The 102,694-nt window shown below is 43.8% G+C and overlaps 6 protein-coding genes across 7 annotated transcripts; 2 read left to right on the plus strand and 4 right to left on the minus strand.

Annotated features, from left to right (window-relative positions):
- Positions 1-4,930: 4,930 nt before the first annotated feature.
- On the minus strand, positions 4,931-23,285 carry LOC310996612 (dachshund homolog 2-like; the record flags this gene model as incomplete). Its single annotated transcript, XM_083986034.1, has 11 exons — positions 4,931-4,968; positions 5,255-5,311; positions 5,412-5,552; positions 6,808-6,955; positions 7,038-7,195; positions 8,005-8,152; positions 8,259-8,410; positions 8,507-8,638; positions 9,115-9,237; positions 16,296-16,405; positions 22,819-23,285. 11 exons carry the CDS (start codon positions 23,283-23,285, stop codon positions 4,931-4,933), a joined length of 1,674 nt encoding a protein of 557 aa, XP_083842160.1.
- Positions 23,286-26,601: 3,316 nt separating this feature from the next.
- Positions 26,602-44,043, plus strand: chm (CHM Rab escort protein). Its single transcript, XM_083987442.1, has 17 exons — positions 26,602-26,989; positions 27,839-27,905; positions 28,094-28,166; positions 28,244-28,368; positions 28,456-28,568; positions 28,651-28,736; positions 28,866-29,012; positions 29,120-29,236; positions 32,947-33,058; positions 33,149-33,371; positions 35,824-35,901; positions 38,549-38,656; positions 38,786-38,849; positions 39,202-39,298; positions 40,594-40,692; positions 43,281-43,426; positions 43,599-44,043. Exons 1-17 carry the CDS (start codon positions 26,938-26,940, stop codon positions 43,851-43,853), a joined length of 1,962 nt encoding a protein of 653 aa, XP_083843568.1. The 5' UTR covers positions 26,602-26,937; the 3' UTR covers positions 43,854-44,043.
- A 3,802-nt stretch (positions 44,044-47,845) lies between these two features.
- rps14 (ribosomal protein S14) lies at positions 47,846-50,674 on the minus strand. Of its 2 annotated transcripts, none has more exons than XM_083986194.1 (5): positions 50,604-50,674; positions 49,330-49,480; positions 48,790-48,951; positions 48,057-48,133; positions 47,846-47,952 (listed from the first exon to the last, which is right to left on the minus strand). In XM_083986194.1, exons 2-5 carry the CDS (start codon positions 49,476-49,478, stop codon positions 47,885-47,887), a joined length of 456 nt encoding a protein of 151 aa, XP_083842320.1. In that variant the 5' UTR covers positions 49,479-49,480; positions 50,604-50,674; the 3' UTR covers positions 47,846-47,884. The 2 variants fall into 2 exon arrangements, with proteins under 2 accessions (XP_083842320.1, XP_083842321.1); XM_083986195.1 differs by having other exon boundaries at positions 50,562-50,658.
- A 4,390-nt stretch (positions 50,675-55,064) lies between these two features.
- On the minus strand, positions 55,065-72,536 carry camk2a (calcium/calmodulin-dependent protein kinase II alpha; the record flags this gene model as incomplete). The annotated part of the gene is made up of 18 exons (XM_083987302.1): positions 55,065-56,116; positions 57,600-57,828; positions 57,930-58,024; positions 58,133-58,208; positions 58,338-58,386; positions 60,711-60,751; positions 61,646-61,688; positions 62,934-63,017; positions 63,154-63,276; positions 63,407-63,501; positions 63,589-63,672; positions 64,698-64,800; positions 64,916-64,988; positions 65,083-65,148; positions 67,687-67,741; positions 69,419-69,478; positions 71,263-71,357; positions 72,475-72,536. 18 exons carry the CDS (start codon positions 72,534-72,536, stop codon positions 56,113-56,115), a joined length of 1,437 nt encoding a protein of 478 aa, XP_083843428.1. The 3' UTR covers positions 55,065-56,112.
- A 1,876-nt stretch (positions 72,537-74,412) lies between these two features.
- Positions 74,413-83,918, minus strand: sra1 (steroid receptor RNA activator 1). The gene is made up of 6 exons (XM_083986571.1): positions 83,704-83,918; positions 80,062-80,169; positions 79,511-79,603; positions 79,254-79,426; positions 79,057-79,165; positions 74,413-75,840 (listed from the first exon to the last, which is right to left on the minus strand). The coding sequence occupies exons 1-6, from the start codon at positions 83,726-83,728 to the stop codon at positions 75,596-75,598; spliced, it is 753 nt and encodes a 250-aa protein (XP_083842697.1). The 5' UTR covers positions 83,729-83,918; the 3' UTR covers positions 74,413-75,595.
- Positions 83,919-85,479: 1,561 nt separating this feature from the next.
- apbb3 (amyloid beta (A4) precursor protein-binding, family B, member 3) lies at positions 85,480-93,313 on the plus strand (the record flags this gene model as incomplete). Its single annotated transcript, XM_083986035.1, has 12 exons — positions 85,480-85,528; positions 87,041-87,204; positions 87,338-87,402; positions 87,640-87,688; positions 88,037-88,186; positions 89,217-89,344; positions 90,354-90,468; positions 91,096-91,177; positions 91,257-91,340; positions 92,444-92,559; positions 92,639-92,818; positions 93,053-93,313. 12 exons carry the CDS (start codon positions 85,480-85,482, stop codon positions 93,311-93,313), a joined length of 1,443 nt encoding a protein of 480 aa, XP_083842161.1.
- Positions 93,314-102,694: the final 9,381 nt, after the last annotated feature.

The raw sequence follows: 102,694 nt of genomic DNA on the forward strand, positions 1-102,694 counted from the left end.
CATGTCTTTATTTTGTTTAATTGTAATAATTATGGCTTACATTTAATGAAAACCCCAAATTCAGTATCTTAAAAGATTAGAATAGACCTATTACATCAGATCATTTTAAGATTAATACAGGATTGTTGGTCTTCTGGAAAGTCTGTCTATTTCTATGCACTCCACTTGGTTGGGGCACCTTTTGCTTCCATTAGCCGCATCATTACAGCGGCGTGGAGGCAAACAGCCTGTGGCGCTGCTGAGCTGTTATGGAAACCCAGGTTGCTTTGATTGCGGCCTTCAGCTCGTCTGCAGTTTAGTTAGCACAGTAACATCATGGTCATTTAAGCAGCTTTTGGTGCTTTTGGCAGCGTGGGCAGGTGCTAAATCCTGCTGGAAAATGAAATCAGCATCTCCATAAAGCTTGTCAGCAGAAGAAAGCATGAAGTGCTCTAAAAGAAATCCTGGTAAACGGCTGCGCTGACTGTGGACCAACATCAGCAGATGATGTTGCACCCCAAATCATCACTGACTGGAAACTTTACACTGGACTTCCAACAACTTGGATTCTACGCCTCCACCATTTCTTGTCTGTCAACATCTGTCAACATCCGTCACATCTGTCCATCCTGGTGAGGGATCCTCCTCTGTTCTCCCCCTCAAGTCTGTTAAAGGCTTTTCCTGGGAGATTTCCTCAGTGATGTGAGGGTCTAAGGGCAGAGGATGCTGTTATGCTGTGTAAAGCCCTTTGAGACAAATGGCCTTGCCTTCCTCCAGACTCTGGGTCTTTGGTTAATGTAATGCAAAACTTACTTTCATCTGAAAAGAGATGAAAGAGGACTTTAGTTTGGACCACTGGGCAATAGTCCAGTTCTTCTCCTTAGCCCAAGTAAGACCCCTCTGACGTTGTCTCTGGTTCAGGAAGGGCTTGACACACTAGACCCGAAACTGCAGACGAGCTGAAGGCCGCAATCAAAGCAACCTGGGTTTCCATAACAGCTCAGCAGCGCCACAGGCTGTTTGCCTCCACGCCGCTGTAATGATGCGGCTAATGGAAGCAAAAGGTGCCCCAACCAAGTGGAGTGCATAGAAATGGACAGACTTTCCAGAAGACCAACAATCCTGTATTAAAGGGACAACGAGGAGTTTTGGAAAAGCGAAGTGTTTTCACACTACATTTATGAGCCTCCGCGCACCGTGAAATTCTTTGACCGGCGCAAGACAGACTCATGTTTTCATTCATCAAGAATTAAAGTCAGAGGTTGGAAGACGATCACATACCGTCGTAGTTCCCACCATAAACGGTGATTCGGCGGCGTTATTCTCATGACTCGCCGCGAAACCGAAAGAGAAACGCTGGTCGGCTCGCCCAGCATTTCCACCACCACTAATAATAACAAAATAACGATAGAGACAAAACCATATATTTATTGAAAATGGGCCCATTAACAAGTGTGGGTAGCGTAGATTCATCCACATTAATATGAGACTTTTTTATAACCAAATAGAAACTCCCCGTTGTCCCTTTAACAATCTTTTTTTAATTGGTCTGATGTGTAATGTTCACATTTTTTGAGATACTGAATTTTGGATTTTCATTAAATATAACCTTTAATCGTTACAATTAAACAAAATGAAGACATGGAATATTTCACTCTGTGTGTCATGGATCTATATCAGGTATTAGTTTCACTTTTTGAATTTAACTATTGAATGAAATGAACTTTTCCATGATATTCTAATTTATTGAGATGCACCTGCATCTATAGAAGGTTGTTCTGCTCTTCAGTTGAGTCAAAGTTCTGGTTCAGGTCAGCTGTTGTCAGAGTTTGTTGAGGCTGCTTCCTAAAACAGGTCAGATCATAACAAACTCCTTTACCTGGGAGGAATCTGTGTGTGTGTGTGTGTGTGTGTGTGTGTGTGTGTGTGTGTATGTGGCCTCATTACCGTGTGTTGGTCTCATTAAGGATGTTGTGTTGCCGGGGTTACAGGATCATTAAGCTTGTTAAGATCAAACTGAGTGTTTGTTGTTGTTTTGATGTAAACATGTTCAACACTACACCCAGTGATTAACCAACAACACTAACGAGTGTTTGTTAATGATCCTGTGTGTGTGTGTGTGTTGACAGACAGCTGCACTGATGAATATGGAACTGACTGTATGTGAAGATGCTAACAAGATGTTAACAAGGCCTCGGAGCTCCGCCCACCAGGCACTCTGACAGGAAGTAGAATGTCCCTCCTCCCAAACATCAAAGACCAGTCTTTGTTTGTCTTTAATCTCAAGTTCATTTACAACCTGTTTATTCAGTTTGATCATTGGCTGCTGACAATCAAAGATCAACAGCTGCTCCACATTTAAAACAGAAACGCACAGTTTACTGAAGTACATTGTGTGTATTCACTACACCACGGTGGTACTCTGGGTACTCTACTTGCCTGTGTCATGTGACTTGTCCACCTCCCTCTGCTGTGTGTGTGTCACTGACCTTCATCTGGCAGTGCACTGTAAATTGTAGACTGTACTTCCTGTTTAGTCCTGAGTTGAGATGGGGCTTCGTATGCTCACCTGTGAGGTCTGATGCAATGCTCTCTGGGCTTTTGGCAAATTGGCCCATTGCCATAATCCCTGTAGTCATAGCAGTAGGTTCAATACCTTTAATAGTCAGTGCAAGCTGTTTTTAGATCGGCGGGGCAGAGACGCGAGCTGGTAACGAACCTACCGCTATAGGGATTATGGCAATGGGCCAATTTGCCAGAATGTTGAACTATCCCTTTAATAATCATCTGACTTCTCCTGTGGTTTAATGGCAGCACTGTGAGTTGTAATACATTTGACCATGTTTCAGTTCAGTGCCCTGTTTTTTTTTTTTTTTTTTTTGCTGTGTTGCCATGGGAACAATGTGTGTGTGTGTGTGTGTGTGTGTGTGTGTGTGTGTGTGTGTGTGTGTGTGTGTGTGTGTGTGTGTGTGTGTGTGTGTGTGTGTGTGTGTGTGTGTGTGTGTGTGTGTGTGTGTGTGGGTATGGGTAGAACTGGGCTAAAACACAGCAGGTTAATGTCATGATACAACACACAGCTTTTTACAGTGGTGGAGTTAGTTCCAGACACACTCAGAACCACATGTGTTAATGAGTGGTGTGTTCAGTGGTTACATCTAAAAACAAACAATATAAATGTTAATGAGACTGTACAGTAAGACAACGACCACCAGCCAATCAGCTGCCACATGGGAAGACCCCTCCATGTTTGTCTCCGTTCTCATTCATTAAAGCAGATATCAGCTTCACGGCCGTTTCGGCTAATGCTGCGTTCAAGGCAGGCTTTTGAAACCGTAAGTTACAGCTTCAAGTCACAACTACGACTTGGTAGCGTTCCAGGTAACCTGTAGCTCGTGTTTTTACCATCCTGTTGTCTGTGAAAGTTCCCTATAACGGCCACTCGTAACTTCCGACCCGTGAACTCGTACCAGATCGAACTGGTATGACTTCACAGGAAGGAAAAACACAAAGTACGAGTTTCTTTGAACGCACCATGAGTTAGCAGCCCCCGCCCTTGTCAGGCATCAATTGGTCCTCGTGCTACGTCACCACATTCACGCGCATCCCTTGGCTGCACACACAGCCCTTCATGCCGTTCTCTCTCCTCATTGGATAACACTTGTATCCCACAAGGAAAATTTTCTCCTCGGGTTACAGCAGAGCAGAGTGACGGAGAGACTCGTGTTTAGGCTGAAATACTTCATGTAAGTGATTGCTGACGGAAAATAGGACTATTTAGGACTTATATTAACAAAAACATTCCACTGATATCTGCTTTAAGAACGATGTGAATTTAAACACTGTTGAGTCAACCTGACCTGTGACATCCAACTGTGATGCCTATGCTTATGGCTAAGCCACGCCCTCAAACGCGATGAGCCAATCACAGTGCGCATAGCTAGCCCATACACTCGGACATTCTCTGCTTCCACGTCCATTGAAATGCATTGCAGTTAGTCAGTTTTCATTCGTTTTTATATGTTTTTTCTTGACAATGTAAGTTTAAAATGGTCAAACGGTGTGCATGGGGTACATGCAGCTCAGACACTAGGTATCCCGAGAGGCTGGGCCACGGGGTGGATTTTTTTTTACCTTTTCCCAAGCCACATCTCAACCGAGAGAAGTGTCTGCTCTGGATAAAGTTATGCGGTAGACCACAACAACACCAACTAAACGTGGATAAAATGAACAAGGATGTCTACATCTGTTCTAAGTTAAGTCAACTACGTATTTGAGGCAACATATTGTCAGAGATGTTTAGATGTTAGCCAGTATCACAACTAAGCATAAAGTCCGCTAGCTTAATGCTAACGTATAATGTAAAACTCCATAGACAGGCTAACAGAAATTAGCCCATCGCTATCGGCGTTTCGCAGCAACCGACAGCCATAGCAGTAAAGCTGAGTGAAGTTTTGGTGACTTCGAGATGATATTTAATCTTTCTGTCTCCAAAAACCATCAATTGCCTCCTGTGAAATGTCTCCTACGAATGTTGACTGTTTGTCTGAGTGAGTGGAGGGGGCGGGGCTTAGCCAGAGGTCAATTACATGACAGTACATGATGACATCATCACTGAGATTGCTGCAGCATTACTGTAGTACTACTGCAGTACTACTGTGGTACTGCTGCAGTCCTACATCGTATCAGTCTAAACAGTACAGTTTTACAGCAGGAAAGAAACATTTTATACATGTCTATAAAGGTTCAGATTTGGCTCCGCCCCCTGCAGGAGAAAGTCGTGGTACAGGAGACTTCTTTAGTTAAAACAGGAAGCAGGCAGAGAGGTGGCTGATGGGACTTTGAGTCCTTAGTTTCTCTTGTTTTGACTCCTCTGTTTTTTCAGAAGGTTCTTGTCTTTAATGAGGGAAACTCCATCATCTAGTCCATCACTTCTTCATCCCTCCATCAGGTCTCAGAAGAGGAGTGGAGGTTTGGTGAACACTCTGTTCTCTGCAGAAACAAACACAGTGAGTTTATTCATGTAGTCATGTGATGTGCAGACAGCTCCCCCACTTCCTGTGTGTGTGCTTTTCAGAGTAAAAGACTGAGCATGCCAGTGGACAACACATCAGTGTCTTTGATAAATGAATCTTATTATCGTCTAACACACACACACATACACACACACACACACACACTGACTGTTTCCCTGATTCAATTTCACAGTTGAGTGTCTCTGTCTCATGTGCGCTGCAGTGAGTAGTACCTTACATGTTGTGTTTTTCAGTATATTTACCGTGAGCAGCAGAGTTTTCCTGTTTGTTTTCCAGCTCATTCTCAGAAGTCACAGCATCTGAAACAACAACATACACCACAATGGACATTAATGATCAATCACCACTCATCGATCATTTCTATTACTGATCAATCACAGATAATCAGCTGATCAATACTGATGCTGCGTCCACCTGTGAGGGGATCTGACAGTTTGAGTGTTCGCTCCACCTGCTCCCTCCTCCTTGACTCAAAGTCCAGAGCCTCTTGCAGCTTCCTCTTCGCCTTCTTCTCCTTCTTCAGCCTCCTCTGGATCGACGCTGTGGAGAAACACAGACAGTCTGTCTGTAGTTTCACAGTGTAACCAGACTGTAGCTCTACAGTGTAAGGCAAGGCAATTTTATTTATATAGCCCAACAGTTTGTCTCAAAGGTCTTTACATGGCATCATAACAACATCCTCTGTCCTTAGACCCTCACATCCACTGAGGAGAAACTCCATGGAAAACTAGGAGAGACCTCAGGGTGAGAGACAGAGGAGGGGACATCACCCAGGACGGACAGACGGGACATAGATGTTGTATACAACCAGTCTGTAGTTTATCAGTGGACCTGTTCGTAGTTTACAGTGTAACCGGTCTGTAGTTTTACAGAATAACCTGTCTGTAGTTTTACAGTGTAACCTGTATGTAGTTTTATAGTATATCCTGTCTGTAGTTTATCAGTGTAACTGGTCTGTAGTTCTACAGTGTAACCTGTATGTAGTTTTATAGTGGACCTGTCTGTAGTTTTACAGTGTAAAGGGCCTTTCACACCGAACGCGGCAGACGGCGGCAAACCCATTAATTGTGTATGTGCTACCGCGGCGCACGGGCGAACGGCTCTGCGCTGAGCTGAGTGGCACGCTGTGCACAACTTAAAAAATGTTTAATCTGGGCGCAGCGCGCTGTGACGACATCTCGGCACGTCCAATAGGAGAGGATGTAGTGGAGTCTGTAAAAAAATCAGCCGCTTGCAATGTGAAAACAAACCCCGCGGTGGGCGCAGCGCATACCGCGTTCGGTGTGAAAGGCCCTAAACCTATGTAGTTTTCTAGTGCAGCCTGTCTGTAGTTTTACAGTATAAACTGTCTGTAGTTTTACAGTGTAACCTGTTTGTAGTTTTCTAGTGTAGCCTGTCTGTAGTTTTACAGTGTAACCTGTCTGTAGTTCTCTAGAGTAGCCTGTCTGTAGTTTTACAGTATAACCTGTCTGTAGTTTTACAGTGTAACCTGTATGTAGTTTTCTAGTGTAACCTGTCTGTAGTTCTACAGTGTAACCTGTATATAGTTTTCAAGTGTAGCCTGTCTGTAGTTTTACGGTGTAACCGGTCTGTAGTTCTACAGTGTAACCTGTATGTGGTTTTCTTGTGTAGCCTGTCAGTAGTTTTACAGTGTAACACAGTCTGTAGTTCTACAGTGTAACCTGTCTGTAGTTCTACAGTGTAACCTTATGTAGTTTTCTAGTGTAGCCTGTCTGTAGTTCTACAGTGTAACCTGTCTGTAGTTCTCTAGTGTTTGACAGTGTACCTGTCTCACCTCTGGTCTGTAGCTCAGAGGTCAGTTGCCTCTGCAGTGTGTGTCGTGCGTCCCTCTCTCTCTCCAGCTCCAGTTTTAACTCCTTCCTCTCCAGCTGGTTGTGTTTGTCCTGAGAGCGAGCGCTCTCCACCGCCACCTTCAGGAGACCCTGAGAACCACAGACAGAACCACAGACATGCTCCGTCACCTGCACCACAGACCCACACACACACGCACCTGCCCCCTCTCACCTGTATGTTGGTTAGCAGCGTCTCCATGGAGGACAGACCCTCGGCCAATAGAAACGGGCCGAAGGCGGGGCTTGTGTGGCTGATGGACAGCGACTGAGAGGAGAGCTTCTCATAAGGAGGTCTGCTGGGTTTGAGGAGGGGGAGGGGCAACATGTCGTCTGCAGGTAAGAACAACGTAAGGACTTAAAAACTGTACCTCAGTAGCAGGAGAGAGTGAAGAAGGTTTATGTAATGGAGAAGATAACAGCACACCTTCATCTTAAAGGGATAGTTCAACATTTTGGCAAATTGTCCCATTGCCATAATCCCTATAGTTTTAGCAGTAAGTTTGTTACCATTTATTGTCGGTGCAAGCTATTTTTAGAACGGCGGAGCAGAGCCGTGAGCTGCTCAGCGCTACGCTACGGAAGCTCATGGGATTTCTTGGTTTCCCTCATCAAATACACAATCCAACAACTCCACAACGCTCTGGTGGACAAGTTGTGACCTGCACATTCACCAAGCTATGAAATAATAACACAACGTTACCAGACAGAGTTGTTTTAGTAAATACAGAGACTGCTTGCTGAAAAACCGTATCAGCGGTTAACACCTCCTGCTGTTCAGGTCACAACTTGTCCACCAGAGCGTTTTGGAGTTGTTGGATTGTGTATTTGATGAGTTTGATGAGGGAAACCAAGAAATCCCATTAGCCTCCGTAGCGTAGCTCTGAGCAGCTCACAGCTCTGATCCGCTGTTCTAAAAATAGCTTGCACCAACAAATTAAGGTAACAAACCTACTGCTATGACTATAGGATTATGGCAATGGGCCAATTTGCCAAAATGTTGAACTATCCCTATAAGAGACATCACTATCAACACGTGTGTGTGTGTGTGTGTGTGTGTGTGTGTGTGTGTGTGTGTGTGTGTGTGTGTGTGTGTGTGTGTGTGTGTGTGTGTGTGTGTGTGTGTGTGTGTGTTTGCGCACACTGACCCAGCTCTGGTGTGTGTTCAGGAGGAGGTGATGGTGACAGTGATGAAGATGCTCTTGAAGGGGATTGGCTTGTTGGTTCGTGTGGGTGGAGCTCATCATCAATGGGGGAGGGGCTGAGGGAGGGGCTTCCAAGAGGAGACTCCTGAACACAGTTAGCATCACTACTGTTAGCATCACTACTGTTAGCATCACATGAAAGCAGCTGTCAGCAGGCTAGCTGGGTTAGCTCTGGCAGTGTTAGCCGTCACCTTGCCGTCTTCTGTCTGCACCTGCACAGCAGCCATGTTTGCCAAACTACTCAGCTGACTCATCTGGTTCATTGCCATGGCGACACTGGAAGGGGGCAGGCCCACAGGGAGCAGGGCGTGTGGCATGACCATAAAAGGAATGTCAGAGAGACCTGAGGACAGACAAGGAGGATGAGAACTACTGACGTACTACGACGCTATAGGCTAACAACCACCAGACCTCCAATCAGAGCAGAGCTGTGACTCACGGTTGGCCAATAGGGAGCCGTGTTGCTGCAGGGTGCTGAGGTGGAGGGAGGCGGAGCCAGCAGGAGTCGCTACAACAGAGGAGGAAGGGGGGAGGAGACGCTGGTCCTTCTCCCAGCATCCTTCACTGCCTCCTAGAGGGGAGGAGACAAGGAAACAAAAAGGATACAAGGCCACCTGTCTAATGATGCTCTGGTTTAGTTTTGCTTTTATGTTTGTTTGTATTCTTGCTTGTTTGTTTGTTTGTTTTTTTCATATTGTAACAATGTTGGGTAGCTTTACTTTTTGTTTGTTTGTTTTTTTCTCTGCTATTTAAAAATGTATTTACTACAATATATTTAAATAGTGGTACCTTATTGGTTCCTCTGGTTTAGTTTAGTTTAGTTTAGTTTGTTCGTTAGCTTGTTTGTTTGTTAGGTGTTGTCTTATGTTTGATATTGTGAGAATGCTGGGTAGCTTCATGTGGTGTAGAACAGCATTGTGCCTTTTCAGTCACTATTTTGTTGATAATGTTTGTGTGGATAATGTTTGCTATTGTGTGATGTGACTGAATAAAGAATTTCAAATAAAAAAAAATCTAAATCTAAATGATGTGACATCTCAGCTGTACCTGTGTCCTTCTCAGACTGGGCTCCGTTGCTGTATTGCTGGTGATTGCTGTTGCCATGGAAACCCATCATCATCCTCATCTTCTGCAGCTTCATAGCTTCAGCCATCGCCGCCGCCGTCAGACCTGAGAGACCAGAGGTCAGTACAGGACCAGGACTCAAACCAGGACCAGGTCTCAGACCAGGACTGGGACTCAGACCAGGACCAGGACCAGGACCAGGACCAGGACCAGGACCAGGCTCCAGGTGTTTTCAGCTGTGATTGATCAATAATTAATAAGTCTGGTAGAGAGAGTCTCCAGTGACTGACCGCCTCTCTCTCTCCCTGCAGCCACGTGGCCCAATTAATCTCCTCCTCTAATTAATTCAATTAGAATCACCAAGGGACCCCCACCCCTCCTCCCCCCATCTCCCCCAGCTCATTTAACACCTCCTGCTGAACAAAAACAAAGTTTCTGTCTGTGTTCAGTGTTTCCCTGCAGCAGATTCAGTCCACTGAAACGGGAACACTTCATGTAAGGAGATCTAGATCTAGACCTACAAACAGGATCCAGGTAGATAAAGACCAGACCAGTCCCCGCTGGTTCAGACCAGAGCAGATCTGAAGGTGTAGGACTAGACCAGGTTAGTGAAGCTTAGAAACGGTAGATGAAAGCCAGACCACTTCTCTTCTTCTCAACGTAAAAACAAAAGCTACTTTAATTTCTCCAACAGGAAGCTGTCAGTGAAACCCTGAAGAAGAGCCTCACTAAATAACATGTCACTTTGATGGATTCTCTCTCCTGGTGTGGTCATCGCTAACAGCTGTTTCCTGTCGGAGCGTGAAGGTTTTTGTTTCCCTCCACTTCCAGACGAATGTTCTTCACGTTGTCGGTCGTCCGTCTGTAGCTTCCACCCAACCACACTGATGAGACCATCAGTCACACACTCACTAGGGATGGGCATTTCCAATAACCCAGTAACCTAACCTGCTCTTCCCCGGGAAACCGATCACTGGAATAAAAATAGAATGATGTCATGTCTGACGGACAGAGCACACATACATTTTTATTTTATTTAAAGCAGAAGTAAGCGATCCGGTTGTTTTGGCTAACTTCCTGTCAGCCGATGGAGTTAGCAGCCCCCGCCCTCGTCATGGATCTATTGGTCCTCGTCCCTACGTCGCCACATTCACGCGCATCCCTTGGCTGCACACACAGCCCTTCATGCTGTTCTCTCTCCTCATTGGATAAAAGTTGTAGGATACAAGGAAAGTTTTCTCCTGGGCTTACAGCAGAGCAGAGTGACTGACAGACCCGTGTTTCAGACCAAACACTCTATGTAAGTGATTGCTGTCGGAAGATATAACTATTTAAGACTTATATTAAAGGTACAGTATGTAAGAAATCTAAAGCAACTGGCTGTAAAATCGTCCTAATATGTAACAGAGACTCAGGAATAATGTTCATATAACATACTGAACTCACCAACAACAATCCTACAGCCAAGATATTCGCATTAAAAAAAAAATTTTGCGGACCGCAAATCATGTTTATGTTTTGAATTTCTATGGTTGGCTTGTGTCGCCACCCAGCGCTCTCTCCCTGTCACAGCGTCTGTGGCATTTCAGCCTCCGGGTTGCCAGTTAAGCTTCCACTGAGCTGCAGCTACGGCTGGGAGATAAAACGAGATCATGAAAAAAAAGATTGTGTTCTATTATCGGTTATTGGTCATATTTGCTTGATATCACACGGTAGAAGCGGCTTGTCGCTCTGTCGTTTAATAGGCTACACAGCTTTAGTTAGTTTGAGCTGCTGCTAACGCTAAAGCTAAAGGGAAGAATTACAAAGTGAAAGTTAGAAAAGAGGGAGGAAATGTGGCGAAATGGAGCCGATGGTAAATGAAGTGATTGTGAACGTGTGGAGCGGTTCACGAGAGGAGTCTGTCCCGGTCAGGTCGCCTGTCTCCGGTCCTCATGTTTTATGATCCGACGTCAGAAAGTGGAGGAGAACCGGAGCGGCTCGCGTCGTTTATTCTGCGGTAAGACGTCTCATATGTTGGCTCATCTACAGCGTGATTAACACGCACTAAGGCTCCGGTAGATGCGGGGTTACAGTGTGTGTGTGTGTGTGTGTGTGTGTGTGTGTGTGTGTCAGCACTGCAGACACAGCGTCGGAGCGGTGAATGTAACAATAACTTGCAGATCACCTGAGTGACGTGAACTCCGCTCGTAGTTACTGTGAGTCAGAGCAATAAAACAGTGAGGTTGTTGATGAATATTGAGCTTTTTACTCTGCTTTGAGACTTTCAGACTGACTGAGTGAGCAGAGTGGAGGTTACCGCGTCGCTGTCTGGCAACCTGGAGTCTGGGGGGTAGGGGAGGGGGAGGGGGGACAATGCTGCTGTGTTTTGAATTTGACTGCAGCAACAATTTTGGCCACATTCTTACATATCGTACCTTTAACACAAATATTCCGCTTACTTTATTTTATAAATGCCCTCTGTCCATCAGACTGTCACATTACTGACACACAGCGTCGTCAGACAAAATATCAGGTGGATAATAAAAGTAGAGACTGGAGTTTAAGATGCACATATGGGGCATATGTGCAAAACTTTTCTTTTTTTTAATCATTAGCAGTGCTTATTTATTAATCCACAGTACATTTTGGTACTGTACTGTGCCTACGCTCCTCTCTGCCTCACATCGTCTCAGGACATAACTGGGAAGGTTTCAGAACGTTTGTAGACTGAAAGCATCTTTTCTAACAGACTTGATGACACCTGTTGTCTCCCTCCCGATGGCTTACCACAAGGGAACCACCACAGATTCTTGTAAAGGGTTTGGAAGTTCGAGACTCGATCCAAAAATGCTTTTACACAGCAAAAATTCATGTTGCTTGATCCGAAAATTGTTTAAGATTACGAAAAAGCCGAACCATGGCATGATGATGTAGTTTGATCCGACGCTACCCACACGGAAACAACCTATAGGCCCTTTTCATATATGCACCATACAGTATGTATTAGCATATATGCGTATATATGAAAACGGCCAATTTTATGTATGTCACATATATTAAAACCTATAGGTTCTTTCCGTGTGGGTAGACTGCGCTCTAACATGCCGTTTTTTTTTTTACCTGACCCCAGAACAGTCTGGACTCAACCTTTACAGCATTTTAATTAAGTGTGTGTGTGTGTGTGTGTGTGTGTGTGTGTGTGTGTGTGTGTGTGTGCAGAGTTAATAATTTTCTTGTTCCTTTGATCTGTCTCTGACCTCAGTCAAGAAATGTGTCCCTTTGAGTATTTTATTAAAAATCTGTGTGTGTGTGTGTGTGTGTGTGTGTGTGTTCATTAAGCTGTCAGATCTGTCAGCCAGGTGACAGAGGTCAGAGGTGGGTATGTGGCTCCTGAGCCAACACAGACCTGGTCCTGCTGGTCCTGCATCAGTCCCTACGGTAACAGTGCCGGACGTCCAATCAGAGGGCAGGTTCTGCTGTGATGTCACAGTGTCAGATTAAGCTGTTTTTCCTCGTGGCTCTTTGAGGAGGAGAGAAAATTCTTTGCATGTGTCGCCTACAGCATCTCACACGCACACACACACACACACACACACACACTTCGCTAAGACTCTAATCTGTCAGTCATTTTGACATCTGCAAATTAAACCTGCTAATTATAGCTTTAATCACACACACACACACACACACACACACATAGGGACTGTACAGTGATGGTGATTCTTCATCACCATCATCACCGTCACATGGCTTCTCCACAACACTTTCTCCAACTAACAGGAAATTCTTGGTTTCACTTGGACACGTTGCTCGGTAACGAGACGTCACCGTCCTTAGTCTGGAGCTTCAAAGTTACAGGCTTTGTTTGATCCTGTAACGAGCCTCCCCTTCCTCCTCCTCCTCCTCCTCCTCCTCCTCCTCCTCCCCTTCCTCCTCCCCTTCCTCCTCCTCCTCCTCAGGTGGGTTTCACAAAGTGTCCCAGACTCAGGCCCCGTCCACACGAAAACGCGGCTTCACCGAATCTGATCTTTTTCTTAATCAATCAATTCAAACTCAAACATGATTAAATGTTGACAGGGAGTCGTGTCAGAGTAAATATGACCATCAGTGATGATTAAACAGGCGCGATTCAGCCGCAGCATCTGTTGTTGTTGTTGTTGTTACGTCCATAGACTGTCAGTGTGTAGCTGCTGCAGCGGTGTGTGTGTGTGTGTCTCAGGTTATAGGTAGAGCGCTGGGGGGGTATGACATCATCGTTTCAGAAAAAATCAGTTTTGGCCGTCCAGACGAAAACGTTGGGGCGGCGTTTTCACATTTTCCCACTCTGGGACCCGTTTTCAAAAAATACCGTTTTCACCCCCGAAAACGGCGTATCCATGTGGACGCGAGGCCGATCCGATAAAGTATTTATCCAGATTCGAAAAAAACGGATTCGTCTGGACGGGGTCTTGGATGAGAGGTGAAATGTCTTCCTATAACCAAGTCCAGTTGCATTCGATTTAAATTTCCTTGAGATAACTCTGTCATAAAGGAAGGTCTTAAGTCTAGACTTAAATGTAGTTAGAGTGTCTGCCTCTCTGACCCATGGAGAGAGCTGGTTCCACAGTAAAGGAGCCCGGTAACTGAAGGCTCTACCTCCCAGTCTGTTTTTAGAGATACTGGGAGTCACTAACAGACCTGCATTCTGGGAGCGGAGTGCTCTGGTAGGACAGTAAGGAATGATTAGTTCTTTCAGATAGGATAGAGCTTTTTTTTTCATTAAGAGCCTTGTAAGAGAGGTGGGGGGTATGAAATCATCGTTTCAGAAAAATTCTGTTTTGGCCGTCCAGACGAAAACGTTGGGGCGGCGTTTTAAAATTTTCCCACTCTGGGAAAAAAATACCATTTTCACCCCCCGAAAATGCCGTATCCGTGTGGACACGAGGCCGATCCGATAAAGTATTTATCCGGATTCGAAAAAAACGGATCCGTGTGGACGGGGCCTCAGAGACCTGGGACTGATTCACACGTAGGCCTCAGGTAACAACTCACTCTGCCTTTACCCAGAACCAATACTTAAGAAGTCAGTAATGTAGCCTACAGTATAGAGCTGTAGCTCTTTGGAACAGCACCACACACACACACACACACACACACACACACACACACACACACACACACACACACACACACACACACACACACACACACTTGATCACAACTGCTGGGATGTCCAGTATTAAAATGAAACTGAAGGAAGCTGTGATTCATCATGAAATTGACCCTTTGTCAAGTCCCGCCCTTAGTCCCGTTACTGTTGCTAGGTTGGACAAACAGTGGTCACGGAAGGGTTAACTCCCATTGGAAACCATTGAAAATTAGGCTCGTAAGGAAATTTTGAATTAAAGGTCCCATATTATACTCTTTTTAATCAATTTCACTCAGCTGTCAGACGTCCAACTAAACTGTATTGTAAATGTATTGCCCCAAACTGATCCGTGGTCCTGAATGGCAGCTGTCTCAAAGTCGCTCAAATGAGCTCTGCTGAGAACAAGCTGTTTCTGTGCCTGTACCTTTAAATGTTAATGAGCTCCGTCTGTCACAGCCTTGCCTTGCCCCTCTCAGCCAATCAGAGGCCTAGTAAGGCGGGTCTTGGCGTGGCCATAGTAGGAAAGATTCTGCCTCAGGGACAGGATGTGGCTAACGGTAGCACGGGCTAATGTTTATGGGTGGATGTATCACTATGGCCAGAGCGATTGATATAACAGCGTGGCGACAGCTCTTGACGTCGCCGCCAGTGCGGTCTCGTGGTTCATGTAGCTCCCAATAGTCCCAAACCAGGCTTGAAACAACGTTCAAAACACACACAGCCAGTATCACAACTAAGCATAAAGTCCGCTTAGCTTAATGCTAACGTATAATGTGAAACCTCATAGACGGGCTAACAGAAATTAGCATCAGCTGTCGCCGTTTCGCGGCAAACGAACAGCCATAGAAGCTGCTAAAACCCTGTTTTAATTCTGGCTTTAGCACTGTTAACACGTCAGAGTTTTAATATTTTTTAATGCGAGAAAGTTTAATCCAGAGTCTGTGGTCAGTTTGCTCCGATGTCTGTCCTGGGAGAAGTGCAGAGTCTGTGTGAGCCCCGACCGGGGACCGCGGCAGCGGCTGTCTGCAGCAGCAGCAGCCGCTCTACTGAGCTGATCTGCCGGCACGGACATCTCCTCCTCCCGGAGGAGAAAACGAGCCAAGTAACGTATCTGCATGCTTTTAGAGGTTTACCGCTGGCTGGTTAAATTCTGTTTAGGAGATTAATGCTGGTCTCATTGATGAAATTTAACAACGGTGGCAGTGGCATTAGTTTGTTTGAATGAAAAGTGAGCAGGAGTTGGGCTATGTACTGAAATCACCACATTTACGTAAATAAAGGGGAGGGGGGCGACAGCGGAAAAGCGACCAGACTTGCATAGTTTGTTCATTTTAAAACATTTATTGATTGAAATGTGGTGATATCTGATGACTTTGGCGCTGTGTGTGCAGCCAACAACAGAGCAACCACTTCTTCCAGGTCGTACATTCGCCATTGTTCTAACCGGAGCTACGTTAACAAGCAGGGAAAAAAATGGCACGGTTTAGAAAATTTCTTCAGGCGTGGCAAACCTTTACCTGGGGCGGTGCCACCAACCTAGGGGGTGGCGTTGAGTCTGTCGGTGACGTCACCGACAGACTATCTTCAACTGGCCTGTATAAGCACACATTTTCTAAAGACAGAGAAAGCAAAAAAGGGAGAGGATGAACTTTTTTCATACCAGGGGGGATTGTAGACAGGCCGGGGATGCATATTATTGATAGAAAACCGCTCTAAAGTGCATTTTGCATAATATGGGACCTTTAACTTATACATCAGAAAAATGGTGTCTGTGATAGAAGACAGACGTGGATAAAGAGCGATTGAACGGTATTACATGGCTTTCCAAAAAGTGGGGAAAAATCATTGTTTTGGTCACTCACTAGCTAGTAGCTAACAACGCTAGCTAACGTTAGCTAACGTAATGCTGTAATGTTGTAATTGTCTCTCTTTGATTTCATGTGGACCCCAGGAAGAATCAAAAGAAACAAACAATAAACAGTAACACGGCTGTGAGCTCACAGTGACCTCAATCTGGAGTCAAAATGACTCAGGGGTCATCTGTCATACTCACCAGTGCGTGACAGCAGGGTGGGGCTTAGCAGACCATGTGGGAGGAGCCTGGAGCCGTCAGTCATGGTGGCCACGCCCAGGGTCCTCTTGGGAGGTCGACCTGGTCGAGAGCTGAGACAGGGAGAGAGAAGACAGCCATGTTTTCTTTCCCACTTTATTTATTGGTTTTCACAATTGAAACTGTAACAGCATAGAAATACAAGAACAAACTTTTCTCTACGCTCTACAGCTCTAGGTCCCTGAGTGCTACCACAGGGAAAGACCTGAGAAAAATCAGTGCAGCCGGGACCTAGCTCTGCTCCATTCTCAGGTCTTTTCCTTTAGTCGCACTCAGGGACCTAGAGCTGTAGAGAATTATTTAGAAAATGACCGGAATTCTCCTTTAAGTATCTTGGATAGGGCATTGAATATAGATGACCAGTAACCTGAGAGTCTGGGACAAAACCAGAATGTAGGAGCTAAGGTTGCAGGTGAAAAGTTGCTGGATACATCTTTGTGATTCTGGCTTTGGACACGTGTAGTCTGTGTGCTACGAAGTAGACTATGTCTGGCACAAGTTGATGAGTGTATTCTTGAAAATATGTCTGACCATTCAGTATCTGTAATGTGTAAATTCAGATCAGCCTGCCATGCTTCTCTCAACGCATCAAGAGATGCCATCTGTAAAGATGAGAGTTTCATACAGCAGATATTATGCCTCTGTTAGATGGAGCTGTTGTTCAGGGATTACAGGATGTGATCCAATCCAATCCCCAACCTGAAGAAATCTGAAAAAAATGTGATTTTGGTGAATCATGTGGCTCTGAGCTGGTCAAATGAGGCAAAAGTCTGCTATGTACAGATTTTTAAAGGTACATTGTGTAGGAATTCCTCCCATCTAGCGTTGTGGTTGTATATCGCAAGCAACTCAATCCTATTTTTCATGCTGCATTCAGGTGAAATTGGGCAGACGGCAGACGGACGACAGCCGCTGCACGTAACGGTATAAACAAGCCTCTACGTAAACAAGTGGTCCGTCAGCACCAGGCAAAACAATACATGTGACAATATGTTGTCATGGCGATGTGGTATTGTTTTACCGGCTTTCTCTGGACTTCTGTGACTAAAATGACATCTGGTTTGTTACCGACGGCCGTCTGCCCGACTGCAGGTGAATGCAGCATCAGTGTAACGCTCCATTCCTCCTCACTGCGTTACCGCGGTGACTTTTCACAGACGCCACCTCCACCTGAGCCGACAGCTCCGGTGTCTCCGCTGAGTTTCCGTGGTTTCCTACCGTCACGCTGCCACTGAACGTAAAAACATGGAGACACCACATGGCAGCAGCACCGAGCTTACCCGCTCCATGGAGATATGAATGATATGAACGGCTCATTCAGAGCTGAAAGGAACACTTCACTTTGTTGATGTTAATGAAAAACAGACTTTTGAACCAAATAATCGATTTTCCTGAATAGAGAACAGGAGAAGATACACAATGTCCCTTTAAGAGTCATGTTCCAGTGGTGGTGGGGGGGGGGCACCTGAGCCAGGAGACATCCATGTGTTGAGTGGAAAGGAACCAGATTCCAAACATGTCCACAGCACTGCCCACATGGCCAGTTGCCGTGGTTACTGCCCCTGTGAAAACCTGCTGCTTCAGCAGCTTTTTTGTTCTTCACACACACAGTGACAGTGTTGGGGGTACACACAGGTCAGCGTTTGATTGACAGGTACGAGACAACCCGCCTACACACACTAAATTAAATTCCTCAGTTAACTGTGTGTGTGTGTGTGTGTCCGTCTGTGTCTTTCCATACTTAATTAAATTTAGACAAAATGACTTTTATCCAGTGCGCGCACACACACACACACACACACACACACACACACACACACACACACAAATGATGACCTATTGTCTACTGTAAGAGTCTCATAGTCTCAGTTCTGACTTTAACATCAGAATACAGTACACACACACACACACACACACACACACAGATCATTTTAACAGGAATCAGAGTAAAGCTGATTAACACAAACAGACTGCGCCACATTTAAACTGTGATTTCTTCACTGTCATTATTAATTTAACACTTGTCACACACACACACACTTTATCTTAAATCCATAATTAGTTGAGGCTCATTTGCATAATTTGATCAGAAGAAAAACATTCTGATCCAGATTCAGCAGTAATCTACCGAAATGTGATTATGTGTTGGTGTGTGTCTCACACCGGTGTCTCACCTGGATGGAAAATGAAAGTGGATCAGTAAAAACAATGATTGATCTTCTGATCAGTGATCAGTTCTCATTTAACACAGGAGATGTGAGGGGTGGCAGCAGTTTACAGTCACTGCAGCACAAATGTGTGTGTGTGTGTGTGTGTGTGTGGGTGGGGTGGGGCTCCTCAGCTCCTCAGGCTTTGCTGTTGGCAATATGTTTGTCCATATGGTGTACTGTGAACACACACACACACACAATAAAATGTTGAGATGTTTTTTAGGGCTGGGAATCTTTTACTATCTCACGATTCCATTCCATTCTGATTTTTGGGGCTACGATTCCATTCAAAATCGAAACGATTTGATTCCTAATGATTTCTGCTTCAGTCTGTCGGTGTTAAAGGATCCTCATGATCTACTCCAGTCTGCTTTACAAGACAGATTGACTAAAGTGTCTTTTTCACATTTATTGACTTTTAAACATTTATCCATGCTTAGATGGAATTGTTGAAATTGTTGCATAAAAGAGAAACAAAATTAAAAGTGCCTCTTTATTTAAAAAAAAAATAGTGCAGTTAAACATGCTGAGTCTCATCAAACATCTAAGGAAATGGAGGCCGACAGCCAGCAGATTTATTTCATTGTTTAATTTTTTTAATCGATTTTGGGACATTTTATATCGATTCTGAATCATATTAAATGAGAATTGTGGTTCTTATGTGAATCTATTTTTTGGCACATCCCTAAAGTTTTTTGCTTCCAGTCTGAGCTTTTGGAACCAACACATTCTACTCTCACAGTCTGACATGATGATGATGATGATGATGCTCTGTTTATTTGGATTGGTTTACTCTTATTGGCTGATTGATCTGATAAGGCCTGTCCCGATTAATCGACCTAATCGATTACATGGATGACGTTAATACGTCGACACACCGTCGGGTTGTGAACACGTGCAGCAGAACAACAGAAGTGGCGTCGCCTACCACAGCAGCACCACGCCCATGAACAAGCACCTGAAGCGGCAATATCCTTCCATTTATTCATCTCCACATAGCGCTCTTTGGCGTTCACACACACACACACACACACACACACACACACACACACACACACACACACACAGAGAGAGAAGGGCGCATGCATGACAGCAGTGCGCAGTAAAAGTGAAACTCATCCGGTCCGATCTGGTCTGCTCCATGACTATACTAAATAAATGTGCCTATTCAAAATCATTGTGCTAATATTTCAGTGTGCACTCTGCTGTATAGGGCTTGGACGATATGCTTTTCTCCCGATTCGATTTAAATTGCGATTCTACGATATTGCCGATTCTCTCGATTTTTAGTCTGCATTCATTTATCTGCACACAAACACTAGAAGTAAATTAACATACTCCATTATAAAGTGAACTTAAACCCTTTTCAAAACCTGTACTCTCTGTATGTAAAAAGGCTAACAAATGCACATTGCACAATATTAAAAAAAAAAAAAAAAATTAAATCAATTTTTGAAAAATAATCGATTTAAAAATCGTCAAAAAAGATATTGCGATATTTATGTGAATCGATTTTTTCTCCCACCCCTACTGCTTTATCTGTCTATTTTCCAGGTTAAAGCAAACTGATGTGGCATAGTTTTTCCTCTCCAGAAAAAAAAAGATTATGAAGAGGAATGCACACCAAGTGTTCAGAAGTGTTTTTTTGTAAACGACTAATCATCAACCAAAAAATAATCGTTAGATTAGTCAAAAAATTAATCGTTAGACTAATGGACTAATCGAAAAAATAGTTGATAGATTAATCGGGTGAAAAATAATGGTATGGGACCCAGCCCTATAGATCTGATGCTGATCCAGTTCCATCTACATGAGCTCTGGTTCATTCTCACCCAATGTGAGAAATGTGTTCTGGGCCATTGGCCCATGCTGCAGCACAGAACATGTGATTTCACACAATCACATACAATAGATACTGTATGCACATGCACATCCATATGATACACAGTGCCAGAGAGTGCAGGAAACATGGTGCATTGAAAAATGAATAAACAGCACCAAATAAAAAGTGCTAAAATTGTAGTAGTAAAATGACTAACCTACAGAAGGAGCTGCAGTCACCTGAGGAATGATAACTGACAATGTTTGGCCCCTAAACCACTTGTGGTTTTGATGAGGACCTGGTCTGATGTGGTCCAGATACAGAGACATGTGGTGTAATGTCCCTTTTAAAGGTTTCACAACTCATTTATCTTCTCAGAAAAGCTGGTGGATTGACTTTGAATGTTAAACACACAATTTTATAGGGGTGGGAGAAAAAATCGATTCACATAAATATCGCGATATCTTTTTTGACGATTTTTAAATCAATTTTTATTTTTATTTTTTAAATATTGTGCAATGTGCATTTGTTGGCCTTTTTTACATACAGAGAGTCCAGGTTTTGAAAAGGGTTTAAGTTCACTTTATAATGGAGTATGTTAATTTGTAGGCTCCTACAGTATTTGTGTGCAGATAAATATTAAAAATGCAGACTAAAAATCGAGAGAATCGGCAATATCGTAGAATCGCAATTTAAATCGAATTGCCATCCAAAAAATCGTAGAAGAATCGAATCGGGAGAAAAGCATATCGTCCCAGCCCTACAATTTGAACAAAAGGAGCTGCAAAAACAAAACCTTAACCTTCCCTCTTTCAGAACCTGGGAATCAAACTGGCTGACCTCAGCGCTGTCTCAGTCTGTCAGAGTTCACTGGTCGGCTACATCGGCTCCTTCAGAATGTTCATATATTTGTGCAGGTTCATTCACAGATGATGGAACAGGTGTGGACCGGTCTGTGTGTTCTCTCTGGGTTCTCCAGCTTAACTTTCTCATGAATGTGTGTGTGTGTGTGTGTGTGTGTGTGTGTGTGTGTGTGTGTGTGTGTGTGTGTGTGTGTGTGTGTGTGTGTGTGTGTGTGTGTGTGTGTTCTTTGTCTCTATATTCTGCTCTGTGTCAGCTGCAGGGACAGACAGAGCAGCTGGATATATAGATGTGAACTGATAATCAGCTGCTATCAGGATCAATAATCACACTCTGAACCATCAGTCACTTTTACAGTTTTTATTGATCTCTGTGTTAATGACAATCAGCTGAAAACAGGCTTCACTGTTCACACCATCTATACACACATTCTGGTTGAATGAAACAACTTTCTTTTCTTCTGGCTCAGTCTATTTTTTTCATTCATTCTATCATTTAAAGCCTCGGCTATTTCTCTCTTTACCTGCATACACAGCAGCTGCTCTCTGATGTTTTAATTTCACTTACCTACATTTTGTTTTTAAATTTAAATTAGGACATGTCTTTGAATTGAATTTCAGTGTTCTATTCTCTCACTTTGTGCCTGGAGCTGATTTTAGTCTTATAACAAACATTTTGATCATCAGATTCCTGATAAATGTCTAATATGAACTGATGAGTTACCCATCCCGCTCTGGAGCTGAGACTCAGACCAGCTGAAATAACTGAGTATTAAAATTAAAACATCGACAAGCACCTGAAGGCTATTATTTTACACCATCAAGACTTAACAGAATGGGCCTAATTAATAATGATCTATGTTGGAAGTGTGGGGCAGAAAGTGGCACATTTATCCATGCATTATGGGAATGTTCTAAGATCCTCCCCTTATGGGAAAAAGTTATAGATTATATGAGCAAATCATGAAATTGTGAACTTCCCAGATCACCAAGACTATGTCTCAGAACTGTGGTACCCCTGTTGAACAAATATAGTTTTAGAATATTAAAAACTGGCCTAATAACATGTGCACGGACTATTCTGAGGAGTTGGAAGGAACCCCAAGCTCCCACACTGAGTATGTGGAAAACACAGATGATGGGGACTGTGGCATGCCAGAAGATGTTGGGGAGATTAAATTGTGAAAATGATATGATAAAAGAAAAATGGGATAGTTTTGGTAGACAGATGTGTTAATTTGCCTGCCTTTGCCTATTTATTACCTGCCTGTCTTAATTTTAGTTCATTTACTTTCAGATTTTTCATGTTATTTATCTTATTTTTTTTCTATTATTACTATTTTTGACCTCCATTTAGTCTGTTGTATTTGATGTTCGTTGTGTCTGTTGCAATAATGAAAAAATAATAAAAAACTTTGAATTATATAAAAAAAAAACAAGCACCTGAATGCGTCAATAAATTGTAAAAATCAATAACTAGTCTACTTTTTCCGTTTTGAGTGTTTTTGTTAAAGATTAGAGTTCGACTTGGACCTGGTCCTGGTCCTGGACCTGGATCTAGTGTCCCGCCTCACCTGGCGTTAGTGCAGTCCCGGTACAGCGTCTCGAAGTCGGCCCTGGTGATGAGTTTGCAGCGGTTGACGCCGGGCTGGATGGCGCCGAGCCCCCGCAGGACGCGGACCTGCTCCACGGTGCAGACCACCGGGCTGACGTCCAGGCGCTTCAGCTTGGTGTACACGGTGTGCAGCCCGCCCACCAGGTGCTTCAGGAACAGCTCGAACACCTGCGGCAGGCAGATCAGATCCTGGCCGTTCACCGTGAAGGATGCCACCTTCACCCCGTGGACCTCCACCATCTGACAGTCCCCGCCGGCCCCCGTCCCATTCACAGTCACACCGAGCGGGACTTTGCCGCTGCCGCCGCTGCCGCTGCCGCTGCTCAGGAAGGCGGCGGACAGGCGGCAGCTGGCCGGGCTGGAGGCGCTGTACGGCGGCTCTGAGTGGAGGAAGGGGTCGGTGGGAGGGCTGGAGGATCCCGCCATCACGCCAAAGAGAAGAAGAAGTAGAAGAAGTCAATTTTACTTTTGTATTTTTCTGTGGTTTCCCGCGTGCGTCTCTCTCTCTGTTCCCGCCACTCTGACTGAGAAAGCTCCTCTCTCTCTCTCCTGCTCTGACTGAAGGTCTCTCTACCTCTCTCTCTGCGCTGCACCTGCCTCTCTCTACTTCTCTCTCTGTCCCACTCAGGGCCAATCGGGATCCAGCCAATCAGAAGCAGGGACCACACATGGACAGGCCTCCCATTGGCTGAACGGGAGAATGATTGACAGTTTGTTTTCATTTCTTTAAAGGGTTAGTTCACCCAAAATTCAAATTTCACTCATTATCTACTCACCCTCATGTCGACTAAGAGCTGTGAGAGGTTTCAGAGTCCTCCGTACCTTCTCTGAGTTACGGGGGGGTCCGCGCAGCAGTATTTGTCCATATAATGGTTGTGAATGGATACCAACTTTCTTCGTCCAAAAAGACACACCAAAAAACATCCAAATACCTCCATGCTGCTCGTCTGTAATGTCCCTCTGGTATTGAAGCTGCGACATGAGAAATTGTTCCGCCGGTCAGTGCAAATCACGCAAGATTTGACACAGGAAGAGCAGTGAACCGAGACACTGGGAGCTTCCGCTACAAACAAGCTTAAAATAGGCTATAGACTTATTTAAATTTTTTTCTGAACAATTTCTCGTGTCGGGGCTTCAATACAAGAGGGACATTACAGACGAGGTATTTGGATGTTTTTTGGTGTGTCTTTTTGGACGAAGAAAGTTGGTATCCATTGACAACGATTATATGGACAAATACTGCTGCACGGACACGTAACTCAGAGAAGGAACGGAGGACTCTGAAAATTCTCACAGCTCTTCGTCGACATGAGGGTGAGTAGATAATGAGTGAAATTTGAATTTTGGGTGAACTATCCCTTTAAAAAGTGAAATCAATAAAACGTAGGCCTACCTAAAGACTTAAATGACAGTTGAACTATTTGTGAGTGAACCTGAAAATCAATACCATTGATTATTAATCTTCAGTGCCTCCTCACCTCCAGCTGCTGCTTTCAGCTGTTTCCAGAACGATACTACATTTACATAATTTCAGAGCAGCCACTGATGAGGAAAGCACCACCTCATACATCAGCTGAGTTTCAAATTAAAAGCGCAGCATCAAATTAGAAGCATCAAATTAACCTTTACAGAGCAGAGCAGATTAAATGTTACAGAGAACACCTGAATACATCACATCCACACCACCAGGGCTAGAGGTTTACATCTTCATGAAAACCACTAAACATGCCAGGGTCACCGTGGCAACAATTCACTGATTCTGAACCTGATCATACTGATCCTACCTGAAGCTGAACCTGATCCAGACTGATCTGACCCTGATCCAGACTGATCCTGATCATGAACCTTACTGATCCTGATCCTTGACCCATATAAAGCTCCAGCTTTCCCTCTCCCGTTCTCTCTCTCTCTCTCTCTCTCTCTCTCTCTCTCTCTCTCTCGCTCTCTCTCTCTCTCTCTCTCTCTTCATATTATAAAACTGATGCTGCTGGGTGAGAAAATAACAGGGAAGCTTTTGCTAAACAATCAAATGTGATGTGATAAATAACAAAACTGTCATCATGGACCAGATGACCAACATATTCTTATATAAATTGCATATAGATAATTCAGTGAGCTGAAACCCATTGCAGCAGTCCTATTTCTGTTCTTCTTTTAGCTGATATTTTAAATATTATTCTGATTAATGTCCCAAGAGGTCTGAGTCCAGAATTAGATGTGATCATCAGTGAGTGGAGTCATGTGGAGTCTCCTGCCAGTCGGTGAATGTTTGGTGTAAAAGCTGCTGCTTCAGAGCAACACAAACATAGAGTTTGTGGCTGGAGGCGTTTCTGTGTGAAGCTGCTTGTAGGAGGATTGTGGACATACAGTGATGTTTAGTTAATAGGTTCAACAGCCTGTTGTTACTGAGAGAAATAAACTGTAACCACTGACTCTTTTTTTGTACTTTACAGACAGGATCATAAAAAGTTTCACTTTGAACAAAGTGAAGAAGTCTGGCTTCATGAATATGATATTTACCCAACAGACACTGCAATTGTATCACATTATCCGCTTCCTTATTGTTAGATTGGACACTAAAAATAGGTCCATACTTTAATAGTATAATAGTGATAGAAAAGTGACCAGTAGGCTAACTTGTGAGACTAAATTAATAAAGACATTTGAGTCCAAACGTTAGTGTAATGGGAGCATCCATAATATAAATGAGAAAAAGACTCACCCTCTTCTTTGCAGAAGGACATGAAAGGGGACACATCTGGTCTACATGTGTTAATGAATTCATGTATACATTTTTATAAGAGCGTTCCTCAAGAACCCTTCCACCAAGCCACAGAGCAGGAATCACAGCTTAGAGAGGCTTATACAGAAAAGACACTTTACTTAAGGTCCCATATTATGAAAAACAGGTTTTTTCTGGTCTCTACATACATAAACTGATCCTCCCTGAGCCTACCAACTCCTAGAATGAAGAGACGGGTCCTGCATGGACTCTGCAGCCCACCGACTGGTAAAACGGTGCTCATACAGGCTGTTCAGACTCAGCTCCTGTGGTGACATAACGACGGGAGTGAGGCCGGCCCCTCAGCGCCATAAAACGCCTACCACATCTATTTCTATGGCTGCAGTACACAGCAAGAAACTCCTGAGCTAAATTGATGACATACCGACCAATTTCATAAGTCATAAAGTGGTAATGATCTTTGCCGTGTACAGTAACCATGTTACTTAAAGGTGCAGGCACAGAAACAGCTTGTTCTCAGTAGAGCTTGAGCGACTTTTAGACAGCCGACATTCAGGACCACGGATCAGTTTGGGGCAATACATTTCGAATACAGTTTAGTTGGACGTCTGACAGCTGAGTGAAATTGAGTAAAAAGAAAAGAGTATAATATGGGATCTTTAAATGTGGTAATTTAGTGGATGCTGGATGGCAGAGAGAGACTGAGGAGTTCCTATTCGTAGGCAGCCAGGTCACCAGTTCAGAAATAAACACAATACCTTTTTTTAAAAAGTTGTTTTTTTCTTTTTATTAACAACATATTACATAATGTGTGTGGGGAGAAGTTGTGTTTGACAGCTATTTTCCATGTGTCACTGTGAGCTTGAAGAAGGAAGCAATTTTCTACACATAAACACGCACACAAACACTTGTCACATGATCCTGTCATTCAATCCAGCTCGACCACGCGCTCCTCCCACAGCTCTGTGACGTAGGCTATAATAACAAGTGACAGTCTGACTGTAGGATCTCTACATCACAGGTCTAAACTAAAGATTAGACCTTATAGTCATTGTATGCATGTCTAATATTTATTGGTATTTGTAAAGATTATTCGATCATTACCAATGTTTCTTCCGTACAAGTGCACGTGATAATTATTAGTATTCTCTCTTTATTTTTTGTCGTTTTTTGTTGTGGTTTTTGCTTCGGACAATTAGACACTGGCTCTTCTCTGTGCCATTTCCCCCACTGTGGAACAAATCAAGGCACTTGTTATCTTATTACATCAGTATTGATTGATCATTGATCGATCTGTGATCAACGGCTACGTGATTGTGTTGCCAAACTACCAACATGGCTGCTGAGGATCTGCCGTCTGAATTTGACGTTGTCATTCTGGGCACAGGTAAACCACCACCTGAGTGTTGTTACGTGTTCTGACCCAGTCGGTGTGTGTGGAAGTGTCTCTGTTAACGACTCGGATCAAAAATGTCCCTGAATCCCGTCTGAAACCGGTCCGAAAAGGGACACAGGCTGGGCTTAGCCTCGGCGTTAGCTAGAGGCTAACGCTCCGTTCACTCTTAGTGACAGTGGTTAGCAGCTAACGCCGTGGCTACTCCATTAGCTCCGCTAAAAACGTTACATAAACGGAACAACAGTTCGTTCAGAAGCTAATGACGTGTAGCAACAGCCGAGTGAACGGAGCTGTCTCCTTGGCTCCGGTGGTTTGGTCCTTCGTGTGTCTGCGAGGCTCAGAGCTGTGGACTTACTCCGTGTTAGCGGGGCTGCTAACAGGCTAATGACAGCTGCGGTCATGTGACATAGCATTATGACAAACACAGGAGGCTAACCGATGCTAACTGTGTTTACGTGGCTAACATCATGAATCAGCACTGCGTGTGTTTGAGAGAGAGAGTTATCAAGTTAACAGTGAATTTAAAGTTGAGGATAAAATAAAACAAACATATACATACACATACATACACACATGAACCAGCCAATGTGACTGTACTGGATGGGACAGAGGGAGCGGGTCACACTCAAACTGTGGTTTCAGGAGTGGGAGTGGGGGCTTGTACCCATAGATATAGAAAGATACATCTATGCTTGTACCACCACAGCTGCATCATATCTGTTCTGTTTTGAAGACATGTACTGTCCCGCCTGTCTCTATGGATTACAGGTTGTTGGTGATAGATTCCAGACTGGTTTTAGATGATGACGACTGACAGTAGATGGTATTGATTGTGTGCAGGTCTTGCTGAGTCAGTGGTAGCAGCAGCCTGTTCCAGAGTGGGACAGAGGGTTCTCCATCTCGACAGGTCAGTACTGTTTACTCATAAAGTGAATCCCTTATTGAACCACATGTATCCATTAATAGAGAGTTTAAAGTTTAAACTGATATAGAAATAAAATCTATAAATAAATCAGTGTTTGTGCCAGGCTTTTATCCTGAAAGGGTGTGTCTCCTCAAGGTTAGTGACAACTTCCTGTGTGTGCATATCTTTAGGAAAAGCTATTATGCAGCAAACTGGGCCAGCTTCACCTTTAACGGCCTGCTCGCCTGGATACAGCAGCATCATGTGAGTGGAACACTGCGCTGGTATTACTGCTAATGTCTGCTCCGTCAGCGCTTCCTGTAACCTCCCTGTGTTTGTAGGCGGAGTCTCAGCCTGAGGAGATCCAGGATTGGTCGAGCCTTTTGCAGGAAGGGGAGGAACTACTCTACCTGTCTAACTCGGACTCTGCCGCCATCAGTAACGTACAGGTGTTTTGTTTCACCAGGTACGAGGCAGTTTGACAGTTTGTCTGAAAGGCTTTACACAGCAGATGAGCCTGAGCACTGAGACCTGCAGGTCTGTTTGTTTTCAGTGAGGAAGACGAGGAGACGGAGGAAGCTCAGAGTCCTGATCCTCCAAACGTCACAGAAGAAGAATCTGGTGATACAGAGACTGTGAAAGCAACTTCAGAGACAGAATCTGCAGGTTTGACTCTCATCAGTTATCAATATCAGACTGAATCACTTGGTGATCCACAGGAGGAGAGTCAGTGTTGTTTTGCTTTCAGATTCAAAGGATGAAGAAACCACAGAGAAACCAGAGGGAGGAGCTGAGGAGAAGGAGGAGAAGGAGAAGGAGGAGGAGGAAGGGCAGGTGAGGAGGCTTCAGAACCGCATGACATCCTGGGAACAGTCAAAGGCTCCATCAGTCATCATGTCCTGATGAGTTATTGTAATTGATATGTGTGATGGGTAATCAGACAGATGTTTCATCCAATAACAGGCTGCCCATGCAAAGGGGGAGGAGCCACAAGCAGATCAGCCATGCCCCTCTGCCCCTCAGAGCCAATCAGAGGTAACCAGGAAGAAGATCAGCTTCGCTCAGCTGGTGAAGGAAGGACGCAGGTTCAACATTGACCTCGTCTCCAAGGTAACATAGCAACAGCCTAACTACAGTAAACATACAACAACAACATGAGAGAATGTAACTATAGTGACTCCTCAGCCAATCCTATCGCTCACTGACTTCTTGTCCAGCTCATGTATTCTCGTGGCTCATTGGTTGATCTGCTCATCAAATCAAACGTCAGTCGCTATGCGGAGTTCAAGAATGTCACCAGGATACTCACCTATCGCCACGGCAACGTGGAGCAGGTACGTACAAACTTTGTCTGATGACCTCTGTTACCTGTCTGTCTGTTACCTGTCTGTTACCTGTCTGTCTGTTACCTGTCTGTTACCTGTCTGTCTGTTAGCTGTCTGTCTGTTACCTGTCTGTTACCTGTCTGTCTGTTAGCTGTCTGTCTGTTACCTGTCTGTCTGTTACCTGTCTGTCTGTTACCTGTCTGTCTGTTACCTGTCTGTCTGTTAGCTGTCTGTCTGTTACCTGTCTGTCTGTTACCTGTCTGTCTGTTACCTGTCTGTCTGTTACCTGTCTGTCTGTTACCTGTCTGTCTGTTACCTGTCTGTCTGTTACCTGTCTGTCTGTTACCTGTCTGTTACCTGTCTGTAACCTGTCTGTCTGTAACCTGTCTGTCTGTTACCTGTCTGTCTGTTACCTGTCTGTCTGTTACCTGTCTGTCTGTTACCTGTCTGTTACCTGTCTGTTACCTGTCTGTCTGTTACCTGTCTGTCTGTTACCTGTCTGTTACCTGTCTGTCTGTTACCTGTCTGTCTGTTACCTGTCTGTTACCTGTCTGTTACCTGTCTGTCTGTTACCTGTCTGTCTGTTACCTGTCTGTTACCTGTCTGTCTGTTACCTGTCTGTCTGTTACCTGTCTGTCTGTTACCTGTCTGTTACCTGTCTGTAACCTGTCTGTCTGTAACCTGTCTGTCTGTTACCTGTCTGTCTGTTACCTGTCTGTCTGTTACCTGTCTGTCTGTTGACCTGTCTGTTACCTGTCTGTCTGTTACCTGTCTGTTACCTGTCTGTCTGTTACCTGTCTGTCTGTTACCTGTCTGTCTGTCTGTCTGTTACCTGTCTGTCTGTTACCTGTCTGTCTGTTACCTGTCTGTTACCTGTCTGTCTGTTACCTGTCTGTTGACCTGTCTGTCTGTTACCTGTCTGTCTGTTACCTGTCTGTTGACCTGTCTGTCTGTTACCTGTCTGTCTGTTGACCTGTCTGTCTGTCTGTTACCTGTCTGTCTGTTACCTGTCTGTCTGTTAGCTGTCTGTTACCTGTCTGTCTGTTACCTGTCTGTCTGTTAGCTGTCTGTTACCTGTCTGTCTGTTACCTGTCTGTCTGTTACCTGTCTGTCTGTTAGCTGTCTGTTACCTGTCTGTCTGTTACCTGTCTGTCTGTTAGCTGTCTGTTACCTGTCTGTCTGTTACCTGTCTGTCTGTTAGCTGTCTGTTACCTGTCTGTCTGTTACCTGTCTGTCTGTTAGCTGTCTGTTACCTGTCTGTCTGTTACCTGTCTGTCTGTCTGTCTGTTAGCTGTCTGTTACCTGTCTGTCTGTTACCTGTCTGTCATTTACCTGTCTGTCTGTTACCTGTCTGTTACCTGTCTGTCTGTTACCTGTCTGTTACCTGTCTGTTACCTGTCTGTCTGTTACCTGTCTGTCTGTTGACCTGTCTGTCTGTTACCTGTCTGTCTGTTACCTGTCTGTCTGTTACCTGTCTGTCTGTTACCTGTCTGTTACCTGTCTGTTACCTGTCTGTTACCTGTCTGTTACCTGTCTGTTACCTGTCTGTTACCTGTCTGTTACCTGTCTGTAACCTGTCTGTCTGTAACCTGTCTGTCTGTTACCTGTCTGTCTGTTACCTGTCTGTCTGTTACCTGTCTGTCTGTTACCTGTCTGTCTGTTACCTGTCTGTTACCTGTCTGTAACCTGTCTGTTACCTGTCTGTCTGTTACCTGTCTGTTACCTGTCTGTTACCTGTCTGTCTGTTACCTGTCTGTCTGTTACCTGTCTGTTACCTGTCTGTTACCTGTCTGTAACCTGTCTGTCTGTTACCTGTCTGTCTGTTACCTGTCTGTAACCTGTCTGTCTGTTACCTGTCTGTCTGTAACCTGTCTGTCTGTTACCTGTCTGTCTGTTACCTGTCTGTCTGTTACCTGTCTGTTACCTGTCTGTTACCTGTCTGTCTGTAACCTGTCTGTCTGTTACCTGTCTGTCTGTTACCTGTCTGTCTGTTACCTGTCTGTTACCTGTCTGTTACCTGTCTGTCTGTTACCTGTCTGTCTGTTACCTGTCTGTTACCTGTCTGTAACCTGTCTGTCTGTAACCTGTCTGTCTGTTACCTGTCTGTCTGTTACCTGTCTGTCTGTTACCTGTCTGTCTGTTGACCTGTCTGTTACCTGTCTGTCTGTTACCTGTCTGTTACCTGTCTGTCTGTTACCTGTCTGTCTGTTACCTGTCTGTCTGTTACCTGTCTGTCTGTCTGTCTGTTACCTGTCTGTCTGTTACCTGTCTGTCTGTCTGTCTGTTACCTGTCTGTCTGTTACCTGTCTGTCTGTTACCTGTCTGTTACCTGTCTGTTACCTGTCTGTCTGTTACCTGTCTGTCTGTTACCTGTCTGTTACCTGTCTGTCTGTTACCTGTCTGTTGACCTGTCTGTCTGTTACCTGTCTGTCTGTTACCTGTCTGTTACCTGTCTGTTGACCTGTCTGTCTGTTACCTGTCTGTCTGTTGACCTGTCTGTCTGTTACCTGTCTGTCTGTTGACCTGTCTGTCTGTTACCTGTCTGTTACCTGTCTGTCTGTTACCTGTCTGTTACCTGTCTGTCTGTTACCTGTCTGTCTGTTACCTGTCTGTCTGTTACCTGTCTGTCTGTTACCTGTCTGTCTGTCTGTCTGTTACCTGTCTGTCTGTTACCTGTCTGTCTGTTACCTGTCTGTCATTTACCTGTCTGTCTGTTACCTGTCTGTTACCTGTCTGTCTGTTACCTGTCTGTTACCTGTCTGTCTGTTACCTGTCTGTCTGTTGACCTGTCTGTCTGTTACCTGTCTGTCTGTTACCTGTCTGTCTGTTACCTGTCTGTCTGTTACCTGTCTGTTACCTGTCTGTTACCTGTCTGTTACCTGTCTGTAACCTGTCTGTCTGTAACCTGTCTGTCTGTTACCTGTCTGTCTGTTACCTGTCTGTTACCTGTCTGTAACCTGTCTGTCTGTAACCTGTCTGTCTGTTACCTGTCTGTCTGTTACCTGTCTGTCTGTTACCTGTCTGTTACCTGTCTGTTACCTGTCTGTCTGTTACCTGTCTGTCTGTTACCTGTCTGTTACCTGTCTGTAACCTGTCTGTCTGTAACCTGTCTGTCTGTTACCTGTCTGTCTGTTACCTGTCTGTCTGTTGACCTGTCTGTTACCTGTCTGTCTGTTACCTGTCTGTTACCTGTCTGTCTGTTACCTGTCTGTCTGTTACCTGTCTGTCTGTTACCTGTCTGTTACCTGTCTGTCTGTCTGTTGACCTGTCTGTCTGTTACCTGTCTGTCTGTCTGTCTGTTACCTGTCTGTCTGTTACCTGTCTGTCTGTCTGTCTGTTACCTGTCTGTCTGTTACCTGTCTGTCTGTTACCTGTCTGTTACCTGTCTGTCTGTTACCTGTCTGTCTGTTACCTGTCTGTTACCTGTCTGTCTGTTACCTGTCTGTTGACCTGTCTGTCTGTTACCTGTCTGTCTGTTACCTGTCTGTTGACCTGTCTGTCTGTTACCTGTCTGTCTGTTGACCTGTCTGTCTGTCTGTTACCTGTCTGTTGACCTGTCTGTCTGTTACCTGTCTGTCTGTTGACCTGTCTGTCTGTCTGTTACCTGTCTGTTACCTGTCTGTCTGTTACCTGTCTGTCTGTTACCTGTCTGTCTGTTAGCTGTCTGTTGACCTGTCTGTCTGTTAGCTGTCTGTTGACCTGTCTGTTACCTGTGTCAGGTGCCTTGCAGCAGAGCTGATGTGTTTGCCAGCCGTCAGCTGTCTGTGGTAGAGAAGAGGAAGTTGATGCGTTTTCTCACTTCCTGTGTGGAGGAGTCAGAGGAGCAGCAAGGTGAGACATCGCACCTGTCTACCTGCTGACATCTACTTAACCTCAGGGCATTGTGGGTAATGTAGTCCTATGTCTACCTCTTTTCTCTAGCCTACAATGGTAGGCCATTTTTGGAGTTCCTACATGACCAGCAGCTCGGAGAAAATTTGCAACACTTCCTACTTCACTCAATTGCCATGGTAACAGAGGACACAGCCACAGAGGTAGGACTGGCCTCCACACGTCACTTCCTGCGCTGCCTAGGTCGCTATGGCAACACGCCTTTCCTCTTTCCTGTCTATGGCCTCGGTGAGATACCACAGTGTTTCTGTAGGTAAGAGCCTGTCTGTGTCCTTCTTGTCTGTCTGTGCTCCACCTGTTGTCTCTGTTACTACCTGCAGTAGCACCAGAGTGGTGTATACTAGTATTCCCTTTTTTCATGATAGCCACTTATTTCGTTATCTCGATATATCATTATAGCTTTGTCCCCGTTATAACCCCACCCACTTTGTGTTATGGCTCCGCCCACTTTCTCAGTTACAACCCCACCCATTTTTCGTTTTAGCCCCACACACTTTCAGCTATGGCGCCGCCCACTTTCCGTTATAGCCCCGCCCACTCCTCCATTGTAGCACACCCATTTTCAGCCATAGCTCTGCCCACTTCTCATTATAGTCCCGCCCGTGCTCAGTTACGGCTTTGCCCATTTTCCATAGCTCCGTCCACTTTCCGTTATAGCTTAGAACAAAAGAATCTCAAAACATCTAAATGCAGTTCCTATAACGGCCACTGTGGGAGCCACTGAGCAGTGTTCGCTCTGGTGTGTCATGGATACATGACAACAACTTCCATTCATACCAGTCATACGTGCCTGACGCGGAGTGATAGCCTACGCTGTGATAAGGCTTTAGAATAGTAGCCGTGGTATATGCTCATTATACCATGGTTAACAACCAATCAGATCGCCGGATTTCACCTTTCCGTTTTATAAATATCAATGACCAACTGCTACCTTCCTGTAAACTGAAATGATTCCACCAGTGAACCCTGTTGCTAGGCAATCATGTCAACACATTCTTTGATTATTTCATCACGAGTGTTATATCGAGATAACAAAATAATAAGTAGTTATCATGAGAAAATGGTAATAAAAACATATATATATGGACGTGGCCGTTCTCAGCTTCCCTACTTTACTGTTAGTTTCATCCAGCTGAAACTATTTGAACTGTTCTGCAAAGTGAGTGCAGTCATCAGGCTGTCATTTCATCATTGTGACAGGCATACTACTAGATAGTACATATTCTTAAGGATATCTTCAGTGCTGTGGTCCTCAAGTTCTCCTGAGTTAGTTGTCATGGTGACACTGCTGTTTCCTTGGAGAATGTGAATTTTAATGAGGAGGGTGTCGCCCAGGGCTCAGCTCATTTACATATTAGATGATCCTCAGGGGACATTAATGCTCCTACACACACACTGACACACATACTGAAAGGAAGTGAGCAGCACGCTTAAAAACAAGTCTCTGTCCATTCATGCATTTGGTTTTTAAATAGTTTAGGTGTTAATGATGAGAATGCCCAAACACATAGAATACCGGTAGTATTCGGTTGTTTCCTTTACATGTGGACATTATCTGAATTAGTCAAAAAAAACTTAAGGTCATTATTAGTCATTATTTAGGTGTTTGACACACACACACACACACACACACACACACACACACACACACACACACACACACACCTGATGTTTGTGTCTGTGTGTGTGTGTGTGTGTGCGTGTGTGTGTGCTGTAACTTTCCTTTGACTCCACAGTTAAAGGGATAGTTCACCCAAAATTCAAATTTCACTCATTATCTACTCACCCTCATGTCAACTAAGAGCTGTGAGAATTTTCAGAGTCCTCCGTCCCTTCTCTGAGTTACGGGGGGGTCCGCGCAGCAGTATTTGTCCATATAATGGTTGTCAATGGACACCAACTTTCTTTGTCCAAGAAGACACACCAAAAAACATCCAAATACCTCCATACTGCTCGTCTGTAATGTCCCTCTTGTATTGAAGCCCCGACATGAGAATTTTTTTCCGCCGGTCAGTGCAAATCACGCGAGATTGGCACTGACACAGGAAGAGCAGTGAACCGAGACACTGGGAGCTTCCGCTACGAACAAGCTTAAAATATAGACTTATTTAATTTTTTTTGGAACAATTTCTCATGTCGGGGCTTCAATACAAGAGGGACATTACAGACGAGCAGTATGGAGGTATTTGGATGTTTTTTGGTGTGTCTTCTTGGACAAAGAAAGTTGGTATCCATTGACAACCATTATATGGACAAATACTGCTGCACGGACCCCCCCGTAACTCAGAGAAGGAACGGAGGACTCTGAAAATTCTCACAGCTCTTAGTCGACATGAGGGTGAGTAGATAATGAGTGAAATTTGAATTTTGGGTGAACTATCCCTTTAATACTTTGTTTTCTTTTAATCAAGGATACACACGCAAACAATCATCAACACATGCTGACTGACAGATTTAATTTGTGTGAGACTGATGAGTCTGTTGAGCTGCACACACACACACACACACACACACACACACACACACACGCACAGTGAAGAAACAGAGACTGTGATTGGCCACGACAACTGTCAACATTCCCTCATACTGACACAGATGCATTTCTTCATCCCTGTGTGCATCTGGAGAGTGGACAGCTGATGTAATGAGCTTCCACTGAGCTGATTGGACGACAGCCGGGAGTCACCTGCTGCTCTGTGTTTCAGGATGTGTGCCGTGTTTGGAGGAATCTACTGTCTGAGACACTCAGTCCACTGTCTGGTCCTGGACAAGGACACCAACAGGTACTGCACTACTACACAGTACTCACAGTAGAGAGAGAGAGAGTGTGTGTGTATGTGTATGACCTTCCTGTTAAGAGCAGTGATTGGATGATAATTTATGATCAGTGAAATATTCAATTTATGAAGAGGAAATGAACTCATAATTTAATCTGTGATGGTGTGCACACCTCCCGGCCCCTCCCCCCTCTGCCTGCCAGTGTCTCTCTATCATTGTTTGCTGCCCTGTCGGCTGCCTGATTAAATGACTTATCACACGCGCACACACAGAGGTCACCTATAGAAGGTCTCACACACACACACACATCATCATCTGTCATCATGGCAACATTAGCCCGTTAGCAAGTGTTAATGATCACATCTCGTCACCGTCAGTGTGATCAGCTGATTGAGGCTGTGCAGACGTTTTCTTGGAGGGACGGCCGAGGTGATGACATCATTAGCTCTGATGCTGATCACTTCATGTGTTGAGTCAGATCTGCTGATCAAACTACAACAACAAACCTCTGAAGGCAGGTCTAAGCTATAGGTGTGTGTGTGCGTGTGTGTGTGGTTATGGATGAGCTTCTGTTGCATCATTACTCCCAATAATGGACTTCAACAGAGAGAGAGACATAGAGAGACAGAGAAGTCAGATGGAGAGTAACAGACAGAGGTTGATGATGTCAGGTGAACCTGTCAAAGCTGCTCATGGACAACTCGGAACTCTGAATTTCCCAGTTGAAAACTCTGATTTCCAGATGTCAGAAAAACCAGAAGACCTGGCAGACTGGAAGAAACAGTAAAAAGAGAAGCATTTTAAAATCATGATCATTTAAAATCGAAGCGAAGAAACAACATAATGTTTGAACTTATTTAGGTAGTTAAAAAATGCATTTTAATCATGTTTTACCATTGACTGTGTGGTTTAGATTAGATTAGATGTACTTCATCCCACAATGAGGACATTTAGTTGTTACATCAGCCAAGTTAAAAAAGAAAGAAAGTAGAGAGGGCTAAAAAAGAAAAACACAAACACAACACAGCTCAACAGACAGAAAATGTAGACACAATAAACAATACAACAAATCAACCTTCAACCAGGCAATGTGCAAAACAAGTACTGAGGATATTTAAGCAATATCACACGAGAGGGAGTGCTGTTGTACTGTATATCAGCACGGCTGTGATTCGGTCGTAGGCACGAGGCCGCATTTTTAGAACAGTAATAAACTACAAGAGATTATGATTTGTTTGTTTATTTAATCATTTCTTTGGCTCCGCCAACAGAAATAGTTCCGCAACTGGAAGGGAGACAAGGCTGTTGCCAGGCAACACATAAACATTTCATACTAGCTTGCTACTAGCTACAAGCTTCTCCACCGAGCTGCTTCCAGTGCTGGTTCTGGTTCTGAGCCCGTGTCTGATTAGCACCGCAGCAACAGGACCAGCATGAAGACATACAGAGACGTTATCGATACTGAAGAAACACACTCCTCGATGTCAGGTCAGGTATTTAATGACAACGATGAAGGAGCCCTGCAGCAATACACAGAATAGCAACATAAGCTAAAACAAATAGCTAATTAACAGTATGAGCTTAACCAAGCTTGATAGTAATGAAAATAAAATACTAAGACTTACAGGAATATGAACAGAGATGAACCTCCAACCACCATAGCAGGAACATAATAAACAGATACTCACAAAATGGCCGACTACTAACTGAGCCAGTGTAGCACTAATAAGATACTGCCCCCTAGTGGCCAGGAGTACTCCTCAGATACCGTATTACATTTGTTTATCATCTATGTAATCAAAAATCAATATAAACACAGTTGAAGCTAAGTAGCTGAGCTACGTGGCTAACAACAGCTAACGCTAATATCAAAACACATCACCGTCAAAACGTAGTTGCCCCCGCGGCGATTTTTTCCCCCAGCCGGGTTTAGTAGAGATTTATCGCCAATTAGACGGACCAGGTCAGGTCCAGGTTTTAATGTTCAGGTCCGTTTATAACTGTAGCAGCAGCAGCAGCAGCAGCAGCAGCAGCAGCAGCAGCAGAGAGATGGGGCAGCTCCTGTATGGGGAGCCTGGCTCTGACTTAGCTCCTGTTCAGCTGAACAGCGGAGTGATTATGTCTGTGAAAAGTCCCATTGCTGTTATACTGTATATCAGCACTATGGAACGTCTCTTGTCCAATCAAATTGCTCGGTTGGGACCGGTCGGAACTAACTGTTGTATAAAAAGATATAAGGTGGCCTGATATAAAAGTATTGATGGGTAAAGTGACTATGGTGTAAAATAAAAATATTGCAAAGTAAGTGACAATGATATAAATATAGATATGAATATAAATATACTAATAGAGCAGCTATGCATGAAATAAAAAAAATCATAATGTAAGGTGAAAAGTGACCATAATATACAAATATTGCAAAGTAAGTGACAGTGATATAACAGTACTGCAGGTATAAACCATATAAATAAATCAAATATTTCAGTGTAAGTGACTATAATATAGAAATAAATAATATTGCAGAGGTAAAGTGACAACAGTGACTACAAGTGTGTTACCATTTTTGTGACGTCAGACAACTGATTCTCAAAGAAGTTTCCATGGTCGCTGTTGTCGATGACTTCACAGCCTCGGCTCCTCCCTCTGTTTCAGGTGTAAGTCTGTGATTGACAGCAGAGGACAGCGAATCAGCTGCAGCCACTTCATAGTGGAGGACGGCTATGTGCCAGCAGAGCGGAAAAAGGCGGCCACGCCCCCCAGGTGAGTCTCCACCAGATCACAGATCAGCTCTGGAGCAGGTGAACCTTCGTAACTTTACATTGAGCCATGCCCCCAGTGGTGATGTCACAGTTAAAACCAGCTTGTGTGTGTGTGTGTGTGTGTGTGTAGGTTCCTCAGCAGAGCCATCCTCATCACCAACGCCTCCGTTCTGCCATCACCCTCAGACCAACAGGTGAGTCGTCAACACCTGTCAGTCATGTTAGGCCTTTAGACAGTTAACAAGTAAGATGCATCATGGGACATATTTCATCTAATGCCAAAAGAATGAAGTCAAATAATAGAGTCGATAACTGAAGAGAGAAAATCCCCCAGTTCAACACACACACACACACACACACACACACACACACACACACACACACACACACACACACATGTAGGTGTGAGTTAAATATTGAAATATTTAATTAGGTTTGGTCAGAGAATTATATTTCAGTGTGTGTGTGCGTGTCTTGTAGCCTGCAGTGTTCAGTAATGAGATGAAACTAATCTGTTTTTTCATTAATGTCTTCTGTCTGTCACAGGTTTCCATGGTAACGGTTCCTCCAATCACAGCAGGGTGTCCGGCAGCGAAGATGGTGGAGCTCTGTCCATCCACGATGACCTGCATACCTGGCACCTGTGAGTATAGGACCCACCTGCTTTCATCTTCTCCCCTCTTTCTCTGCTTCATCCCACTCTTCATCATTTCATTTGTACTTTCATGAGTGGACCTCTCACAGACCGCCTCACCCCAGCCCAGTCCCAACCCCTGTCAGTCCCCTGCAGACTCAGGACAGAGGGTCTCCAGGTCCTTGAGGAGGTTTCTGAGCTGATGTTTCCACAGAACTGTAACAGAGTCTGAAAATCCTCCAGTGTCCTTGAAGAGAAACTGATTAATGACCAACATACACTGCAGCAGAGAGTGTGTGTGTGTGTGGTGTGTGTGTGGTGTGTGCGTGCGTGTGCGCGCACGTGTGTATTTAGATAAATGGTGTTTTGTTTTGAAGGCGTTCAGGCTCACTGACTCAGTACACTGAAGAAGATGATGATTTGACAAATGCAACACACACACACACACACACACACACACACACACACACACACACACACACACACACACACACACACACACACACACACACACACACACAGAGAGAACGTGGATCTTATAGAAAGACTTTACAGAGCAGACCTTCTTTTCATCATGATGTTGGAACAGGAAGGTATTTGCTGTCTGAGGTTCTTCAGTGTGAGTGAAGCTGCTCTCACAGGTTGGTGTAGAGTAGGGCTGTCAATCAATTCTTATGTTAAATATTACAATTTTATTCAAATTTTTTAATGTTTAAAAAAAAAAAAATTATTACCGTATATCATTATGTACACCGATGCCAGCTTATTATCAGGCCTACGTCCCGCGGCCACTAGAGGGCACTCCAACTAAATCTGTTATAGGCCTATAACATTTGCAACAAGTTTTACCAAATCAATACAAAACTTCATGAAGGGAAATTGAAATGTTATAAGGCCAGATACACATATATAGATATGGCCAGAAATGTATAATAAATACTGTATATAAATAGATATAAAGTGCTTGATTTTGTCCTCTGTCAGTCAAATGTGTTATGTGTGTTTGATGGCTTTGACAGTGGAAGTTCGTCAGTTTCCACACTCGAATCTTCTCATTTAAAAAAAAATTTGAATTCTATTCTCGTGTTGGTTCCAAGGGTTCTTGGTTAGGACCAGTTCATGAGGAGGATTGAAGGGTGTGGGTTTAGAGGACCACTGGGGCTCTTGTTGGATTGATTAGTATTTGCTTGATTAGAAATTAGAGTAATGTGATGACAATGATGAGGATTTACCTAACCCTGACCACTGTCAGTCTGTTACCATGGAGATGACAATGAGCAAATGCTGTCTGATGTTTTCTGTAGATCTGGTCCACCTCACCTGTCAGTCAGTTGGCTCCGCCTTCGAGGACCTGTCACCAGTAGTTACCAAGATGTTCCACACCTCGGAGTCACATGACCAAGGTAACACACACACACACACACTCCTACACACAAGGCTACAAACTTTCTCTCCTTTCTGACCTCCTCCTCCTCCTCCTCCTCCTCCTCCTCCTCCTCCTCCTCCTCCTCTTCCATTGTCTTTAATTCATTCATCACTTTCTTCTGTGGTTTTAATTATACCAGGAACAACCTCGAGGAACAACCTCGAGGAACACACACACACACACACACACAGGATGGATGGATGCAGGTTTGAAGATTGATCACGGGTGAGGAAGAGGGGGAGGAGTGATGATCTCCTAGTCTGTGTGAATCTGCAGCTTCAGCTTCTTCAACCTTCAGACTAATAATCACATTGATTATCAACTGCTGATTGATGACTCATCATTTTATCATTTGGTCTGAAAAAGGGAACAACCGAGAAAAGAAAGGAGCTCTGCCTCCAGAGGTAGAAGTGACATCTAGTTGTGAATGTGAACAGTAGCTGGTCAGAATATTAGGAACATGATCCATGATGAGACACTCAAGAAGGAACCAGCCACACTTCAGGTAGCACTGACAGTTCTGCCTGCATAGATGACACAGTCCAGTCACAACTGATGTTTAACCTCTGACGGTCTGGTGGATCACCGTGTTTGTATAAGGGAACTCTGCGTACCTTTACTACATGGCTAACATTAGCATTAGCAACTGTTTTTGAACATAAGATGTCTATTTACCCTCCAACATCTGTCTTCAGAGGTGGAGTCACCAGTGTGCACCAACACAAATTACGGTAACCTACTTAAGTTAGCCTGCTAACAAACTAGCCCCGGGGCAGTCTGCTGAAGTTAGCCTGCTAACAAACTAGCCCCGGGGCAGTCTGCTGAAGTTAGCCTGCTAACAAACTAGCCCCGGGGCAGTCTGCTGAAGTTAGCCTGCTAACAAACTAGCCCCGGGGCAGTCTGCTGAAGTTAGCCTGCTAACAAACTAGCCCCGGGGCAGTCTGCTGAAGTTAGCCTGCTAACAAACTAGCCCCGGGACAGTCTGCTGAAGTTAGCCTGCTAACAAACTCAGGGTTGCCAACTCTCACGCATCTGGCGTGTGTCACACGCTTTTCGGTCCTGTCTCACGCTCTCACGCCACTCAAACAATTCTCACGCCAAAATCAAGCGATTTGGCAAAAAAAAAAAAAAAAAAAAAAATTTAAAGCAAGCTTTGGCACTCATCAATAGGCTCTCTGATTGGTGTGCGCGATGCTTATCCGCGTGTCAATTGGACGGCTGCTCAAGCCTGTGATCACAGCACAGTAGGACGGGGAGTTGTCGATCCGCGATCCGTGCCCCCAGACCCCCCTAGAGGGATATACGTATTTTGTCACCTATTACACCTCTAGCCTACTCAGTTTGCAGGTATAATGTGTGTGTGTGTGAGAGAGAGAGAGAGAGAGAGAGAGAGAGAGAGAGAGAGAGAGAGAGAGAGAGAGAGAGAGAGAGAGAGAGAGAGAGAGAGAGAGAGAGAGAGAGAGAGAGAGAGAGAGAGAGAGAGAGAGAGAGAGAGAGAGAGAGAGAGAGAGAGAGCAATAAACATAACTATTATTATTATTATAGACAGCCCCCCCCCCCGCCAACAGAATCTCACTCCAGCCCAGGACCAAAAGTTGGCAACCCTGACAAACTTGTCATTCCTGACCAGCAGTGAAACTTACCTGTATGTACTAATATTATGTATGTGTGTGGTCTGTAGGATGTGTACGTGCTACATAAGCCTCCGCATCAGTGCGTTCAGTGTTTATTAAAGGCAGTGTTGGGCACGTTACGTTACTACTAAAAAAGTAACTAGTTATGATAGTTACTTCCCCCCCAAAAGTAACCAAGTTAGTAAATAAATTACTACATTATTAACTGTCACGTTACTTTTATATGAAATGCTCAAATATGTCCAATTACTTGGACTCGCCCCCCTAACTCCCTAACCATAAAAACCCTCACCTCCTGTTAATCTCCCATTATCCAGCCTGCCTGTGCGGAGGAATACTGAGTGAGTTGGTTTGTTCCAGATAAACGGCGACTAGTTGATTGACTAAAAATAAGAGTGTAACGCACACTTTAACATCAAGTCAAGTAACAGTGCATTTTGTAATAGTAGCAGCGCTGTAACGGCGGAAACAGTAACTTTTTTGATTACTGTGATCGAAAAAAGTAGCGCCGCTAGTAACTCCATTATTTCATAACGCCGTTCTTCTCATCACTGATTAAAGGTCACTTATACTAGTCACCATGTGTGTGTGTCAGATTAGCTGCATGTTCTTAGCTGCCACTAATGTCAGCCCATTAATCACATGATGAATTAAACACAGACCAATGAACCAACTCTGGGGAAAATGTGTTAAATGTACATTTTTATTTTTTATATGAGCTCATGTGCTAACACATGTTTATGACAGACACCACCACCACCATGGGGGGGTCCAGATATTTAAGCTTCACATGGTCCATGCGTGTGGCCAGTCTCCTGCTCTGTATTTGATAAACTGAACAACTGTTGAACAGATCACTTGTAATTATCCAGTCTGTTAATAAGGATCAGAATCATAACAACATGGAACATGTCTGTCTGTGTCTCTGTAGAGAAGCGTCCGTCCGTCCTCTGGTGTCTCTACTTCAACATGGCTGACGGAGCAGGGGTGGAGGTGGAAGGTCACCACCTCCCATCTAATGTATACGTGTGCTCTGGACCGGATGGAGGTCTGGGACATGACTACGCCATCAGACAGGTCAGCCTTACACACACCTGACTGATTATTTGGCTGCTTGTTGCCATGGTAGTTAAGAGCACGAGGACACTGACACTGCAGACAGCTCTGGTGGTTTCCTTTAACTGATATTGTTGAAGTGATTATTACTGGTACATTTTCTGATCAGCTGATCAAACTGTTTTCTGCCAAGGCTGAGGTGATCTTCCAGAAGATTCTCCCAGAGGAGGAGTTCTGTCCTCCAGCTCCAAACCCTGAGGACATCATCTACGACGGAGAGAACCCACCCCCCACCACAGAGGAGAAGGAGGGGGAGGAGGAGGACAGGGGGGAGGATAAAGAGGAAGACAGGGAAGAGGATAAAGAGGAAGACAGGGAAGAGGATAAAGAGGAGGATAAAGAGGAGGACAGGGAGGAGGGAAAGGAGAACCTTCCAACTGAGGAGTAACGTGAAATAAAGAATTTCTGTACAAACACTCAAACCCTTCATAGAAGCCAAAACCGCCTGCAGTGCATTGTGGGTAAAAGTTGCCTTCATGTGTTTTTATTATTTTTCTATCATTTGTTATTTTTCTGCTTTGTCTTATTTAAATACTGTAACTAACAAAGTCATTAAAGCTTCAACTGGAACAGTTCAACAGATCAGCTGTCAGTGCTTCATCAAGACTACTGACACACCACAGTACTGACATCTATACACCACTACAGACAGACCACAGTACTGACATCTATACATGACTACAGACCAGACCACAGTACTGACATCTATACATCACTACTGACAGACCACAGTACTGACATCTATACATCACTACAGACAGACCACAGTACTGACATCTATACATCACTACTGACAGACCACAGTACTGACATCACTACTGACAGACCACAGTACTGACATCTATACATCACTACTGACAGACCACAGTACTGACATCTATACATCACTACTGACAGACCACAGTACTGACATCTATACATCACTACAGACAGACCACAGTACTGACATCTATACATCACTACTGACAGACCACAGTACTGACATCTATACATCACTACAGACAGACCACAGTACTGACATCTATACATCACTACAGACAGACCACAGTACTGACATCTATACATCACTACAGACAGACCACAGTACTGACATCTATACATCACTACAGACAGACCACAGTACTGACATCTATACATCACTACAGACCAGACCACAGTACTGACATCACTACTGACAGACCACAGTACTGACATCTATACATCACTACAGACAGATCACAGTACTGACATCTATACATGGAGTGGTTTGAATTTAATATTTAAGAAGTTGCCGTTAAAACAAGTCTGCTGGATACATCTCTAAGGTTAAAACATTATTAATGATACAAATAGATTATGTCAAAAAACAAACTTATCTTTAGAGGAACAAGTCAACTTAAATAAACTACAAAACCAGCAGGACAATCGATATCTGCAAAAAAGGAGCATTTATCCACTCAAGAGCTTAATTGTTGGCTAGAGGAAGGTGAAAAAAATACATCCTATTTCTTTAACAGAGACAAACAAAACAGAAAATTAAGATACTTATTAATAATATTAGCACTGACAACCAAGGTCTTGTCAATGAGGAAATAAGACATTTCTATAATAACTTATATGCTACATCCAAATTTTCAAGGGATGATTGTCAAATATTTTCCAAAAAATTAGGGAATGTAACAAAATAATTGCTGAATATTTTTGGGCAACATATGGAGGATAAGCTTAAGCAATTGGGCGAATGTCAAAAAGGAAGTCACCAGGACTTGATGGGTTAACAGTGGAGTTTCATATACATTTTTGTAATGATATCAGAGTGCTGCTTTATAATGCCTTCATCTGGTCATCTGTCCTCTACTATCACCTCCATCCCAAAGCCCATTGAGGACAAACGGTTGCTGGATAATTGGAGGCCAATAACCTTATGTAATTTGTATGTAATGACTACAAGTTGTTAGCACATGTATACTCTAATAGATTGGATATGGGGCTATCAAAATGAGTGGATGAGTGCCGATCAGCCTTTGTGAAAGGTAGACTGTTTCTTGACTTGCTATTATAAAGTGTATATCATCCCCCAAAGCTTTTTATATTGGCAACACAGCTATTAACACTACTTATCAGTAATTCCAATAATATACAAGGAATAACTTTTTAACAAAGAATTTTTAAAAAGTCAATTTGCAGATGATACATCCATCTTTCAAAAAGATTATCTCTCAGTATAGAGGTTAAATACCTGGGTCTCCACACAGTCCCAGCCAGGTCAGATGAACATGAACTGATGAAGCCTCTTGGATGAGAGGTGAAACGTCTTCCTAGACAAATAACCAAGTCCAGTTGCTTTTGATTTAAACGCCTTTGAGATCTCTCAGTATTATCTCAGTCTTCCCCAAAGCATCTGGATTATCTCTTAATATCAAAAAATGTGAATTAGCCTACCCCCTGTTCATACAAGCTCTGACTCCTCTCTTGCTTCAATCAGAGTTGAATCTGAAGTTAAATATTTAGGACGGACGATATCCAAAAGATTAATCAGAAGAGAAGACACTACTGTATTGTGGGTGTGTCACTGGTTAACAGAGACCTTACTATTTTTGGCAGAACCACTTCATCAAAAGCTCAAAGTATTTCCAAACTGATTTATCCCTGTCACTCCCTATATATTTCCTCAGAAAATATAAATAAGACCAACAAAATTATTTTCCAATTCTTGTGGAAAGATCTTTCACTACATTGAAAGATCTCAGCCTGTGAAGGAGTACGATAAACTCCAGAATTTCAACATAAAATCTTTGTCACAACCAAACTCCATGTGGTAGGCCCAAAAAATAGGAGTTTTAGATTTTTATTTTGAAACGTGATTTTGAGTTGAGCAGCATCATGATAAAGCTGAGAAAAACATAACAGATTTAATGGATGATAATTAAATGATACTTTACCATATATTCTCTTTGAGAACAGCTTAGATTAGGCTATATTTGTAAACTGATTCCTCTGTCCCTGATTCACTTGATTAAAAATTACGATATTCCATAATTCCTCTTCAGTACTACCAGATTTACTAAGCTGATAAAAATGTAATAATAAATGTATTAGTAGTTTTAAAATGTTTAGTGGTTATGACAGAGGGATTATTTCGATGTAATTTTATTGCTTCAAGTACATTAGACAGCGCATACTCTAAATTTATCAAAAGTCAAAGAAACACACTTAAAAACCATAAACAAGATCAATCCTGTGGCAGAACTTCTCAAAAAAAGATTTTGTTGTGAGGTGGATCGATGTTCTTTTTGGAGTAATGAAAATTAAACCCTGGAACATGTTTTATGCTCTGCTGTTACAATGTTTTTGGTCTGGCATTAAAAATTGGATTTCTCTTAAAGTTAATAATATGCCACTGTTTGAATTATATCATATGGATCATCTATCATATTATCTGACTGTTTCAGACACTATTGACATGTTGGGAAAATATAATATCCATCGTGCAAAATGGAGGAAATGCAAGCATCTTCCCTGGTTTTGTTAACGTTATTTTTTTTGTCTCTCAAAAAGAAGAAAACAAAGAATTAAATGAAAAAGCAGTTATAAATCAGAATAACAAAAGATGGGCAAAGTTCAGGCTTATCGTTTCACTGCTGTTTTGCTGAATTAAAATGCCTGATACAATGCATTTTTACACCTTTTCTGTTACTATTTGGTGTTGTTTTGCTTTTTTTTGCTTTCCTTATAAATCCCCTAATGTTTTACACTTTGATATTGCACCTATGTTTCACCTGTATTATACTATATTATTACTCAACATCTATTTTCATATTGATCAATGATTAGTTCCTGTTAAGCTCAGGAAACCATAGACTCAAAGTGACACAAACTAGTTTCAGTTGATTAGTAACAAACAACTGATCACACAGCCATACTCTTTAGGTACACACTGATGTTGATCAATATTATCTAAGTAGGCTACATTTTGTATATTTTACTCTTTGAACTGGATCAATCTTGGTTTTCAAAATAAAACCTGGCTGTGCTCTGCTGCCCCCTGCTGACTGACAGGCTCCACCTCTTCCTTTTTAAATTCACATGATCTGTTTCATTCATGAAGCTGAATCTAATCAGACCGAAATATCTAATGTTGCTATTTCAAATTTCAAATCATGCAACACTGATCGGTCTGAGGTTTTCCAACCACAGAAGCTGTGTCTCTGGAACTGATCAATACATGAAAATAGAACTGACTAGAAATCTAAACTCAAACATGTCATTCATCAAACTAAAAAACATCTTAACTCAGCAGAAACATCAGCCAATAACAGTTTAACAAAAACATCTGGAAACACTGTTGAACCTCAGTGAATGATAAGTATGAACTCAGTGATCAGTTAACAGACAGAAGAGTTTGACGTGAAGCTTTTATTGTGTACAAATCTTCCATGTTTACAGACGGCGACCACGGCGACCGCCCTTTCTCCTGGTTGAGTCTGATGGGATAGGAGTGACGTCCTCTGAAAACACACGAAGAACAAACAGGAGGTGAGACAACAAGCTCTTCTACTCATCAATTCAGATGCTTCAGTGTGTGTGTTGTGTGTGTGTGTGTGTGTCTTACCGATGCGTCCGATCTTCATCCCAGAACGAGCCAGAGCTCTGAGAGCAGACTGAGCTCCAGGACCTGGAGTCTTTGTCCTGGAACAGAGACAGATGGGTGAGTGGTCAGACAGTCAGGCAGGTGGACAAATACCAGAAAGACAGACAGATGGACAGTCAGGCAGGTGGACAGATAACAGAAAGACAGGCAGTCAGATGGACGGACAGATACTAGGGCTGGGCCAAAAAAATCTATTTTTATATTAATCGCAATTTTTTTCTGGCGATTTTTCCCCCCTTTTTTTGGGGGGGACGACCAATCTTTATTGTACGATCATGTATTCTGTGCCATTACACTCGACAAAGTCAAACCGGCCTGTTGTGTTCGTTTGTTCACATAGGTATCTGTGAACAAACAAACACAACAGACAAACTGATGTGATGTGTATTGTTTTTTGTAAATATGACTTATGATGTATTGTCAAGTGTTTGGTTCAACCTGCTCTTGTTTAAGGAAAGAAAATCACAATAACTGAAATCGAATACTTGTTTAATCAGAATCGCAATTTAAATTGAATCGGGACCCAAAAATCGTTAAATCGAATCGGCACAAAAGCTTATCGGCCCAGCCCTAACAGATACTAGAAAGACAGACAGTCAGTCAGATAGGCAGATGGACAGACAGTCAGGTGGACAGATACCAGAAAGATGGACAGTCAAACAGACAGTCAAGGTGGACAAACAGGTGAGCATACCTGTTGCCCCCGGTAGCCCTCAGCTTGATGTGCAGGGCGGTGATCCCCAGCTCCTTGCAGCGCTGAGCGACGTCCTGCGCTGCCAACATGGCGGCGTACGGAGACGACTCGTCTCTGTCAGCCTTCACCTTCATCCCACCGGTCACACGGCAGATCGTCTCCCTGGAAACAAGGCGTACACAGAAGGGTCACTCGGTGATCAATGATTCAAGTGATGATCAATAAGCTGCTCATACAGAGACAACGGCTGGTTGATTACAATTCTGTTACATCTGTGTGCATGCAAACACTGTTTCAACATGACTGATGCAGAGGGTCAACAGCTGGACCAGTCAGTGTCCAGCTGTTTGAACATCAACTCTCTCCTCCTCTGTCTCTAACCCTCCTCTCCTCCATGTGCATTTGTTTCCAACGAAGCCGGTGAGAAATCAATCCATGGAGCGGTGGATAAGGTTATTTATCATCTACCATGTTACCATGTGTATATTGTGTAGTCTTATCTGTCATCAACAACAGAACGCGTTACGGGGACTGACTTACTTTCCGGAGAGGTCGGTAACGTGGACAAAGGTGTCGTTGAAGGAGGCGAAGATGTGACAGACTCCAAACACGTTCTCTCCTTCAGCCACCTGAGGACCCAGGCTGATGACCTGCTCCTCCTTCTTCTCCTTTCCTTTACGGGGAGCCATGTCTGAGGAGGAGGAGGAGGAAGAGTTAGACATGACAGTTAAACATATTCAGACCAGAGAACCAAACATTACATCACCACATCAACACAGCAGGTGAACGGGAAGACTGATTACACCTGAGCACCCAAACACAGAAAGCACGGAGAAGCTAGTTTCCATAGTAACTACCCAAACTATGAGTCTCTGACTAATACATCAGGAGATTCACCACTTTACTAACATCTGACTTACTGCATCAATAATCACATCATTTAGATAAATACAGGACCTGACTGTCAAAATAAAAGCCTCTTCATCTGGCTGTGTAGGAACTATATCAACTCTGACACATCAGTCTACACAGATCTGAGATCTGTTACAGTCAAACTATTTCACATCACCTCAGCTGCACCTTCCAAAAGACAAACCTACCAACTCCAGACTGATCTGCTCCCTGTTGAACAGCCGAGCTGCAGGTGACTGACCTCAGGTCAGCCCCGAGCTCGAGTCACTCACATCACTTCAACAGTTCCCACGTGTCTGACTGGTCGGTGCCGGGTTATCCTACCTGACCCGGTCACACGGGTCTGCAGCCCCGGCTCACCGACAGCGGACACAGGGGACACGGTCCTTGGTCCAGACCAGACCTGAACACACCGTGACGCCGGCGTGTCCACACTTTACTGTGTTCACAGTCTACCCCATGCTCTGAACGGAACAGTCGAAGAAGAAGCGACGTAGTCCAGCACGAGAAGAGTCAACAGTTAGCCCGGAGCCTAGCCTGCTAGCTTCTAACACCACGTCTATAACCTCAACTAGTGGACTAGTGTTTCCTGCTGCGTTGCTGCAAACTGCACTTAACGCAGTGTCACACATCACACTCACCTTACACAAACACACACGTTTAAGAAAAGAACTGCGTTTATTTTCCCGTTGCTACTCGCTATGCTCGAGCTAAGATGGCGTCGCGATGTGGAGTCAAACACTGAGGGGAAAACAGCTACAATTTCACAGTTTACACTGTCACTGAAGAAATTTAACAGCGAACACACTCGGACATAGTCACAGATTCAATAAAGCAACGTCAAACGGGCGGATGGTCACCTGAAAGTCAGATTAAAGAAGGATTGAACCGGGCGGGCTCACCTATATGTGTTTCTTCAGCAAGCAGAAACAAGAAAGGAAGGAACTTCCGCCTCCGGGACCAACAAGAGCAGCTCCGCAGCTCCGCCTGGGGAAGCAGCTGCTGCCGCCGCCTGGTCACTCCGACAAACTGCACCTCATTACATGTTGGTTTCATTTTTTAACTACGGTAATTAAACAGATTTTTTTTTAAATGAATAAATTATTTTTTCTCTCTGTTGTAAGACCACATGAACTTGTTATTTACTATAACTATCTAATTAGCTATTGCTTGAAAAAGTCACATTCTGAGATGTTTATTGTAATTACAGATAAACACTATTATTATCATTACATACCGTAGCCTACATCTAATAATATTAACTTTATTTATATTTTTAATTTTATATGATATAATAAAACTGTACTGCCACTGTTTTTTTTGTTTTTTTGTTTACATTTAAAGGGACAACGAGGAGTTTCTATTTGGTTATAAAAAAGTCTCACGTTAATGTGGATGAATCTACGCTACCCACACTTGTTAATGGGCCCATTTTCAATAAATATATTGTTTTGTCTCTATGGTTATTTTGTTATTATTAGTGGTGGCTGTCGGTTTCGTGGCGAGTCATGAGAATAACGCCGCCGAATCGCCGTTTATGGTCGGAACTACGACGGTATGTGATCGTCTTTGAACCTCCGACTTTAATTCTTGATGAATGAAAACATGAGTCTGTCTTGCGCCGGTCAAAGAATTTCACGGTGCGTGGAGGCTCATAAATGTAGTGTGAAAACGCTTCGCTTTTCCAAAACTCCTAGTTGTCCCTTTAATTAGCATTTTAGAATTACGTAAACAGAACTCATGTGAATACATTTTCACATGTTTATTATTAGTATCACAATTAGGTTACTGTCACTGCTGCTTCTTATCCATATGGTTAATACCATCAATACATACTGTATCATTGTCTTCATCTTTTGTGCTTATTCATTTTTATAATAGTGCCTCAGGTGTTTTAATACTGACTCCATGTATCTATTTGAAATGTGGTGATGTGCATGAACAGAGGCTAACTGTTATAAAGGAGTCGCACTGACCTCAGAGCAGTTGATCTGTTTATCAAGGCTAATTTACGTGATAATAACGTTTGTATCACATTGTTTAAAGTGAATGAACACACAGCAGAGTATGTGTTGAAGCTCCAGCCACCTTTAGACCAAACAGCAATCAGACAGACAGCCTTTAACCACCTCAGTTTATTTACAGAAACACTTTGACACTTTGAACACGATGCAGAGGAAGAAGAAGAAAATACTCTTGAAAACTCCAAAAGAAAAAGATATAAGATACACGCACTCTCCCTCTCTCTCTACCACTCTCACACACATACACACATTTACACACTGGGCATGCAGCAGCATCACAGTACAACATCCATCATAGTAGAAAAAGCTGGGTGGATGTGAAGGAACTGATTATTGATCAGTAATTATTGATTTTGCAGAGTGTGACTATCGTGGATGGGAAACAGCGAGGACCCAGTCTGTGTGACCTTTAACCTTTAACAACAACAAAACTCACATTACAGTTGATTTATTGCCCTACTTTTAATTAAAAAAAAAATCTATTAGGAACTGAACAAAAACTGATCCAGATCCAGACCTTGATCCAGGATCAGAGTTGGACAACTAAAATGTGTACAAAAGATTATCAGTTCATCTGCAGCTTCTATGGAAATCACGTTAGCTTGTTTGCATTATTAGCATTCCAAACTGTAACCAATGAATGCTTTCAGCTTCCCACAGATTAGCATGTCCTGCTGTTTCCCATCACATCTATCAGACATTCTTCCTGTGGTGAACATGCTCTGAGTTGCAGAGACCTCCAACCCCGTCCTCACCTGATGAGGAGAAGAATGGTTGCGACTGTGCATGAAGGTTTTCTTCTGCTCAGACTGAACCATGCTTCACTGTGTTGGGGAGACATAAACTACATGTAGTTGAACTACATACTGTAGCTTAACTATCATTTGCTGTAACTTGCTGATAGTGAAACTACATTCATATTTTGTGCTGCGTCAAGTATTTCAACTACTTTTTGGGTCATTTTTTGTAGTTTAACTACAAAAAACGCGATTCTGCCCTGGCATCTAGTGCTAGTGCCGAAGTGTTAGTGCCTCTGAAGTTCCTGTCATGGTTTTAAACAATGTTGTTCCAGACACACCGATCTAGAATATCTCAATCTCTTTGTATTTTTTATGACATTTTTTGTTGACTGGTTTACAGTTCTAATTTACCAGTGGGTATTGGGGTAGGGTTTTCATTTTCTCTTTACATTAGCCAACATGTCTATGGTCAACCTACAGGATGTTGACCAGAAATATCAGCTTTTTGTCTTAAAAAAAATAAAACTGAGTTGAGAGGCATATTTCTGCTGCCATGTGATTTTTTACTAGGCTATTATGTTTTGTTTCATATACACCACATGTTGATTTATTTAATGCTGAATTAAATATAGTAGTTGCTAGAGCTACTTTTTTTAGCTGTAGTTTTACAAACTATGTTTCTCCAGGGGTAGAAATGTAGTTTGTTCAAACTACTGCCAGGTTGAACTACATGGAGTTTTACAAGCCACGCTTGCAAGTAGCTTCCCCAACACTGGTCAGAGGTCACTGCTTTGAGTGGAGAGGCCACATCTACTGAGCCTCCGGTGAAAACATGGCAGCTAAAAATCTACTTTAAGATGAAATCTTCAGCTTCAAGCATAAACACCTAAATATTAGTAAAAAAATCTCATCTCAGATATCCCCAGGGCCTGTGTGTGACCATTGGGTCAAAAGTTAACACTACTGATAAATCACCTGCCAGTGTTAAAGGTCAAAGTGGAGCTTTAGAAAACACAGATGAGTAGAAAACAGCTGATCACTCTGCAGCTGACACAGCAGGCTGAAGGTGTGAGGGGACAAGTCGTCATCATTACTGTCGCCATCATTGTCTATTCAATCTGATCACAGCTCATATTAATGTGTGCTGTTGGAAAAATCAAACTCTTTTTATAGTTTGGTTTTCATAATAAAAGTCTAACAAGTTTAAAAACAACCTGCTCAATACTGACAGCAGGGTTAGCAATAGTCTTAGCGTTAGCATTTGCACAAATCTGATTTTGAGAGTGATTACAATCAAGATGACGATTGGAGTCAGTTCAACAGTCAGTTGAACAGACGGGGCGGAGTCTCATTTACATTCACATTTTCTGCTGGACAGGAGGCGGGGCCTAAAAAGTGTTCAAAGTAAACAGGTGAGGTCCAGTTGCCAGCTCCGCCCATCCTGCCCTCCTGAGACTCCGCCCCTTTCACTGTAGCCTTCAGCCTACTGAGTGATGAGATGTTGAGTGACATGAAGGGTGGCGTTGCCACGGCGAACACATCCACTGTTGTCACACTCTATAATCATCACACTAACAAAAGAATCAAGCAATAAAACACTGTTGTCTACAGGTGAAGTCACATGACGTTAGCGCTGAGTTCAAAGCTTCAAAGATACAAATGCGTCACTGAGAGGAACAATAATAATAATAGTAAGAATAATAATCATCATAGAAGAGTCTGATTGTACAAAGTTCTACATTCTCCTCATGGTAAAAAGCTCCTAAGCCTCTGACACAAACACAACAGGTCAAAGGTCGCAGAATATCAAAGTCAGCTCCACCTGTGCTCGCAGCTCGCAGCTCGCAGCTGGTGCTCCCTGTTAGGAATGCTAACAAAGCTAACACTAACCCTGACCAAGCTGACAGGTCCCATCCCAGTCAGGGTGGGACCGGGAGCTGAGAGCAGAGAGCAGAGGAACGCAGCAGAGAAGAAGTCAAACACTAAACACAAGGTCAAATTCCGGCATGCAGCAAATCACACATTTCCACAGAGTCACCACAGCCACGAAGAGGAAGAGGAGGAGGAGGACGAAGAGGAAGAAAAATGGGCTGCGTCCATCCAGACGTGTCAGAACCGTCACCACCAACCACTGATCACATTGTTAAGGCTCTGAGAAGATGAAGGAGAGATGAGGCCACGCCCCTGATAGACCAACCGCCCACTCTCTATGGAGTCCCAGAGGAGACAATACTATGAGCTGATGTTAATGTTTAAAAAATATAGATTATAAAATCTAATCAAACAGTTCAAAGTACGCAAGATGAAAAAAATGAATTTTTCTGTTCCCTTTTTGGTTTATTTAAAATTATCCACCAAAATCACATTTGATTTTTTAATGTTTGACATTTACAGTTTTTATTTTTATTCAAACTCTGTATAATATGAATATAAACCTGTTCAGACTATGATAAGTAGTCTAAGTTTTCTATTGGACCTGAACAATGAACATTTATGTATATTTGTGTCATTCATTTATTCATCTCTATAATGACTCATTTCCAGTGATACTCAATATTAAGATCTGATCAATATTAATGATATTGTTCAGTGTCTGTGATGAAACATGACAGTTTGTCTCTCCTGGGACTCTCCCAACCCCTTGTTTTTGCTTTGTGTAGTTTAGGGAGGGGGTCTTAGAGGAGGCATGGCTTTTCATGGAAGATCGCATGTGGAAGTTTGTGGAAGCAGAGAAAGGAGCGCTGTGTCAACACGTCTGGTGGTGTCGACCCTGTGACATCATGTACGGAGGCTCAGAGCTGCTGCGCTCGCTGATCGTTACCCCAGTTACCTCAAGATCACAGGCCTTTTATAATGAGAGTTCACATCCTGTTGATGTTACTGATGTGAGTTATTGTAGAGAGGAGCCACGTCAGTTAGTTTGTCTGTGTTCATAAACAAATTTAAAAACCAGAAAAGGAAGGAAATATCATGAAGTATTAATCTAATATGTAGAACAATTATAACAATTTATGAAGGAGAAGGGGGACGTGATCATGAGATAATGGGTCATCAAAAATCATAATTAGTAACTATGGCAACACCTGGCCCCCATTCATAATAATATGATGTTATTTGTTATTCTATATAATTAACTTCATTGTCAGGTAGAGGTCTCATATCCCCACCAGAGAGTTCGTCCAGTGGGTTTGGTTTATAAACATATGTGTTTATATAAACATGCATATCTGTATATTATGTATGTATGTTTATATAGATATGTGGCATAAACCAAACCCGTCACACCTATAAACACATTACACTGGTCATTTATGATCCACTAACGATCTGTTAATTTACTTTAGAATCAGCTGTGAAGGAAGCATCAACCTGGACATAGGAGGTTTTCACACACTATTACTACCTGCCCTGTGCAGCTGATAATCAGAAAGAGGCTGAGAAGAGGAAGCTGATTGGTTGACTGATTGATGATACAGTTCACTACTGAACTAGTTTGAGTGAAACTCTTTGGCTCCGCCCTTGACTCCTCCTCTGTTTATCTTCTCAAACTAATTCCTGAATGGGTGGTGTCAGACGCCTGGCCTGCTGTCAGTCAATCTGTTGTCAAGGTGACGGTGGCCCCATCAAAGACCTGCCCACTCTGGAAGTTAGCTAAGGAGAAAAAAACAGACAGGTCAGATCGGTGAGACTGACAGGTAAGAGAGAGAGTGGTGAGGCATATATGTGACAGAGAGACGGGCGAGACATACATGTGAGAGAGAGACGGGTGAGACGTACATGTGACAGAGAGACGGGCGAGACATACATGAGAGAGAGAGACGGGTGAGACATACATGTGACAGAGAGACGGGTGAGACGTACATGTAAGAGAGAGACGGGCGAGACATACATGTGAGAGAGAGACGGGTGAGACGTACATGTGAGAGAGAGACGGGTGAGACGTACATGTAAGAGAGAGACGGGTGAGACGTACATGTGAGAGAGAGACGGGTGAGACGTACATGTAAGAGAGAGACGGGTGAGACGTACATGTGAGAGAGAGACGGGTGAGACATACATGAGAGAGAGAGACAGGTGAGACATACATGTGAGAGTGAGACAGGTGAGACATACATGTGAGAGAGAGACGGGTGAGACATACATGTGAGAGAGAGACGGACGAGACATACATGTGAGAGAGAGACGGGTGAGACATACATTTGAGAGAGAGACAGGTGAGACATACAGGTGAGAGAGAGACGGGTGAGACATACATGTGAGAGAGAGACGGGTGAGACATACATGTGAGAGTGAGACGGGTGAGACATACATGTGAGAGTGAGACAGGTGAGACATACATGTGAGAGAGAGACGGGTGAGACATACATGTGAGAGTGAGACGGGTGAGACATACATGTGAGAGAGAGACGGGTGAGACATACATGTGAGAGAGAGACGGGTGAGACATACATGTGAGAGTGAGACGGGTGAGACATACATGTGAGAGAGAGACGGGTGAGACATACATGTGAGAGTGAGACAGGTGAGACATACATGTGAGAGTGAGACAGGTGAGACATACATGTGAGAGTGAGACATACATGTGACAGAGAGACAGGTGAGACATACATGTGAGAGAGAGACGGGTGAGACATACATGTGAGAGTGAGACGGGTGAGACATACATGTGAGAGAGAGACGGGTGAGACATACATGTGAGAGAGAGACGGGTGAGACATACATGTGAGAGAGAGACGGGTGAGACATACATGTGAGAGTGAGACAGGTGAGACATACATGTGAGAGTGAGACAGGTGAGACATACATGTGAGAGTGAGACATACATGTGAGAGAGAGACGGGTGAGACATACATGTGAGAGAGAGACGGGTGAGACATACATGTGAGAGTGAGACAGGTGAGACATACATGTGAGAGTGAGACATACATGTGAGAGAGAGACGGGTGAGACGTACATGTGAGAGAGAGACGGGTGAGACATACATGTGAGAGTGAGACGGTTAGACATACATGTGAGAGTGAGACGGGTGAGACATACATGTGAGAGTGAGACGGGCGAGACATACATGTGAGAGAGAGACGGGTGAGACATACATGTGAGAGTGAGACATGTGAGAGTGAGACAGGTGTCTTACTTGCTGAGTGTGGAGGCGGAGCCTGAGCGGTGGAAGTGGACAATCTGCCACTTGCCGTCGCGGCGGTGCCACACCCTGGTCTCCTCTGATTGGGCGGTGCGAGGCGTGCCGTTGGCGTCAATGTACTGCGTCACTCTGATGTAGGCGATGCAAGCGGCCTCGTCGCCAACCAGGTGGATGTGAGGGTTCAGAATGGTGGTGTGGACCGGCTTACTGTTCTTAGACCACACTGAGGACGCAGGCAGAGAGACCATTACCGTACATGGACAGGTGAGACACAGCGGGACGGGCTGAACTACAACCAGTACACGTTAATAAGGTTCAACTCACAGTTTTCAAAATAAAAGCGGTGGAAGTCCAGCCCTTCCACCAGATTTCCCAACGCCTCGGGCTCAAACGCCGTCACAGCCGGGTCACACATTTTACTGTGGGACACAGAGGTTTACTCAGAGGACAGGCAGCTTTTACTGAGAGGACACCGTGGTTTACTGAGACAACAGACTGACAGGTGTGTTTGTGTGTGTTTTGCGTACGTGTAGTTCTCAAAGTCTCCATTGCTGATGGCCTCAATGAGCTGCTCTGTGACTTTAATGATGTCCTGCTTCCTCACTGGCAGAGAGAAAGAGACACACACACACACACAGACAGACAGACAGAGGTCAATAGCTAAAGCTTCTTGGTGTTTCCAAACACCATGTCTGTCGTAATGAATCACAGTGTGTGCGTGTGTGTGTCTACCTCTGGTGTCCTCGTCTTCAATGGTGGTGTTGGTGCTCTCTGACGACTCCTGAGAGGAAGGCAGGGCAAGTTTATTTGTGTAAGCCTAAGACACAATCTATCTGCCACCTACAATGCTGTCTTGGGAGCTCTCCCCAGGAAGTTTAAACCCCATACACACCTGGAGACATGTGACCCCTAGTCACATGACCACCCCCCCAGTTTCACCAGAAACCAAACCTAGGACCACCCACTCTGGGTTTAAATACCTGGGTTTCTGGCATTAGTCTCAGAACTGAAGAAGTCTCTTGGATGAGGGGGGAAACGTCTTCAAGCAAGAGAAGAAGTCCAGTTGCTTTTTTACTACAACTCCACAAGAATATTTGTATAGCCCTTTTTTTTTTTTTTTTTTTTACAACAGTTTGTCCCAAAGGTCTTTACACAGCATCATAACAACATCCTCTGTCCTTAGACCCTCACATCCCCTGAGGAACACCTCAGGGTGAGCAACAAAAGAGTGTGGTTGTGTCCGAAATCACTCACTCATTCGCTACTCCCTACTCACTATATAGTGCACTATATAGTGAGTAGGGGGTGATTTCGGACACAGCCTGTGTGTGTGTGTTACGGAATTTACAGGGTGTCTCATGTTGATGACATCACTGCCCTCTAGTGGTGACCTGACCACATACGTACACAGGGGAGTCAAATTCAATCAGACAGGAGCCAAAATTTAAAACAGGCAGCATGTCAGGGGCCAGACATGAAAACTGTTCTGTGATGTCAGAAAAGGGTGGAAAAAAAGAACAGAACAAAACACATATATCTAGCCTGGTTTTCTGTCCTGTGCCATGTAGTCCATACCAGGTACTTGGCATCTTTTCTTGAATGAAAGTCCACGTATGTTTGGGGTTTGGTCCTGAGCTGAGTGGAGGTGTAATCAGTGAGACCACCATGTGCTGATTTCATGTCAACAAAGCAGCAGATAGGGTTTGGCTCTCGTCGATCTGTTACATGGCCATGACCGTAGCTGTTGCAGTGTGTATAATAGGATTTGTAGTACGAGTGCATGAGCGCCATTAATAATAGAAATACCGTATTATAAATGTATTTAAAAAGCCAGACTAGATGGGGTCAGGCTGTTTAAAAGACATGGAAGAAACAACAAAGAGGAGAGAAAACAACATATACACAAAATAAATCCACTCTGAGTGACCCTATGCTGCTGTTCTACCTGTTGTTTACAGACCTATCAGCCTTCAGTCTGACACACAGTCACATCTAGACCACTCATTATCTGGAGTTAGTAATCTTGAAAAGTTTGGATCTGGATCAGACTGATCCAATCCTACTTTGCTTTGAACAACTGGGATAAAAGACGGATTACATGATCCTGGATAGCAATAGAAGGGATTTCAAAATCCAGATCATTTTGATCCAGATTACACCTTGAGAACAACTGTGGGCCCAGAGGATCATACCTAAAAAAGTCATTATTCCTACAGGGTCCATGGTCATAGTACAGGTTACCACGACAACCAGTGTCAGGTTCAGTTATTCCTGATAACTAAGAGTTAATCTGGGTCTGTTAAACTAATTTCATAGTACAGAGCTCCGAACAGTTTCAGGCTGGGGGGCGTGGCCTCCAGAACCTACACCTAAACATCCCATCAACCAAGAGAAACAAGGGCTGGGGCGATACGCTTTTCTCCCGATTCGATTCTTCTACGATTCTTTGGATGCCGATTCGATTTAAATTGCGATTCTACGATATTGCCGATTCTCTCGATTTTTAGTCTGCATTTTTTTTTTTTTTTATATATATATTTTTTAGGGGCTTTTTTGCCTTTAATGTACAGGATAGTTGAGAGAGACAGGAAATGGGAGGCAGAGAGGGGGGGAATGACACGCAGGATAGGGCCACTCGGTGCGGGATTCGAACCGGGGTCGCCTGCAGAGGACTATAGCCTCAACACATGGGGCGGGTGCTCTACCAACTGAGCTAAACACCGCCCCTTAGTCTGCATTTTTAACATTTATCTGCACACAAATACTGTAGGAGCCTATAAATGAAGATACTCCATTATAAAGTGAACTTAAACCCTTTTCAAGACCTGTACTCTCTGTATGTAAAAAAGGCGAACAAATGCACATTGCACAATATTGAAAAAAAATTCAACAAAAAATTATATATATATATATATATATTTTTTTTTTTAATTGAGTTTTGAAAAAAAAATCGATTTAAAAATCGTCAAAAAAGATATCGCGATATTTATGTGAATCGATTTTTTTCTCCCACCCCTAAGAAACACCCACACCTTGTTACTCACCTTTACACTCAGACAACAACAGCAGCCTACCACTGAACAGTGAGGGGGAGGAGCTTATTACCTTGACGCCATCGTTCTTCTTGTTGCTGCCGCTCTTTCCTCCTGAACGAGGGATGAGGACAAAGAGAGAGAGAAGCAGCAGAGTCAGGAAGAAAGGAACAAAGGTACAGAGGAGGAGAGCCGGCATCATACCGACCACTGCCCACGTGCCCTCCAGCAAACTAACAGAGGCTCAGAGGCTGAGAGGCTGAGGGGCACGCTGTGTCCCTCTGTCCCTCTGTCCCTCTGCTGGGGGTGGGCGGGGCGGGGCGGGGGTCAGTTGGAGCAGCTGAGGCCATATTTAGGATCAACTTGAGATAAACATGCAGTCTCACATTCCTGCCTCTCTCTCTCTCTCTCTCTCTCTCTCACACACACACACACACACACACACACACACACACACACACACACACACACACACACACACACACACACACACACACACACACACACACACACACACACACACACAGAAAACAGTCAGTCTCATGTTCTTTCATTATTTTCCTGCCGGTTCTTCTAAAGGAATCAAGTAGGCTATTAACACAGACTCTGCTCCAAACAAATAAACAAACAAAGGTGGTTCAGGTTTAATGGTGTCGGTGGTTTCCCTTTCTATCTATAGATCCTGAACAGCTGCTGCGCACACACACGCACGCACGCACGCACGCACGCACGCACGCACGCACGCACGCACACACACACACACACACACACACACACACAGTGTTAACCTGTTAATTGTCAGCAAGCCTGCAGCTGCTTGCAGGATCCTCTGTTAGTCTCTGTGTTTAACCCTCAGCTCCCGTACAACAAACCTGTGGGTCAAAGGTCTACACCCCACATATCCACAGTAGGTCATGTGACTCTCCAGTAGCCAATAGCTGAGTGGTATGTTTATGTGGGGAGGAGTGAATCTGACAAAGCACTGACCTCAGACCCTGCTGGACTTACCAGAGAAGTTCCTGGTGGCCAACATGGTTGTCAGAATGGCTCCCTGAGGGAAGAGGCAATGACATCAGGAAGTGAGGTCACACTGAAGATCAGGTGTGAGGTCTGGGTCTAGTCTGGATCAGGTCTGGTTTGGCTCTGGCCCTGGCTCTGGCTCTAGTCTAGTCCTGGTCTGAGTGTCTTCCGTTCTGATTCTGGCTCGGTTGCGGTCTTGTCTATTCTGGCTCTGATTCTGATTCTGATTCTGCTCTGGTTCTGGGGCCGGATTCAACAATATGTTCTTAAGAAAAATCTGAAGAGATGTCTTAAGATCTAAAATTAAGAAGTTCATAAGAAAGTTCTTAAAGGTACATTGTGTAGGAATTCCTCCCATCTAGCGTTGCGGTTGTAGATCGCAAGCAACTCAATCATATTTTTCATGCTGCATTCACGTGAAATTGGGCAGACGACAAAAAAACAATTCATGTGAGAAAATGACAATATGACACGTGACAATATGTTGTCATGGCGATGTGGTATTGGCTTTCTCTGGACTTCTGTGACTAAAATGACATCTGGTTTGTTAGCGACGGCCGTCTGCCCGACTGCAGGTGAATGCAGCATCAGTGTAACGCTCCATTCCTCCTCACTGCGTTACCACGGTGACTTTTCACAGACGCCACCTCCACCTGAGCCGACAGCTCCGGTGTCTCCGCTGAGTTTCCGTGGTTTCCTACCGTCACGCTGCCACTGAAGGTAAAAACATGGAGACACCACATGGCAGCAGCACCGAGCTTACCCGCTCCATGGAGATATGAATGATATGAACGGCTCATTCAGAGCTGAAAGGAACACTTCACTTTGTTGATGGGGGGGATTATTGATGAATGAAAAACAGACCGAAGAACCAAATCATCGATTTTCGTGAATAGACAACAGGAGAAGTTACACAATGTCCCTTTAAGAACAGTAATTGCTTACGGATTTCTTATATTTCCTACTTAAGAACTTCTTAAAATATGTCACTGCATTGCATTGCACATGCCATTTTAAGACAGGTTAAGGTTGTCTTAAGAAATTTGAGAACTTTGATTTCAAGGATAGCATTTATTTAAGTTTTTTAAGAAGAAACTTACGAAGAAAGTTGAGAAAATACTTAAGAACTTTTTTGGAGAATATGACTTCTTCACTTTTTTCTTCTTAAGACTGAAGTTAAGAAAGAAATTACACTTAAGAAGATTTCTTTTCTTAAGACGGTTTTGTGAATCTGGCCCCTGGTCTCTATAGTCCAGGTCAGGTTCTGGTTTTGTACCTTCAGTTTCCTCCTGGCGTTGAACTTCTTCAGACACTCGACTGTTTCTTGTCGGTGCATACAGGACGCCACTGTGGAGCGATGCTGAGGGGAAGAACATCATCATCATCATCATCATCATCATCATCATCATCATCATCATCATCATCATCATCATCATCATCATCATCATCATCATCATCATCATCTTCATCATGGTGAGGAACAGAGAGATCCTTACAGAGATCCAGGGGTGCTTCAGAGCCTCAGCAGCTGTGATGCGTTTGGCTGGGTTGATGGTCAACATCTTATTGATCAGATCTTTGGCTTCAGGTGTCACAGTGTCCCACTCTGGAGATGGGAACTGGGAGGGGGGGCAAAGCCAGAGAGGAGAGGGTTGTTTTGTACGGGGAGGACAATAAGGAGGTGGAGAAGAGGAGAAGGTAAGTGGGAGGAGAGCACGACAAAGGAGAAAAGAGAGTCACACGACCTACATCATAAGCTCCAGCTTTGATCTGCTGATAGAGACGATGTTGATCTTCATCCCAGAACGGAGGATAACCAACCAATAAAATGTAGAGAATCACACCTGAGAGACAGACAGAGAGAGAGAGAGAATAAACCACACCTGAGAGAGAGAGAGAGAGAGTAAGCAGTAGCAGCAGTGGAGACTCACCACAGGCCCACAGGTCAACAGCTTTGCCATACGGGTCCTTCCTTAAAACCTCTGGAGACAGATAACCTGGAGTCCCTGCAAAGCCTGTAAACACACACACACACACACACACACACACACACACACACACACACACACACACACACACACACACACACACACACACACACACACACACAAACACACACTGAGAAACTGAGTTCAAAATAATAGAAAACTGAGATGAACAAAACATGAAATGAAATAAATAACAAAGCCCCGCAAAAAAAAACCACATAAACCAGCAAATAAGATTAGGTGAGATCACATTAAACCAAAGTAAAATCAAGGTAGAGCCCAACAATCTAATGAATAAGAACATTCATAATATAATAATATAGAATATGAATCATATTTATCGTAAATTTTCTCGTACAACATTATGGCAGTTTAGTATTAAATTCAGAGGTCCTTTAATCTGGAATTCTATACCTCATATAATTACTAAGTGTACTATTTCAGTGCTCAAATGTAGACTTAAAAATGTTCTACTAAGTGACTGTATGTTAATATTGGAGTGATTTGAGTTGTCTCATTAATTAATATTATTGTTAGCATTATGATTTTTTAGTATATTATTTTTAAGATGAGTAGTGTTTCTACTCTCACTGTAGTAGTAGTAGTAAACCTTTATTTTACCAGGCAAGAATTGCTAAGAATACATTCTTATTAAGGCAATGGCCTGGTAGGAGGTGAAAGACCTCCTAAGGGGAAGGGAGAGGGGTTATATGCATGTGTGTGTCTGTGTATGTATGTGTATACATGGGTATACATATTGTTTGTTTTGGTAATTGTTGTTTTTTTTTCCTGAGCTGAGGCCTTGTATAGGCCCTTTGGGTCTCTTGTCTCGGCTTGCACCTATTATTTTTTTGTCAATGTATTTTAATGTGTCCTATTCTTGTTATTCTGTATTGGTGCGAATAAATAAACTAAACTAAACTAGAACATATATAGAAGTAGGAAAGAAAGAAATGGAAAGACATAATATGGATAACTTTTCAAATGAAATGAACTGCAGATACCAGTTGTCCTGATGGAGTCAGAAAAAGTAGTGCAGTATTAGGCCTTACCGAACCAGGCCTGCTGGTCTCCCTCCACCTCGATGGCCAGGCCGAAGTCGGCCAGTTTGACCGCTGCCCCTTTAGACTTGGAGGCCAGCAGCAGGTTCTCTGGCTGCAGACAGAGGACACATGCTAACATGCTAACTCTGTCCATTGGATTACATTAGAGATACTGACTATGCTAAATCAAAATACAATACAACACCACACTGATGATGAACGCTGACCTTCAAGTCTCGGTGGACCACGCCCATCTGGTGACAGTGTAGCACTGCCTCCAAGATCTGCTGGATACAGTGACTGTTGAGACACAGAGGTCACACCACAAAGGTCAAGCTCAGGTAGGAAACCAATGAGAAACCTGCTGAAGAGCAAATGGAGGAGCGAGCCCTACCTGGCGTCAGCTTCACTGTAATATTCTCTGGCTACAATGTCCTCAAACAACTCGCCCCCTGTAACCCTGGAGATGACACACACCGTCACTGCACAGCTCAGATGGTCATATAACAATATCTATATAATAAGTAACAATATGAACAAAATATCAGCACAATACAGCAACAACACAACAAAATGTCAAAGTGGAACATAATTATGGTATAATAGTTAAATAATATAATGTAATATAATGTTTAGATAAAATGTAATATAATAAAACATAACAAATTAAAGGAGAATCCCGGTCATTTTCTAAGTAACGCTCTACAGCTCTAGGTCCCCAAGTGCGACCATAGGAAAAAAATTGAGAAAAATATGTGCAGACCGGACCTAGCTCTCCTCCTGCTAGCTGCGCTACACTGCAGTTAAACAGAAAAGTAACGGGGGCAGTTCTTCTAACTGTGACTTTGCCTCTATATAATGCTCAAAATATCACTACAAATACTTAAGGATTTTGGGTGGGAAAAAAGCATCAATATGAATATACCGTAATTTCCGGACTATAAGCCGCTACTTTTTTCTCACGCTTTTTTCTAACGATGCGGCTAATTTATAGATTTTTACTGGCTAACGGCCTCCGGGGGGCGCTCTAGCAGGAACCGCACAAGTGAGGCAGACATGTGGGGAAAGATTATGCGCCAAAGAAGACACTAGTTTTGAGTTTTGGTGCAGTGTTTTTCTAACCAGGCATGTTACTGTCTGTTGGTGCTGTGTTGATGCCGTACTGCCGATTTTCAGGCACAGTTAGAAAAAAAAGCATGTCAGGAACGAACTAAGCAGGATTTCTCCCGTGGCTATGCTACATTTTTACCTTAATTAAAAAGCTCCGGAGTAATTGTGATGGTTAACTCGCTACATGACTTGTGACTTGTTACGAATGAGAACGGAGGCTCTCTGTCTTCACCTGCCGTCTCACGGCTGAAAACCAACCTTGTAACATCAGTGTAGTACCTGGCTGCTGCCCCGGTGTCCCAGCTCTCGTCTCTGCACACCGCGACACAAACGCGCTCCGTAACCCATAATATTTTGTTTATGACGGTTAAGACTACACAAACACACGCACCATAACATCGTATATGTTATGTAACGTTATCCACCGCTCCGTATTGATTTTTCGCCGGCTTCATTGTCAACAAATGCACATGGCTGAAAGGAGCGTAACCAAAACAGCGGAAAAGCGAGCGGACTTGCACAGTTCCACACATCTTCCGTGTACTGTCTTTCTGTGTAAATATCTCATGTTTTACAACATGAAAAACCTGCGGCTTATATTCAGGTGCGGCCTTTATATGTACAAAATCTATTTTCTTTTCAAATTTAGCTGGTGCGGCTTATATTCAGGTGCGCTTAATATTCCGGAATTTACGGTAACTGCTTTTTTTGTTTTCCTCGCGTTTTTGTCTTTGTTGATGGAAATAATCACGAGCTCGACAGTCAACTAGTAAGGTCTAGAGAGTTAACAGAGGTATGTGATGAAAACACACAGTTAACACTGCTCTAACGGAGTTTATGCACAGTCAGTGTTGTGTGGTAAGGCACTGTTGGATGTTGCAAAGCATGTGTAGTGATATCTTGAGCATAATATAGAGGCCAAAGTTACCGTTGGAAGAACTGCCCCCATTACTTCAGTGTTTAACTGCAGTGTAGCGCAGCTAGCAGGAGGAGAGCTAGGTCCGGGCTGCACCGATTTTTCTCAGATTTTTTCCTGTGGTTGCACTCCTGTGGTTGCACAGAGCTGTAGAGCGTTACTTAGAAAATGACCGGGATTCTTCTTTAACAACGAACACTGAAACATAACAAAACATAATACAACACAACATAATATAACATAACACAACATCACACAACATAACCTAACAACAAAACGTAACAAAACACAACATAACATAACATAACATAACATAACATAACATAACATAACATAACATAACATAACATAACATAACATAACATAACATAACATAACATAACATGACATAACATAACATAACATAACATAAGACAACAGTAGACAACACAACATAACACAACATAGCCTGGACGAAGCAGAGTAACATAATAAAGCACTGTGAAATGTTGATGTTAAAGCAGAAGTAAGCGATCCGGTGGTTTTGGCTAACTTCCTGTCAGCAGATGGAGTTAGCAGTCCCCGCCCTCGTCCCTACGTCACCACATTCACGCGCATCCCTTGGCTGCACACACAGAGAGGACCGCCCCTTTATGCCGTTCTCTCTCCTCATTGGATAAAACTTGTAGGATACAGTTTTCTCCTGGGCTTACAGCAGAGCAGAGTGACTGACAGACCCGTGTTTCAGACCAAACACTCTATAGAAGTGATTGCTGTCAGAAGATACAACTATTTAAGACTTATATTGACACAAACATTCTGCTTACTTCTGCTTTAAACAATATAATAACACAATATAGCCTAATGTAATCCACAATGACATAGGCTAACAACAAAAGATTTTTAACATAACATTAGACACCTTTGACATCACATGACGTCACATAATGTGATATGACTTAGAATGATGTGGAGATACGGGTTCACACTCACAAGTCAAAGATGAGGTAATGATGTGCCTCCTCTGAGATACTGTCATGGAGCCGAACTGAAAGAAACAAACTCTTACTGAGCAGGGAAGGTCAGGAAACTACAGGCCAACAAGACAAACAACAGGTACAGATGCAGTAACTCACAGATAGCATTATGTGAGCTAGGTTACGTAGATGGGCAGAAGTAAAAGAGAAGATTTGAACTAGCAGAAGTATGTTAGTAGTTGTGAGCAAGATGTAGTCTACTGTTAGCCAAAATGGCGGCTGCAGACAGCTGCTTCCTGTGGATCAGAGACAAGTGATATGATCTGTGTAAAAGTCTGAGTTGTTTTAAGTGAGTAGGAGGATGAAGGCAGAGAGAGAGAGGTAATGTGAGTCTCCAGCAGACTGATGAGTTTCACTGAAGGCATCTCCTCCTCCTGCATGTATATCCACACACACACAGGAGAGAAAACAGAGAACAGAGAAGAGGCACCCCCCACCCCCACCTCCTCCACCCCTACACACACAGACACACATCAAATCCCACTGCTCTACTGTGTAGGAGGGTTTCGAGAGAAAAACCTTATTATTTCTCTCTGAGTGCTTTCACACAGGTATGAGTGTGTGTGTGTGTGTGTGTGTGTGTGTGTGTGTGTGTGTGTGTGTGTGTGTGTGTGTGTGTGTGTGTGTGTGTGTGTGTGTGTGTGTGTGTGTGTGTGTGTAGGAGGAGAGGGTTTTGTTGTCTTCACCTAAGGACACTGTTGCCTAGCAACACGCACGCACGCGCACGCACACACACACACACACACACACACACACACACACACACACACACACACACACACACACACGCACACACAGTTATGTAACACCCCCTCAGTATCTGTAGAGCATCACCTGCCCACACAGAGCTATGATTGGTCACATAGCTCTGTTGCTGTGCTCTGATTGGCTGGTTGGGCCCATGTGAGGTCATATTTGAACATCTGACTGGTTCAGTTTGTTTGTGACTGAACCAGTTTGAGTGACTGGTTCCTGCAGAGCTGTGTGGGGCTTTTATTGTGAATTCACCACAGAAAACATGGAGGGATGTCACACCTGTCTTTACCTGTCTCTGATGTTCAAGTGTGATCACTGACTCAGTGTGTGTGTGTGTGTGTGTGTGTGTGTGTGTGTGTGTGTGTGTGTGTGTGTGTGTGTGTGTGTGTGTGTGTGTGTGTGTGTGAGTGTGAGTCAACTCAGTGTCCGAGTCCAGAAACACTGGGTCCAAAATTTCCCATAAAACACCTGGGCACAATAGTTAATGCAGTCACAGTAGGAGCAGTATACAGTATACAGTATACAGTATACAGTATACAGTAGGCAAAACTAGTGGTTGTAGTAATGGTATTATTAGAAGTACATTAAGTGGTACTTTTAGTAATAGCAGTAGAACAAAGTAGCTGTAGCAATAGCTGTATTTGCAGCAGGGTCAGTCAAATGTTCAATCTTGCTAATAATAATAATAATAATAATAATAATAATAATAATAATAATAATAGTCGTAGTATTAATAACAGTAGAAGTGGTTGCAGTTTTTCTACTTTCAGAAGTATTGACAGGTGTCAGTGTTCTTATACAGGAAGATGAGTAGAAGTATTAGTAGTAGTAGTAAAATGGTGATTAGTAAAAGTAGCAGCAGTAATGTTAACAAGTATCATAGTAGTAGTAGTGTTGGTTACAGTAGTACTTGTAGCAGTACTAGTACTCACCGATGTTGGGATGTTTGAGTAAACGACAGATTCGAGCTTCACGGTCCAACTTCTGATGATCTGAGAACACAAGATTTGATCAGTGTTGGTCAGGTTCTGATCTAAGAGCTCTGATCCAGGATCAGTGTGACTGCAGTGACTGATCCAGGATCAGACAACCAGAGAACCAGCCTTCACTCAGTCTGAATGAACAAAAGCGAGTTGTGCATGTGTGTGTGTGCGTGTGTGTGTCTGGTTGTCCTGTTGAGAACGTCTCCAGCTGAGCAGCAGCTGTGAAGCTCCAAACAGAAACTCCCTCAGACAGAGAACAGGTCAGACCAGCACACATCATCATCATCATCATCATCATCATCATCATCATCATCATCATCATCATCATCATCATCATCATCATCATCATCATCATCAGTTGGAACGTTGTTTAGCTCACTGGGTTGGCCCTGGTTCGAATCCCCTGGCGGCCCTTTGCTGCATGTCATTCCCCCTCTCTGTCTCCCTATTTCCTGTCTCTCTCTGACTATCCTATCAATTAAAGGCAACCCCCCCCCCCCCCCCCAAAAAAAAAAGATATATATATATACATATATATAACCTATAACCTATATATATTTAAATATAAATCAGCTGACTGAGCGAAATAATTATGTTGTTATTGTTTAACACAGTGACATCATACAATGATAATGATGAAGCTGGTGATAAAGCTGATGATGAAGATGATGCAGTGTTACAGTCACTGCAGATTGCAGAATCAAACTAAATTGAGATAAACACACACATATAAACCGCACACATTTCTTTGTCAACTTTGCAGAGTGTTGCTAGGCAACCGAAGGAGATCGCAGAACCAGAATAGAGATCTGTAAAAAAATAAAACAATCTACAGTACAGCTCACCCCGTTTAACCAAAGCCTCATAGCAGCACCAGACCAGGTGTAGGGACACAAGGACACGCCCCCACAGGGTCTCTGCTGCAGCACCAGACCAGGTGTAGGGACACGAGGACACGCCCCCACAGGGTCTCTGCTGCAGCACCAGACCAGGTATAGGGACACGCCCCCACAGGCTCTCTGCTGCAGCACCAGACCAGGTGTAGGGACACGCCCCCACAGTTACAGAGGGTCTCGGCGTAGCAGTGCATGTCCATATAACGGTTGCAAATGGATACCAACTGTCTTCGTAACAAAAAGACACACCAAAAAACATCCAAATACCTCCATGCTGCTCTTATGTAATGTCCGTCTTGTATTGAAGCCCCGAAATGTGAAATTGTTCCGAAAAAAATTAAGTAAGTCTATATTTCAAGCTTGTTTCGCGTGCGATTTTTTTGTGCGAGATTTGGACGGACCAGGAAGAGAAGCTTCCGCTGCAAACAAGCTTGAAATTGAGACTTATTTAATTTTTTCGGAACAATTTCGCATTTCGGGGCTTCAATACAAGACGGACATTACATACGAGCAGCATGGAGGTATTTGGATGTTTTATGGTGTGTCTTTTTGTTATGAAGACAGTTGGTATCCATTTGCAACCGTTATATGGACATGCACTGCTACGCCGAGACCCTCTGTAACTCAGAGAAGCCACGGAGGACTCTGAAACTTCTCCCAGCCCTTAGTCCACGTGAGGGGGAGGAGATAATGATAATGCAATTTGAATTTTGAGTGAACTATTCCTTTAAGGTTCTACTGTTCTATTGTTCATCTACTGTTCTATTGTTCATCTGCTGTTCTACTTCTCCACTGTTCTATTGTTCTACTGTTGTACATACTGTTTGTGTGTGTGTTTGTGTGTGTGTTTGTACCTGGATAGTTAGAACTTTGAGCTTCTCTGTGTTGTGTTCTTACCTCTGGCCGACAGTTTCTTGGTATTGATGATCTTGGCAGCGTACTCCTGACCAGAAAGAACTTTGACACAGCGGCGCACCACTGAAAAGGCTCCCCTGGAAACAACATGAGGAACCAGTTCACACCAATTTAACAAGATCCTGTTCACGTTCTAACGTGAACATCACCACTTACAAGAACATTCTAGAAAAGTCAGTGAAATGTGATTCTTGCTACTGCTGCTAGCACTGAAGACACTGAGCAGGTGTTTGTCAGGAGATCACCTATTTTGATACAATCAATGATCTGATCAATAATAATGATATTAATAGTACAGAATCAATAATAATGTGAAACTGAGCTGCAGAGTTTCTCCTGAAAGATTTCTGAGTCTGTTTCCTTATGAAAGCTGCATTCAGCCACCCACCATCACATTATGTAAGAGACCTGGCAGTATACGTGTGTGTGTGTGTGTGTGTGTGTGTGTGTGTGTGTGTGTGTGTGTGTGTGTGTGTGTGTGTGTGTGGATGGGCAGTGAGTGGGATGAGGTCAAAAGAGTGTTACACTCATCTATCTATCTATCTACAGTATCTATCTATCTATCTATCTATCTATCTATCTATCTATCTATCTATCTATCTATCTATCAAAAAATCAATTTAAATAATATGAAATGAATAGAAATGATAAAGAAAAGTGTAAATTAGTCTCATTACATTAATAACAAACAACATATCAGTAGAACTATAAAAATAAACCAGACTGAAGAAGTTGATGCTCATATCATTCATATCATAATTACAGCTAATTAAAACATCGGTGGTTCTATAAATACTAATAAAACAACCATGAATAAATAGGCTTTCATCAGAAATATACTGAACATAATAAATGTGTTTATAATAATTATCATCATTAGATAATATTGAAAATATACAAATTATGATATATTGGAGAAATGTGAATACATGAAAGATGTAAATATACACAAAAGTAACCACTGTAACTGGTAAATGAAGTGCTTCTATCAACATTCTTCTGCACTTCTTTCTATCAGTCATCTGTAATACCCACATTCCCACACTAGTGATACATGAGGGGGATTTGGGGTTGAGTCAGGCCGGGGACCAGCCCACTGACCCCTCTGCCTCCTCAGCCACTGACCACACAGTTCATATTCATATGTTCAAATCTCACTGACATGAAGATGAAGAGGATGATGGTGACACTCACTTGCCCAGCTCCTCGTACAGCTGATACTCTTCGGTGAAACGAGTGCAGATGACCGTTGCCATGGTGACCTGGTGGGGCGAGGGTCAGGGGGCTCCCAGTCTGTGCTCCTCTGAGGATGATGATGGAGGAGATGAAGGCCAAGAGTTAGACCTGTCCGTCTGTCTGTCTGTCTGTCTGAGGGTGGAAGAGAGAAGACAGAAGGAGAAGAAGAGAAGAGGAGAGAGCTGAGGGGGAGAGGGAGAGAGAGGGAGAGAGAGAGTTCTGGTTGTGCACAGAGGAGGAAGAGGAGGAGGAAGAAGATGGAGGGATGATGGAGAGAGCAGTGAGGAGAGCAGTGTCTCTCTGTCCTGATCTGAGACTGAGTGACGCTTTCAGATGCTCAACCTGCCCGCCCACTCCCCTCCGTCAGCCAATCACAGGCCAGGACACAAACACACACACACACACACACACACACGGTTGTCATGGTGACTGCTCCCTCTCAGTCTGTGCTGGAAAGTAAGACTGCAAACACTGCCAGCTCCTCGAGTATTCAGGGACTAAAACTGCTGTACTACTGCTTACAATACTGCATGTACTGCAGTTCTACCACAGCATATTTTACTGCTGCTGGAAGTAGTTGTGATACTGCACATACCTACTATTAACAGTATGTAGTTTACATATGGAAAAATGTTGGTACCCTTCTGTTAAAGAAAGAAAAACTGTCAAATGTCAAACAACTTGAAACTGACAAAAGTAAAGGGCCAAAGGGCGTTCTCCCAGAAGCTTTGTGGACAGATGAGACAAAACTGGAGTCCCATCCGCACAGATGCAAAAATGAAGCAAAGAAAAGAACACTATACCCACTTGGAAACATGGATCAGCCATGGTTCTGTTCTGGGGCTGCTTTGCTGCACCTGGTACAGGGTCTTGAAACATTTCGGTACTAGACCTTTTTCAAGCAAAATGTTTCTGCATTTTGGCTCAAAAACCAAAGAAATGGCGGTTGACTTATAGAGGAGGAGGTCCATATTGGCCCCAGTCACCATCCGTTGTCCCCAGCTACAGGTATCTGGGAGTGCATCTGGATAGCAAGACTGGTCCAGACGCATGGAGGCCACGTACAAGAAGGGTCAAAGCAGACTGTATTTCCTGAGAAGGTCCAAATCTTTCAACATCTGCCTGCAGACGTCTTCTGTGCTCCTTCTACCAGACTACCTGGCTAGTGCGCTGTTCTTCGGTCTGGTGTCCTGGGGAGAAGGAGCTCGCTCTATGGACATTAATAAACTGAACAAACTCATCAAGACAGTGAGCTCCACTATCGGTGCTGAGATAGACTCAGTCCAGCAGGTGGCCAAGGTGAGGACTCCATCCTGAGCAATGACTCACATCCACCGCACAAGCTGTAGGTGTTTTGGTGGAGCATCTTCAGTCACAGACTGACTTTAATACTAAATTATTATTAAAGAGTTGTACACTTGCACACTAACTGAATTACTGTAAATATGTTTTATTTCTATTTTTAGCTAAGTTATTTTATTTTCCTAATTATCGTATCTGTATTTTTTTCAAATTCTATTTTATTGTAGCTGCTGTGACACAATAATTTCCTGCGAATGTGGCAAGGTGAAGAGGGCCCGGGCAGGGATTGACCCACACCTCCCGGGTAAGAGTCATGCGCACTTGCCACTTGGCCAAAGGGACATCCCCTTGGCCAAGTAGCCAGGGTGCACGATCAATTGGGGGCATAGTGACAGGAACCTCAACTGTCACACAAAGTATTAATAAATGACTGTTCTGTTCTATTTCTTGGTGTTATCTGCAGTTTCTTGTTGTTACCTGAGATGACTGTGGCGGTGATTGTGGTCCTGAGAGACGCTCAGCTGGTTAAACTGGTTAAGTGTGTGCTCTAACTTCCTGTGAACACCTCACAATGAAAGTCAACTCGTTTTACCAGTTACAAGCCTTTAATGTGAAGCAACTTGATTTACAGAGTTTGTCTTGTTGCCTTGGAGAGGAAACTTAAACATGTTTTAAGATCAACCTTTGGATCAGGATCAGGAGAATGATCAGAATCAGGGTCAGGATCAGGATTTAACATCATCTCACAAGATCAATCAATCAATTTGTTTATTTCGGGCATGTCAATTTAAATCATCATCATCACACTTCATCTTAGTTCAAATAATACATACACATGGCCCAAAGGGAAAGCGGGAGAAGCAAAAGCTTATCTAGTCCCGCCTCCATTTTCCATCATGATTAAGATTAAGATTGGGAATGAGATCAAGATGGGAATCAAGATAAAGATCAGGATCTGGATCGTATTATAGATCAAGATGAAGATCATGATCTAGATCAGGGTGTGGCTCCAGATGGCTGTCCTAAAGAAGGACAGGTCCTTGTGGATCCCTCTTCCAGAATAAACACTGGGAGCATCAAAGACACAGGACACACAGAAGAAGATTTATTCTGATCAACAGTCTGAGCTTCATTGTTACCACAGAGACCGGGGTCTGAAAACAAGTGTCCAGGGTCCAGAGACCAGAGACCAGGATCCAATGCAGTCTAGAGTCAACAGACAGATTTTGACTCTGTTCACATCTGCTGTTAACACCTGTCTCACATGATCACAACGTTCAGAGGAGGTCTGGACCACATGACCTCCTCTGAAGGACTGCCCACTACTGATTGCAGAACTGAAGACACAGGTTAATAGCAGGTGTGAACAGGCCCTCGATGTATCTGATTGAATACCTTTTACCTGTCAATCACTCACATCAAGTCAGCTTTCGGCTGATCTCATCAATCTAATCTAATGGCCAAAAACATCTGGACCCGAAGCACCTGTACTGTCATGTGGACGTTGGGATCTGGTCTCTTGACTGGTGATCCCACCACAGAGACCAGACAAGGTGTAGGGGCAGGATCACCTGTCTCCCTGTCATATGTCTCAAATATCCTCACAGTGTTTCAGAATAAAGTTCAGGACTCAGAGATGTGTCCAGATACAGTCCAGAACAGAAGGTTTGTACCTCCTCAGGTGTCCTCAGGCCAATCGCAGGCCTCCTACCGGCTCCTGGGGCTGAAGTGTGAATAGAACATTTTCACCATTAGGCCCTGGGTTTCATTACATCAGTTAGAGGAGAGTCGAGGAGACTGGGTCTTGGATTGGTTCTGTGGGGTCCTGGACTGGTGGTTCTGTAGGATCCTGAACTGGTTCTGCAGGTTTCTGAAGTGGTTCCAGGAGTTCTGGACTGAGCTTTCGTGTCTCAGCAATGAGTCGTTTGACGCCGACCATCCATTGGCTGACCTCAGTCACATGATCAACCATCAGAGAGCGATGGATGTCATCAGCCTGGTCCCAGTGACCCAACTGCAGCTCTGAAGGACAGACAGGTAAGAGAAAAACGTCACTATGTTTCCATCCACTTCCATGCATGGTCAAATTACCCGCAGGTCACGAAAAATAAAGGCGGTGAAAGTGTGTTTCCATCTAAGAGCTTACGCTCCACACCAGAAGTTTTAGAACTACACCATTATTTAAAACATTGAAATTCAAGCAGTTCGAGTTCAATGCATAGCTTGAAATGGTGCAAAGGTTAAAGCTCCAGTTGGTAAGTTGACGAAAGTGAAAGTAAACTCCGCGACTTGGTCGGAAATTTCAAGACAATACTCCATCAGGTCTCTTTATGAACCTCTGCCAAGCGCCCCAACACACAGACACACACAGGCACACACACACACAAAGTAGCCATAAACACACCCACAAAAGACGTACCGTATCCATAGCAACTGGAGACTCCACAATCTCACCATGAAACACTCTTCTTGTGTGTGTGGAGGGAGGGAGGGAGGGAGGGAGGGAGGGGGTTGACAGAGGTGAAACGAGGGAGCTGACTGTGTATCATCTTGAAATTTCAGACCAAGTCGGGGACTTTACTTTCACTTTCTTTCGTCAGCTTACTACGACCAAGGGGGGAGTTGTGGGTTCTCCAAGTGAACTTCACTTAGTGAAGACCACTTCCGCGTTCAAAAAGCTGCAGTACCCCGGCGGCCTCTGGGGGCTGGGACCAGAAGGGAGCAACTCCTATCGAGTCCTATGTTAAAATAGCCGACTTTACAGCTTAAAAAAACATATTTACAGCCTGGTACATTTTATTTTTTTGGTCTCAACCGATAGTTTCCACCTCCGTGAACACTGTGGGGGGGGGGTTTGTTCCACAACCGTTTTAGTATTGTTTAGGCTTCAAATTCGTGCATAAATTACGTTGAGTGACAGGTTCACAGAGAGTTTACCGGCCGTTAATTGGTTGCTTCGAGTTCAGTGGGCGGGTTCTCAGCCGGCTAACCGCCGCGAGACTCCACCTAAAATCCAAGGTGGGTGACCCAAAACGGCTAGCACAGCATTCTGCAGCGCCATGCAGGATCCTCTGGTATGGGCCTGGGGCCTCATTTATCATTGTGGATACACCTTTTTTTACACCCTTTTTCCCCCGTTTTGTGCGTACGCACTTTTCTCCGCCAAATTTGGAATATATCAAGCCAAAACCTGACGGGGAAAAGTGCGGACATTTACACCCATTTTGACCCTGGCGTACCGTGATTTACACCTTTTTTGAGGAACAGGAGGAATTGGCGACACCGTTGCTGAGTCAGAGAACTGCAGTGTGAGAGGGAGAGAGGAGCGGAGTACATTTAGAAGAGCACAGTGTTTTTCCTAGGATTTTTTGAAGTAAGTAGGCTAGTGGTAGTGGTGGACCGTTGATACTGGCAATCCAACCCGCTCTATAATAACACTCGGCTATATGTTAATTAATAAACAGAGCGGATTGAGGATTTTGCTTTTTTGCTTTTACACACTCTAGTGTAATGTCCAACAAAGATCAAACCCGCCAAGTTTAAAAACACATCGGCAGCAGCGCACACTGATCTGCAGCCTAGACTGTTATTATTCTGTCACCTGAGTTAACCAGGTGCACGTGAGTTTGGAGCTGACGAGAGAATAAAGAGCGAGACAACGCGGCCCTGAGGAGGAACTGTGAAGGACTCAGCTGTAATGGAAAATGACGTAAACCGAGTCCAGTAGAGCTGTAACTGTGTAGTGGAAAGAAAGATTTTCTGGGATAAACGGGCAGATTACATACGATTCTTCTTCTTTCTGCTCCCTTTTGTTGAGATTTGGGAGGTTTTTGTTTTCATTGTAGCTTATTAAAATGCAAGATCATTTTTCTGACTGATTTATTGCCCGATGCCGTGTATCTCGCTTACTTTCCCCAGCCCTCCGCCCGTTGTCTTCGTTGTCACTTTGTAGCCGCTCCACAGAGTGCACATGGCTAATTAATATGCACATGCTGACCATATATGGTTGTATATAGGCGTTCCGGAGGCGGAGTATGAGGTGTGTTCACGTGTGCACCATTCTTGGGTCCGGTGTGAAGAGAAATTGCGGAGAGTTGTGCATATGCACAGTTTTATAGATCTGAAAAAGGTGTAAATATTTTGGGTGTACGCCATTTTCGTCTTTTCGCCGTACGCAAAAGTTTAGTAGCAGTTTTACACCCTCTTTGATAAATGAGGCCCCTGGTTGGTCAGGGCTTCTTCCTACAGCAAGATAATGACTCAGAACAAAAGTCCAAACTGTGCCAGAACTACCTTAGCTTGGAAGCCTAAAAACATGGGGCCAGCACAGTCTCCGTCCAGCTGGTCTGGGATGAACTGGTAAATGGTAAATATATTTGTACTTACATAGCGCTTTTTTTTAGCTCTCAAAGCACTTTACACTGTATGTCGCATTCACACACAGCGCTTGAAATCTCTTCATTCACACACATGCAGACAGGAGGTGGGACTAGTGACGGCTCTATGACCGAGTTAAAGCAAAGCAATCTACAAGTGCCACACGTCTATGGGAACTTCTGCAACAGAGCTGGGAAGAGCTTTTAATTTCCTCTGTAGAAAGAGAATGTGTTCAGCTGTTACATCTCCCAAAGATAACTACTGTACTTTGATGAGTCAAAATTTTAGAATATATTTTGGTTTATAAATTGATTTCATGATTTCTTTAATCTTAAATTGTTTGTTTGTTCTCTGCTTTCATTTCATTCAGAGTACAATGAGAAATTGAACTGCATAGTTTTCAATAAAACACTGAAAAAATCAGCGTGTTCTAAAACTTTAACTGGTAGTGTGTATATCTTTCTGTCGATATTCATGACATGGCCCATGTGTCGACTTGTCGGCCCTTTTTTTTTTAACAGCAGCAGCAGATATGCGGGGGGGGGGCTACACGTGCTTTTGTTGTGGTTTATTAACGCTGCTTTCATTAGGGGAAAAGTGGCACTTTCTGCTGTTTATTTGAATAGGAAATATTGAAAGACAAAATGCAATTCACACATGGAAATCCCACAAGCCCCGCCCCCTCGACATGTCGACACTCTATTTTTTTTTGTCGAGGGGAGCATGTGTCGAATGTTGGTCGTTTTGTCGACAAAAAGTCCCATCCCTAGTTTCCATGAGGCATTTTGAATTTGAAATGACATGCGTTTAGAAACACGTGGATGGAAACATCTCTGGCAGGTGTGTGATGAGACAGCTCACCTTGAGTCAGGGCGTTCATGCGTCTCCTCACGGGTAGACTCAATCGACCTGACCTCCAGCTGTCCTCCAGGAGGCGGAGCCTCTTTGCCACGTCATTACACACCTGATCCTGTGGACAGGTGAGAGGTCAGCGTGAGTGGACAGACTGAAGACATACAGATGTGAGACAGCTGGTGGAGTGGAGGCCTTGTTCTCACCGTGACGCTGCCCTGTCTACAGGAAGCCAGCGCTCGCTCAAACACCTGCACCACCTCCTCCACATCTGGCTCACTTCCCGTCTCCTCCGCTTGCTTGCTGATGCCCTCTCTCTGACCTCTCATTGGCCCTGGGGGAGGATGGGACGTTGCCATGGAGCCAGGTGGAGGACCAACTGTGATGAGTTCAGAGACAAGAAGTGAGATGACACCTTCCTCCTCTGTTTTCTCACAGTATTGAATGAAAGTCTGTTTCTTACCTGGGTGGAGAGGAGGTGCTGCTACACCACATGGGGGGGGGTCCGATGGGGGGGAGGAGGAAGGGGGAGGGGGAGGGGACAGGGCTCCTGCACCTTGGGGCCAATCAGAGGCAAGATGTTTGGTATGCAGGTGTTGGCAGCTGTAAACAGGTGTAGTGTAGTGTGGACATGGACAGGTATGGACAGTGTGGACAGGTGTAGTGTGGACAGTTGTAGTGTGGACAGTGTGGACAGGTGTAGTGTAGTGTGGACAGTGTGTGGACAGTTGTAGTGTGGACGGTGTGGACAGGTGTAGTGTAGTGTGGACAGTGTGTGGACAGGTGTAGTGTGGACAGGTGTAGTGTGGACAGTGTGGACAGGTGTAGTGTGGACAGTGTGGACAGGTGTAGTGTGGACAGGTGTAGTGTGGACAGGTGTAGTGTGGACAGATGTAGTGTGGACAGGTGTAGTGTGGACAGTGTGTGGACAGGTGTAGTGTGGACAGGTGTAGTGTGGACAGATGTAGTGTGGACGGTGTGGACAGGTGTAGTGTGGACAGTGTGTTTTCTTACCTGAAGCAGGGGGAGCTGCTCTCTTGTTGAGGACGGCCCTCTGTCCTCGGGCCTGCTGCAGGCCATATGAGAACTGAGGGGGGTCATTCCAGCCCCGCTCCTGGTTACCTTGGCAACACAGAGATAGGTGTCCGATTAAGGGGACGGCTCGCCATGTTGCGAGACAGAATTAAATCAAATGGATGCTTCCACCTGAGGGAAATCCTCCCTCCAAAATGAGTGAAGTGGGCCGGTCCATTCAGCCCAGTAGCAGGTTACAAGTTGTTGTGATGTTGACACTACGCTGAAGGTTTAGAGGGGGACAGGAAGTAGAAGAGAGCAGGGGGGGCTACGACTGCTGGAAAGTGACAGTGTTTTATGAGCCATACAACTGCTGACCGAAGGTAAAGAGCTCCAGAAATGAAGCTGCTAACTACGATAGATGTGGTCACCTGTCAGAAAGCAAAATGTCAAGTCAAATATGATTTGTTTTGTCCTTCATCGCAAATCTCAGAATTTCCCCACCTACATTAGAACTACCTGTTGGTGCAGTAAAGTTTTTGTATCTCTCTTTCTATCTCCTGGAGTTTTTCCTCAGTGGATGTGAGGGTCTTAGGACAGAGGATGTTGTTACGCCCTTTGAGACAAACTGTTTGTAAAAACGGGCTATACAAATAAAATTGCCTTGCCTTGCCTTGCCTCTCTACCCCTGCTGAGCCAGAAATCAGCAGGAAACGATGAATTAACAGAACACATACACACAAAGCACAAGTGCAAACTGGATTCTTATTGTTTAGAAGTGTATATCATTTAGATAGATATAGCTAATACAACCGTTTTCCCTCAGGGAAATTCAGGTGTCTCTTCGCTCAAAATAAACTAGAATTAAAAAGTTATTTGTTATATTTTAGATGAGCTAATATTGTAGATCCAATGAACAGGTAAATCAAAAACTGCTGCATAACATATATACAAACACATTTTTAAATTAGAAAGGGAACTGAGGAGAAAAATATGTTCTCCCTGCAACAACTGTGTCATTTCTGTACATTTCATTTTGTCTCAGTCGAAACTCACTGATGTAATTGGATTGGTAAATAAGTTTTTGTTGAAGTTATCCACTAGCACAAAAAGTAAGTTGGGCTGGTTACCGCCCTCGTATACCGACACTCAGCAGCACAGCGCTGTCTTTCCGGGGTGTTATTTCTGAATGACGTCCGTCCAGATGTTTCGTCAGTCTTGACATTTGCCACATTCCAGATCAGAGACGTCGATCGGGACAGACTCAGTCAATTTCAAACAAACATTACAGTTCCGTCAGTTACTGCTGATTTGCATTACCAAACACATACAACGTTACAGTACAGCCTGTAGTAAGCCCTCCTCCTTTATCTCAATAACACATATATCCTCCTGAGAACCAGAGAAAAAAAGTGTCTTACAATTTTTTTTTTTTTTTGATTTCCTATCTGTTTGGCCCTAAAAAAACACCTTACAATTTTATTTTTTTTAAATATATTTTTAATTTTAATTTTACAGCATGTCCACTGTAGAGGACAACAGGACGATTTCCGTGTGAAAATACAACTAAATTTAGATAACTATAATAATATAATTATAGTAGTGTAATAGTGATATTAACCCAAGAATACATTTAATTAGATAAAAAAATACTAACCCACACACCTCCAGCTGCTTCTTGCTAATGCAGAAGCCCTAACAAGTCGATTACCGAATGCAGTTGAAAAGTGAGGAGTCACAATTAGTTCCAAAAATGCACGCACACTTTGCTGACTGTGACAGTATTAGCAACTCAACCTGTTCATTTCCCTGTCAATACCTGCTAGTGTTATGTTGAGAAAACAGAGGACACACTGGTTTAGTGTTAGGCTAATGTGGCCATGTATAGTTTTTTCTTGAGCTCACCACAACCTGGTAGGCCTGCTATGGCAGCCTCGCCAAAAGTCAAAGTAAAAACAACAGGGTCCATACTATAACCAAGTGAACTAACTAATTAACTAACCCAAATACTGTACTAACTGAGAAGCATATCTAACTTAAACACTTAAACTACTTACTTAAACACAACAACATCTAGTTATTGTTAGAAACAGATAGGGAAGACAGATAATAACATTGATGCATTTGGTAATCGACCAAGGGATTCTGCATCAGTAGGAAGAAGCTGGAGGAGAGTGGGTGAGTTGTGTTTTTGTTTCTTTTCAATAGAAATCAGTCAAACCTAGCAGGTGTTTGATGCCTTGTGTTATGGGATGGGACCCTGTTTGTACTGTTGATGTAGTTTGGTGCTGTTCTGAGCATTATTTGTGGCTATCAGTGGCTTTTTCAATGGCGTTGGCTCGTGGCTCCATAGACAGCAGTGTTTTTCTATCTGTGCTGAAGTCACTACAACTAGAGAAGTTTGCAGTCTGAAAACTTGATCTCTGGAGGGGGAGTTCTACTGGGTCTGATGGTGCATTAGACCATGGGTTAAACTTGTGCCGGAATATCCCTTTGATGCCGTAATTTAATTCCAGTGTCATGGATGTGATCTGACTCCCTACTGACCAACCTCATAAGCATATTTTGTTTGGCAATTTGCAAATAACAATAGTGACACATAGTACAGCAATAATCTAACAGATTTAAATACATCAACCTGAAACAAAAACAAAACAAAACATAGCCTACAAGTTGGTCTGGCCAACAGTGCATGACGACTTCCCTGCTCCCTTTCTGGCTCTGAGTCTGTCTCATCAGATTCTCCTACATCTTCTTCCTCTCCTTCTTCATCACCATCTTTCCCTTATCATAGGCTGATTCTCATCCCCATCCCTTTCCTCATCTGACAGCTCCAAATCTGAATCTCTCTCTATTATCTACTAGAATCCCCTCTGCTTCACTTCTTTCTCCTACAACGATGTGCAGTCATTAAATACATTAAAATGGTCCTGGTGTCCACTACAGTTGACATTCATAAAAGGACTGTTATTTCAAAACAGAAATTATGAAACTGTTTTCAGATGTAATAATATTGTGATTGACATGTTAATAAACAAGAATATATATAATTATCATGGTGAAAATAGCAATAGATAACAAATATTTGTGTTACCCCTCCTCTCTCCATGAAATGTGTGTTTTGGTATGGCGGCCATCTTGATAGAGAAAAAAAGTAAAGTTCCCACCATGCAAACCCATCACATGACACATCATTGGAAAGCCCAGGATGTCCTCTACAGAATACTATAGGGCTTGATAGGGTAACTCCAAATACTTAAGGAAGATACAGGTGAACAAAAGGTCCACCACAGAGGACATACATGCATGGGCCGGGTCTCAGGAGGTTATGGAGAATGTCTCCTCCGCCGCCGAACAAAAGGAAACTCACGGCCAATTCCTTTACATCATCAGTTACATTCACCAAAGCTTTCATCTTCTCCCACATAACAGCTGTAACAGAATAGTCACTTGACAGTTGGTCTCTTCCTGTTGTCAGGGCAACATACCCGGCTCTAGACCAGGATCTAACCAGGCGAGCTTTATGCTAGTCGTTAGCACACCTGACAGAAACCCGCTCAAAACTTAATTTACATTGTTAACATTTCTCAGCTACTAACTTAACTCGGTACTGTCAGGGGCTGCTCAGTGAAGCTGACTCACCTGGTTTAATGTACATGTCCTCCATGTTGGACTGCACCGTGTCAAACAGCTAACTTAGAGCTTCGTCTTCGTGGAGAGGAGGCTAAGCTAATGGCTTACTGGCGTAAGTTACAACAACAAGGTTTTTAATACTATTTAATCAAACAGTCATGAAAAGTCCTGTCGTTAACATTACGCTGTTCTGTTTACTTTAAATTTAGTTCAGTCGTATCAACAAACTGACTCCACATTGAATAAGTTCCGCTCAGTTTTCAAAATAAGATAAATGGAGGTTAAAAAGTATTTTGACTGTTTCTCGTTTAGCGCATCTTTATTTCGTGTGAAATATGACGTTGACAATATAAATTAGGTTATGTGTTTATCTTTAAGTGTCATTTATTTATTTTGCTGTGGTCAATGCAGTTCTGGGTCGATGATTTGGAATTGTTAGTAAAATCAATATTTAAAGCTGTATCTTTATAGGCTTTTACCTTGTAGGAGAGCTGGTCTGACTTCCTGTAATGGTGTCGAACTTCACGCGCACCCTCATTTCCGTGACACGTGGCTACTGTGTCACATCTCCTCTGACGTCACGAGACGTGGAGTGACCTCTGCGAGCGTCATGTTGGTGACAAGGTTCACAAATCATACCATAAATAAAATAATAAAAATATAAATCATCATTGTTTAAAATAAGACAACACACAGCAGGTTTGAGAATCATGAGAATCATGTAGCTATTTAAGAAAAGAAAGATAAATGCTTGCAGCCTACCTAACAGGGAGTGAGTTTGATGTAGCTCACTATACAATAATAAAAATCACTGCCACTGTTTATTTGACGACGAAGAAGGAAAATACAGTGTAGAAACAGCGCATAACAGTTATGTATAAAAATGAATCATATTTTTACCTGTTCTAAACAAACCTTAAAACCTTTTCCTAAGCCCTAACCCTAGGCATGAACCAAAAACAGTGACAAAAAATGTCCAGAATCCTTCAAGGGTCTCACTACATTTGAATATATATATATATATATATATATAGTTGAGGGAATTTAGTGAATGAATTATCATGTTAAAATTTTAACAGGTCTAACGGGCCAATATTCATTTTCCCCCTAAAGGAAACAATCTGATTATCAATAAACATTTTAATGCTATTCATACCAACATCTATCAACCAATTCTGAAATTAAACTGGGCCAATCTGGACCTATGGGTGACTGTCACAGTCAGTAACAGATAATGGACTGTCAGTATCATACTGATCAATTTATTATATTACAATAAATGATTGATATTGGCTGCATGTGGCTTTTCTTACAATAAAGGTAATGTGTGTGCTGTTGCAAAAATGTGCCATGTTTTACAGTGAAGGGCAAGTGAGGCAGGAAGCCAGAGAGGGAGGGGAGAGATGACATCAGCAGGAGGAGGAGAGAGAGAGGAGAGAGGGAGGAGGGAGAAAAACAGCATCCTTCATCAGGCAGAGAGGAGAACGAGAGGACGAGCGCAAGAGGAGGGACAAATAAGCGGAGAGAGAGAGAGAGAGAAAGAGAGAGAGGGGACAGAGAGAAAATAAAGTAGAAGAAGAAGAAGACTGATGGTGTCGACAGAGAGAGGGACGAGAGACCCCGAGACAGACAGACAGGCAGGCAGAGAGAGAGAGACCAGCAGGAGGAGGCTTTAACATCTGTCATCTGGGCCTGTGTGTGTGTGTGTGTGTGTGTGTGTGTGTGTGTGTGTGTGTGTGAGTGAGCGATCAGCTGATTGGAACACACACGTTGGAGGGCGGAGCCATGATGGGCAAGGATTATATGTTGGCCATCATCATTGTCAACTATGACGGTAAGACACACACACAACCACACGCACACACAGGTCTCTGTAATGCCACAAGCTCCCTCTAGTTTGTTGTTGGTGACCTGAAAAGCTGCCGGGGCCCCGGGGCCAGCACGCTGAGGCCCCCGGAGACAAAAACAAGTGCAACATGGGGAGGAGGAGGAGTCAGCATGGTCCAGTGGAACTAATGCAGCACTTCACCTCAGTGCTCCTCCTCATCCTCACAGTCTCTGCTCTTATTATGAAGGAGGACAAAAGGTGTCATCATTTCCTGGTTAACTTGTTCATCACACACTCACAACAACAATAACAACAATGATAGTAATGACGATGGAGATGGCACAACAAACTTTATCTGAATAAACTAACTTTAATATGAATTTTCCTGAGGGGAAATTTATATTTTATTATCAATTGTTCACTGACCCTAACATACACACACATACAGTAATAAATACATTTCAATGATATCAATAATAAATGAATTAATTCCATATTTAGCTCAATTATATAAGAAAAAATGAAAGAGTGAACATGATTTAATTGTGGTGTTAGAGTATGCAGTCAGTTTTGAAACTTGAAGCTGTAGAGAAGTGCATTGTGGGGGTTTGAGGCATCTTTCTTTCTTTCTATCATGGGACGTCATCTACCTCATTTAGAACAGAAAGGTCGTGACCTCCTATAGATAGAAATACAGGAACATGCACACACACACACATAAGAAGGAGGCTGCTGACTGTGGCGTTTTCTGCTGGTCATTGTGTATTGAATATTGAACCCCCTCCCCCCCGGTCATATCAGTGTCTCCCAATCGGCTGATTCAGCGTTTCGTGTCTCAGGGTTTATTAATTATTCAGCTCCTCCTTCATCTGGTCAGTTTGACCTCTGAGAACCTCTGTTGCTCCACATAACAACAGAACCATCAGACAACAATACAGCAGGTGAAGAGGGGGATGGGAGGAGGTGTTGGTGGGGTGAAGAGGGGGGGGGGGGGGGGGGGGTTCTACCTGAGGAGTCCTGGCCAATCAGGGCTCCTCCCTCTACTTCAGACTGTAAGCTGATTGGACACTGATAGCACATACCCCATTGTTAGACCTCCAGGGAGGATGTTACCTGTGCAGGTGCAGCAGGTCGCCAGCGATCATGAATGAATGAATGAAATCTTTATTTCGAACATGTGTGAAAAGTGAAAAATGAAAACAAAACAAAACCAAACAAATAAATATCCATCATAAGAGAAAAAAAAGAATATATATAAAACAAACAAACAAGAAACAATTGATTTTACTACTAATTAACCAATAATACTAAATAAAATAAAGTTAAACATGTTTGAAAAGGAGTAGGAAGAAGTAAAAACATATTAACTCCTACCCCCCCCCCCCCCCCCCCCCCCCCTTCTCTATTTCCCCACGATCGTGAATGATACCAATTATTATTTCATCTGAATATCTGTGTAATACTAATGACACTTAACAACACAACATTATGTGACCATATTTGTTGGTGTCTCTGCAGACAACATCTGGACGGACCAGAACCTGCTGCTGGACCCGGACCTCCCCTCTGGCTGGAGAACCATCAAGGACTCTACAGGAACCTACTACTGGCATGTTCCCACTGGTGCCACACAGTGGCAGCACCCCCGTCTAACCGGGCCAGCCCAGCCTGTGGACACAAAGGTTGGAACATGGTTAACTCGGGTTCGCTAAGTGTTGGCTCACTAGGATTAGCTGTGTTAGCTCAGAGGGTTACATGTGTGTGATGTGGTAGCAGACATCTGGAGTTTGTCTTCTTCATGGTGTCTGTTCCCAGGAGGTGGAAGCTGAACCGCAGAGCTCCGAGTCCGACAGAACAACAGATGGACTACCTGAGGACAGGTAACAGACTGAGGACAGGTAACACACACCTGGGGACAAGTAACACACAGTCTTTTGTTTTACACTTAGGGGGGCACCCACCGACACAACACACACACACACACACACACACACACACACACACACACACACACACACACACACACACACACACACACACACACACACACACACACACACACACACACACACACACACACACAGAGAGTAATATGTGAAATGTGTCTTTTCTCTAAGGTCTTTGTGGCATGAAGAGTATCTCACCAACGCTGACCCTGATTCCAAGGTACAACTGGCTCCATGGTAACACTAATAACGATGATGATGATTCTTATTCAAATCAAGAGTAGAGTTGATTGTTTATTTTTAATCTGAACCAACAACATCATGATGAGCTGCATGATATGACCAAACTGATGAAGTGATCCAGAGCTGCTGCTTTACTCCACTGTGGTCTAATCTCTCTCTTCCCTGGTCTGTGTCTACCTCTCTCTACCAGTTTGAAATTAATCTAACATTAATCTGATGTAATCTCTCTCTCTCTCTCTCTCTTCCTCTCTCCCTCTCTGCCCTGGTTTGCATGTTTGTCACCCAACAACTCACTGACCACTTAATCTCCTCATCTGTGGGTCAGTGTTTTGCGGTGCGTTCACTGGGCTGGCTGCAGGTGGAGGAGGAGGACTTGTCTCCTGGTCGCAGCAGTCTTGCCGTCAGTAATGTCATCCAGCAGCTGTCTCAGTGCAGCAGCCCCGAGCAGAGAGACAGGCTGGGAGCTGCAGGGGAGGTGAGACACCTGCACACCTACTGAGCCTGAACAGTCAGTCTGGATGATCACAGAGTCATGGCAACAAAACGATGATAACATTTAATGAGCACGGCCACTTTGCCTTTTATTACTGTTCACAGCTAACAACAAGCTAACAACAAGCTAACAAGTACTGTAAACGCACAGCAAGCTAACAAAAAGTAAACAAACTAACATCAAGCTAACAAGAAAACAACTAGCAGCGATCTGAGTGTGTGCACTGATGAAAGCTCAGTGCTGTGACTCCTCTGTCTCAGTTGTGACTGACACATTACACAGGCAACATTCCCTATCTCATCTGATTGGTTGTTTGAAAGGAGTTACAGTGATGACATCATCACCCTACCTGGTTCACACCTGTTCACACCCGTTCATACCTGAGGACCTGGTTTCTGTTGGTTTATGTGGTCTTATAGGGGTTCACACAGGCAGGGCTCCGTGCTGGTTCCCATTCCCAAACCTAATTTTGAACCGGCCAGTGCGTTCAGACCGAAAAAATAACCTGAAAAGTCAGTTCTTAGGCGAACCAAAAAATAGTTGGTTCTTCCCTGTGAACCATAACATCCTCAATAGGCGTGTCTCAGTCTAGCCTGTGAAGACGAGCAGGAGGAAGAAGAAGAAGGCAGGGACTGACAGCCTGGAGAAAAATTTGCAGTGGTCTGCTAAAGAAACAAATAGTTGGTGCCGATTTGGGCGTCTACAGAATTTCAAGAAAAGCTAGAACGCAGTAAAAGAAATGACAAGTTGCATGAATTTCTCTTTGGTTCTTGATAGAGTAAAGTATTTTTTTAACTTGGAGAAGAGATGGCCAAGGCCGGGTTCAGTGGAACGCCAGACCAAATAAATCATAAAGTTAAAACACTGAAGACTGATTACAGAGACCGGGGTGTGAACGCTGGCTGGTTCACCACAAAGCACCAAGGTTCTGAGACTCCAGAACGGAACCAGAGCCAGAGCCAGACTGGTTTCTGCCTGAACGCATCCTACCCACCTTTGTGTGTGTGTGCAGGGTCGGGAGATGATGCTGGTTCTAAAGAAAGACACTCTAACCTTGTTGGACCCGTTGGACCAGACCCTCCTCCACCGTCAGCCAATCATCAACATCCGTGTCTGGGGGGTGGGCTGCAATAACGGCAGGTGAGTCAGTCAGTCTGTTCATGCCCCATCTGCACTGCTGTTACCATGACACAGAGGTGGCGCCACGGCTGGGCCTGGCTGGGCCTAGGCCCACCCACTTATAAGAGCCCCAGCCATCAGAAGACTTTTTTTGATCCAGTTATCAAGCTGTATGTCCAACCTGAGTAAAAAAAATATCTGTCCTGTTGCCGCAACCTGAGCTTCAAGTTTTCTGCAGTCTTCTGCCCCACGGGGGTTGACTGCTATTGGCTGCATTACTACCGTCTGTTATCCAATGAAGTGAATGAGTTAGTTGCACGCGAGTAGGAGTATAGCCTTCAGCCAGGAGCACAATCTGAGGCGAGCTAGTGACAGTTTATGCTATACTGCTGTCAGTCAAACAAAGCAGCCTATTTAATTTCAATTTTAAAGAAGTACTGTGTGAAGGTGCAGAAGCAGATGATGACAATGTGGAAACTGCTGTCTACATAATCATACAGCAGCAATGCAAAGGCAAGTTAAAGTAACCAACTCATTTTCGTTTTGCCCAGCAGCTGATCTCAAAGCCCCCCCACCATCTCAATCTTGGCGCCGCCTCTTCCATGACAACATGGTTTTCACATTATTATGATCATTTTTTGTTGTTATAAGGATAAATAGTGATGAATAACATCTGCTACAGATGTTTCATATTGATTATTATAATAGGTCATTATTCAAACAGCAGGAAGTTTACTGACATGTTCCTGCACGCTGAGGTTTTAAAATCCAACTCACCTTCCTGTGCTCACACTAACACTGTCACTCTCTCTGTTTCTTTAACACGCCCCCCCCCCCTCACACCTGGGCAGGGACAGGTAAACCACTCTACCTCCTCACACCCAGAGCCATGAACACTCAGCTACACTCAGCCCTTCCCTCTCCCCACTATACGTCAGGGTCATTCATTAATTTAACCTACCCATCACACGATCAGCCGTCCACTAGCTGTTTAATATAACCCCCATCACCTGTGTGTGTGTATGTTCAGGGACTTTGCCTTCGTGGCGGGAGATAAGGACAGCTGCGTGCTGAAGTGTCACGTGTTTCGCTGCGACGCCCCGTCTAAGGCCATCGCCACCGCTCTGCATGAGATGTGCTCCAAGGTGAGAGAAGTTCATCTGACTTCCTGATTGAGAGAGTCTTTTGGAATGGTTAGCATCTTTTAGTATGGTTAGCATAGGTAGCATCTCTAGTTAAGTTTAGTTTATTATGTCGAGGACAATCCCAATTAATTAACGGTATCAATAACAGTAAAAAGGGCAGCTTTAGCCAACATGGCTAATAACCTGCTGTAGTCTCTGGCCAGATGACAATAGGCACCCTAAAAAAACAAACAAACAAACAATATATTACAGCACATCGATTGAAAAGAGAGCGTTAGGACAGCTAGGAGACAAGATAAATCAATAAAGATAAGAGAAAACAGTGAAACATCAGTACAATCCTGCAGAGACAGCACATATAATCAAAACCTACAAAAGCAGTGCATACAATATAATCACACATCAGCGCATACAATCACATTCAGGAATGCAGACAGACATCACGTAGACAGGCAGCATCCATGATCATGACGCAAATAACACAGCCATGTGTTAGTGTGTGAAGGTGTAATTGTCGGCAAGCCATGTTTTGAACTTGTCTTAAAAGATGCACATCATAAACAAAAGATGACCTTCTGTTGATGCAGTTTCTTAGCTTGTAACTGGCAGTGGCTGCTGTGTTTGTAGATGATGTCGGAGAAGTCGCTGATAAGGCCGTCTCGCTCTCTGACCATGGAGAGCATCTCACCTGAAGACCTGCCCAGACAAGGTGACTCACCTGTTCACCTCTATGAGATCACCTGCTACTCTCTGATTGGTTCTTTACTGATCAACTGTTGTTGTTTCAGTGGAGTTTCTGGAAGCAATGCGACACCAGGTCCAGAAGTTTGAGGTCCAGTACATTGGCAACCTGCCAGTGTCCAGAGCCATGGGTAGGACACCTGAACACATCTGTTCTGCATGATCTCAAGTGTTACACCTGATGGCTAAAACATTTTCATCACGTTATTTTCTGTAGTTTCTGAGTCATCTGTGATCAATGATGGGAATAACGGCATTATAAAATAACAGTGTTACTAACGGTGCTACTTTTTTTCAGTAACTAGTATCAAAAAAGTTACTCTTCCCCCAGTTCTAACACTGTTACCGTTACTGACAAAATGAGCCGTTACTCACCCTTACTTGACTCAAGAAGTCCTGTCACCAGATAATACACCTGTTAAAGTGTAAGTTATAACTTTTTTTCAGTCCATCAAGTCAGAAAAAAGGGTTATGTTCAGGGGTTAGGGGGGTGAGTCCAAGTAATTTGAGCATTTGATAAAAAAGTAACACAATAGTTACTTTTCCTGGTAATTAGTTACTTTAATAATGTCATAATTCAGTTACTAACTTAGTTACTCTTGGGGGAAAGTAACTAACTAATTACTTATTAAAAGTAACATGCCCAACACTGTCTGCGATGGATGTCCAGTATGATAATATTTTGTGTAACTGCCAGAGTGTAGGGGGAGGTGTAGTTATGTAGGACACATCCTAGTTATGTGATGCTCTGTGACTCATGATGACGTCATTCCTTTTTTATGTCTGTACCTTTAAGATGCTAGCCTCGATGATGATAGTTTAAAAGCCTGAATGGACTAGCCCCACCTTATTTATCTGACCTCATCAAGGTCAACTGAGGTCAAGCAACCAACTACTGCTGCTTTGCCCCAGAACCAAATTGAAGAGTGGGGGGGGGGGGGGGGTTTATTCTTCTTCTTCATCTTCCGGACTATTTTCAGTTCGCTACTAGTCCTGCAACTTTGTTGGTAATTTATGCTGTTTCTTTTTATCTATATTGCTGGCACTGGACTGTATTTATGTTGTGTGTGCAGCACTTTGGGCAACTGAGGGTGTTTTTAAATGTGCTATATAAATAAAATTTGAGTTGAGTTGAGTGACCCTGCTGTTCCCTCCACTGACCACCAGATGTCACCAGAGGACTGTAGTGTGATGGCAGAGGGCTGCTGCTGCACCTGTGCTCTCTGTGTTGCAGGTATGGAGGTGCTGAACCGAGCCATCGAGAGCATCATGAATTCCACGGACAGAGACGACTGGGAGCCCACGGTGATCCACATCACCGACAACGTCCTGTCGCTGTGGAAGGGAGAGGTACGAGTTGAACACACTGTCAGCAGCAGGTCCAAGATCGACATGGCCCAGTCTAATCTGTGTCACCTGGTCCCAACAGGAGGGGGCGGAGCCGCTTTGGGAGTGCCCGGTGAGATTCCTCACCTTTCTGGGCGTCGGCCACGACTGTCATACCTTCGCCGTGATCGTGGACGGGGGCACACAGAGATTCGAGTGTCATGTGTTCTGGTGTGAACCGGATGCAGGAATCATCTCAGAGGCCGTACAGGCTGCATGCATGGTGAGACACCTGTTAACCAGTCTGTCAACCTGTCCACTAGTCTGTCCACCTGTCTCTCTCCCAGGCTGCTTGTCCACCCATCTGAACACTTGTCTGTCTGACTACCTGTACCTCTACCTGTCTACCTTTCCATCTATCTACCTGTCTATCTGTCTCCCAGTCCACCTGTCTGTCTACCTCCTGATGCTGGCTTAGACAGTTGCTGGTTTCATGACATCCTTTCCTGTCCATCAGGTTCAGTATCAGAAGTGTTTGGTGGCTCAGACTCCTCCTCCTCCAAGGTCCAAGTTGTGGCGTGCGAACTCATCAAAGGTCAAACGGGCCAACTCCATGGATAGTGCTGCCTTCCCTCCTCTGATGTCATCTTACCATGGTGGAAGCAGCTCTGCCATTATGACGCCAAGGATGATAAAGGGCAACAGCAGCAGCAGCGTGAGGAAGGGGATGTTGGCGTTCTTCGAAACCTTCCGCAACAAACAGACTGCCACCTCCTAGCGGGGGTCTCAGAGTGGTTGGGTCCAACCCTCCCATGTCACCTAAGCTGCCATGCCTTCTGGGTGTCTGAGGTGAAACGCATGGACAGTGAGACCTCAGTCCAGAGACAGTAATCAGTAATGAATGAGTCTGAATGAAACACAGGTCTGTGTCTCACACCATGTACTTCACTACTACCGCTGTGCTCACATGCAGTGCTCTGTGTACTCACTGTACTCACACACAGTACATGTGGGAATATTTTCAGATCTGGGACAGGTTCTCTAACCCTCTGCGGTCTCCTCAGTTCCTCTGTGTTCTCCATTGTGTCCATGTTCTCCATCTTCTCTGTCTCAGTAGGACTCTAGAGTTTCCCACCTCTCAGTCTGGACTGAAGCCAGGACTGCAACTGTCAATCAGCTGAGGAGTCGTTGAGTTTATTTACTGACAAACAGCCTGAAGCTCCAAACACCACACTGTACGTTCACTGCCAACTGCCAACTAACTAGCTAACTGCTGCAGTTGTTAGCGGTGCCACCTGTCAGTCAAAGAGCCTCTGCCCCCCAGGCCTCCATACCTTTAATGGTGAATAATATGTAAACAGGGGGAATTATCTGTAGCGACCAAAACCCATTTAAACATGTTTATATCTGCTGTAAAGTTGAACATTTTAACAAGAGAGTCTATGGGGACGGACTGACTGTTGGAGACTCACTCTAGTGATCAGGAGAGGAACTGCAGCCTCAGGTTTCTGACCCAGAGGATTCTGATTGGTCCATGCACATCTGTGTGATGATGCTATGACATCATAATCAATTTCAGAGCAGCAGAAACTGAGTCAGTTGTGTGAAGTATTGAGTTCTCAGTGTGAAGTACAAGATGTGGGACACAGCTTGTCAGAAACCTGAATGTCTGTATTAGAGAAACCCTGACGTCCCCTCCCCTCACCACACCAGTATGCCCCCCCCCCCCCCCCTCAGCAGAGTGTTTCGTAGTGATGATAGAGAGGAGCTGTATCCTGTATGTAGTCATTTCCTGCTTCACAGTAGAGAGTGAGTCAAGTCTTAAAGCTGCAGTGATGTGTCCTGACCAGGAGCGAGCAGAAAAACTCACAATCAGGTTGCATGATGGTGGTGATGTAACAGGTTTCCACACCCTGTCCAGAGCAAAACAATCAGAATTCAGTGGCTTTAATGTGAGGAGAATTAAGTTGAACATTAGAATTAATAAAGCTGCAGATCAGTAGTCACAGTCTGAATCAGCTGTTTGTTTTGAAGATGATTAATAATAGAAACAAGAAAACTGTGATGTGTCACGTTTTAAAGAGTTTTTAATGAACTTTGTTCTTGAATGTAACAAACTCCTTCAGGTCTTTGTTGTTTTTTTGACGACATGGTATGGAGCTCCACCCACATCAAACACCTTGACAAAGACAAACTGATGGGGAGGTGTTTACCACCAGCTGAGCAGCTCTGTTTGCAATGCCCTGAACGCCTCCTGACGGGGTCCTTGAATGCACCACTAACAGACGCATGTTTACTTCCGTTTATTTCAGTGAGAGTGAGCAACAGTTTTTGCATGGACAGCATGAAGGTCAGTGAACACATCCTGAAGATACGTGTTGCTGAACGTGATTGTCATGAACACAACACTGTGTCCTGATTGGCCGTCGGCTGGGTCTCTTCATGTCTGTAGATCTGCAGTTATAGAAAACAATGATGTCATATAAATGAGCCAACAACAATAAACAAATAAACAAACATTTCTCATGTCTACTCCTTTGTTTACATGTGGAACGTTTTACAAACTTTGACTGTGAACACAACATCATCACCTGATATCATCATCATCGTCACTGTTATATCATGTGGAGGGAAATCAGAAGCATTCATAAATATTATTGTTGTTGTTGTTGTTGTTGTTGTTGTCATCATCATTATTATCATTACCACTGTGACTGCACCCAGTGAAAGTCCAGAACAGAATAGAAATAGCTACAGTAACAGACTAACAGTCACATGATAAGGATCAAAGCCGGTGCATATTCTCATTTGTCCAGGTCATAGTATTTCAAAGGAGGTTAAATCGAAAGCAACTGGACTTAGTTAGACCTAGACAAATAACTAGTCCAGTTGCTTTCGATTTAACCTCCTTTGAAAAAAAAAGAAAGATAAGGATCAAACTGCAGCAGGCTACCTGACGGAACCTCGGCGTCTGATTGATCAACAGCCAGTGTTGGGCACGTTACTTTTCGGCTATAGTTACAAGTTACTTTCCCCAAAAGGTAATTGAGTTTGTAACGGAATTATAAAAGTAGGCTAAATAATTACCAGGAAAAGCAACTATTGCGTTCCTTTTTTATTTTATTATAGGCCTATTTTATTTTTTATAAAACGCTATAGGCTATGTCAAATGACTTAGGACTCGCACCCCTAACTCCCTAACCTTCCGCCTGGAATAGGCTAACTACTGAGTTAGTCGGTAGTAGTAGCCTACAGATAAGCGGCTTTTTTAGTGGCGCCGTTAGAACACCGTTATTTTATAACGCGGCTCTGTTGATCAGCAGTGACGTCACAGTGATTAGTGACAATAGAAAGTCGGAGCTCATTGTGTTGTTGTTGTTTCAGTTCAGTTTCACTGGTTCGAGTCTAAACGCTGCGGGTTGTTTGATCTCAACGGGTGACAGAGATAGGACCTGAGGGAGGGGAGGGGAGGGGAGGGAGGGGAGAGGGGAGAGGAGAGGGGGAGGGGGAGGAGGTGAAAAGGAGAGGGGAGGTGTCAGACCTCCTCTGTCCTCTGTCCCTGCCAGCTGTGTCCAGACAGCAGTGGAGCTCCTCTGAAGGTAAGTTAAGCCCTGTCTACTGCGCTTTGCAAACTCAGATGAGAAAAGCAGCTTCTTAAACTGTGTTGTAAAGAGTTGTTACCATGGAGATAAGAAACAGTTCTGAAGTATTTGGGTTGGTTCTGGTCTTGGTTTCAGTTCGGCAGCGAAAAGCAGCTGTTTTCACTGTCCAGACTCCCTGAACCTGGACAGAGGCTCACACCTGGACTGACTGCAGCAGACGGGACTGTGTAACCTAGGTAACTGACTGATAGGCAGCCTGACAGCACCAGTGACCCTGGATCAGTAGTTGAATCTAATCTGAGAGCCGAGTATAAAGCTTAACTCCAACTGTCTCTCGCTCCAAACTCATCTGAGAAAACCTACAATTTTAACTTGATCTCAAGTGAAGTGATGTTATTACCATGGTGATGGGAAGATGCTGAATCCACTGTGGTGTGTGATTGAGGAGAGGTGTGAACAGAGTCTGGATCATCCACAGTTATTGATCACCAGTGACACCACCGGTGTTAATGATCACTTCATTACAACTATTTCATTTTGAATGAGCTGACTTGAATCTTGTAGCTATGTCCTTCATTTACAAGATTCAAGTCAGCTCATTCAACACCAGCCTGGAGCGACGTCATGTGAAGATGATTCTAAGTCCACTGACAAAAACTTCATTTTAAAGTTTGTCACCCAATAACGTCTGATTAAATTATCCCATAGTTCCTCGATGTGATGACGAACCCTGCTTCTGTCGTAGGCCAGTATGTAGCCTAGGCCTTTTGGTTTACTGCTGATGTTTGGCACCAGATCAACTAACTCTGTTTGGCTCCAACTGGTGTGAAAATATTGTAAAAATCTATAGCGTACCGGCGTCACATGATGACATGTTTGCTGACCGTTATCTGGTTGAACTGGAAACCAGTAGAACAAACAACGAGACTGTTTAGTCAACAATGAACGCAGACCGAGGCTGCAGTTGTCATGGAAACCAGTAGATTGGATTAGCACTGGTATGAGGGCAGATGACTAGACATTAGACTGCTCCCTCACTGTGTCACGTGACCAACCAGAGTCTGCCATTCACACTAACTAACTAAACAAATGAGCAGAGAAGCTGCCAAATGAACATGTAGTCTATTGATTACTGATCCTGGGTTTATCAGCTGATCTCAGAGCAGCTCAGTGAACATGGTGTGTGTTGAAGTGACCTGATGGTAGGCTAGTGCTACAGTGAAAAGTCAGAATCTGACCTAAAGAAAAGAAAAAAAAATATCAGAAACCAATAAACCATGGTGAGACTCATCGTTTATTGTTTTCGGATGTTTTTTCTTTTGGAATCACACATCTTCCATGTCTATCTTGTAAATATCTCAAAAAATGAAAACAACGGAGGAGCTGGTTTGGATGTTTCAGATGTCATAGTCACATCAGTTTATCAAAATGTGTCCACTTCCATGTGTAGCCTACCTAACTTTTCAAAAGGAAACAGGCTGAAAACAGTTCAAGCTAAATGTTTGAAGAGACAAAACTTCAGCTGCACCTCTGTCTGTCCTCTCCTAGGTTCTACTCATCCCTTCATCATCTCTCCGTCAAAATGAACAGTGAACAGCCTCCTCCGTACCGTCCTCATTTCCCTGAGGGACCCTCGGCTCCCGGCTACCCCCCAGGTCGGTCATGCACAGTAAATATCATTAAATTACACATAGGCTGTAAAAGTTCCTACAGTTATCATTATTGTCACATATAAACACAACACAAGACATTTCAAACTTAAACTATTATATTATTACCTCCTGCTCACAGTCATAAAGTACAGTTTCTCAAAAATGTTAATATGACAGAGGAGTTCTGACTGTCTGTAATAAAACCTACAATGTGAAATGATCTCAGCTGCCACTTTAATGTTAGAAGGCGGAGCTTCACTTGTTGTGTGATCTCCTTTCAATCTTGTGACCTCTCATCTTTTTACAGCTCTCATCTCACAGCCGGCAGCCCTCCCTGGCTCCTCCTACCAGGTACCCAGCATGCACTACTCCACATCATGTCATTGTAAAATATTTTCATTTTTTTTGTCAGAACATCAGATAAAAAAAAAAAAAAAAAAAAAAAATCTAAACCTATTTATATTATTTAATTGTTGAAAAATCACAGTTTTACAAAAAGAAAAGAAGATGAAGTCAAACTTTTTTGACTGAGGAGAAAATTGAAGCTTTGGAATGTATAAACTAGTAAAACCACCTTTTAAATTGTTTGTCACCATGATGACAGTCTGCCATGTTTACACAGGACAAACAATTTATTATTTATTTTGTTTACGGGTCAGACCTGAAAGTCAATGGTTTGTTGAAAGAGAAGAAAAATATGAACATGCTCATAAAATATTGATTTCCCATAAAAAACACATGAAATGTATTATAAATCTAAATACAAAGATCTGTTTATATAATAATATATAAATATCTAGAACAGTATCAATACCACTGTGAATCATTTATTCTCAGGAAAGTATTTTTTAATGTGATTCAAAACTATTTAAACTAACTTTTTTTCTTCTCCTCTTTTACCATGATGACAACCTCGGCTCCCCTGCAGACCTTCCCTCAGACGTATGCAGGTGGAGGGGATCACTCCTACTATCATGGGCCCCCGGGGGCCATGGGGCCGGCGGGGCCCATGGGACCCCCAGGAGCCTATATGACTCAGCCTGGGTACCAGGGCTACCACCACGGGCCCCCAGGGGCCCCCTGCCACTGGGATGGTCCGAGGCCGTATGGAGAGCAGCCCAAACAGACAGGTAGGTCAACAACAGATTAAAGGACAATTCCGGGCAAATTCAACTCAGGGCTGTATTTTCCTATCATTTTAGGTCTAAAAGAAGGAATCTGAAGATTTTCAGTTTAATTGCTCCTGTTTTGCGGTAGTTTAATCTGTCCCCGCATCGCCACGGCAGCGATGAATGGGAGCAGATTGAAGTTCCGCTGCTTAGGCTGTTTACATCCCTCAAAGCCGCAGTTTTTTTTCCAGAGACAGCGTCAGATGGCGACTCAAACATGCACCGAGAAGTTTATTTACTTCAAGCAAGCCGACATGTTTGTAAAACTAGATCTAATTCAAAGTCTCGCGGAGTCTCTTTGCGGAGACCCAAGTTGACGCTCGGTGTGTTCATGTGCAGTCAGAAGCTCCCGTTTGTGTCATAAACACAGGAATATCAACTCTTGACTTGCTTGAAGTAAACTTTTTTTCCCGCAGACAGCGTCAGGTGGCTACTCAAACATGCACGAGAAGTTTGTTTAAGTTTGTTTATGTAAACAGCCTAAGCGGCGGAACTTCAATCTGCTCCCATTCATCGCTGCCGTGGCGATGCGGGGACAGACACAACTACCGTAAATCAGGAGCAATTAAACTGAAAATCTTCAGGTTCCTTCTTTTAGACCTAAAATGTTAGGAAAATACAGCCCCGAGTTGAATTTGTCCAGAATTGTCCTTTAAATACAAACAGCATCATCGACTCAGTGAGAAAGCCAGCAGCATCAGCCTCTGGTCACATGGTGTTGCTTTACCTGTAAAGGTGTAACTCATGGTTGAGCCTGTGTGAGCATGGTGTTGAGCTAGAGACAGACAGTGTGTGATGATGAAGCCCCTCCCTCTTGTCAGTGTTCGTGGTGGAGCAACAGGATCAGGGCGGAGCCGACGACTCGTGTCTGGCCGCCTGTTCGGCCGCTCTGTGCTGCTGCTGCCTCTGGGACATGATGTCACACTGCTCCTCCGTCCCTGACCTCGACCTGCACTGAAGCTCCCAGCATGCAGCGGGGACGCCGTGAAGACGCCGGCCGCTCTGGGGACACGCTCTGAGAAGAAAAAGAAAGTGGTCTGCAATCCAAACTATTAAAAGAGACTGTGGAGCTGAGGGTGAGGCTGGACCACGGGCAGCTGAACTATCAACATGGTCCCACACCTACCGCCACCTACCCCCACCCCCGTCCCTTACTGTCACTTGTCTGTGTGTGTTGTTGTGTCTCTGTTGTGCTAAATAAAAACCTTGATGTCCACAATGAAGATGAATCTACTGCTTTAAACACAAACACACGACTGAGAGAAACAGAGCAGCAGAACTATGCTCTCCTGGACTTCAGCTGCAGTTCCTCTCCTCAACCACTAGAGAGTCTCATCAAACTGTCCGACTTTACTGCAGAAATAAACATTGTCAAACAGCTTTCATCTACAACTAATTTCTCCCTGCATAAAGACCGTTTGTAGAGCTCACCCGTTTACACTCAAAGTGTAGAGGACTGAGGGCGGGACCTCTTTGACTGACAGCTGGGTGAGCCAATGATTGCCCCATCTTTGCCTGTTTTGGGATTGTGCGTGATGATGGTTCAACTGTTGCATGGCACAGCTGGTTGCTAAGTGGCAGAGCTGCAATTTCCTTCTTGGTTGTTGCTTGTTCATAGTGGTAACCGGGTTAAAGGGATAGTTCACCCAAAATTCAAATTTCACTCATTATCTACTCACCCTCATGTCGACTAAGAGCTGTGAGAATTTTCAGAGTCCTCCGTTCCTTCTCTGAGTTACGGGGGGGTCCGCGCAGCAGTATTTGTCCATATAATGGTTGTGAATGGATACCAACTTTGTTTGTCCAAAAAGACACACCAAAAAACATCCAAATACCTCCATAGTGCTCGTCTGTAATGTCCCTCTTGTATTGAAGCCCCAACATGAGAAATTGTTCCAGAAAAAATTAAATAAGTCTATATTTTAAGCTTGTTTGTAGCGGAAGCTCCCAGTGTCTCGGTTCACTGCTCTTCCTATGTCAGTGCAAATCTCGGCGGAACAATTTCTCATGTCGGGGCTTCAATACAAGAGGGACAATACAGATGAGCAGCATGGAGGTATTTGGATGTTTTTTGGTGTGTCTTTTTGGACGAAGAAAGTTGGTATCCATTGACAACCATTATATGGACAAATACTGCTGCGCGGACCCCCCCGTAACTCAGAGAAGCCACGGAGGACTCTGAAAATTCTCACAGCTCTTAGTCGACATGAGGGTGAGTAGATAATGAGTGAAATTTGAATTTTGGGTGAACTATCCCTTTAAGTCAGGTGTGCTCAAACAGGAAGTGTTCATGACAGACTCCTCCTCCTCACTCACCTTTGTCCAGGTGAACAGAGACATTCTGGGGACAGAGCCACCACAGTCACTGCTGAGGGACACATGTGTGACGTTGGTGTTCTCAGATCATTAACCCCCCCCCCTCTACCTCCTATCCCTGTCTCTCTCAGTGTGGATGGTGAAGCCGCAGGATGGTGGCGGTGGCGGCGGTGGCGGCGGCGGCGGTGGCGGTGCCGGGGGAATGGAGGACTCATGTCTGGCCGCCTGCTCAGCTGCTCTGTGCTGCTGCTGCCTCTGGGAAATGTTGACATCTCACATCTGCTGAACTCTGACTGACACCTTTGCTGAGTCTCCCATCATGCAGCGGGGCAGCAGTGACAACAGTGATGCTGCCATGGCCACACAAAAAAGCTAAAAGTTAACGCTAAAGCTAACTAGTAAATCAGCTGCTTTCACATGTCTATGAAAGAAAAGTCTGTTTTATCTTTGTCATGGTACAGAGATGTAATGTGCAGTGGAGGAAACAGCGGTGGGGTCATGTGACAAGTGAGAATCACACCTATTGGACGCCATGTTTGAGTCCAATCTAGGATTCAAATAAAACATAAATATTAATGAATGTAACAGCTGAGCCTCTGAGGGTTTACACATGTCTCTGAGCTCTGTGACGTCCAACACACATGACCAAGTCACAGGGCCGTTGTATCCACAAGTTTCCCAACGTCATCTATGGTCAAAACAGGAAGCCGGTTTTGCCGGTTTGGTGGAATTGTACGTTTACGTTTCCATGGTTTTCAGTCATTGTCATAGTTGCGGTAAACGCATGGATCTATTAACGCTGGCTTTTAACACGGATGTAAATTTTTGTGATATCCACTGTTAAAAGCTGGTGTAATGATCCATGTGTTTTGCAGATTTTCATAAAAAAAAAAAAAAAAAGAAATCCATGCATTTACCGCGACTACCGAAACCATGGAAACGTAAACATAAAATACCAGCGGAAGAGCAAAACCGGCAAAACAGGCTTACACTTTTGACGTTCGGAAAAAGGTGGATAGGGGAGAAAGGTGATGATAATTCTAGGGGCCCAGCGCCCAGTAGGGCCCCACAAAAAACCCCAGTAGTCTAATCTTTGTATGACTGATTTATTCTGCATAAGACCCTGACTAATACTCATAGTAATGCTGTATTAGCATCAAAACAACGTAGGCTAAATAAAAAATGATAATACATACGTAGTCTAAGAAAAAAAAAAGTGGAAAAGTCAGGGGGTAGGGGCCCACTTTAGTATTCTTTAAGGGGGCCCAGAATTCCTAGCAACGGCCCTGCCAAGTCACAGACTGACTAGAGTTGTCTGTACTCTCCACTGTTGCCATGTGTGCTTGCTTTGAGTGCGATGTGATGGGCTGACACAGGTCATGATCCACAGCAGAGCCCAGTGGTTAATGATCATGTGGCA

The sequence above is a fragment of the Trachurus trachurus genome (genome assembly GCF_905171665.1).
Source record: "Trachurus trachurus genome assembly, chromosome: 14".
NCBI classification, from domain to species: Eukaryota; Metazoa; Chordata; class Actinopteri; order Carangiformes; family Carangidae; genus Trachurus; species Trachurus trachurus.

Coding starts and splice junctions, on each gene's coding strand:
- sra1 (XM_083986571.1), bottom strand. CDS start 83,728: ATGGAGGACATGTACATTAAACCAG. Junction 79,604..80,061: donor AGCAGCTCCCCCTGCTTCAG/GTAAGAAAACAC, acceptor ATTGGCCCCAAG/GTGCAGGAGCCCTGTCCCCT. Junction 75,841..79,056: donor CATGAACGCCCTGACTCAAG/GTGAGCTGTCTC, acceptor TCTGTCCTTCAG/AGCTGCAGTTGGGTCACTGG.
- chm (XM_083987442.1), top strand. CDS start 26,938: ATGGCTGCTGAGGATCTGCCGTCTGAATTTGACGTTGTCATTCTGGGC. Junction 28,369..28,455: donor CAGGTGTTTTGTTTCACCAG/GTACGAGGCAGT, acceptor GTTTGTTTTCAG/TGAGGAAGACGAGGAGACGG. Junction 35,902..38,548: donor CTGGACAAGGACACCAACAG/GTACTGCACTAC, acceptor CCTCTGTTTCAG/GTGTAAGTCTGTGATTGACA.
- rps14 (XM_083986194.1), bottom strand. CDS start 49,478: ATGGCTCCCCGTAAAGGAAAGGAGAAGAAGGAGGAGCAGGTCATCAGC. Junction 48,952..49,329: donor GTTACCGACCTCTCCGGAAA/GTAAGTCAGTCC, acceptor CCTTGTTTCCAG/GGAGACGATCTGCCGTGTGA. Junction 48,134..48,789: donor AGGGCTACCGGGGGCAACAG/GTATGCTCACCT, acceptor TCTCTGTTCCAG/GACAAAGACTCCAGGTCCTG.